The 101,007-nt window shown below is 37.7% G+C and overlaps 1 protein-coding gene across 3 annotated transcripts; it reads right to left on the minus strand.

Annotated features, from left to right (window-relative positions):
• Positions 1-20,770: 20,770 nt before the first annotated feature.
• NFATC3 (nuclear factor of activated T cells 3) lies at positions 20,771-97,012 on the minus strand. Of its 3 annotated transcripts, XM_072871864.1 has the most exons (11): positions 96,694-97,012; positions 78,660-79,791; positions 67,052-67,214; positions 51,038-51,237; positions 49,644-49,816; positions 48,694-48,834; positions 46,266-46,321; positions 45,499-45,625; positions 42,572-43,624; positions 33,273-33,374; positions 20,772-24,284 (listed from the first exon to the last, which is right to left on the minus strand). In XM_072871864.1, exons 1-11 carry the CDS (start codon positions 96,791-96,793, stop codon positions 24,160-24,162), a joined length of 3,372 nt encoding a protein of 1,123 aa, XP_072727965.1. In that variant the 5' UTR covers positions 96,794-97,012; the 3' UTR covers positions 20,772-24,159. The 3 variants fall into 3 exon arrangements, with proteins under 3 accessions (XP_072727968.1, XP_072727965.1, XP_072727966.1); XM_072871867.1 differs by lacking the exon at positions 33,273-33,374 and having other exon boundaries at positions 20,771-24,284; positions 42,568-43,624; XM_072871865.1 differs by lacking the exon at positions 33,273-33,374.
• Positions 97,013-101,007: the final 3,995 nt, after the last annotated feature.

Consider the following 101,007-nt stretch of genomic DNA (forward strand, 5'->3'; position numbering starts at 1 on the left):
ATCTTATTTTTCTCTTAATAGCCTGTATGGAACTTGTGGTTTTCTGTTAGCTAAAATGATGCTTAATCTACTAAAAGCATATGGTCTTATTACAGCTCCTTCCGTTGTTGTTTATACATGATTTGCGCCTTCCTCGGCAGATTGGGAAAGCTGAGCCAGGGCTGGAATGGAGCACCTCAAGTAACACATCAGCCATGTTTTAGATGTACACATTCCCCTTGCTCTTTAACACCTTCATGGTTTAGTCAACGATGATCGCAGTTTAAAACCTTTGAGTGCAGTCCCATGCTAACACGAACTGAAATTAGTAGCAGACTCCGCCATGGGCAGAGTCTGGGTCTAGCTGTCTGTTAAAAAAGAAGTTTTAGCTATCACCAACTGCTGCTTTAATCCCTGTTTAGCATGAGATGGTGGAAACTAGTTACAGAAATTGAACTTGGATGTTTCAGCCTGTGTGTTTGTAGAAAACCTAACACGTGGGACTTGAGTAGTGTACCTTTTTTAGCAAGTTATCTGTGCTAAACGACTGCAAGGGCCACGAAAGCATTTTGGTTAGACCAGAGACCCCGGGTGGGTGTCTGACAACAGGGCAGACCTGGAGACACTCTTACTCTGAACTTTCTTGCTTGTATTGAAAACTCTGTGGTCTTGCCTAAAAGAAGCATGAAGGAAAATAATAGTAAAAGAATAAGGAGTGGAGTAGCCCACTTAAATGCATATTGCTCCAGTCTTTAAAAAAATAATAATAATAAAAGAGGGTGCCTCCCCCACGGCCCGTCCCCGAGCAGCGCTGCCGTGCTGCCGGCCTTGTTGTGGGGCACGGGGCTGACCGGGGCAGGCAGGCCCTCCTCCCGGCCCCGCCGCCCCCTCCTCCCGGCCCCGCCGCCCCCTCCTCCCGGCCCCGCCGCCCCCTCCTCGCTGCCCAGACCCGCCCGCGCGGCCGTTACGCCCCGCGGCCGTTGCTCCCCTCAGCCGCGCGGGGCCCGCGGTGACCGGCCCCTCCCGGCGGCCGCGGCTTGCCCGGGCCCCCAAGCCAAGAGGAGATCAAAGGCAAAGGAGGCCTTCATCTGCCGCCTAGCGTTTTACGCTTTTCCGCGGTAAAAATGAGATGGGCCCGTGCCAGAGTGGCTTCCCTGGGGGGTCGGCTCCAGGGCTGCGGGGGCAGAGGAGCCGCAGGAGCCTCCGCAGGTGGCTGTGGTCCTGGAAGGTCCACGTCCCCACCACGTCAGAGCGCATGCTGGCCTCCCTCCGCCACGTCCCAAGACCTGGTATCTGATTGCAAACAGTTTTTTTCCCTGGCCGCTGGCACAACCAGACTGTGTTTGCAGTTGGCATTTGAAGTTTTCTTGCAAGAGGCTAAAGAACAAATCTCATGTAGTTAGGCCCTCCCTTCCTGGCCTGGTGGATGTGACCCAGCGGGTGGGCTGCCTCCGAGGGTTTATATGGCTCAGCTGTGAAGGGGGGGTCTGCTCTGAGCCAGGAGGAGGGGTTGTGTTGAGGCAGACATATTTTCTGTGTTGGAGACCTCAGGTATGGCAGGTAACTTCTGGAAGTTAAGGTCTGCTTACATTTATACCTTAGCTGCGCTTCTGGAAGCAGCATGCACCAGAAGTAATGTCAGTTTGGAGCTGCTTACCTGCGATTTGGCAGTAGAGGCAGCTGATGAGCTGGTTTTCAAATTCAAGAGTTCTCCTTTACAAATGGAACATAAATACTTGCCTTGCATGTCTTTGAACGATGGCTTACGTCACTGGAGAGGGCTGGGAACTTGGGGTAAAGCCTGAATATTTTTTCTTCTTTTTGATATATGCACTTATTCCTTGCGATTGAATTTTTAGACCATGCTGTGTTGCAAAAGCTTTATCAAAGGGATTGCTGACTTTACATGCATGTGGTTTAATGGAATAAGAAAAATAAATACTGAAAGTGTTAAGCTTTAACTGTTTCACCAAAGAAGAAGTGAAGTTTGGGAAAGAACTGTGATTTGACTGTTACTGTTGTTAAAGAAAGGATCCTCACACTCTGTCATCAGCCACAAAACTTGTTTTTCAAAAAGAAGCTTATTCTGTGCTCACAATCAGCAAAATGCCTTACCTGCACTTGTATTGCCGTATTATATAATTGAAGAACGGAATTAGCGTTGTTTGTGTTTCATCTCCTGGTTTCATGCTTCTGGTAGTGCTAGTTTGGAGATGATACCTTTACTCATGTATCTCTGCTCCCATTCTCTTGAATACTGATAATTTTACCTAGAAATTATTTATATGTTGGTCATCCTATGGGGTGTTCCTTGCCAGTTCAGAGAGAAGATAGCTTATTCTTATTACTTTTGTTTGAGATGAGGTGAGACTGAAGAGTTTGAAATGGCCATTCTCTGTTTTAGTAGTTGCAGCTGTGCTTCCAGATCAGGTGTTTCATGTTGGAATTTCTTCATCTACAGAGCAGACTCACACTAGACAAGCTTAGAACTTTTGCTTGCTTATGTGAACTAAGATATTTTCAACAAACTTTTATTAGTGAAATTCAATTCCTGATTATTTTTTTTTAAAGAAAAAAAGCCTTTCAACGCCTTCATTTTTTAAATAGTGTTTGTTTCATTTTGGTCAGTTAAAATTAATCATACGGCTTGCTGTTTAACCAGTTGCATCCTGTTTTGTATAGGTCTGTATTTGACAAAGTCTGTGGTAATGAACTTTGAGTCTACTGCTTACAGTATCTTCTAAAAGCTGATTGCATCTAAAGATAACCTGAAATATTCTAAAGCAGAAAACTCTCCTGATATGTGCCAAGGTTTGCCTGTAGTCAATTTAAAACTTTGCCTTTTTAGATCTACTTGTTATATGGATTTTTAAAAAGCAAACCCAAAATAAACCAGAGGCCAGATTTTTTTTTTTCTTTTTATATAATCATGTGAGGACCACCTATATTATTGAGCTGGATGTGCAGTTGGAAATGTAAATATTCAAATAAAGATGTTGGTATGTTAATCTAGACTGGCCAATTGCCATTCCTTATATTGGTGTGTTACTATATTCCTTTTTCATTTTACTTTATATACTTGATGACTTAAAACAAAAAATCTATTTGATGTTGCTTTCTGTGTGCTTGCTGATAATAAAAAGTAGAGTTTAAATAAAATGTCTTCCCTTCTGTAAATATTACTAAAGTACTGTTATAATTGTGTCTATTTAATGTTAGCTGTGTCTTTGAGAGAATGTCGTTTGCTGTGGGGGTTTTTTGCCTTTCTTTAGTAGTCTTTATTTAGTGCCAGGAGCAGGAGTCTTTAGATTTGTCAGGAGCATCAGTGGATTTTTGGTTTGGTATTGTAATTTCGTTGAACTCTTGGTTTGGCGTTTACTGCCTACACTAATCTTGGCTACCAGTAGATGTCCCCTTTTGATCAGGGTTTGCAAGTGGTGTACTTGAAATACAAATACTTGGGGGCCTGTGAGTTTCGTTGTTAGCAACTGCAGTAGAAGCTTCTGCATACAAATGTCAGTAAATAAGCTGATGACCGTTAGTCTTAAAACCGGAGGTCGTTATGTTTCCCATACAGTTGATTTATTTTTTTTAAATTTTGTTCTTATTTTTCTATTTTAAATGTTTTCCATGTAGAGTGGTGCATTCATTGATATTTGATAGGGTTGTTTTGAAATGTACAAATTTATTTCAAATTGTGAAAATTACAGTAGTATATTACTATCTAGTTGGAAAAATAAACTTTTAAAAATTGCTCTACAAAAAGAAATCATTAAAATATCTAACAGAAATCCAGTGGAAAAGGAATGCTTTAAGTGTGACCCAAATGTGAACACGCTATTTTAGAACATAAGAAACTATGGGATGAAGAAATGAAAGTGAAGTTGAGGGTTTAGGACTGATTAAATTTGGTAGCAAAAAACATGATTGCAGCCTAAGTTGGACATGTGTTTGATGGCAATGGCTCTCTGCTCCCAGCTGGTAGATCTGAGTGTGGTGTTTATGCTTTGCTGATTGATTTACTTGCTCTTGGCCTTGTGGTTAGTTCTTGGTTTCCTTGTGTGGTATAATGGCCTCAATATTGGCAAGATTTCTCTTTGAGAGGTGGTGACTTTCTCAAGCTGCTTGTTCAGCTCCTTGTTCCTGGGGGTTGTAAACTACTGTTGGCAGAGAGCAAATTTGCTGTTCTTGTTGGTTTGGATCCTGTTTCCAGCCTACTCCAGATCCACAGCTGCTGGATATCCTGGCGCAGTGGCCAGATATACAGGGAGGCCAGTACTTGCCCTCCTCCTGATGCTGCCCTTGCAGAGCAGGCTGTGCATATGGCTCAGAGGGAGCTGGAGCTCAGCATGAGGAAATCCAGACTTGACATTTACTTTGCCCCTCCATTTAAGGCCTATGTCTGATGTTCTGAATCACCCTGTATATGTTAATCTCCCCTTGTAAAGAAAAAGCCAAATCGATGATGTAGGCTTGTTTTAATTTTCAGCCTTTCACCCATCTCTTGGGTCTTTTCCTTTGGTTGTCTTGAGCACCATGGACTGACAGTCTTCAGAAATTATCTTTGTAGAGGATCTCATGCATGTTAATAACTTGGACTATAGTGTGTACGTAGTATAGGAACAGGTATCATAAAAATGGGGAGGGGTTTTTAATGCTTAGTATTAGATCTTCTTGTGTTGCTTTAGCACTTCCCACATTTTGGGACTGCCTCATTTGTTCAAGAGAGAATTCTGTGAAATTAGGAATGGGGGGGGGAGGAGAGTTGTATATCAATAGTTCTGCTATTTAAAAAATTAAACAAACACTCTCTCCCACAACCCTTAACCTTCAAACACGTGAGTTGTCTTTGTAGATTTTTGTTGCTTTGAAGCATTCCCTATACTGAGTGTCATAATGTTTCCCACACAGTTCAAGAATAAGTGAGGTATTTTTAACTCATTTAAAATGTGAACGTAGCAATACAACTATAAGAAAAAAATCAGTAGCTCTCAAAGTGAGGAGTTTATAGAAGAAACTTGTGTTTCATTAAAAAAATATACAATAGGCTCATCTGCAAGGTATATTTTTAAGTGAAAGCGTATAAAAACCTAATTTTTGACATTAGAAATACTACTTTTAAAATGTTGGGGTTTTTTCCTTTTCTTTTTTTCTTTTCCTTCTTCCTGTAAGTGTAATGAGTATTTCTTTTACTTAGACTTCTGACCTGCACTAAGAATGTTGAGGTAGCAGAAAGTACAAAGGAATGATTAGAAACAAGGGAGAGATTAGAGAAAAGTTAGCAAGGTTGAGCCAATACGAATAGAATAAAAAATGTAGACTTAAGAGAATGCGGCCCACCTTGTGCCAAAAGCCTGGGAACATTCAACAGGGGCTTTTACTGCTTGTAGACCTTCAAGGATGTTCTTCCCGTGTTGAGCAATGAGCAAAAATGTGAACAACAACATGTTGCGTTGCTTTTATTTTGGGAGAGCAGCTTTTACGATAGAGCTGATGAATGTGCAATTGTTCTGGTTTATATCAATCTCTTGTACTAGTCCCTACCTTCTGGCTTGGCTTTACAGCATTGTAACTTTTGAAAGTTTTTTTGTTGTTGCTGTTTGTTTGTTTGTAATCATCACCTGTTATCAGCACTTAATTTTGTGCTTGCTGGGGGTGGGGGAATAGCTAATGTGCTACTGCCATGGGTCACTTGTATCTGTATATTCCCTTTTAAAATAACTCAGGATGCTGGAAATTCATGCAAATTTAGCTTTTAAAATATGTGTTTATGTGCAAAAAGCTTCAAAATCTTTACTCTGGGTGCTTTTAAAAGAATAACATTAAAAAGTATGCAAGAGCAAAATGAAGGAAACATTATTATATTTCTTCTTACTACCATCCACAAGAACGGACTAGAGGTGGAAGGAAACCATATCAGAATAACTGAGAAGAGGAAGAGCGAAATGTATGATGGTATTTTGAGGAGGGGGAAACTTAAAGGATTTTTTTTCCAAAAGCTCTGAAAAACCGTTGATAGGGTTGTTGGAAAAAATCTCTCTGATGTGTGCAATGGAGTAGCAGTAGAATTTAGCTTTCTTTGCTGCATTGAAAGCTAGCACTTGTGGGTTGTCAGGAAGATTAAGATCTTTTCCTGATGTTTTCTGTACTATTTTGCTGTTAGGGATCTGTCTTCCTAGGTCCAGGTGTGTAGTGCCTGCATCACGGATGGCAGATACACAAAGACCTGCTGTGGGAGAAAAGTAAAGGTGTGCTGTAACTGAACAGCAGAAAGGCAGGCAAGGAATAGGTGCTTCCTCATCTCTAGTCAGGGCATTGAGAGGTTAAGTGAGGAAAGGACGGTTTGAGTCTCATCTTGAGTGTAACATTTGTGGCTACAGCTTCATCCAATGAATTCTTATTTAAACATGCTCTGAAAATGTGGGTCTCATTCCCATTGGATTAGATGTCTTTCGTTTGATGCAATGCAGTCCCTGTGCAATCATGAATTCTACTGTGAAAATCCATGCAAGCTACATTGAATATTAATTGTAGTAATAGCATTAATTTAAAATGTCCTTGAAAAGGTCAGGACTACCGTTTTGAAAAGCAACGCAGAAACTTACAAATGTAATCAAGTTTGCTTAATTTTTACTGACACTGAAGTAATCTATGCCTGATTAATGTAACTGCTAAGATCACTTACAGTGCTGTATGTTTTGTGTGTGGTATTTACCTCTTAAATCCTTCTAAAATGACTTATCAGAAGTCAAGTACATAGTATTCCTGATGGGATCTGGAGTGCAGGTAACATAATGATCTGCAGGCCATAAGTAGATATATCCTAAACAAGCAATAAAAGTTGGAACTATACCTGCTGGTGCTCATGTGACTAATAGACTGTTTCTCTTTCTTGTGAGGATGAAAAAGCTTATAAGGATGACAGCTTCCATGTTTTCAATGAAATGTGACTTCTGCTTGTCTCCTAAATTTAATCTTTTTGCTCAGCTAAAACATATTGGTGACTGAGAGATAACAGCATGTGAGTGTTTTTATTAGAGTAACCTGATCTTACAAAGTAAGAAGTAAGTCCCCAGAAAATAAAGGATTCTGAATTTCAGAATTTTCAGGTTGTGGGGACAGTTTTGGAGCTGGTTTGAAAGAAAGTAAATGATAATGCCATGGGCCTAGACACTGATGATGGCATCACAGAGAGTCAGTGTGCTGACAACAGGGGAAACTGAATGCAGTGAAGGCAATATTGTGGGTTTGTTGGTTGGTGGTTTGGGTTTTTTTTTCCTATTCTGTTCACTGGTACCCAGAGGTCATCCAGTTGTTCTTTTTTAAATAGTAGCCACTCTGAGGAAATAGTACAGTGATGTTGTAGTGTAGTAACTCACAACTGAAGTGGGCCTAAAGACTTTCCAACTACAGAGCAAGTTCAATTTTGGATATTGTGGCTTTCAGAGGGTTTGTAACAACTAGACTATTTTGGTTAGTGGCACAGAGATTAACATCACTCTTCTAAGAATTTTAAAGGTGGTATGATTTTCTGACCTGTTTTGAACAGGAAAAGCAGGTTGGAAATATGCTGAGGACCCAGTCTGCAGTATTAGCCAATACTGTGGATAGGATGGGATGAGCTGGAGGCAAAGGGCGTTACTGCTGGCAGACTATTCTTAGGATAATTCTGGATAGGCCAGAAACAGAGCAGTGAAGGTGAGGAGAAAGCGCTTTGTAGATTTAACTAAACCAGCTTTGAGCTGGGTAGCTCTGGGACTGCCAGCAACGCAGCTGCAGCAGCACTGAGTGTAGTTACATCAAAAAGCTGGACGAGTAGGGATACAGTTAACAGCACAGAGGTCATTCTGCTCATGTTGCTAGTCTCATGAGCTGCAGTCACAACTGATTATAAAATGATGGACTCTAGATTTTTTTGAGACAATTAAGATAAACAAAAGTGGGGGAGAGGTTGCTGAATACAGTTGCAGTTTGTTCGTTGCATGTCTGTCACTGAACATAAATGAAGGTTTACCCTCTAGACATGGAATAGGAAATTGGATTTGAAATCAGAAGGAGGAGCCAAGGAACAGCTTTTTTTATGCCAGCACCTCAGTTTTAATTCCTGTAAAACAAGGCTTTATTTAGCAAGAGGGAACATGTAATATTTGTATTGATGTCACTGTAAAAAGCACATAACTTTAAGGTATAATTACGGAGATGGTAATGAAGCAGACGCCCTTGGATCTTAGAACCCTTGAATTTGTAACTCTGGCATTTGAGTCAGAAATTCTTCAGAAAAGCTATTACTGAATTAATGAGTAACTTTTGAATTCTATTTAGCAAGCACAGCACGTTTCTTCAGAAATTCTTCTCATTCCTATGTATTGTTACCGATTTCAGAAATATTCAGTTTCATATTAGCTACAGATATAAAATTTGTGAAGTATACAGGAAAAATATGGTTGCTGTTTAACGGGCTCTGCCACTAAAAATTGAACTCTACAAACTCTTTGTGTAAGAGGACTTGCATTTTTTTCCTGAATGCTCAAAACCACTGCCCTCCGTGCCCCCCGTTGAATGCTTTTCTCTATTGTTCAGTGTACCCAGGAAAAATAAGACTCTCTGGTTTATCATTCATTTTTATTTTTTACCCACATAAACCATAGGGTGTTTTTTGAATTTTCTTATTAAAACCATTCCGTCCTTAGCCCCTCAAATCAACAGTGGAACACTGATACCTAAGAGATTCATAGAATCATTTCATAGAATCATAGAATGGTTTAGCTTGGAAGGGACCTTAAAGATCATCTGGTTCCAACCCCCCTGCCATGGGCAGGGACACCTTCCACTAGACCAGGTTGCTAAAAGCCCCATCCAACCTGGCCTTGAACTCTTCCAGCGATGGGGCATCCATACCTTCTCTGGGCAACCTGTTCCAGTGCATCACCACCCTCATAATGAAGAATTTCTTCCTTATATTTAATCTAAATCTACCCTCTTTCAGTTTAAAGCCATTACCCCTTGTCCTATCACTACATGTCCTTGTAAAAAGTCCCTCTCCAGGTTTCTTGTAGGCCCCCTTCAGGTACTGGAAGGCTGCTATAAGGTCTCCCTGGAGCCTTTTCTTCTCCAGGCTGAACAAGCCCAACTCTCTCAGGCTGTCTTCATAGGAGAGGTGCTCCAGCCCTCTGATCATCTTCGTGGGCCTCCTCTGGACTTGCTCCAGCAGGTCCATGTCCTTCTTATGTTGGGGGCCCCAGAGCTGAACGCAGTACTCCAAGTAGGGTCTCACAAGAGCAGAGTAGAGGGGGAGAATCACCTCCCTCAGTTTTTCAGTACCATTCCTGATGCAAGTGTGTTCACAGAGCTTTGCAGATCCATGTTGTTTAGATAGCATTGTGAATGAGTAGCAGTGCTGTGCAGAATGGTAACTAGTATGACAGTCTGTTCCACTGGAAGATACAATGTTGGAGAGAATACCAGTTATCCTATTTTCTCTCTTAAATGGGTTCTGCTGATATGCTTTAGAAATTATATAAAATTTAATGCTTGCTGCCCTTCAATCACTCCAAATTTGATAGATTTACAACAAGATGTTTTTCATGAATGACAAATAAAATCTAAGATCTGAAACTCAACCTTGCTGCTTCTTCACCAATGGCAAGGTTTGCAAATAGATGACCATGAATAATACGGAAAATAATCCAAAATACTCCCTGTCACTGTGGTGGCTTTGCAGTGCTAAAAGGAGTAAAGCATGGTAGGTTTGATTGGTTTTTTTGGAAAATGGAAGTGGCAATTTATACTAAGGGTGATATAATAAAATTAGTGCAAAAGGAAAGCTTTTGTCCTACCGTTTGATGCTCGTGAGTAGCTCCTCAAATTGTGTTTGCAGAACGCTTTTGTGGCATAGCCTAGACTGTGTTTCAGATCTAAGGGTTTCACATTTCTCTGGCCTGTTCTTTGTATATTCCCTCTTCAGAATATACCCCACTCCTGTATGGTGGACACTGTGTAACCTCCGCATAGCAAGCATTTTATATTGAGTTATCTGTTGTGTGATTTTCTTGAACCTTTCTCTGAATGGATTGCACAAGTAGTCTAGGCCAGCAGTTTGCCCAAAGCAACAGCCATCACTGCCTGAGTTTCCTCTGATATTCCCTAAATCTAGACTTCGTTGGTGAAAGGAGTTCATCTAGTTTTGGCTACGTTTGGGTATATTTGAAGAATGATGTTAACATTTAGTTTAGAATTATCGTTGTTTACATGCTCTATTTTCACATAGTATCTCAACACTGAATAAGATTGGTAACTTGTGATTTCTTTTTTTATCCCCTACTTCCCCCCCCCAGTTGTTTAGACTTTCATTTAGAAGCACAAAGAAATAACTTTAAAAAAAAATGTTATTTTTCTAGGTGAATACAGTAAATGCAGTCCATTTCAGACCAATAGTCACACCGCACATATAGCCTTTTGACTCAAATGTATTAATGCATTGAAGATAATGTTCTCTTGATAATGCTTCATGATGGGAAAGCATTCCTCCCTTTCAAAAAGTGCCTCTGCATTTATCTTACTGCAGTGTTCCCTAAAAGATTGCTAATGTGGAGCTTTATAAATAATCCTTTATGCACTGCTGTAAGAGTAATTTAATGGACATTTCTGGGAGGACATGCTGATGGGAGGATATTTATAGGAAGTATCAAGGGGTGTCTGACAAACTGAGGTGCATGGTTTGGCTTTTAAGTGAGAGCTTGGAGCAGAGAGGAGGGTGTTGATGCTGGTGAATCTACAGTTTGCTGCTGTGCAGTGTGAGCACACTTTGTGCCTACTGTTCCCAGCCCACCCACCATGTTCTGAGAAGAGCTCGGCTCTTCAGCTGTTGTAAACATTGCTCCAGCTGTGTGAAGCCAGTGCAGTGGCTACAGTAGTTGCTGGAAGGCCAACCAAGGCCAGCCTTAATTATGCAGACTTTTTAGAGAAAATAATGTTCCCAACACTGAGCAAACAAAGATTTCCTCTTAACCCTACTATAGCAGGAAGCCCTTTTCCTGAAGGACAAGTTTTTTTCCTTTTGGAATGGCTTCTCTTCCTGAAAGCCCTCACTGAAACATCAGTCCTACCTGGCCATGCCTCTTAATCCAGCCCCTTTTGCCAAGTATGTTGTTTCTTACAAAGGGAGATTTCTGCATGCAAAACTCTGCAATACTTTTTAGACAAATAAGGCTGTAGAGGGTTTTGTTCCCCTCGCTTAATTTTTTTTGAGACATGCACTGTGATAAATTTTGGGATACCAGGAATCTGTTCTGTAAGATTTAATGCTGCCTTTCATAAATACACCTTTGTGTGTCCTTTTCTTTAGTTGTGTATTTGTTTTGTGAAAACAACCAGTTGTGTAATACTATCTTTCAGGTAGTACCTTTTGTGGCAGGGGGAGACCAAAGACTTTCTGAGCAGTTGTTTAGCATGGCTGGTGTTTGAGGCAATTGTTTCATGTGGTTTGGATGGTTCTGTACTGTTTTAGGAACAAGAGAGGGACACTGAATTAATTGTTTATATATAAATTATTGATGACTTTTAAATTAATGAAACTGAGAAGAGAAGCATATGTTAAAAATTTCTAGGGTTCATCAACTACCATCTGTTACTTAAGTGATGTTGGGGCATAAATAAGGCCTTAGGTGAACCTGAGTATCTTTCTGTAACAGCAGAATTTTGGAGCTGAAAAGGAAGACTGTAAATATGAAATAATAGGAACAGAATGGAGTGAGAGAACTTAAACAGCTCTAACCAAAGAGCTGGCAGGAGGCATTTACTGCCATTGCAGATATAAGCACTTGAATAGCACTATCCTGTCCCCCTCCCCACATATTTGCTGCTTAGCAGCTTGCTTACTTCATGAGTACAGTGAGAGCTGAGGACCTGTTGTGAGTGCATCATCTGAACCTGTCTAATCCTGGCTTTTGAATTCGGGTTCCTAACTAGGAGGATTTGTATCGCTGGTGTTTCTCTTCTCCTCCTAAGTGGAATCTGATATGGATTCACTAAGTGGCATGAAGGAGGACAGAAGCAATTATCCTTCCATTAGCACCTTAAATTTCCTCTGATTTGGGACTGACTTTAAATGGTAAATCTATCTGGGAGTGGGGAGGGAAATCATTGATAAAGCTGTGAATGGTTAAAAGTTCGAGTTATGGGAAAGATCAGTGATGGAACAACTCATGATCAATATGTTGTATGTTGATAAATACTGAGACTAAAAGGTGCACCTCATAACCGATAAGACTCTAAGATACTTTATATACATGACTTGAAACGTGACCCAAAACATATACTGAGTTCTGGGAACTGGGGATCACAGTACTTAACAGAGATTTTATGTTATCTCTGTGGGACATAGTGGAAAATAACTTGATGGAATTCAAATGATGATTGCTTAAGAAAACATTTACCTTAGTGGCCTGCACAAACTTAGATAATTATGTAATACCTACTTGAAACTCATCTGTATTTCAGCTAGCTATGACATTTCTTTATTTCTTAATTTCCTATGATTAATATTAAACAATTGCTGCATTCCAGTAGAGGTTGTCTCCTTGGTGACTAACATGATTTTTTTGCATTTATTTGAAATATCTCATAATGGAAAGTGAGTTAAAATGGAAATTATAGCACAAATTGTCTATGATACACTGATACTGAAAAATTAGTATATCCTAAGACATCTTTTTCTATTTTCCCAAAGCTTATTCAATGCTGTGGTGTTCTGCCCCCTGTGAGCCTTGGGGTTCAAGAATGTACCCAATAACTGATTGCCCAGCAGAGAACCTCCAGTATGGCTAACAGTTACTAGAAGTTATTTTTGCCTGTCTGGCATGTGTGCTGTCAGCTCTTCCTCGAACCATGCCTGTTGAACTGGGAACCCGCCCTGTTACTATTTCAACTGAGTGGGTGAAGTACTGGGTAGCCGGGTCTCTTGCTAAAGTGTCCTAAAGTCTCAGTTTATAGATTCACCACGTGTTAGGATAAGGAATGCCTTGTTGTTACTCAGATTACTTTAACTAGCATGAGTGTGATTTAGATTGTGAATACAGCGTTCAATCATAATGCTCAGAGCAAGCAGGTTTGTTGTTGTTGTTTTTTTTTAATAAAAGACATAGGTTTAGAAATAAATAAACAAACAAGCCCATGTTTAGTCTAGTTGCATTTATACTATGTGAGAAAGCTCTCCTTTTGTGCAGTAAACAGCTTTGCTTTTTCCCTTTCTGATAAGAGCTACTTAAGGGTTTAGCTTTTGTGTCTTCCACCCTTTTGGTGGGGCATCTTTAGCTTTTACAGCCGTTATTCCCTTTCAAGTCTTCTAGAGGATTTATACCAGTTTAATCTCTCCTGCTGCCCCTCTTCTTTCAGATCCTATTTTCTTTAGTAGGAGACAGTTGGGTCACCCTCTTAGTTAGAATAAAGGCAGTTTCCCTCCCATATGTATGTAGATGTTTCCACATATTAAGCATTGGTTCTTTTACTAAACTGCTTAGGTTTTGCCTCAATGAGGTGTTACATTCTCTCCTCTCCCTTTGGATACCGCCCCTTGCTGCAGAACAGTTTCACTGAGGCCCTGTGTTCTCTATCAGTCCGTACACTGAAAACAGCATGCTGTAGTTATGTAGCTTATTACTGGCTCTTGACAGGGACCAGACACCACCACTCAGGGGTAGCAGATTTCCAAACTTTTCCTTTTTGGAGGCTTCCTAGTATTTTCTCATTTTAAAAGCAAGTCTCCACTGAACTCTTCTGTTTTGTTCTCCTCAGCCCTATGATGAAGTGTATGTGACTGCCATATTAGCAGTGGTACCAGAAATTCTGACTTTGCTTTCAGTTGGAGACATTGTATCTTGGTTAGCTGTCATTCTATTAGCATCTTCTGGGAAAGGCTATTTTCTATCACTGTTTATAGTCAGAAAAAGGTATAAGATAGTCTAGTCCCTAGTTAAATAGAAGTAAAAGCAGCAGTGGCTTCACTGGAGCTTGGTACAGAGGGACACTATGGAAGTTGTGAACCTCCCAATTAGCTCTGTTTGGTTCAGTGCAGGCAGGCCAAAGCTGTTTTCCTCAGTGACCTTTCTGCATGTGAGATTTCATCTCCTATTCCCGCTTGCTTACGTTTATTTTGTGGGAGTCATACTGAGAATAAAGTGACTCGAAATGTACAAATGGGGAGAAATAATTCAAACTGCATGCGATCCTAAACCTCCCACTCAGTTGCAAATAAAAGGCTAAAGCTGATGTGCCATTAACTTCTCACTTTATGCCCAATGACTGTGCTTTTGGGAAGCTCACAAAGTATAAGCTGGATTCAGGTATGTGTTTCGTGAGCGCTTGCACCTCATTTGCTAGACAAAAGAGACTCCAGAGAAGTATCCTGAAAACTCGGTGAAAAGATGAGTTGTGTCTAATTGTTTTTGAACTTTTTTCTTACCCCTGACTTTTCTTGGGGGAAATTAGAACAGCAGGCATAAAAATGGGATCTCTACATTGATTAAATGTTGTAGCAACCCTGCCCAGCCCCCAAGCTGCAGTTTCCCTTCTAAAAAAAAAAAAAAAGGTAATCCTAAAAAACTCAGTATGCTCTTGAGAGTAGAAAACTTGATTGTATCTATCTAACTCAGTAGAGTGCCAGCAATACCAAATGAAGATTTGAAGGTGCTTGCTTTTTTTAAACAAATTTGAGAGCTTGAGAAACACTTCCAGAACAGCTCAACAAGCGAGCTCCACATAATCTCAATAATATGATTTCTTTTTTTCTTATTTTTTTTTAACCTTGCCACTGAGCATTTTTTATGTTGCATGATATCCAGTTTTGATTCTGCTTGCTTGGGCCCACCTGCAGCAGATCTTTACTGTCTGCAGAGTGGCCTTCAGTGATGCATAAGCTACCCGAGTGTATTTTGGATGAAAGAAACACAGTGTAACTTAAAACCTATCTTGCAAGCTGAGTGGAAAGATAGAATTTAATTGCCTTTTTAATTTTTGCTACTTTCTTTATGAAAGACTTAGTCACTGTTTAAATATTTCATGTCACTTAGTATTGTACAGCACTTAGGCTGTGTCCTTCCAACCAAATGGGATTTTTTGTTACAATTGATAGAATTCCATTTTACTCAGCTAGTCTGATGTTTGAACTGCTAAGAGTTTGTATACTGTTGGAAAAAATCTTGAGCATAGTGTAATATATGTGCAAGTGATATAAAGCAATGAAGGCAGAGTCCTTGTAGGGGGGATCCAGGAGGGAGGGCAAAAACGGCACAGAAAAACTGAACAATAAACTATAGTCCTGCTTAGCCAGTGATATGTTTAAATCTTGCTTATCTAAAGGGTGTTTTATACAGCTTAACTGCTATCTAAAAAGTATTGCTAAGAACTTCGTGAGAGATTTTTCTGCTTTCTGCTATGAAGTAGGAGTTGCGGTTAACCTTTTGTAGTGGTGGAAGGCTGCAATTGGAAACAGATCTGCTCAGTAACCAAAATATTTTCTTTCTTCCCCCCTCCCCCCCCTTTTGGATGTTTTGTATTCCTCTTTCTAGCTAAGGAAACTTTATTGGTCTCCAGTGTCATTTGAGCAGTTGGCTTAGTTCCAAAGGGTTTAGGCTCAGACAATCAGCATTTTAGACTCTCAGTGAAACTCTGCTGAAAAGCCACAAAATGTATCTCTCTCTCTCTCTGTCTCTCCAAACCACGATGTCATTCAGCACAGTATTTGGCCAGTGCTGGTTTGCTTGTTTCCTTCGTTGTTTGTGCAACTTTTCCATTATAATTTCTGTCAGCGGTGAGGTCAGATGGCAATGATGACATTCTTGGCATAGCTTCGTTTTTTCATTTCCTTAGAAAAAATAATCCCATAGTAGCACTTAATTCAGTTTCAGTATTGCCTTATTTGTCCTATTGGCTTGATGACTTGTACTCCTCATCCAGCTACTGTGACTACAGCCAGGCAAATGTCACAGGGCAGTATTTGCTGTTACTTGAACAAAGTTATCCTCAACCTCTCATATTCACTTTCTGTTGAAGATTTTATAAGCAAACTTTTATTCCTGGTAAGGGAAGAAGCAGTGGGAACATGGAATTGCACAAATCCATGTATCAGCAAAACAGTAAGTGTGCCAATTAGTGCAGCTAGAGACAGGAACAATTACTACAAGAATTTAAGGCAACCACACAGCACAGACCTGAACAGCAACTGTTCCAAGTAACAGGCTCAATGTAAGGATCAATGTCTTAAGAGCAACCAGTACGCACGGGGACACTGCAGAAAAAGCACACAGTGTACGTACGTCTTGAATTAATGACAGTTAAACTGGAAATCTGCACATCTGCTGTTTCTGATTTCTAAATAGTTGCACCTTTATTATGAAGCATTTCTTACAATGCCAGACCTTAAAACTAAAACATAATTCATTAAATCATAGAAAACCAGTGCTCTGGAGCAGGCTGTGCAGCAGCTTTGAAGGCACTTGTTCAAATGACAAGATTGGAAAAATCTGTTCTTACATTATACTCACAGAATTTCCTACTTGAAAACAGTGACATACTGACTTCTAAAAGCTTGTCTTGTCCTTTTCCAACACATTGTAAGAAAGACTTGGTTGGTGGATACACCAGGGAGTTAATGGAATATTTACAACCAGATCCTTTTATTGCAGTGAGGAAAAATTTATGATGTGTGTAAGAGAACTGGGACAATGCTCAGCTATTCTGTTGTGTACGTTTCTTGCAGTGTTGTTGCCACCTTGACAGAGAGAATCCATTGCACCTTTTGTACAAGCTGTATTAAATTTTGGAAGGCAACCCTGACCTTTCATGCCTTGTCCTAAAAAACGCTCAATACCAGATTAAATCCTGAAAGCTGATGTTAAAGCCAGCACTATGCTAGCTTTACTCTTGCTACTTGCACAAGATCTAGTATGTTAAGAAGTTTGGCTTAGGAACTTGTATGTTTGGTACTAGATGCTACAGTTGTTAAGGTGTAGAGCTGGTTATTGTTTTTTAAAACTACTTGTTTTCTTAGAAACATTCACCTTCCTAACTGACAGATTTTCAATGGTCTGCTTCCTTGTCTTATCTGCTTTTTTATTAAAATTATTAAAAGAAGAGTTTTTCCAAGTCATCAGTCATTTCTCATTCCACTGACACAAGAACTTCTAAAAGTAGTTACTCCCTTTTCCCTCCTGCTTATTTCATGTGATACCACTGATTATCCAACACTGCATTCCCAAGCAATAGTTTCATGACTGTCTGAGTCCTCTTTAGGTACATCACTTTTCTTTGAAAATCATGACACATTGATAAAAAATTACAGAAAAGAACAGACTGATAGTAGCTTTTCTCATATACTGGAGGTCAGGTGGATAGGAAACAGTATGAGTGGGTGGGAGGATGAAACTGCATTGATACTAGAAACAAAAGTGGAGTCTCATTATTAAGACTGGTGGAAAAAAACCCAAAAAGCAAACACCCAACAAACAGCATCTGGGGTTCAAATACTCACTGTCAGTTATTTGCAATATGAACTATCAGAGAGTTATCTGCTGGCACTGAACTTCTTGATGGAAGGGGCAGGACCTCTTTGATCAGAACTGCTCTTTATTACTTTCAGACTGTCTTCCCTGCATTGTTTTCAGGTCCTTTAACCCATGCTCCCCACCTAGAGAATCAGTCTGTCCAACCTTCAGGAATTTTCCATGCTGTATATGTTTTTTATTTCTTCCAGACCCAACTTTTTATACCTTCATTGATTCCCTTTTATCTTTATGGATAACAGCTCCTACATGCAGAAGTGTTTATCATCAATGTATTTGTCTTTTATTTGCTTTGTCATGGTGAATCTTTCTGTAAGAAAAGTTGAATGGCAACACTGTCTTTTGAAATAAATCTGCAAGGGCTGAGGCCCTTGGGCATCAAATAGCTGATCTGAGAAAGATCTATATGGGTGTTTTCTAGATGTCAGGAAAACTACTTTTAACAAGATTGGGTTGGTTAATTGATGGTCTTGCACCAAAACATGGTCTTGCTGAAAAAACAAACAGTGACTCTCTAAGATTTTTTGTTCTTTGCTTATTTGCCCACCCAGTTTTATTATTCTCCTGTTAAATGCTTGCGTTTCATTATCACCACATATATGTGATTGGGTTTCTGAGAGATGTCCTAAGTGTTTCTTTATGGAAGGTTTAACTCTTTCTGCAGTGTATGAAGAGGTCAGGACTAAATTATTAAATGTGCACAGAAGTTAACATAGCTTGCTAACAGGCTAAGCTATGCACAGGCAGCTTGATGTGACTTCTGTTTGGCTTATTTAGGCATGAGCTATTGAAGTTTTCTTGTATCTATGACTATATGCATCTCTTTGTGCTATACATCAATTGCACCAACACTTAAACACTTAACTAGGTATTTTTATGAATAAAGGTGTCAAATGAGAAATGTCATAGAATAATTTTTTTTTTTTTTTTTGGAGGGAGAGCCCTGTAATGGGAGCAAGCAGACTACAAACGCTCTTCCAGCTCTTACCAGCAGATGTCACAACAATGACAGTAAGAAGAGATAAGGTGGTGGTCGTCCGTCCCATCTCCCCCCCGTTTCCAGACAATATTTAAAGATAATAAACTTTAATAAACCAACAAAACCTTCAGTCTAAATTTGCAGAAACAGCTTGGATAAGTTGTATAGCTTGACTTCTCTAGCAGATCAATGTTTTCTAAAACAAAATTCAAGGTACATACAATCCTTTGCAAAGCAAGTATCCTATTTTTATTGCTTCTTTATCTTAAAGTCTGGTTAATTTTTTTTCCTTCTGTTCCCTTTTACATGTAGCAGGTGTTACTGGTAACAAAGGTAACGGGTTATTGTAAAATAATTAATTTCTTAGAGAATCTCGGCAAATGACAATGCTTATTGTGTGCTAAGAATGACTGATAAATGTTATCCTTTTTAGTAGCCAGAATAAAGTTCAGTGTTAACTCCCATTACCAGACAAGTCTCTATGCAAAACTATGCATGAATTTAAATATATTAGAAATCCTTTTTCTTTTCCATGTTGGACTGAGTATGCTCTTAATGGCCTTGCAAATACCTTAATACTTTAATCACTACAGCAGTGGCTAGCTCCTGAATAATATTCTTGTAAATTAATTAAAGCCAAGGGGGAAAAAAAGGTGGGAGGACCATTTGGAAAAGATCTCAATCCTCACCTAATTCACTACAGTGGAGTAAGCGCTGGATTCAAAGCATACAGTGGTATTTGAGTTAGGCTGGGAGAGATTGCAGGGAGAGGGATAGAAGTCCAGAAACAAGCAGAGGGAAGCAGATAGCACAAGTAATGCTGTGGAATATTCTAAGGAAATACTAGCTACAATAAGAGAATTAAAAGGCCTTGATTTCTGCCAGCACTTCCTTTGGGTTTGGGTCCTAAATGAACAGAAACTTCTGATTACTCTTCTAAAGGCACTGACTTTAACAAGCCATTCCTTCTCTCTGCTTACCTGAAATTACAAAACGGTGTTTTGCAAAGTAAAAGTGATGTTTTCATAATGCCAGGAATAAAGTCTCCTCTATGCAATACAACAGATACGGGTGTCAGTGTGAGTGCTCAGGGTTAGCCATGCTCAACTTTAAATGCCCTGGCGTGACTGCATATCCCATCATCTCTCCTATCCTATCAATCTTAGTGAATCAGCCTTCAGCCTATTTGCATCTGAAAGAAGACTTGAATTGACAGTAAAGTATATGCAGTCAATCCACGGATTATTACTACTAGTGTTGGTATATGCTAATTATATACTGGGGAATCATACCAGAAAACATGTCGAACAGCCTTCAAACTGCTTGTGCTATTTTTAGTAAAACTGAGATATAATTACTTTGCATTCAGTTACTGGCACTGTACTAGCACCTTTCTGCTATATTTATAGATAAAAAACAGTGGTGAAGGTAATCGGTCAGGACATGCACTCTAAATAAGAGGCTAATCCTAAACTGGCCCATGTTCTCACCGTGCAATGTGAGTAGCAGATCACTGTGTGATTGCTGCCCCTTTTCTCTCTCAGGCAGGTGTGCATTGCTAACCAAAGGCCAGAGCTTTTGCTTCAATGTTGAGTTTGGTACACTTGCATACCTTAATACACCTAGGAATTCCACAGATAAGTAAAAGACCCTGTTACAAAGCTGCAAAGGAGATAAAAATCTTTTCAGTAGCACTAGTATCACTGAGATACAGATTTTTTTTTTTTTTTTTTTAAAAAGCCCGAATCGACTGTACCATTCCCAATGGTATTTCCCTTAGTACTGCTTGATAAGCCAAGATTTGGCAAATAATTTAGACTTCGTAGGAATTTTACATCTATTTCTGAAACAATTTAACTACATCTTGCCTATGATAATATCCTTTCAGGAATGGAAATTACTGTTTATGATGCAATCCCTGAATAATAACTTCTGGAATAATTTCTCAAATATTCTTGTGATCATCTAATTGAAACTGATACTTGCAAATAGGAAATCACTAGTTATTGTGCAAACTGATACTCTGTCAGCACTGCTGATCATTCATTACGTAGATGTATAGGCTCACTGTTGCTGGCTCTAAGTTGAGCCCCAAACTCTTCTCATACTGCTTCAAAATCACCAGTCTTCTAGGGGGAGTATTTAAATGCCCCTCATTTCATGTCACAACTGAGCATAACTTTACCACTGCATCACAAACAGGGAGTTTCTTCCCACTCTGCATTTATAAATAAATGACAACACATTTGCATTCTTTTTATTTATTTGAATACTATGATTTAAGAGCCTAAATGCAAGTTCTTCCCTTTATTTCTGCAAGTAGCACTGCAATCATAACTTACAAAAATGTTTAAAATACAAAATGTACATGAAATTACAATACAAGGCTCTGTAAACATCTAGAACTTAATCTTTATTGTCCCACATTTTTAAATATAAAACTTCAATTTGAACGATTTCTGAACCTCAATGAAATGACATCCATTATGAGTATCAAAAATAGAGTTTCAAAGCTTTGTTTGTATCAGAACAAAACTGTCGTGTTATTTTTATTCTTTGGTTTAAAAAGGATGGCAGTTCCCCTGATAACATGAAAGTTTTACTACAGAAATTCAGATTGCTAGTTTATGGTAATTTCAGGAATCACCCCTTCTCCCCCCTAGATTAATATACTACCCCTTAATTTTTGTTTATAACATTGATCTTTGACCCTCCTTATAGAAAAGCTACCTCCTCATTAAGGCTTTCCTTCAGGATCCTCTAAATTATTAAAAGGTTCTGGAAAAGTACTCTGGGAGAAGAAAGGACTTAGGGGCAAGGAAGTGGATGCCAACAAAAGATCAACGGTTGACGGGTTCTGTTGTTTAATTAAATTTGCATAGTCCAATAGAGATTATGTGCTTTTTATATCACTAAAATTATAGAAGATTAACAGTCTTTACCTACGTTATCACACAAGCTAAAATAAAATTAAGACCCTTGTATTGAAGCTTTTACAAGGCAAATACAAAACTGCTTTAGTATCCAAAGCTATATTTTTTAATTTCATTTTTAAATAGGAAAGCGTCTCTATGTCTACAGGCATCAAGGTATTTAAAGGCATCAGAAAATTTAGTGCATAGCAACTCTGGATTGTTTGGGCTCCTATATTTTAGGTACAGTGTGAATTCCAGCTACTTAGAGAACTTGCAAGGAGAGCCTGTACCAGTAGGATAAAGGAGCATAAATCCCATACAGTATGAAAAGCTTTTAAGTTAGAATTCTCCTACAAACAATGGTTAATGCAAAAGACCCAATACATTAATGAAAACTGTAACATGCCTTGCCACCAGCACACAGTCTGAAGACAATTACATAGTTTACAGTGGTGTGTTTTGTTTTGGTTTGGTTTTTTAAGGTGTTAAAAATGTTAAGTAGATGTATTTCTGAGCATGTGAATCCTTTCCTAGGATCTTTAACGTAAATGAGTAGAGGACAGAGTAAAGCACCATCGCTGAGGGACAATTACAATATCACACTTTTCAAATTACAGCCCTGCCAATTTTTTTCTGCAAATTTAAAGATTTGCACCATTGAACAATACATTCACAAAAAGGATGCTTAAGATTCCCAGCACGCACGCAGTGGCCTCACATTAAGTTGTTTGAAATAACTATGAAACATCAAGATAGTAGCCTTAGGCTGCACTCTTAAAAGGAAGTACGTAATAAAGAGTTATAATTTCACCTGCTTAAAGTATGGTCTTTTACAAAAGTTCATGATTCAGCTATTACAAAGATGTGATTATAGCTACTTCAATGGTATCGCTTGGGCACTGACTTAAATTTAGGTGTAATGTTTTGCCTGCAAAAGGCTCAATGGAAAGTTTTCCCCATGACCGTCTGCCAAAATGCAACATCAGTAGAATCTGTGTTTACTCTTACAGGTATTATAATTCAGTAATGGTATCTGCTTTAAGATCATTTTACTGCAATTTTAAGAGTCTACAGTAATTTTCTACAGAAAGAGGCATGTGCTCCACATGTGTTAAGCCACTAAAATGTCCACAATTGTCTGAGCTAGTTTCAATGCAAATACACTTCCTATATTTCAAAATTTTTGAGTGTGTTTGCTCTTAATTTTCATTATAGCATCATGGCTCACCCAAATGAGGAACTAAAACTAATATCTTAAATGTTTTAAGGTTCAGTGTATTTCTGATCTTCCTTCGCTGTGATTGTTGTACCCTGTACGTTCCATATCAGAAAGCTTTGTAAACGAGTGTCTTCTGGGGGAGGGAAATGTTTGTGGCCTAAGCAGGCAGTTTCAGATCCTCTCCTAGGTTGCTAATCATAGAGGCCTGAGATTTTTAATAACTATGTAAACAGGTTGTTTCAAATGTATCAGATTATGTGGGTAAGGGAAGTGCATCCTTTGAGCACAGCACAAAGTTTACTGCTGCTAAGAATCTTGCGTATTTCTTTGGTAGCTTCTGCTTCACACATTTGCAATTAAACATGGGCAAATTATACTACCTAATCACTAATTCACATTAAATTACTTTTTAGCAAACTGATGTTTATAAAAAGCTTAAATTTAAGGAACTGTAATTGTCATCTCCTTAGGACTTCCAAGTGGCATCGTCAGGCATACAGCATATAAAAGATACAGATGTGATCAAATGATTTATTGCATGGAAAACTTGAATGCCACTGAATTGGTGATTTCAAAACCATATTCTGTAGGGATAACAGGAACACTTAGATCCTCAGCAAATATTAAAATTTCTCCTGTGTCTAACATGGCTTTGATGTTGCTGTTCTTTAATCTAAAATCCTACTGCTCAAATTTGATTACAAATGTAACTTTCTACGAAAAAGCTATTTCAAGAAGGAGCCTCCTAATAAAGAACAGGAAGATTATCCACAAAGTTATAAAAGTTAAATTTTGGAATGTCATTTCTATCCCAACACTTTCATGATGGAATGGTCTTTTTGCAGCCTATCAAGTAACGTTTTCAGTTTATGAACAAGTGCAGATCTACATTTGGCTTTGCTTCCTATGAATCTAAGAAAGAAAACACTACAGTATTTGTATACACAACGGCTTCCATGGCATTGGCTTCAGATGACAGGTATGATTCTTGCCACTGGAAGATTGTATTAAAAAAAAATAAACAATAGAAGCTTTAAAGGCTTTCCAAAATGACCAGAAGGTGTTACAAATCATCAGTTACAAACTATACCATCTCTAAGGGAAAGCAGCACACTGAAGATGTGTATTAAATCTTTTTCCACATTCAGTACTGTGAATATTATAAGAGCAAACTAACATCTCCACACATCTGAAGCACTTACAATATAAAAGTATTCTATTTAAATGCAAAAAGCAAAGCTTGTTTGTAACTTTTAAACAGTTAAAATATCTGGTGTAGATTCTGTGTGTCCATGTTAAGAAGTCTCTTTACAGCATCTGAGGAACAATAATTAAAATGCTCTGTCTCTACATCAAAAATGTAACCCACTAAAAGGGCTTTGCAAGGATCCACTGTTCCAGTTCATAAAGGCCACAGAGTTGGAAGCACAGTAAGTCTAAAGAGGAAGAGGACAAAGAAATATTCAGAGAAACTGTTAAGTTTTCATGGATTTTTAGTTGTAAGCTTATCCATTACTGGATTCCATCAGATACTCTTGTCTCCAGAGATCCAGAACATGCATGTGCAGACTGGCTGGCGAGCGTTGTTCCATGTGACACTGAGATCTGTGACATATCTCTTCCTATGATCTCATTCACTACCAAAAAAAAAAAAAAATTAAAAAATGACTGGTTTTATGCTTTCCAAAAGGCAGAACTCATCAGTGTATCCCTTTTAAAAAGAAATATTTCAGTGCTAAGCCTCGATGCAGTTAAGTAACAGAGGATGAATGAGGAACCTAACTTCAGTAACAGTTGAGCAAGGAGGGGCGGGGGGGGAAGTCCTAGTTTCTCTTAGTATTACACTTTATACTTACCATAATCCACATTGGAGAATCCCTAAAACACTTGAAGAAAATAAGCACATACATATTCATGACAACCAGGTAACTGAAAGGCACAGCATAGGTCAGTTTAGTACAGATTTCCCCACAGAACTCCTTCTGTTCAAGAGTGTTACAGGCACAACAAATAACTCTAATAACTCTTGTCTCTTTCAAGCTACTTACAGAACTTCCTCAGAACTTGGATTTGGGTTAATAGAATATTCTTTTTAATACTACATACCTATTTAATCGGCCAGTTTTCTGAATACTTGCATTTCTGAAACTGCAGTAACAAAATCTTCCTTAGTTATCAGTCAACTTTTCTATAGTGAAGAATTAAGATTGACTATATGCAGGGTCACATCAGTTTGTGTGTCTGTGCGTGTGTGCCAAAGTCAGCAAAGATTAGTCAACTATCACTAGTGAGGGACACCACTGTGAATATGACAAAGTAGCACTTAAGTTATCAACAAATGACAATTTTGGAGTTTTACTCTAAAGCCTAGATAATTGATTGCAGTACAATTGCATTAGGAAGATGACAAAAATAATTATTTTAATGGATAAGCGTAAATGCAGTGATATAAACGTCCATTTTCCAAAATGGGCAACGTTAAGTTTAACTAAGAAAACTGAATAATAGTTCAAGTGAAGATGAAAAAATCACATTAAATAGTAACGACAAATTTTAGATAAATATTAGATGATAACCAAAATATAAATTCTTTAATAGTTAGAAGAGGCAGTCAATCATGGTGTTTTCCATGATTGAGTGGCAGTAGGTATACAGTATCTCTTATTCAGCAAGACTTTGAATATGCTGAATTATAGTAATAAAAGAAAAGCCTCTGACAGGAGTTTGTTTGGACCTTCTATAAACAAGCATTAAGTGGGTCTGAAAGAAAATGTAGTAATATTGTGAATGCTCTGAAGTATGTATAATGTATATAAAATCAAACTCCGAAAACAAGTTTTGTCTATCTTCTTTTAGTTTACTTCGGAAAGCTTTAAAATCACCTTATGTCATATACCTGTATGTAACCATGGAGGAGGTATGTTATCTAAAAGTCCATCAACGGCAATGGTATTCTCATGCATGAATGCAAGGACAGCTTGTTAAAATACACAATATGGCAACCCAAAGGTTAAAACAGTTCAGATGAGCTATGTAATAACCAATTCCCTTGAGCATTACAAGACTTGCAATTTACTGGGCTTCAAAAAAATCTTTCATTCGGTGAACTTAACTGGCACTATGACACTGAAAATTGTGTGACTGCAGGTAGGATACTTTTTCAAGTATTTTTATTATGCCAACACAATGCATAAGTAAACAGCTGTTAAAAAACAAGCTCTCCCCCCCCCCCCTTTTTTTTTTCCTTAACAAAATTTAGATGTTCACTTATAAGAACTATGCTCCAGCAGTTTCTGTCAGGGCACGCATTAGCTTGCTCTAACTACAGGACCTCTAACAGCTATTATCTACCATGTGCTATTGAACAGTTGATTTGTGCAAATCAAATATTGCAGCTGTTCAGTGCTACTAAAACTTTGATGAGCAATACAATAAAAAGCAACACAGCTAAATACCTTTTATATTTTGAAATTATTAATGGTTACTTCCTTTAAGTTTTGATAGATGATATGTATCTGTACTGGCAACATCAGAACAAACTGGTCTATACTGTTGCAACGTTTTGTAGTTCCCACAGGCAAAGGTGTTTAACTGAACAGCATGTAGCCATGCGGGATTAGATTTCCCTTAAATCACATTACACTGTGAATACAATAGCTGGTCATGTGGTGTTTTATTTGCCAAAGTTCTGCATCATTCATTATGCAGAGTATTAAATTGAAGTTACAGGTTAGTTTGTGTTGTTTTCTTCTTTTAAAATAATCATCGATTTGTTTACAAGAAGCTGTTTTATAGCTCAGTGCGATAGCTCTGTCATACCTTTCATTTTGCTGTTGGGAGAACTTTTTTTTGGCAACACTTTTATGGCAATGGCAACATTGGCATGCAGCCAATACAGATTTATCTGGTTTATATGGATTTACATTAGAAACATCTACCATTTCAAAGGGAAATGCAGTACCTTGTCTTTTTCCCAACAGAAAATTCTAGTGGAGTTGTTTTACTTGCCACAGTGACTTTGTTAGGATTGCTAATTTTTAAACCCAACCAGTATTCAAATGAGTGTGGGGGTTTTTTTGTTGTTTGATTGGGTTTTTTGTTTAAATAAGTAGTATCTAAATCGGTGTTTTGTCAGAGCGCCATGCAGGCCTAAATAAAAGGCCAGCATACTTTTTCTGCTGTCTCTGGCAAAGGTGTTTTTTCACTTTTTCACAGACCATAGCCTCCTGACTAACACGTCTTCCTATTTTTATACTTTCCAACTGCCCATTTCAGCTGTCTGGAAATCTGTAAGCAACAAATGGATGGGGGAAGCCTGCAGACTCCAGAAGACTATACCTTGATTTAGATTATATACAGATGATGGTAAAAATGCTTCAAAGAAAGCACAGCCTGCAGAAGCCAGCAGCTGAGATCAAAGTGCTCTAACCTTTTGTGGTGCAGTAGTCTGGCTGCCAGGTTTGAGGCAACTGGGCAGGGTGGTATTGGGAGTGATGCGGTTACAGGCTAAGCAAGGCATGGGCCTGCTGCCTGCTTGGCTGTGCTCAACGCGCTTGTGAGTGGTGGAAAGGACGAATGGGGACAGTGGGGAGAACCAATCTAGCATGCAGGCTAGCAGATGGAGGAATGGGCATTTAAACCAGGAAAGCAGCTTTTCTAGAGAAGGCTGGTCTTTTAAAGCCTGAAAAAAACATTGTAAAGAAGCTATATTATTTACCAAAATTAGGCAGCCTGGAGGTCCTTTGGAACAACTCACTGAAGAGAGGTACAACTTAGCTTTAAGGCAGCAAATAATGAGATGCCTGCGTATATCTAAATTGGGAAGCATTTGGCTTTATACGAAGGTGGAGTGGTATAAATTAAAGAAGTTTAAAATGTAAATCATGTAGTTGGTAAGAAGAGTTAAAATCCTGCATAGGAATCTACAAGACTGAAGGTGAAATCATATGGCATTTTCCTTTTTGTATTAATTTGTGATGGAGAAAATTGTATTCGTTTAAAGACTGAAATAGAAATCAAAAGGTTAGTATCTGAGTGCATGATATATTACCTTCCTCCACACAGGGTCAATCACAGAACATTTAGGGGTCTGTGATTAAAACTGAAAACTTAATTCATGAGCATAAACACAGGTTTTCTATAATGTTGTCTAGCAAAATTCACGTTCTTAGGTGACAAATTGGGAGAGGAAGTCAATTTCAACAGTCCTGAGAAAGGACGGAGCTCATGCTATACTGATGGTGCTTTACAAACAAAAGAAAAACTTATTTTCTATACTTCCAGAAGAACACTTTATCTCACCTTTCCTATTTTTGACTATGGGGTGCATGGGCTACGCTGTCCTAGAAATATAGCTAGAAAGCTTTCATATGCCCCTTTGCTTAACTAAAAGCCATCCAATTAGCAACTAGATACTGGGAAACCAAGATGCGTGGCTTTTTTTAATCCATGCACTGATTTTTTTTTATACAATTTCCTTTCTTCCTTCAGCAAAAGTTTCTAGGGGAAGGCTGCAGAGCTTGTTCAGGATTCAGTAATACAGATGTCGAGTATGTTGTTAAGGTTCTCTATGGTCTGTCCGCCAAGTTAATTTGTGTTGTGTAGTTTATACTTCTGTTGCCTCTTTGAAGAGAGCCAATCTCATGAGACTTAAGATGGAGGTGAACAGTTATGTGAGTAGGACATTGACTCTTTCAGTCTACTACCTTCTTCCCCACCGCCCCCCCTTATATCACTGCCTGTTTGGTATGTTTGGTGTCAGGTGTTCTGACTGCTAATCCCATACCCTGGACCTCTACTGTCAAGAGATGAGGAACCAGAAATATTTTACACACTAAACAATTACAGAGATCTAGCTAATATTTATTACCTACTGATCACCAAAAATTGTTTTGGATGATCAGTGTCAATTGAGTGGATAACATCAAAAGTGTTATCAAGTCTTTTATGTGCTAACAATCCAGGTTGCTAGTCTTGAAATAACAACTGGATCAGATCAAAAGAGAGAGGGGTGGCACACACTACACTGTATAGAAATGTGGCAGATTCCTCCACTACAAAAGTGATAACTTCATTTTGAAAACTTGTTTGTCAGATATGGCATGGATCAAAATGCAATACAGCTTTGTTTTGTTTTGTTTTTGTGGGGGTTTTTTGTGTTTTTTGTTTGGTTGGTTTTTTTTAAATTGGGCTGTGAAATGGAAATGATTTTAACAACTTTCCTATGTCTATTTAATTGACCTCTGGTAGTTATCCCAGATTTCAGCTGTTACTTTATTTGCAATAGTTTCACCTTTTTCTTCCCCAGTATTTATACATAGTGTAAGCTGGCTGGTAAATTTATACTAATAGTTAAAAATAGATTGTGCAGAACAGAATTTAACATGGTGGAAAACCTTCTGCTACAGACAGATTAGATTGGACCTGGTGATACTGTAGTATTGTATTGCAAAGGGTTTTTTGTGGGTTTTTTTGGGGTTTGTTCTTCCCCCTCTGTGCTGCATTGGAAAAGCACAAACATGCACACATGAAAGACAGCCGAGCCACTGAGATAGACTGACAGAAAACTGGGCCACAGCTCCTTGGAGGCCTCTTCCCTCCTCCCCCTGCCCTTATCTTTTAGGCTGGGGGCTTTGCCTCTTGGTCACTGAAGCCTTGCAGTGGAACAGCTGATAAAGTTATTGGTCCAGCTGTTTGCTGTATGAACAGCCAGATTCTTCATGACGATCTCTTAAAACTGTTGCAATTTACAATCCAGAGTTTTAACATAAACTAAAATTAGGTTAAACAGCTCAGCCATTTGTGCAGTGAGTGACACATACAGCTAGGGGTAGTAATCTTATTGGCTGTTCCAACAGAGATGCGTCCTGTGAGCAGTACTAACCAACCTCTCAGGAGAAATTCTCACCTACAAAAAATTATCCATGTTAGCTGATTTGAACAGAACAAAGCTCTTGTGTTATGAAGCATGACAACATCATGAAAGTTGGTGCTTTTAATAGTAAGTTGCTGAGTGTTTTGGATGAATTTTAAAAAATTTACAAATTGAGAGTAACAAGCACTTAGAAGAGGAACTGGTGCTTTGATATGTTTGTAAGATCATTGATGTGTTGATTTTCCACACTGGTTTGTTTACTGGTTTTGTTTCCACACTCTTGTCCCTTGCAGGAAGCTGGTAATCTACAATCAGCATCTGTACTTTCTACAGGACAAGAGTCTCTTTAATAGGCAGTTACCAAGCATTTTGGGTTTTTGTAGGTCAAAAATACTGCCTGAAAACCTCCATGGAGAACTACAAGCAAACCAGTTCAGATTACAAACCATTAGGTATGTAATGGGCAATAGTAGAGACCTAGGGAAAACACATCATGATGCTTCCCCAGGATGTTCCACCAGCCTCCAAAATGTGTTTGTCCTAGGGAATTCCCAAGCTAGAGACTCTATCTTTTGTGCCATTTGGTCCCATTTGGATTTTTCTCCCCGGGGTCTTTAAGGTCTGTGCAAAATTCTGTCATCCGCAACATTCTGAGACAGTAAGTTCCAAACCTTAACTACATATAGCTGTAGCTTTTTATATATGTTGAACTTGCTGCGTGATTACTTGGTGGCCACTTTTATTATTTTCTCTCTCAATAAGTACTTTCCATTACCTTTTCTGTGCCACCCATTCATTTTATTATCCTTAGCATATTCTCCTCATTCATTTTTCTGGCTAGAGAGTCCTAGCTGATTCAACATAACTTCTGTTCCAAATCATTGGTCATGCTAGTTGTCCTTAAATGAAACACCCCACAAAACAACATGTATGCATCCAATTATTTTGTGACATCAGGGACAAGATGTAGGCACATAAGAGATCTATATAGTAGCATTTGTTAATTATCTGCTGGCTTCCTAAATATTCCTAGTATTTATTCACCCTTTTAAGACTACTTTTAACGCTACTGAGCAAGTTTTCATAGAATTGTCCATTTTAAATTCAAGATGGCTTTAAATGAGAATAGTTCAGAGAGCTTGTCAGTGTACAGATGGAATTAGGGCAGGTTTTTTTCCCTTCCCTTACCCTAATTTCCACTCCTTTAACTAACTGATTTTCTTTAATCACAAGGTCTTCCTATAGAGGTTTCTAGACAGTTTTTGTTTTTCACTACTCTGCGCAGTGAAAATCACTACACTGAGCAGCAGCAGTGTCACAACTTCCAGTCCCCTGGCTCCAAATCAGATTTAAGCAGGAAGTTATACATTACAGTTAATAGTTTAACTGGTGCTTACTCTTTCAGAGCTGTTGTCTGGCATGTCATCTAGTTGAGGTGAATTGTCACTGTCTGTTTATCTGTTTGTTCTGAAACCTTTTTACTGACACTTCAACTTGAGACCGGTCCTGCAACGCGTCCCTTTTTCAAAGGACTTTGGCATGAGAATTTCTAGTTCCTCAACTGTGAACATCAATACAAAAACCCCTAAGTTCATTTATCTAATTTTAACTGAATTCCTGATTTGTCATCTGTTGGCCAGGTTTCACATTTAACCTAGTAATTTTCATATTATTTTCTGCTTTCTGCATTTGGAAGCAGCTTGTAGTCTCTCTCACTGCAGAGTAGTTGTACGCTTAATCTGAACCTTCATAAATAGTTCGCAGACTGTTTGCAACTATTTTACCCTTTTGACCACCTATTTTTTCTTAAGTAAGTTTTATTGTTTTCCTATAGTTCCCCTTTTGAAGTTTGTCACAGCCTGTAATGCTGAAACTGCTACAAAACAAAGATTTTTTTATTTTATTTTAATTTTTTTTTAAGCAGTACCTGTACTCTCCTTTGGACCAAATAGACATGTTTCCCCTTGTGGGTTCTTCTCATGACTTAGTGCTCCATGAAGCAGTCATCACACTTACCCAGTCTATAAAGGATGACTCAAGTATTCCATTAATGTATTTCCTGCCTTTGCAGATTGTCTGATCTCCTGCAGCACACTATAGTTACGGTTGCTCTCCTGTTCAGCAGTGTAATTTAGAAGCTATACTCTTCCTAATTGAAGCCTGAAAGTTAAATCTAAGCATTCTGTCCTACTAGTTGATAGAGTTAGTTTGTCTGATTTGACACTAAGCATTCTTCAAGGTACAGAACTATTCTACTAACTTTTCTGGGCAAACCCATCTCTTGCATTAGTACCACACTATCTTTCTTACAGCAAATACCTAAAATACCCATTATTTTAATTTTTAAAAATGCCATGTTTCTCAATTGTATTTCTCAGATGCTAGCATTTGTGTGTAAGCATACTTCTCTCTGGGTCTGGTTTTCTGTTTGTGTGCCCTTTTAAAAAGGGACCTGTTGGCGTACATTTCTTAATTCTAAGTTTGGGGTTTGCCAACCCGTGTGTCACTCTTTAGTTGATGATACTAGTATTTGGGGGTTATTTTATTATTAAATTGAGTTTTCATTTTTCAAGAACTCCTGCTCTTCAACAATCATTCTGTACCTAGCAGATTCTGAGTTGCACAGGATACAGTCTAGAACACAGAAATAATCTAAGCCATAACTGGTATTTTACTAATCCATTTGCTGTTTCAAGATATAGAAATGTCAAATTGGTGTACAGAGTCCTTTCCTTAGTTTTGCCATTCTAAATAGTAGCTACTTACCTTACTAATAACATTTTGATATGTAAGAACAGCAGAACTAAGTCAGCTTTTTGAAAGATGGTAAAAGACCAACACTGTGATTTATTTTAGTTTCATGGGCAAACTTAAGATCAGTCTACGCACTCATTGTGTGAGAGTTTTATTAAAGCTGTACACAGAGCTTGGTTACTTTACTGTTAACAATCCCAAATGTACTGTACACTTACAGGTATTTGCCTTTAAAAAAATCTATGGGCAAAGTAAAATGTGTTATATGTGGTTTCATATATATATGTGTATATATGTATATACAAAAAAAAGGGACAGTATAATTCTTTGGCATTTAAGGCATGTTTGTAATAAAGTTAAAAACTTTTAAGAAGAATGAGTATAAACACAAACACGACCAATATTCCATGTGTCGATTTCTAATATCGTTACTATTTAAAAGTCATAGTGCATAATTATCTTGTTTATATGTGAAATAAAGAAGCTGAAAGCATCTTAAAATAAATCCAGGTGATCTTTCCCAATTATAGTGCACATTCAACTAGAAATCTATTTATGAGTCTGTATTCCTAACACTTAGACTGGTAGTGCATGCCACTGTATTCCATCTATTTAAATTGACATTGCTTCCTCTTTTTAAGATAGGAGAAACTTTATAAATTTCTCATAGTTAACTGATCTGGCCACTCTACAATCTTGCCTGTATTTGGCTTAAGATTTTCATATCCTCTTCTGTTGTTTTACTAGATCCTACAGCACTCAGGAAGTTCTGTGGCAGCTATATAGACTTTAAGTGGAGGTTTTTACTGAATGAGCGTACACCTGGTTCACAACTTCTGAATTCCAACTTTTTCAGAATACACAGGTGTCCAATTATAGCAATACTTAAGTATTACATAGCACTTTTCACTTGTAGATTTTTAGACTATTAAAACACTTTCCCCTTTCCTTGGTGCTCCAATTTCAAACATTGAAGCATTTCAGTAAGCAGACTCACCCTCTAGATTTTCCACATAGGAGTTGGACATGAGTGCTGAATGTTGAGTCCATTTCTCTGTTGAACCTGATGGCTGGTATTCCAGGTCAGAGATAAAACTGTCTGTGTCAGAGAAGAAGACAGACATAACTACTGACTGGACTAAACCAAGAAGTTACAGTTCACTCAACCAGGAAGTGACTTTCAGTTTTCTTTTAATAGCACTAACTTCAAACACCCAGTTTCATTCACAACTACTACATATGTTGACATAAGTAACTATTTATAAATTATCAGAGTGCCTATTAAAAACAATATCACTTATCTTGTATATTTAGTTACTTTTCAGTTAGCAGCCAGAGCCATAAAGGTAATAGTTAATATTTTTGGATGTCTGCCTAGTTGTATCTTCATGAATTTTACACTACATAAATTTCACTTCAGTATTTGTTTTAATTTAGAACATTCCTCCTGCAATTTTCTCAATTCGCTTTACTTACTGTGGTCAAATTACAAGTGCTTCTGCCCCTTGACAGCACCTCCGCTGAACGAGGTAGGCAAAAGAGTACTAGTAAATAAATCCTTTATTTTTATTTTTCCTATCCCTTAAACAAAGGAAACTGTTGCTGTAAACAGCTGTTAGCTTCCCCTTTACTTGTCAGACTATCTGAACGTTTTGCCCAAGGTACTGATCCGCAGTCAGGCCACACACAGTTTGAAGTGTCAGAAAACTAAGTATTATCTTGGTATAGGTGGCTCTATCAGACAAACGTAATGTGAGAAACCAAGGAGAAAGTGGAGAACTGTATTCCACTGAACTGTTTTTCCTGGAGGAAAAATGGATGTAGAATAGCGTATTTATTACTTTAACCAACAAGTGTGCGTTTATTCAGTTGTGATTAGTGACTATGCAGAGCTTACAACAGTATACTGGGTTGGGTTTGGTCTTTTTTTTTTCCTGCCCAAGACAGGGCTGCAAGTTTAGTAAATTAGGCTTTAATACAATTAATAAAATTACTCTGGAAACTGGCTATTTTGTGCCTTCTGGATAGAGCCACACATTTGCTTTGCCAGTATGATTTCTAAGCCCTGCTTAGGGATGACGACTCCTGGGAGAATGAAAGAGTCTACCCTTACTTTCTCCTGAAATTCAAGCAGTTCAAATTACTTCTTTGGATGACTTCTTGTGCTTAATTGTTTAAAGTGTAAAGTTACATGTATTTAAACAGGAAGTGGAAAGCATTATCTGGGTTTCAATTAAAATGTCCACTGCCATTTTGAAGGAAAGGCATAGATGAAGGGCAAATTCTTGTCACATAATAGGAGATTAAGAAAAGAACGTTTTTCCCACCAACTATGGTAGAATCAACAAGAAAGTGACACTTAAATAAAGATCTAATTAATCCAGGGAGATGGGCAGAAAACTACCTTGGGATGAAACAAATTAACTTTTATGGGCCGTCCTCTTTAAAGCTCAGGCTTTCAAAGGAGCAGACAACAAACATTGCCAAAAAGCCTCCAGAGAGAACAGTGGAGTTAATTAGCTCTTTTAAGCAACAGTCTCTGCACAATGAAGTCTGCATAGCTTATATAGTAAGGATTATCTGTCGCTTTAGCAGAGAAATATGATTCTGAGCAATTTTTCTAATTAATTTCATACACAGAGGGATTCTGAGGTTCTTGCATGTCCTAACAAAGCTGCTGACAGTATTGAGTTTTTGCTTTTATAAGTCCCTGACAAAACGTGTCATGTGTAGCACATGTAACATTTCTCCAGCCAGCACCTTCTGGAATGAAGCATGCACTTGCCTCAGGTACACAATAGTTGTTGTTTGTGAAACGTGGTAAATAAAGCAACAGCCTTTTAAAGTGTATAATATAGCATAAAGATTTTGTTCAACATACACTGAAGTTAGATAGAACTTGAGGTACCAGATAAACATACATTAAAAATACCTTTCTACCTCATAATTTCATAAACATTTGAGAAAGGGTTTTACTTCCTTAAGCAATACTAAAATGTGTTTCGTACCCAGCAAATATAACACTAAAATGAAAACTATTAAATTCAAATAGAAATCAAGAAAACTGACATCCAGTAGATCTATCTATTTAACTGATCAAAAATTTATACTTTCACGAACCACCTTTTCGTCTTGGCTCCTCCCTTAAGAAAGGTTAAGGAAAACTTTAAACCCTCAATTATCTGCACCAGATTTGGGTCAAAGCAGTAAGTCAACTTAAAATTAGAGTTCTGTTATGGATACAGGCGGACCAAAAAGCTACTGGAGTTAAATCATTTGGTTTTCAGGATCTCTTCCTACAGGAGTCAAGCAACTTCATTTTTTGTAGCGCTATCTGATTAAAAGTTTAGCCTGTGTATCCTTTACTACTACTGAACTGAAGTAGGATGTGTGGGCAATGGGACTTAAACTAGAAGATGTACTGGTTTTAGAAAAGTAGATCCCCCAAACATATTCTAGAATGCATGATTGTTTGCAGTGTCGCTAGAGTAAGTAGCACAGAGTGGAGTTTTTTAATATGCTTTCCAAAAAGAAGTTTGATATAGTTGCATGGCAGATTGTATCAGTTGTCTAGGTTTGGTAGTATTGCTGCATCCACCTAGGGATTCATGTGTTTTAGAGGACAGTTGAGTGAATTGCTGTATTTACAGAGATAATGAGGATCAGTAAACCTCAAAGAACATTATGGACAGACTGTAGCACACGCTTCCTCAGATATAGGCTTTCTTTTGTCAACTCCAGATAGAACTCTATCAGCTGCATTTATGTGAAGAATCCCTGCAGCTACGTCACATTAGTTAGTGCAGTACATTTAGCCTGGTTTTGACTCCACATGACCAACAAGTAGTACAGTGTCAACTTTCCCTAAAAAAAAAAAAAAAAAAAAAAAAAGCTGCCAGGCTATAATTAATGCTCAGTTAATGCTCAGTCTTCTCTGCTGTGGAGCAGCCAGCTGATTCTGTTGGTTTGTGATCAAAACCAGTCATATGGCAGGCCATGTTTGCAATGGCAAACTGTCAAGGACATGGTAGGTTGCCTTGCAAGTTACCATTTCAAGCCATAAGACAGGCTTACTTTTAGTAACTTCAGGTTCAATGCCAACTTTACTAAGAAGTATTTTTTTTTTTAATTAGCTGATACAATAAGGCTGTACGAAATGTTAGGAGAAGTATAGTTTTCCAGTGCACATTATGTTTATAGCTATATAGACAGGCTGAATGTGCCTGCAGAGTCACAGCACAAGCTCTGCAGTTATTTGGTACAGTAACAAATATCCCTGTTCATGTCATGGTTATACTCTGCATTTATGTATCATAGTGAAACCAACTCATTTAAGTCATATGTTTACCTCTTTCTCTCACACAAGAAGATAGATGAGTCTAACATAGTAAGTATTAAGCATGAACCTTGGAGCTAGAGGACACATGCTGCGCAGTGGAAAGCAGTACAAAAGTGTCTGAGCGTGTTTTTGCCAGTCTCACAAGGGCATGCCTAACTCCTTCCAGTTCTGCTACTATTGCGAGCGTCTGCACTATGATGTAGACATGCCACGTGCATTCACAGAATAAGTTTCTAACCTCTTCTAATACTTAAATGGGAATCTTTTTGCGGTGGTGCAGCTAGTTGAGCTTGCTTTGAATTCGTTACAAGGTGTTCTGTGGCTGAGAGGCAAATAGGAAGTTTCATACATTAGCCGGTCATAGATACCTGACAATTTATCTGAGGTTCTTTACATATCAGCAGTCTATAACTGGTCTTCTCAATAGATGCCTTGCTGGCACAGATTTTATGAATACAGTAAATGAATCCACTAGAAGATATGGTCATAGCAACTGTTGACAACCCCAGATGGATAAAATTCTCTTCACCTTTCCTCACTGTTCCAAACTTTTTCTTTTAATCTACTGCTCAGTCTGGATCTTTCTCTATTTCATTCATAACACCCATTTCTAAAAGCAGATTCCCATTCTCTTCCAATACATTTCAGGTTCTGCTTTATCACCTTACTCAACCTCAACATCTCACTGCAGGAGCCCATAAGCTAATGAGAAGAATTAGAATTGTAAACTGCTTTTTATTGCTATCTCCATACTGCCTGATAATATATATTTAATATACAGAATACTAAGAAAGGAGTTTGAACACAACCTTACTAAACAATTTAAACTAGTATAATTTTCAGAATGCCTTTTATCAACAGGAATATTCCAAGAATTCCATATACAATGTAGGCTAGGGTTCTCATCACACAAATCAATATCGGGCATGCTGCAAGATGCAACATTTTGTTCTGTGCTTAGGAGACATAAAAAAAACCCTTGAGTTTGAGATGTGCATCTCAAGAACATCTCAAGTTTGAGTTGCACCAGCAAGAAGACAGGTTTTTGAGCCGCCTTCCTCCATACTAAGTTAGACTCTAGCATTCAGTATTTTTTGTGTTTCTGTAGACCATCAATGCTCTGTTTGGCAGGACACAGCCTAATTAAGAATGACCTGTTAATGCATAAGTTTTAAATATATAAAGAAATACAAAGTACAGTCATTCCCCAATACCTTCTTATTAGTTACTACTGTGATTCTCCGGAAGTTAAGCTGAAGCTACAGTAAAAAGCTACCTGTAAAGAGGTACAAATTTTCTAGCAAAGATTAGAATAATCTCTGAGCTTCCCAGCAAGAGAATTTATCAACTAGAGAGAGTTATCACAGAACTATTAAAATGAATGAATGCAAATGGCTTAGAATTCTACGTGGAATGTGTCTGACAAAGCAGACTTATTACTTTATGTACACAAGACTGCTAGAGGATTTCTAGTTATGATTTATAGTAAATCCACATACTGGATTTTCTAATCTCCAGCTTTATGTAATGGAGATGCAATGAGTAACAAAACATAAGAGGATTAGTAGAAGGTCATCCTGATTTGCTGAATACAGCCTAAGATAATACCTTAAAAATGGTTAAATACAGTTGTACATGTTAGAAATCTCATCACTGTCGAAAGCCATGAAATCCAAGGTAAACTCACTCACAAATGGCAAACCACAAGAGATTAAATTTAAATCAACAGTATTAGAATAGATTTAAATCTAAAACTTGACAGTAGGATAGGTAAACTACACAGTAGGAACACTTTTTAAAAACAGAGTGGGGGAAAAAAATTAACAAGGGGAAAAAAAAAATTAACAAGGCCTCATCATATAAATAGATTGAGTCTAACCTTGACTAGCTTTTTTTTTTTTTTTTTTTTCAAGTGGGGAAGAAATGAGACCTTTATTAGATGAGTATATAAGAGAGCACAGTATGGATGATGGATATGGGAAAGGACAGAAATGACCAACTGGCTGTTTCTTGTCATTTCAGCTGCCTTGTTTACACCTATTTGCAGCCCTAAGTATTCCGCTGTCAATACAGCGAAGTGTTAGCCTAGGGAGTTGGGCAGAGGCAGCCTTGCTGCAAGATGTTAAGGGAAAAAGAAGGTCCAACATACCAGGGGGCGGGGAAGAAAAGTGGAGGGGACAATTAAAGAGCAAAAAGCTACTTTTACGTAGTTCCAGTCCAAAAGTTTACCAGCTTGTACAGGTTGACTATTGCAAAGACCTAAGCAGAAAAAAGTACTGGTTTCTAGAACACCTTTTAAGTAGTAGCATACAGTACAAATGACTTTGGAATTGTGTTATGTTTCAAATGTTTTCTGTAATATCATTTGAATTTCATATCTAGGTGTCCTCATGCATTTTGGTCCCTTGTTTCTTCAAGTGAATTAGAAAGTGTTTCCTGTAGGAAGCAAGGATGGGAAGAGGGGAAGCCAAACAAAAGAGCAAATTCAAGGTGGAGATTAGAAAAGCCTAAAGACAATAAATCAGATCCTGTTGAAAAACAAGAAAACAAAAGAGCCACACAAATTTCAGTAGGGGGAAAAAAAAAAGGGCGTGTGTGTGGGAATTTATTTTATGCAGACACCCAGGTAGAGGATTTGCCTTTAAATTATGTAATCCTTTTTCACTCATAGTCTGAACAGAGCCCAGCTTGCTCTAACTGGTAAAGGGCACAGGAAGACAACAAAAGTTAAAAAGATACTCCATTCTGGTCATTGGCAAGCATATTTGACTTTGCAGAGAAGCCATAAATGGTGAATCCAGATGTGTTGCACCTTCCAGGAAATGCTGGATCAAGACTAATCCAGATGCTCTTGGCTTGAGCACCAATGGATGCAGCAGCTTTGTAGTTCTGTATTAAGTAGTGGATTTGGGGTTTTTTTGGTGTGTTTTGAAGAAAAAGGCTGAATGTTGCCTGAAGAGGCAGTAAGATTCACTTTTAGGAGTCTTGCTTAAAGGAATTTATGTACCATTATCCTAATAGGAATTAATAGGAATTATTATCCAGACGGCTGCTTCTGTAGGTGGGGTGGGTTGTTTGGTGTGTTTGCGTTTTTTGGGTTTGGGTTTTTTTTTGTTTGGTTTTGGTTTTTTTGTTGTTGTTTGTTTGTTTGAGTTTTTTTAAGACTTTAAAATCATACTCTGTCAAGCTAAACAGCTTAGTAATTCCAGGACTAATTTTGTCATGAGGTAGCACTTCCATACTACACTCAAATTTTGTTAAAATGTCTTAAAATATTTTATTTTCTTGGCAAAGAATATATCTACTATGCTAATTTTGAAATAGTGCATGTTACTTAAAAGAAAGAAGATTATTTATGCTGTCAGGGTTTTTTGAGTTTTTCGTTTACTTTTTAAAGACTACTGACTCAAATATTTAAGGTCAGTAATCCAGAGATGATTTATAAAATTTTCAGTTCGCTTTGCCTTAGTGTTTTATTTTGAGAGGTTTATTCACCTTAATTGGTAACCGTTAAAAATCTATTTTTCAATTACATATAGCTTTCAGGTTTGATTTATTAGCTGGGAGAACATACTGTACCAACATTCATTTATGTATGCAATTATGTTTGGATCTTTTTCCTTAATTGTTATAACATTAATGTAGAATAACTAATTTGCTATTTGTGTCTAGCTCTATTTGTACAGAAACTAAAATTCAATTATACACAAAAGAAAAATTTTGAAATTATTTCTTAAACCACAGTAATAAGTTAGATACATGATAAAAAAAAGTGTTCCTGTCTAAACATGTTTTTTATTTAAAGCTGATTAGGCAGAGGAAGTACTTACTCATGTTGAGAGAATTGAGCAGCTTGTTTCTTGTCACTATGCCCTTCAAGATTTTTGGAACAGCAGGTTTCAGGCTAGACATCTGATTTGTATTTGCAGATTGGAAATTAAAAAAAATCCAAACCAACCCAAACCCAACCCCCTAAGCAATCATCAAATGGCAGTAATATGAAACTGAAATGAAGGTAATCTCTATGCTTTCAGATGTATTGCAGCTGCCAAGTGCTAGTTTAGCATTTAAAACTATGTTCAATTTTCCATATACGAAGTGTATAGTTTCAGTTATCAGACCTTCTTTAAACTTCTATAGCAAGCATTATTTTAAAAAAGTATTTAATAAAGCTGTGGCCATTTGACTCGTATGTATATTGATTATACTTCTCTAAACTATTAGCAAGTGGCCACACTTAAGTGTGGCTCTTGCAGCTTTTCCTGCAATTCGATGTCTTTGTCAGCACAGAAACAACTTGGTAATTTCACTGTATTAAGTAATGGAAATGGTTTCTAAAAGCAACTAATATTTGCGATATAGGGGAAAAAAAAAGGGCTTTCTTTTTACTATGCATTCATTTTAATTTCCGAACAAGTATAAACAAACTGCCAAGATGCTCATAAATGCTAAACACTTCTGCTTATATTGTGAAAAGTTTAACTACAGTATTTAGTGGTATTTTATTTATTTCTACATCTTTTTTTGTGGGTGTGGAGGGAAGAAGGATGAGAAAAAGGTAGGTTCTAACATGACACTTCTTGAAACATTAGATTTCCTTCTCACTCCTCTCATACAGAAGTAGAAAATGCCTTTTTTTCTTGTTGCATTCTGTTTCATAAAGCCTTGCTTTTCTCCCCTCAGCACGTTCTTGATACAATCAGTCTCTTCCTTCCTTTCTAAATAAAGTTAAGTTGATTGAAAAACAGTGTTTCTAAAAAGAGCTTTGTTTAATTAGCGTGGCCATTTAACTGAAAGCCCAACTATATTATCTGTTTCTCTCATTTTCTTCCTAGTATGCTGTGGCTTTAAAGGCATTTCTTAGTAAATTTTCTTACTACTGACTGGAGGTAACAATAGCAAAGCTCCATTTATGCAAGGAACGGGGGCTGATGTGGACATTTAACAGATGGCCTACACTTAAGTCTTTACGCTACTGCTGATGCAATTAAGTAATTACTAGGGATTATTTAAAAACCAAACAAACAAAAACCCAACAAAAAAACCAAAACCACCAAAAGCCCCGTAACAGTTAAGGCTATTGTAGAAAAGAGATACTAGTAAGATTGCCATCATCAATACCAAACACCTTTTACACATCTTTTAAGGCCAGGCCTTCTGTTCTTCCAGTCTTATTAACATGACATGTTCTTTAAATTGCTTTGCATCTATGCCTGAAATAGTCTGACGTTTAGGATCTGATATCCCTTTCTTTTCAGTTGGTTGGACAAGTTTTGTAAATTAACACTCTGCAAGTATTAAGTAGAGAACTTTATAGCCTGCTTATGTTTATTTAACATAAACAGTAGAATGTCCTTGTTCTGTTTACGTTAAACAAGTGAATTTCTCAGAGGTAACCAGAGTGGTAAGAAGAAAGTAAACGACTACTGTGAGCAGAGGTGCTGAATGATGACAGCATATCTACAGAATGTCTGTGAAGAGACTAAAACAGTGCCAAAATGCATATGATATATTTTCAAAAAACTAGCCTGCCCTTCAAAACTGGGACAACTCCAAGAAACAAGACTCCAAACTACATTTATGCAACTTAGATATATTATTATGGCTTTCACTGAAACATACCAACAAGACAATCGGAAAAGGCTTCAAATGAATTCCTTCTATATAAGGTGTCAATGTGTAGGAGTTAATCCTCAAGCCCTGTTTTATGACAAAAACAAAGCCTATGGGCAAATTAGACTAATCTACTTGAACTGTATAACTACAAATTTACAGGTGATATAATTAGTTTTAAATAAGTTGTTGCTTTGGACACAAAAATACAACTCCATTTTGATGATACAAATTTACTTCTGTGAAGGGGAGTGTGTTCTATACAAAATAAAACAACCCTCCCACACCCACTTTGTAGTTTAATGTAGATTATATCCCAGTACTAAAATATTATATCCACTTACCATCATCTAGTGTGATGTCTTGTAGTCCTATTGTTTGAAAATTCAATTCTCGATCTTCAGGTTCTGGTTTAATGTTAATAGCTGCCCCATCTGGTGAAAATGGAGATGAATCACATACGGTATGGTGTACTAGGGATGATGCTGCATTAAGACCTCCCAGTGCTGGACTGTGTGCTTGAGGGGAGTGCTGTCCTGAATGACTTACAGTGGTTGGCGGGGGAGATGAGGCAGGTCCTGAGCTAGGAGATTGATAAGGCATAGGTTGTAGCTGGGGAGAAGAAGGTCCAGACAGCGGTGAATGGACCAAAGGGTGGGAAGCTGTTGGGGATGGGGATGAAGCGGATGCTGGATTTGTAGAATGGTAGGGGACTTGCTGCAACTGGGGAGAAGACTGCCCAAGGGACCGACTCATTGCAGAAGGGATGGAGCCCTGCCCAGCACTTGGGCAGTGGTATCCCATCGACGGTAGGTGAGAAGATGACTGTCCAGAATGAGCTGGGTGTGCTAGCGGGTGCCCTGCTGTACTTGATGTCGACACAGAACCTGGATTTGAAGAATGAAACTGCATTGGTGGTAGAGCTTGGCAGCTAAGATTTATCAAATGAGGTACAGCTGTGTCTTGCTGAAATGAAATAGTATCAAATCCTTGGCTGGAGGCAGAGTTCATAGGAAGACCAGACTGTCCATTGTATACATCGTTAGACTGCATAGGCTGGTAAGAAGGCCTCACAGGAGGTGCTGATGTTACCTGAAAAGACTGAACCACAGCGGGAGGCAAAACATGACATTCTTCACTTGGACTAAGGTTTCTACCTTGCATATGTGGCAGGTGGGATACTGCTGAGGTGACCATTGCTGTGTATGGTGGTTGAACTGGACACACAAGGCTCCTGGGTGATGTAGACAGTAAATTGTCATGTGGATGCCCTTGCTCTGGTGAAGGCAATTGAGTTCGGATAGAATGCAGGCCCTGGACATTGCCTGTGTGAGGCAGGGCCAAAGATGGAACAGCAGACAAATCCACCTCATCTCTGTGCTCTTGCTTCATTATAACTAGAAAAAGTAAAACACTGTATTACAATTCCAACCCATTTGTATCCTGTGATAAACACACGCTAATTGCTGTTTAACAGCCACAACAGTATTGTTAATGTCCTTACTCTATTTTCCCTTCTTTTGCTCTGCTTTCTCTTTTTTTTTACTTTATGCCTGCTATATTAACCCTTGAAAGCCAGAAGAACTCTCCTAGCATTTATTCAAAGGCAGTTATCTTCCCTTCTAAAATACCCTCCTATGCAATGAATGTCTTTCAAAATGACATTTGCAACCTAGCCAGAGAAAATCCAGTACATCTAAAGGATACAGCTCAGAGGTGTGTGTGGGGGTACTGCTGCTGGGCTCCACTGAAAATAGGCAGACAAGAGTTCAGTATCAGGCACTATGAAAAGGGGAATGAAATTTTTAGCTGGCTTCAAACTTTCCTTGGCCTCTGATCAAGATGACAGCTGAGCTTTGGCAACAGAGTTAAACTAGTTTGAGCAGCGCATGTTGTTTTAATTACTGCAGCTCTTTCAGCATATCCCCGATTTCAATGATGGCAACAATTGTTCTTATAATACAGAGAGTTACAAATTGACACACTTTCAGTTACAGGATTTATTTTTTTTTTAAAGCTACTGGTAGGCTCATGAAAAGATACTGATTTTAAGTACAAACAGGAGAAAAATGCTAACACTTAACTGCTCAGTTACTACTTTATACAATATACTGTTAAAGAAACTATAGATAAAATGGATTTTAAAACGTTTGTGCAATAACAAGCTGCAGTTTTAATTAAACTTGCTTCTTATTTAAGCAGTAAGTGTCATTATTTCATTCCACCATTTAAATAATTTAAATATGGATTTCTGAAACAAAAATATAGTTTGTGTCTTGTAACTATCTTAGGAGCTGATATTCTTAAGAATGGTTGAAAAATACCAGATAAATCTGATAACACAATTAACGTATACTCAGTGTACCAAATACCTAGGTAACGTTGCTTAAATTCCACATGAAGGTATGAAGTAGGTAATTTTAGAGCACAAGTGAGCAAAACTTATTTTAAATAGTGTAAACTAATGGTAGTTTGCTTTGTCAGCATACATATTAGCTTTAATAAGTTTATATTAATATAACCATATTAAGTCAGATATGGATATATATTAATATCCATATCCGACTTTAAAGACTCCTTCAGACACCTGACTTCAAGTCCTCCAAACAATACTAAAGGGTCTAGTGCCATCACTGGTACCTTGTGAATTCTGACTACTCTAAATGGGTATGAATTTCTTACCAGTAAAGAAAGTAAGTGGCAGGCAAAGGAGCAGGTATTGCATATCTAGTAATAACCACTTCCTCATACCAAATGGAAGGGATTAAGATGTTTTAACTACATGTACAGTTAACAAGGTACAGTTTTCGCTTCTGGCTAAATTACAATCTATTTTCTCTCAATATGCTGCAATGTGTCACGGGAGGAAGTGGGATATTTTTTTATCTTCCTTGTATGTAAATCTGGGGGGGGGTTTTTGACATTGAGAGGGGGGGAATGTGTAAAACCTGTTCTTCTAGGATCTCACTATCCTCCATGCCATCACTACAGTTATTTAGAAGAGCAGCTTCTGAGATTCACCATCAAAGAAAAGTAGAATACAAATTATTCTGTAAAATGTGTAACGAAGAAATACCTGGCTGTAATCATAGCACTGTAGCTTATTACTCCAAATTTCAGCTTTTTATTTAGACAAGCTTAAGTAAGTTGTTTTACAGACAATTCAAAGCTAGTCTTACGTAGCTGTCAAAGGGACAAGACTGTCTGAATTACTTTAAAATGCCTACTTTAAAAAATAAAATAAAATGCAACTTTATTTTTTATTTAATACCTGGTGTATAAGTAAAACGTTGAGACTGGCTTTTTTTCCTCTTGCCATTGCAGAGATAAAACTGCACCTGAACTGCAGCTGTAATGGTTTTGTTATGGTATGGAGGAACTTCAAGTATGATGTTTGCCTATATGAAAGTTGAAACAAAAAAGTTTTACATATCAAATGCAAATGAAACTGCTCTTAATTACAGAAAAACTAAAACACTTACTTGCAAAACTAAAACAAACTGATATTTTGAAATTGGTGAACTTCAAGTTTATGCATATTACGTAGTAAAACAGTACTAATAAGCAAACATTTATTTGGAGACATTTTTTTCTTCTTTTAAACACAAGTGTTTGGAAGGTAATGCTTTTAATTAAATAGACACATCATCTAAAGGATGCTTTGTTTATCTGCCAGAGCATAAAAAAACTCTAGCAGTTAAAGAATTGCATTTTGGACCATTGAGCTTTTAAGAAAAATTTTAATGCACTCGAAATTATTTGTCATCTTAGCAAAATTATCTTCTGTTTTCTTTTTTTCAATTTTCAATTTCTTTTTCATTGCTTTCACAAGCATACTATTTCCAGTTCCTTCAAAGCATCATCTTAATGGCTACTTTATAGTATTAAGCCAATTTAGAAGTCTCCAGTTGTCTGTCTGAATCAGCCAATGATTTGCTTACTTTACTAAATGAAGTATAAATTTCAGAACAACAATGAAGATGTCTACTTTCTCATTTTAAAACAGAAAGCTTTCTAAAGTAAGAAAAATTCTCTCACCCCTTGACACTTTTCCCTAATTATTTTCCCTTCTACCTCCCACTGAGGTCGTCCATCTGTTGAGAGAAATTTACAAATAATTGAAGCAAAATGCATTTTCTAAAACACTTAAATACTTAATCTTAAGAATACTTAAATACTTAACACAAAACTGCGTTTATTTTCAGTCATAAAGAGGCCATTCATCTGACAGATGTATTGTAAACAAAGTGTAAATTACAGAGATGCTTTAGGAGTTTCAGCACTACAGACATTGTCCGTAAGTTGATTGTTGTGCAGGATTCTGCATTGTAACAGAACCTGCTGATTACATACAGTTAGATTTAATTCCAAAGGAGGCAGTGTGTACTCTAAGTGTACAGAGGGATTTTCCCCCCATTTTTCAAAAGCAAAAATGCCTTTGAAAGGTAGTTAATTTACTACCAACACTTGTGATTATTCAAACAAACATGCTGATGACTTAACTTATAAGTCACCATGCGAGAGACAGATAACATATGCCGTATCTTCATGCACATACCCACAGGTTATACATTTAAAACAGACACCCTCCCCGGAACCGAAAGACCCCTTTAGTTCAAATACCAGCCAAGTTGTCTGTGTTGTGAGGGAATTAAATCACCTTGGTGAACCTTTCTCTGCTCTGACCTAGCAAAACCCATTATGCTTAATCTAGCACTCAGTTCTCTCTGTTATTGGGTTTTGTGCAGGTTATCAGGGAACCTATTGTCGAGCAGCAGTACCTCTTTAAAAAGCGTTCAAGTTGTGTGTCAAAATACTTTATTGCATAAACCCCCCACTTACTTATGTTGTATTTGCTAATTAAAAAAAACACAACTCTTTCACTTAAATATTTAAGGAAATAAGAAGACGTAGAAGAATTGGACTTGATTGCAAACTTTTATTCTTAATGATTTACTGTTGCTACTGGTTTCCCAAAAGTTCAAATTAGGTATTCAAGTCACAGCAATGATAATTTAAATTAAGTTGTTCAAATTTTATGCTCTCTATATTAAAGGGACAATCAAGGAAGAAAAGGAACTCTATGTACTAAGACAGTTAGTCCTAAATTTTCAACCTTTTTTATGCATTTTGTCTAAATAAGAAATATTAAGATCAAGATGTAGATCCAGAAGAGCTACAGAACCAGGAAGGAATGCTCAGCAACTGAACATCTTTGAGTATGTATGTATCAGAGTGTGTGTGTATGAGCACCTGTGTATAATACAAAACAAAAGCAAAGAAAACTTGCGAAACATTCATTATATCTGGTTGTAGTAAACAAAAATGAAAAGTATTTCAAGTATTTGATAGGGGTTTTTTGGTGTTAAATTCTCTATTTATGGAGTTGCATCATTATGAAAGTGATAGAAGAGAGGAAGAAAGAAGTTTTAGAAATATTAATCCAAAATCTCCAAGTTTCTTGCTTACTTTGAGATTCTATTTCCTATATATTAGACTGAAAAATTTAATCAACTACCCTCCCAGAGAATAATTTGTTTCATTTCATGAGATCAGTAGGAAGCAGTTAAATTTTTCTACAGATTTCACTGCATGAAGGAAACATTATGTCTTTAGTATACCTTAACTGAAATGTATGCCTGCAAGATAATTTTTAACTCTACTTTGCTAATATACAAGTGTCAGCCTGCTGCAGTTCTCACCCATGACTAAGCATTGCCTAGAAGGCTGAACTTGGATTCTAGAGAGTGAGAATCATGTCATACAACTGACTGTAATGTTTCTGATTTCTTGGCAATTAAATACTTGACCAGCTTGTCAAGCACACAAATGTTTAATACATGTACAAAAGGTCACTGTTGTTCATACCACTGCTTATTGCCAGTATTTCACCTACATGCACACTTGCCTGTTTAGAGATGCAAATTAGGCATAGACACAGCTGAAGCATACACTTCACACCAAATCTGAGCCAGGTCTTGAGACTTTTAAAAAAATGCATCCCTTAAGAGTAACTTCTATGGAAAATCTTATGTAAATATATGGAAAAAAAGTCCGTAGTGTTTTCTAACTAATATTTATCTCATTAGCTTAGGAGTAAGTCAGTTCCTATCCAATGATTAAATCAGATGTAACATGACATAATGCCAAATAGTACATTTCCATTAGTTCCCATTTTCATTTTTTTATAATAAGAAAGAGAAAATACATGGTATGATCTGTTAACAGCATCTTTCAAAAACACACAATTCAAAGTTAGTTAGCCTGTAATTGTCTTCCTGAATCAGAAGTACTATTTCATTAATTGCCAACCAGTATAGAGATCAGTGCCCAAACTGAAGTTTCAGACTACTACTTGTGACTTAACTTTTTTTTTTTTCCTTTTTAAAACATCCTTACTTCCTAAAATCAAGATCAGGTAGTGGTTTTGGTTTTGTTTTCAAGAATAAAGTAAGACAGCATTTACCTTGTCCTTTTTCAAAAAATATAATTTTGGATTCTGGAAGAAAATTGGATCCTGTCACCACCATTTCATGGCCTCCATTCACTGAGCAACTATTGATGCTGAACTTCTCAATCTGAGGAAGTTCTTGAGCAGATCGCTGAGCTTTAAAAAAAAATCAAGCAAAAAATTATTATTCACAATTTTAATCATGATAGATTGATCATAGTGATTAATCATAGCAAATAATAATTCTTTTATGATCCTAACTTGAAGAATCAGGGGTGAAACTGAAATGGCTATCTATTTACATATATAAATCGTATTTGTGTATGATTTATCTTTGGTTTTAAAATTATGTTGAAATTATATAATTATAGAAAAGAAGCACCAAGAAGCCATGAATCCCAACAGTCTCTATTGTTACAGCAAATGAAGTTTTTCATTTAGGAATAGGAATATTGGTTTAAAAATTACTTTAGTATTTTATAGACAAAATGAATTCTAAGAGAAATTCAGATTAAGGTCATGTTTTGATTCCTTAGTGCCAGCATTTAGCAAATGAACTCTCTAGAAGTTCAGCTGTTCATTAGATAATACTGTATAAAGACAAGTAATGGTACAGACTCTTGTAAATGAAATGGTATTAGTTCTTCCTGAAATGAGTACTTATTTTTACTGGCATAGCACCTGCTGCTGCTCATATACAGGAACTACTGAAGCTGCTAGCTGTGTGACTGCAGTATTAGGTTTAACCCTAAAACATTGTTTTTCCTCCAAACCTTCAGGCTGCCACTTGGCAAAGTACCATGTTTAAAAAAAAAGACATATTAAGTTTTGGTAATTTAGCTCTTTACACACAATGCTTTTTACACACATATATAATTCTGACAACAAATATTGTCAAAATGACAATACTACTGACACATGCAGAAAACATGAGTATAAATTATGTATAGTTAAAGCAATCTTACAGCATTCAACAGGTATGGAAGCAGTCTGCAGAGATAAGACTTTTCCACTAGGTTGTGGGATGTGAACACGAAACACAAGTCGCACTCTGGTATTCTTTCTTCCAATATCTGTCTCTCCTTTACGGAGCTCTATATCTGAATTGCGAAGTTTCAAAATACCAGCACAATCGATACTGGAGATAGGTGAGGATGGATGGATCAGAAGAGAAATGGAAGAAAATGAATCAAACTATTGCCAAAGTATACTCTGTAAGCCTTTCTTTCGTTAAAGAATGAAGAGCGTTCTATTTTTTACCCATGTTACGCTATTTTAAATGTTATTTTAATTGTCTGAGATTAAAAGATCTGCTAGTGTCAAAAATGGCAGCAAGTACTCTGTTGAAACATTTTGTCTTGTAAATGTCTAACTGTTGCTTTTTTGAACCTTTAAAAGATTATGTGTTATTGCACATTGTTTAACCTTTGAAGTAAGTTATTTAACATAGTAAACATCATTCATTTACAAGGAGCAAGATACCTATATTTAGCTCTGCCTTAGGAAGGACTAGAGAATGACAAAAGCGTGGCCATCAAATCCCAGCTACCATTCCACATAGTACTGATTATTCATACAAGACACGTACTTTAATCAAGTAACACGTATACACAAACTTGTGAGGAGTGTTATCTTGCACATCATCGTGGGTTCACAGCATTCAACGGAACTAGCATGAAGTCTGCAACTAGGAAAATTTAAGCTGACTTCAGAAGTCTACATAAATAAAATGTGCTACATACCTAAATAATTGTGCTTTACTCTGTTCACTGACCCTCCAGCTAGAACAGAGCAGTTTAATTGTTTCTATAACTAACCATTAAACTATTATTTAGCACATTCTATCTGACAAGACCTGAAAAGTCAGAATAACGCAACTGCTAAAAAGAAAAAAATAATCAAAGCAAGGAAAAGGCCTACCAAGATACCAGAAGTTAAATCACCACATTCAATCAAGAAACAAACAACTAAACTGTATGACTGTATTTTTATAGAAAAAAAGTCTTATGTCTTTGTAAAAATCAAAGAAAAACTCTACCGGCCAGTAGCCCACATGCAATTCTACAAATGTGGAGTCATATATATGTATGGATTGTATGGGGAAGCATAATCCCAGAAGCACTCATCTATCTCTCCGTCAATCTTATGAGCTTCCCTCTGTCTCTACTCCTTTATTTCTGACTACCTAAACATTGGCATGTTTAAAGAGATGTGTCTATCTTAATCGTGAGCCATATTTGTGGAAAATAAGCTATTCTACAAGATTTTTCTTTCACCTTTGCACAAATGAGAAAGAAAGAAAGAAAAAAAAAAAAAGAGACACATAGCAACTAAGCAGCCAATTTATGCTGTGATGTACCTGGCTGACATATTATTTTCAGGAAGCAGTGGTATTTCCAAAACTTTTGTGCTGGCAATTATTATCTCTTGACTAGCTGTTGCAACTGTTTTTCCAGTGATTCGGTGCACCTGGTAGAACGCATGAGGTCTTAAGTAGCGATCATCTGCTGTTCCGATGAACATTTGTAGGTTTACTGGCTTTTCGCTGTAGCCCAGGAGCTGATGAAAAAGATGACGTAATATTAAAATATTAGTTGATTTTTACTGCATTTGTGTGTGCATAAATACACAACTAGTACAAAGACTTAAGAGTCAGAGAGTAGTATTTAATTATAAAGTTCTTCAATCTCTTCAGAAATCAGAAAACTGAGTAGAGATATCTGTCCCGCAATACAAGTATCAGCAACAACATTTACCAGAAACAAATGATATCAGAATATCTTCATTACTTTTGAATCTCTCACAAGAGAAAAGAAACATTTTATCTACAGAATTTCTACATCAAGCTATGCTATGTTACAGGTGTGTTTCTGATATTGTTTTTAATCAAAGCCAAATTATCAATTTTACTAAGATACAGCTAGTTTCTAGAAATACTAAAAATATTTTAAAGTTTAGTTTTTCTACTGTGGAATGCAATAGTGAGTTTTATTAAACTTAAGAGGTTTTGTGAATGCAAATGTACATGTTAGGACAAAGAAAATTTAATTCATAGCTGGAAAATCAAGTATGGTTTATTTTTGGCAAAGAAAATGTTTTAAAAACCAGAATTTGATAAATGTTAATTCATGCATCTTTCATTTTCTTAAATATAAGACTAACCACCAATGTACTCAGTTGTCATAAAACCACCTGTTGCCTGAGCTAACAGTAGTAATTCTAGGCACAAAACACATTGAAACATCAGGGGAAAAAAAAAAAACCAAACCAAAACAACCCTCTAAAAGAAAAAGCTAATTTTATGATAGTACATTGGTAACATATTATCCAGAAGATTTAAGGAAACGAATTTAACCAACAGTAACATGCAAGTTTCCTTTAGCCACTGCAATTTTAAATCCAAAGCCTATAAAATGTCTTATAAATCCATGAGGTTTACTTCACCTTCCTGCAATTGGCAGATTTAATGCACACTTCAAGTTATATAATTTATAAAAAACAATGCAGCAAATTTACATTTCATCGACTTCAACATCAAATTCTGTTCAAACTGGAAGGAGGGCCAGACAGTCATTCTTTAAATGTGGTTTTGTTATGTCAATATTTTTGTCTCTAGGGAGAGTTATTTGGTCATACAACAATATTATCCAAGCTCTTTACAGAACCAACACTTAAAAACCAAACAAACAAACCCATGTCAATTTAACCTACTTACAAGAGTAATTTAACACCAGTAGTCAGCAGTACAAAAAACCAAAGCACACCTAGAAATCAGAAGCACCACTGTAGATTCTTTGTATCTTGATGCACTACTATTGGCAGTAAATTTTATGTACACCAAATGAACACCTGTTTTCTATATTCAAGTTATGGCTATGACAGCACCTACCAGTCTTGTCACTTTTATTAGAGCTTTCTCAATCAAGAACAGAAATTTGGTTTGCGACAGAAGTCTGGAACTTTCAAGAGCCATTCTTAAAGCTTTCAGCCTTACATGAATGCTTTTGTCCAAGATGTAATACTTATTAATTAATCCATCTAGATACAACAGCGTGGTCATATTTCTTTTCCACTAATTCTAGTTTGTGTCTTTCCCATTTGCCCAATGAGGTTAAATGTGATCGAGAAGCAGAAGAGCCAAAATCTAGACCACCTAAGACAAATAAAAGTGAGCTTACTCAAATAAACCCAGAACAACTGAGGCTTGTTCTTCACCTCTTCGTATCCAGCACACGCACAATCTAAAATAATTCCTGAGACATGCTGCAGATGAAAATCTACAGACAACCTACAGCATATAACTGTTATTGAGCAACAACATACATATCTTGAGCAGCTGACACAAAAGCTCAATAGATCGAATATATTATTTGTTACAATCGCAGCATTACGAGATTGCTCTCAGGGAAAATGCCCATTCTACTTTTTTTTTAAGTGAATGGAGAGGAAAGAAAGGCAACAGTTCAGAATTAGTGCTTCTATTGCTTTTCCGGGCTGGGAGATCTCTAAATGATTACTGCAGTAAGGAGACTGTGCTGCTTTTCATGGCTGTAGACAAAGAATTCTGAATTCTGTTGTCCTCAAATCTCCTTGTACCTTTCTTGGGAGATGTACAACATCTCCCAGCTGTCATGCCTTTAAAAGGCCAGTCCAATTCAACTTTTACCATAAAACAGACTACATTTGTACTGCATTGTACATAGACTACAAATGAGGTTGCGCTAAAGCAGACTGGTTTCTGTCCTTAAACTCAATGAATTCTCATCTGTTTCCCCACCTGATTCCAGCTACCATCGAGAATTCATGCATGCACAGGCAAGCAGAACAAACCGACTTAATAACGTTAAATCAAAAAGTCACATCTCCTCATGGGTTTAACAAACCTTACCCCTTCAGACCCTCATTATAATGAAAGAAAAATAGTGGCCACAAAAAGCCAAGCAATCTTTAAAAGTCATGGCAACTTTTACCAAATACCATGTCTTGTCCTATAATTGACATATTTCCAACTGATTTCTTACATGATCTCATTTATTTGCATTTTTATATGTATGTCTATTATTTGCAGGCTTTTGTTCTGTCAAATATGTAAAATCTTTTTGTTCTCCCTGGAGTTCTCAGTACAAACAGAGCTAAATGTAGCAAAAAAACCCCAACAAACCAACCCAAACCCCTGAGCCGTTGAGTGGAGACAGTCTAGATTATCAGTCGCTTCCCATGTAAAGAAATGTGATATTCAAGCATTTCCAGGTGTTACAGTGGAGACAAAGAACCTCCTGTGACCATCAGTGTACTAACAGGCGTCTCTCCCTTCATCTGTCAGAAGTCACCTGTAAACTACAGGAACACAACTGGACCACCACAAACTTTACTCTCAGTTATTGTTGTGTTGATAGTGGAGCACAGGGACTCTTACATCAATGAAATATATAAACGCATAAGTTCCTTTTTATACTCGATGCAGGACTCCAACATATTTCCAAAAGACCTTTTTTTAAAATACCAAATTAATATTTTCATATTTTCTATGAGTGTGAATTATTTCAGGAGTTTAAAGAAAATTTAGGGACATGTATTAGTTTAGCATTTACAGCAGCCATCTTGTCCCAAGTTCTCAACACTGCTACTCCACCACGCATTTTCCTCAACGTTAAAATTAAATCTTAACAAAATGGAATACAGTCTAAATGTGACATTTTTTAAGTGTGTTCACTCTAATACTGGGAATTATATAAATTACAAGCCAGACCTATTAAAAAAATTTTAATAACTTCCAAATGGGGTCACTGTGACAAAGCTCATTTCCAATTAAAGCTATCTTCCCCTTCCTTAACAATGGACATGTACACAACAGTTCTAGAGATACTAGTGATAGGAGAGAGAGAAAGAGGGGTGGGGGTGGGGATACTCGTAAAACTAAGCTGGTCTGTCTACAGTCAGTGGAGAAACTGTCCTCATCAGAAGCCTACACAGAGCAGGAGCTTAATGTAGTGTAGCAAAATATACCCCATACCAGCAGTTGCAATGGTATTGCCCATGAGATGCTATAGCCATATACTACATTTGAATTGCCCAAAGCCGTGTCATCGGTTTTGCTTCCATTATTCTTGAGCAAAGTTCACCCTCCATGCTTGCCCAGACAGGCTATTATGGAAGACATACAGGGCCTGGTTTCTGCAAAGCATGTTGGGGGAGGGGAAAGTGGTGTGAAAGTCTGACAAAAATGCCCACCCCACCCACAGATTAGTTATATATCAATAGGTTATCAAGTGCTTTTTCTGTACAATGCTCTTGTGATACGAGCTCATGTGCTTGTTGACTGTCTCACATCACTACACTACACTAGCTATACCAAAGTAGAAATTTGAAACTATGTTACCACAGCTTCAGAAGAAATAATAAAACGCCCAACCACAAGACCCCACAGAGTAGTACCACCTTTAGTCACTTCCCTTCTGGTTTATATATTAAATTAAATGAAAACAAACAAGAAATCCAATGCCCCAAGGAAACTACAAGGGAAAATATTATAATGCAACAGAATACGCTTTTATCGTAATTTAGAAGAAACCTATGCATGTTATAATACAGAAACATACAAATAAGGCACCTCGTAATTAAAAATTATCTGTAATAACATCAGGACAAAACCCTGAAAATTTCATATATACTTAAAAGCCATGCTTTTAAGTGTAAACCAGTCTCAAAACAAACAAACAAGCTAACAAGCTCCCCTCCCCCCCGTCAATCGGATGCTTACACCATAGCTTTGTCTCAAACGAATTGCTGTAAAGGATCTGCAATGAAGTCCTGCTAAAGGTACTGGAATATACATACATGGTTAGGCAGAGAGGTAACATATTGGCAAGGTAGCAGAGACTTCATAAATTTATACTTTGTGTTACAGATGATTTATTGCATTTATTCAAGGTTTAAAATAAAAAGAGAACAGCATCAAAGAAAAACAATGTAAAGCCATAAATATAACCAATGTGTGCAAGTGTGGCAATTAAGTAAGCTGGGGGCTGGGTAAGGAAAGAATAACCCCATCTCCCACATTATAGAGTGTAATTCAGGGCCCGATCACAGCAACGGGGCCACATAAAAAGGAAACATATCACAGTCTTAAGCAAGCAATGAGCAGGTTGCACAGTGTCCTCATGTTTCCAACAGCTGTATTTACAGCACAAAAGACTGTAAGCTTAATAGGCTATGGATGCTAATGAGACAGCCTTATGTGCTAGCTAAAATTTTGAGGCAGCCAGAGAGATTGTCAAAAACAACACGTTGATTAAAAAAAAAAAAACAAACAACCAACAAAAACCCCCCAACCTTTATTATACAAATTTGTGCTTTAGAATTAACATTTTCCCCTTAAATCTTGTCTAATAAGTGAGCTGACAACTCTAGGCATGACATGGATTCTGCAAGAGTAAAATAAAAAATTTACAGTGTCTGTAATCAAAGAGAAGAGCCTGTGGGAGCCAGTGAGCCAAGGGGGAGGTAGAAAATGATCCGATAGCTTGTGGAGAGGATGCCTGCACATCCCATGTAATTTCTATTACATAATCATTCAAAGCCTTCAGTGAAACCCACACACTGTGCCTAGCACCACGTAATTTAAGACAGCCTGTGTCATACCATTCCTGAGAACAGAGGACAATGCTGGATTACTTTAATTCATTTGAAAGTACTCCTACCTTGTTTAACTGCAGGTGCATTCAGCAGTTTGGTGAAGAGTATGACAGTATTCTGAAGTCCATTGTGTGAATAATCCTGGTGAAAGTAAGCCTTGGATGTCTCTCCCTACAGAAAACCTTTACATAGTAAGCAAAGCAGAACTTTCTGCCCACCACACTTGGTTCCCACTGAAGACTGAATTATCACAGAATCTGAACTACCTTCCGTCTCCTAGTAATGGTGTCATCTCTCCTCCAAAAGAAAGATGATATTTGGAGCCTGAATTGCCATTATTAATGCAAAATCTGTCTTGTGAATAACGAAGGAGACTTACTACCCCAAATCAACTTCAAATCAGGAAAAATTACATATTTTGGAAATTAAAATGCATTCCTTTTAAATACAGTTTTGTTCTTGTTCAAAAAAATGTTTATTGTTCTTAGTTTCATTGACAGCAGGGTGACACTTTCTTCTTACCTCATCTGCTTTATGCACAATTCTGTATGTTGAACAGCCCAAACATTTAAGTCAGTTAAAAAAAATTGCTAATCGTTCTTCCATGAAAATACCTACATAATTAACTTGAAAGAACAGATACTACGTTATGGTCAAATATCTAATGAAGCCATGGCATCTGTACCTTTGGTTCACCTTAGTAAAGAATACACAATATATACATATAAGAACATAGTGTATCTATACAGACCATAGGTATTTAAATTAACAGCATTTTACAACCTACTGTAAGTGCTGCAGAGTCACCATGATGAAGACGCATTACAATAGATTGCTACAATATCAGCCTGCCCAAGATTCAGTCATGGGTCACTTAGTAACTGTACAGTAACTTAAACTACTGGTTGAGCACTAGGTATATTTTCAAGTATACCTTCCAGCATTTACTCTACTAACATGCAATCCTAGAGGTGCACAATACACACAAAAAAGTTACTAATTTTACTTAAAAAAAAGATATACCACTTTCCCAGGAGTAGCTAACAGTGTGCTGTAGACAACTAGTAAGTTCCTGCACACTGTCACTACTGACCTCTAGCAACCCTCCTCTGTAACAGAATACTGATACACCACCCACTGCTTTGCTGGGGAAACTCAGCCAAGTTGTTTTTGTGTTTCTATATCGTTTCCATAGCAAAGGTCAGTGCATGCGTAAGTTAAACTAAAGCTGGAAGGCTAAAGACTGAAGGTCACTACAGGATAAGCCAGAAGAGCTTCATGCCAAAGCAGTTCCAACCATATTACTATACTGCATACAGTAAACTCATGCATGCATGTCAATACTTAGCTTACAATTTTTACCAAGTAACTACAAAGACAGTAAGTTAATGAGAGAATTTTTGGATCATCAAGAAGTTGTATTTTATATTACAAGAACATTCATACATTCTTAATGCACATATGGAAAATCCTTAAAAAAAAGTGTAGCACTAGAGACTATATAGACTAATTTGATCACTAAAGACAGCAGCATTTAAACTTGGAATTTTGTGGCAGTGGTGAGAACCTTTTCCATGCTGAGGAAAGCAAATAGGTCACATCAGGTAAGAGGCATCAACCTGGAAAAAATAAGTTAGCATATTTCCAGATTACAGGCATATTATACTGGGGCCACATCTGGCTCACATGTCATCAATTCCATGCTCTGATCTAAAGGAAAGCTTGCAACACTCGACAAGCTTGTGAGAAGACTTTTTAAAGTCTCTAATATTTAGAAGTTTTACCTCCCCTCCCCGCCTTTTTTAAATTAAGAAGGTTCTGTCTGTGTTTTCCATTTATTATTGCAGGTCAAGTATTACCAATCTCTATTAAAACATAAATGTTATTTATCCACAAGATGTGATTTCTTACGACTTGTAACAAGACTTTGAGAAAAATATCCAACAGAAAATATACACTTCACAGTAAACAGGTACTTATCAGACAATATTAGTATACTGTGAAACAGTCTGTTTTTCTGAACCAAAACCCCCTTTGTTTATTTACAAAAAACCCCAATACCTAATAGTGTCACTGAATCCAGAAGTGATGTCAGGGTTTCACATGCCTACTCCTTCAGAATAAAAAATAAAGAAAAAAAATGGAACTTGGGGGGTGGGGGGGGAAGTTAGAAAAATAATTTAATTAGCTAAGTTTTATGCTCAGCAATCAAGCAATACTACGATACCAATGACATTCAGACCATGCCAAAACCCATTTGATTGTCTTTTTAAAGCAATTTTCCTGCAACACTTTCCAGCATTTATTAGGAAATTGCCATGTTTAACCAAACTTTCACTGGGGTTCAAATAATCATGTTTTATCTTTTATGTGCCTTTTCTTTGCTTGCTAATTGAAGCTGAAGATTCTATCAACACTTTAGTGCTCCTTTGCCTTTGCACAATTAATTCACTGCTTATGGCATTACTGGACTGGTAAAGTAGGCTGATTAGAAAGAAAGCTTTCACATACAAATAGGCCTCCCTAAAAATAGGGCATAGTCTTGAAATACAAGACATGTCAGGGGAAAAATTTGGGATAACTTCAGTGAACAAAAGACTCAATTAACAACTCTAGCTTCACCAAATGCACCGGTACCCATATAAAAATCCTCAGTTGAAACATGAGGAACAGGGAAGGAAATAAATAGCTGTGTAAAGAACTATAAGCACTTACTAAGCATTTACTTCAGATGGAGATTTCCTAGGCTTTTCAACACCTTGATATGAAAAGCATGTTGTAACTAGTTATTTTGTCCTTGATAGTCTCATGGCAGTTAGATGCATTTCAGTGACTTCCATATTCCTTAGAACACCCCCCAAAGTTAAAGGTGTAAGGTAAGGAGGGCAAAAGAGGAGAATGAAGGCCCCATTATATGGAGGTGAAAGGAAAGGTAAAGCTGTTTCCTTGAATTAGGTGTTTTTACTTTGGAAGACTGAGTAAAGCTACGGTGTAATTCACCATGAAACCTAAACAATCCTAAAGGAAAAGAACTTTCACTGATTAAATTTTAGTCCACTTCTAAAGTAAAAAAATATATATTTTTTTATCTCATTTAAAGAAAAAAACCGCAAACCATGCCTTTGAAATGTTTTGCCCTCTGAGACAACAGAGATGTGACCCACAAGCTTGGAATCTTTTAGACAATATCAAAGAGGCACCAGTGCATGGTTTGAAGAATGAGGCTTTTTTCTTCAGACATTTCTCCACAAGAAGTTCACTTTCGAGTGCTGTGCAGCTACTTGCCTAAAGAACTGTGAAGACTGCTGGTTTAAAAGCTGAAGGGCTACTCTGCCAAGCTGAACAGCACACCTATTAACAATGACCTGGGAATAAAAGCAAGGGATGACAAAGATCCAAAGGCATGAAGATGAACATAACTTGAAACAAAAGACACACAATGACTAACACCAGAGATAAGATTTATCATGAATTTATCAACAGTTGCATTTTGAAAAGCTTGAAACAAACCATATATATAAACCCAAGAAATTAGAATTCAGGGAAGTTATTCAAAATCAGATTGACCACAGTCATCTCTTGTGGCCTTGCAGAGGTGCAACGAGTGCTGACCTGTAATGTTCAAGGGACTGTTTAAAAGAAACTGGAGAAATTCATGGAAGAAAACTCCATTCAGATCTATTAGGCAATACCCCAATCAGTGGCTCAGACAGTCTTAACAGCACATGGGAATTTTTTTTTTTTAATTTCATTCTGATTCTGCAAAGGTTATAATGTTACAAAAAGTTAAATTTCTGATTTTAAAATTAAATATGTTAAACCGAAACAACATCTACTTCCCCTTCCTGAAGTGCAGTACTATTTTCTATCACTTGATTATTTGATGTACCTTTCCATCAACTGAGAAGGAAAAGCATGCACATCAAAAAAGCATCCTCCTTCCTCTTTTGCTAAATAAGCTTAGAGTAGACTGACTCGAAGACTTTAAAACAGTACAGACCTTTGCAATTCTGAAACAAAATAGAGAGACATAAAAGGAGCAAACTTTAATAAACTATTAGATAGTGGCACAAGTCCAATTTAAAAAACATTTTAAAGGTCATCACAAAGACAAACGGGTCCTGCAAAAGACTAAAGCAAATAAGTAATTGCAAATATCAGGGCATTATTGGTCATGATACCATATGTTTACACAACATACAGAAAGAACATCCTTCAAGGTTTTAAAAACTTGGATTTCTATTTCTGAAATCTCACACTTTTACACACTTACTCACTGCTTGCAGATGGGATTGAAAGTGTTATAAATACTAATTTCAGGCATATTTTGAAGAGTATTTTAGCTCAGAGTCCTGTCCCATTCTACACTACCCAAAAAGGAGATCAATTCATAGCTAAAATAATGTTAGCCTAATAGTACAGCTTCACACAGTGCAGAATTGCCAGTCACACCTAACTAGCCATCACAATACACTATCCATCTGCAGTTTGCTCTACACTCTTGAAAAAAAATGTGCTATTCCTGAAATACCAACTCCCAATGCCAAATTATGCTATGGACAGTTTTTGGACAAGCATTTCCAGGATAGAAATAGGCTATTCCCACATAACCTATAGAAACAAAACATAAATTGGCTTTACTTTGGAAAAAAATTACTACTTTTCCACATTTTAGTAAACACAGGATACAAGAAGCAGACGACTCTGTCGTCCCGTCTGCCATATTAAATGTTTTTCACATTAATTACTGCATTTTCTAGATTGAGTATTCAAACATATAGTAGATGCATCAATACGGCTTTTACTATCTTTTTTGGGGATTCTGGAGCAGAAAATGCCTATATAGTCATCAACCTGTTCTTGAAAGATATGGTTTTTTAGAATCTCATCCAAAGGTCAATGTTTGTCCCAATACAGCCTGCTACATGGTTCACACAGGCTGAGACTTACCTTCTGCCTTCTAGATTTATTTGCAGGTTGTTACCACCAAACAACAGTAAGCAATTAGAGCTGGGATACAGTCTGCCTTCTGGTGATGTATAAAATAGGGAAGAATTCAAGAATTCAAAAATAAAAATTGAAAAGTGAAAGGCAGGAAGAGTGGGAAGGGTGATGAAACACAGAAAAAGCGTGCTGTTTATTTGGCTTAGAGAACTCTGAAATTATACCTGTTATTCAAATAGTTACATGAATTGGCCACACGGAACACCTGCAAAAAGGTGACAGCCACAGAATTATAGGCCAGGAAACATACACTCATTTAGACAATTCTTCGTTCGTTTATTTTTATCAGATCATCTCTGACATTGCTCGGTTCAATCCTCTCTTGTAGGTTATAGTTTCTTCCACCAGAACTCAGGCAGAGTTTGACAGGCTTTTTGAGGACTCATTCCCAATTCAGAATTTTCAAAGTAGTTCAAAATTAGTTTACTTTAGCTCAATTAGTTTACTTTTTCTTCCCTTGCAGCTCTTCAGTCACAACTTCAAGCTCTGCAATCACTTTAAACAGAGCTGATTTTCAGTCCCTCTTTCACAGGTCTCCATTAAACCTCACCCAGGAGGTTCCGTTTGCTTGTCAGTGACTAGAAATGCATAACCATTTAAATAAACTAGTTTTTATTTAACATTTCTTTCATTTTTTATCTTACACCTTTCCTCAGCTGTAATACTGCTGAGTTGTCCATATGGACTACACGATGCTTCCCCTCCTCTGTTACTGCATAATTAACTACAGTTAAGAATTTTGCTTACAGCAGAGGAACGGATGAATGATTCTATTCTTAAACCCTTCATAGAATGGCAAAAAGACACTTATGGTACAGGCAAATTCTTAATAGCTACCACTGCCCCAAATTTATCTTGCATGCATGGGGCACAAGTGGATTCTATACAGTGTCTGTTTACAGATACAGCATCAATTTTAGAATAAATTACTCTTATAGTTCACATCTAGAGCCGATTCCCACTGTGGTAAATGGCCACAGGACAGATACTCCTTCTTGCATACACAATGGTGCTACCAAATAGCTGTTAGTGCAACAGTCCCTCAGTACATCACATTGTACAGTTATCAAGAAGAATATCATGTAGATCACCTTCTTCACTAGTAACAGGACAAAAGATAAAACAGAAATACTTCTTGTTGAACACAACACAGCTTATAGATTTACTACCAAAAGATATCATTATGTTTAAAATACTTAAGAAAACTCAGAAAATTGCAGAAATCTACATGAATAGCAGGGACACAGTATACAAAACAAGTTTGTTTGTTTGTTTTAAAAAGAATAACAGTCATTTTAGATCAGAATACAAAAATAAAATACAAAAATAAAAAAAGTCCCTGAGAGATCCTTATCATGTGCCCACCTGCTCTAAAATGCTTGTATGTTTTTGATCCATGTGAACTCTCCATGTGAAATTATCCACGTGAAATCTCATGAAGAACCCTAACCATTTTAGATAACAGCAAAATCTCATTCTAACAAATTGTAAGTGTAAACATGATTTTTATTATGTACAATTTGACCTATGGGAAGGGTGGGAAATTCAAACAATGATGATCATTAATTTAGAGTCAGATGAAATGTGGCAGCTATTTGTTTAAAAGGCTTTGTAGATGGGTAAAGTAAGTACTCTAACCTATTGAATTAGAATGGTAAAGGTAGACAGTGCTCAGAGGCTTTCTATGTCTTCTGACAATGCAATACAAAATTTCCACATAATTTGGATGATAAAAGTTCAACATGTCACCCTCCTTCTTGCTCACCATTCTGCCAAGTTATTTATTCCTTCCCTGTGAAAACTGTCAGCGTTATCTTGCAGATTCTCTACCAAGGTAAAATAAATTGTTCCAGTGGCATGGATTAGCTGGAACACACTCCCAAGAAAGCAGAGATTAAAATGACAGGTATCTGCTATTTAGAACATTTTGCATTAAAAAGCTGAAAACAAGAGAATTTCATTACAGAATTTGCTTCCTTAAAGTCAATGGACTTACAAAGCAAAGCATGATGCTCCACTCATTTCATTTCCTCACATTTGGAAATAAGCTGATTAAACGTACTCACAACAGATGATGCCAAATTTGTCAGAAGCTAAGTCTCCTAGCAACAGGTATGGTGCAGTATTAGTAATAGATTAATGACATGCACTAATAGATTAATGGCTTGAAGCTATGTACTATCTTAAAGTCTTTATTTTAAATAATACATCAACTGCACGTGCAGAGCTACAGAGGTTTCACAGTTCGGAAATTAAATACTCTAGCTTTCTATAAAACAATGTTCAAGAGCAAAACAAATTGTGTAGCAAGAAAAAGCGCACAGGCCTTCAGGCACCCAAAGACATGGCAGTTGGACTTGATGATCGTTGTAGGTCCCTTCCAACTGAAATAGTCTATTCTATTCACCCACATCCTTTCTCGTCTCTGACACTGGTTAACATACAGTTATTTCACACAAGAAAATGCTGAGTACTTTACTGCAATGATCACACACATGGAAGTGACTGGTGTAAAGCTAAGAGCACCAAAAAGAAAAGTTAAGTCAGAAACAAACAGTAATGCATATCATGAACTGGATTTGCATAATAAGCTTCCAGAAGTGCTGGAAAAGATTTCACTTTTGTATTTAAATAAAATAATTTTCATCTGCTCCCAGCTATTTAGTATTTACCTTTCACCAAACTTGGCTCTTAGCATAGTTTTTCCCAGCAGTGAGTAAAAAGTTATGAAACAAAACATCGATTTGTATTAACAACTTCCTCTCTCCCATCAAGCACAACAATTAATTTCTAATCCAGCTGGAAGAGACCAAATTGCAAAATAGAATATTGATTTGCATTTGTATTCATTTTAATTTAGAGAGGCATAGTACAATCCATGTGTTTAAGCATGAGACTGTCAGACACATAAATACTATCCCCATTTTTAAAACAGCATTCTTATCATAGCAAGGTATTTCACAATTCTAATGCAAATAAATAGCTTTTAAAATCATTGGTGCAAGTCACATAGATTACAGATCTGTTTTTCTAACTTGCATCTAGTACTGCAGCTTAGAAGCACCTCGTTCTGTAAGCAAAAGAAAGTCCACATATATTTGTCAAATCTTAAACATCAGCAAAACAAGTTCCTTTAATGCAAATATTAGTGCAAGACACAAGCACCAAAAAAAAAAAATTTTTTGAATGCACTTTGCAAAATCTCAGCAGAGACTTATTTTGTCAGCTAAAATCTCTCAAGTTTCTGCCTGCATTAATGATGTGTTAAATTCCAGTACCAGCACCTTGGCATGTGAATGTTGTGTTTACTTGTTCTCTGCTGACTAAAGCAACATAATGCTCCGCATGAAGAAGTGTGCCCGGCCGACTTTCAGATTCCAGCCTAGTTCAGGCTTCCTCAATTTTCTCTAGTTGCAGACCTCCCTGATAAGCACTTGATCCTTGCCTCTACTGTACTAAGAAATCTAGTAGGTCTGACAACAGAAGAAAGTTGGAGCTGGTTAGGCCATGGTATTGTGATGAAAAGGAAAACATTGAGCAAGTCTGTAGGGAACATAAAAGTTGGATGAAGAGCTCAGATTAAGAATGGAAATGGAAAGATAAGGAAAGACATTCAAGAAAGAAGACAGGATGCAGATAACCAGCCCTTTTTTGGAGGGAGGGAAAGGAAAGATAGAAAGTCTTAAGAGGAAAAAAGGAGGAAGGAAAAAATTCAAGGTAAGCCATCAGAGAAGAAACAGAGTTTGATAAATAGCCCAAAGAATATGACTAAGAGTCAGACAGAGAAGAAATTCATCAGATGAAGACTTTGGAGGGAGGAGATTGCTTAGCAAGGAAAAAGGAGCAAATAGTCCAAGACATTTAAATTCTGCTGGTACATCTTCATTTATATAGGTATAACATTAGAGCTGTTCCAAAACTGATGTAATTACAAAGCATGACAGAATTTGCTTGCCAGAGAGGAGGAATAAACCATAAGGAGAAAAAGCGATAACATGTATATACTACTGTATGAGTAGGAGAAAGAGAATGGGGACTGATTATGCGAATCCTATGAGCACTTTGCAACTGGTCTCAAATAGTAATGAGTTACTTCCAACTATTGGAATAGGATAAATATATCAAATACGTTTTTAATGTATAGACTGCTACAGTGAAAGACTAAGGACTGAAACCCTGACTATCATTTTGCTGGAAAAGAACAAGAAATACCCTGGATTTGGGGGAAAAGAAAAACCCCGCTGTAACCTTAATGTAATCACACTATAAGACAAATAGGAAAAAAAATTAAAGATGTTATAATTGTTGTCTGATTTGACTTATAAATGAACAGTTAAATTTTATCTTAACCTGGCTTGGGATTAAGATAAAGACCATTAAGCAAGACTGAGGTGAATGAGAGACATTGCTTTCACCCAAGGATGTGACAAACTGATAAATCAAGGCATCTTAAGAAGTCTCAACGTTCCTCAGCACAATCTTCCCCACATCCAGTGAATGAGAGGGTGGGTTCCCTTTCAAGCCGCATGAGCCAGCTGGCACCGTAGATATTAAAGGAGACATCAGTGACTATCCCTAACTAATCCAGAAGTCTTCCCAGCATAGAGTAAGGTGTTTGTGTACACACCTGTACTCTGACAGTCAGAGAGGAGCACACCACAGCTTGTGCACACGGTTGTACCCACACTACCAAACCCGCACATCTTTGCCTTCAAAGAGAATATGATGGCAAAGCTCTCTTATGAAAGCCAAGCCTAATTTACTAGGACCTTACACCTAATTCTGAGCTCAACAATAATTGGATGGTGTTTGCAAAATATTTAAATAATATGCTTTAGATGCCATTAGCATTTGGAATATTTAGCATTAGCTAAAGAATATTTAGCATTAGCTAACCCAAAGCAACTGTTAATGGCAGGTACCAGTTATCAAAACAGTCAGTATATCACCACCCTCTGTTAGCCAGACTGTTGCCTGCACTACTGCCTTTTCTTGAAACTGATCCAAACTGTTCTAAGAGACAATAAAGCTTGCATGACTCTTAAGACAATGGAAACGATGTCAAAAAAAGAAGGCAAGAAACAAGTCTTACTTGTCCTTACAGATAACCATTTCAAATCTAATGAAACTAGGTGATGCCTTACTTTTAAGGAGATAGCTACCATTAAACTGTGAGTAATAACCTTTGATTCATGCTGAAGAAAGAGAAGAGTCAAGGTTACTCCAAACATTTACATGAAAGTTAACAGAATTTATGGGTACCATTTCACAGAAATAATGTAATAAAAACATGAACAAGAGGCATGTATAGTGTTCAGAAGCTGTCTCAACACCAAAATAAAGGTGATTTCTGATTCAAATGAAGCCATATCATATTTCAGTATAGCTCCAACTAATCTATTATCATGACTTTTCTTACCTGCCCCCATGCACACTCCTTCCTCCTTGAAGTTCATGTTGAATACGTTAAGTAATACACTATTGCACCATGAATCCATTCACAAGCATAAAACTGCATACAGCATAAAATAGTGACATGCACTGTAACTGTAGCAAACTGTTAATTTTGAAACTTCTAAAACTAACTTTTGTATTGAACAAGTTATATTTAAGGGAGAAAATCTTACCCAGGAAGGACCGTAAGCTTCACAAAAGGTAACAATTCACAGCATTGTAAATACCAAAAATTGTAGTTAAAATATTATCTTCTATTCAAGAAAGCCAGACTTCCTACCTTCACTACAGGGTGTCCTCCAGTAGATGCTTTTACTGCTCCTCTGCTTCCTTCTGTTTCATAGTGAGCTCTGTGATGAGTTTTAGGCTGGACTTCTATTTTCAGTTCACACTGCCCGTAATGACTCGGTAAAGGCCAGTCAAGTGGTGGCAACGATGATGTGCTGCAATCAAGACAAGCACACTATGGTTAAATGAACTATGCCATTTGGCCACAGTACAAACAAAGTAACTTCACTGTAAAATACAGACAATGATGTCACTTTCCTAACAAATGATGACTTTGGGTAAGCACTGCACTTTGTTAACCATCATTAAAATGAACACTATATGATGATCCAAAATTTTAAAGCTAGTAGTCCTATCTAAGCATAAAGACTTGCTGCAACAGACAACAAAGACACCTAAAGTACATGCTTAGTTTATGCACAGATTATATATACCCTTACACAGAGTACCAAAGTCACTCTAGGGAAGAAGAACAAAATGCCACAGTAGAAGTAATATGGAAGAACCTCAAAGGGAAGTAAGCCACATGATATCACCAATGTTGTCATACCTACCCTTTTACCTGCATAGATTTATAGACTTATGATTTTAATAAAATGAACAGTCAGATTCAAGTAATTACCTGGTAGAGAAAATTAATTTATGAACATTTAAAAGTGAACGTTTATAGCATTGTGTACCAAACAAGAACATTTACAATAAAAATGTTTAAACTTCTATTAAAATAGTTTTGGACTACTTTACTCTGACCAACAGGGAAAGCAAGTTGGTTTTAAAGAGATGGACAAATATTGGTTTGTATCATCATCTGAGAAAGCTCAATTCCATTTCTTTCCGCTTTACAAGAAGGCAGGAAAAACCCCACCACCAATCCGAAGCCATGCAAATTTCCACAAACATGAATAGCCACGGGTTGAAGAAAGATAAATTATACCTTCTGAAGAATTTAGCTGAGACCTATAAAACACATCCACAGTTGAGAAAGAAGATAATGTTTGGACTGAACAAAAAAGAAAAGAAAGCTCTGCCTTTAGCAAGTATCTGGACGGACTTGGGCTCAGCCTGCAGCACCATACATCTACCTTTTACTACAAAAATCACTGTCACTAAGTGTGGAAAAGAGGGAGAAGAAACGGCACTGCTTGCTGGCCTCCTCCCACAGGAGGACAACCTACAAGCCTGTTGACCTGCTGCTTCATGGAGTACCGCTACTGTGCGCTTCAGAAGAGAGTTAACATTATAATATAAGCCTTATCTCCTGAAGCGCCTGAAGGCAATGGCAGGAACAAGAGTATTACCCTTTCTTCTTACTGAAAGGAAGAAACAGGAGAAATAGATCATCTCCACAAGCATTCAGTGCACAGCAAAGACTCTTCTTCCCCCAGTAAGGAGGTCTGATGACTGGTCCTTCCACAGCAATAGTATTTACTGGGTAGGAGAGGACTGGTGATGTCAGCAATAAAAGAGGAAACTGACAGGAATGCAGTATAAGCCCAATCCTTCCAGATACCTCCCGCAGGCAGAGTTGTACTGCCTAAATGCTACTATTGGCTATCAACTAGACCTTGCCATTCACTTTTATAGCTACTGAAGGAGAAGAGGACTCGAGTCTTCAGTCTGAAAAAGGAAAGAAAACGTCAGGATTAGAAGATACTAAAAAGAGTTTAAAAAAGAAATGTAGCATGCAAGAAATTTTTCTTCACTGTTTCTGGAAACCTTTCCCCCCGCATATAACCAAATATTCTATGTCAAAACAGCCGATATACACAGTGAACAGACATGGTCCCTAAGAGAACTTGGTATAACATGCACACCACAACTATATACCAATTACTAGGAGGTATTACTGAAAGTTTATTATTAAACTCGGTCAAGAAAAAAAAGTATTTGTTGCTTGTGACCACTCTCCATATAGCTTCTCAGAGAGGTTTACTCCTTCTGCAATTAACTAATAAAAACGCAGCACAAGCTGTATCAGACTCCCATTATCTCCTAAAAAAATATTTGGAATACTAGAACAAACACAGAGACAGGAAAATAACCAAGTCTCAAGATTTTGTCATTCTTTGAAAACAAATAGAAAATATCAGCATGAGAGAGCAAGCAAGCACACAACGCATATGCAGATGCCTAAAACATCAAAAAATTGGAAAGCTTTCAAAACACAGTTTTCCAAATACATTACATAGCCTTTGAGGCTGTGCTGCATCAAACTGATGTTTTCTAGATGTAGCTGGCTAGAGAGTTACTGCTGCTTCCCTTTGGAGTTTGATGTTGGATACCCAAACTGTTGTTTCTCTCTAAATATTCTTCTTGCTGTTTCCATCACTCTCAACTTCTCAGCAGCAGTGGAATCTTAAAAAGTTTGAGGGTACACTGTCATGCATCTTTCTGCCCTGTGAGGATATCAGTTTAATGCATTTCTGCTTCCACATCACCCTTTCACTTTGAGACAAATGCTGTAGAGATACACATTAAACTGGATCAGTGATCTAACTTTATTTTGAGATCAGTTATCTAACTCATTTTGAAAGGTAAATTTTTGAATCCTATTCATTTACCAGAGACCCAGTTGTCTATACAGCTTTTTCAAACAGAACTAGTGGGAGAGAGGCAAAGTGGGAACTTCCTAGCCAGCACAGTCACCTTCTGAAAGTCACATGAACCCACAAGCTTGGACGCTAAATAAATTAAAAAAATATCAGAATACAGTCTACAAATGCTTGGTTGGGGTTTTTTTGTGGGTTTTTTTGGTTGGTTGTTTTTTTTGGGGGGGAGGTTGTGGTGTGGGTTTTTTGTTGTTGGTTTTTTTTTTTTTTTTTTTTTTACACTACATAGAAATTCAACATCAAAACAGAATAATCATGTCAGTGTTTGAGGGGCAAGAGGTAACAAGTTTGCATGTATTTTGAACACTTTTCAATATGAAGCAATGCTATTTTTGTATCAGATGCTGCACATGGGAAAGTAAGTCTGAAGCTGCTAGCTTTACTGCATTTAAGGATCTGTTCTCAAGAAAACATTGTCCAGTCTACACTATTAGGTGAGGATCAGCAGTAAAACTGCTAGACTTTTAACTCACCACAGTTATTTTGTTTATCAGCTGTAAAATGCATTGAACTCCAATGATCTCTGATAGTTCAGAACGTACATAAGTTCAAAATTTAGAGCTGCATTACTCTTAAAATATGTGGAACATGTTTAAGAATAAGAAGCTCAGCTGCTTCAGAAATGAGCAAAAATTTGGTGTTACAAAAAGATTTCCCTCTCCCCCAGCTTACACACAGCACAATAGCATTTGCATTATTGATAAAGCCACCTAACTTTGCATTCAGAACCCAGAATCCAGATCAGCTACTGACTGTGGGGTTCTTTCAAGTCATTTAGGATCAAAAGATTAAAATAATTTTAATTTGTTATTTAAAACTCCTCACTTTTCAGACTTGATGGGGAATGCATTTGTAGACACTTCCACGTTTCATGCAAAATTCTACCCACTTCACCACCAAATTACTGTTACAATAGCTTGTGACTTAGTCTTTTACAGAAATTTCTCTAATTTTTTGTTTTCCTTAAATGAGTAAAAACCTTATTAACAATACAGTAACCTACTAGTAAAGCACCAAATAACATGTCAGGAAACAGAAATAATGAGTGACAGTCATTCAAAAACTTTAATTAAATCAAATCTTAGCATGTTGTTGAAACAGCCCCAATCTGTAAACCTACAAATGTTCTTCCAGTAATACCAAGAGAGTTTTATAATCTGATCAATGCAAGCCTTCAAAAGCTCATACTCCTATCGCATCAAGATTAAACGCTTCAGAGAACAGCAGCTATTAAAGGAAACTCAGAAATAAAGAAGGAACCGTTCAGTAGCATCCTCAGCAGAAGCCATTGCATTTAAAATTATCACTGAAGTGATAATCTTATCAATGTTAATTTAACAGATACCTTCTTCCTCTGCAACCATTATCTCTAAAACAGAACTGACTCAGGCTGCACAAATTGATAAGGAAACACCTAATGTTCAGCATAAGGACAGCCAAATGTGTCTATATGAACTTCAGTATTCAGACTGCGGAAGTCAGGATCCAGCTCACGAGCTGACTATGCCTCTCTGGCACAGGAAGAAACAAACCCCAGAAACAAGATTGCTTGTTTGCATTTGACTGTGGCCCTACAGCAGTACATGTGGGACAGAAGGAAGGACAAAGCTTATAACAGCCACTAAAAATAATCCAGGTAAATTAAAACAGTTACCTTTCATTTGTAGCACTCTTCCTGGGTAATTCATTGGACAAATAGCTGGGGCTCTGTGCAGACAAACTGCTAACATTGGTACCTCAGCTGAAGCACATGTGCTATTAGCTCAGTTTTAGTCTAATGTTCTCCCGGACTCCTTGCTTAGAAAGTTTTTGAACACAGGTGGAACTGATATAAGAACTCATTTTAGCCACTCTGTATGAATATGTTCCCACCTTTTTGTAGTCACTAATTCTACTAATAAACTTTTAAAGATATCCACTAGGATCTCAAGATGCTTGTGAAAGTTCTTATTTCCTTCGTTGGTTGAGATTCACAGATCTCCTAGAGTGATTTTTTTTTAATTATTATTTCTTAGTTGCAGCAAAAATAACATTTTCTAGTTACAGCTCCTCCCAACACATCAAAATCTGTCACTGTGGGAAAAAGATCACTGACCATACAATGGATATTCCACATCTTTTCCTCATCCCAAATTTTTGCAGAGATTAACCAACAGTGTATCCTGTGGCAAGTCAAAGTTGCAACACAGCAAACCACTGAGAATCTCAAATTGTAACTGTGATCCACTACTACCGTCCTTTTCCAGAATGCTTGGAGAGCCAAAATAATGCTGTGGTTGCTCTTCACTACCTAGAACAAAGCAACATTTTCCCTGGTGGAGTAATTTTGGAGTTAAGAATTTTGGGGCCATTCCAGTTGCCGCAGTGGCTTATCAACAGATTTTTTAAAATACTGTTTACGTTCAAAATATCACTGTTCTGCTACTAGCAGATGCACCATTTTAACTGTGCTTTCAGAGTACTGATACAGTATACTGCCAAGTAAAATCTATACTCTATCATTTCAGAACAAAGTAAGAGCTGAATCACATGTACAGCACAAAGATCCCGTATTAAACACTACCCGAATTTCTCTGGATTCACTAATGGTGTGTAAACATCACAGCAATAGCCTAGCTTATTAAAAATCTAAGAGGCTCAAAGTTCTCTTGCTTGTCTTACATAAGGGTGTCCTTATCTTCAAAGTCAGCGATTTGCAAATATTTTCACTTTAAAGTTTTGCTAACTAGCATAGCTGGTGTTATTTCTATTTATCAAAATAAGACAATAACTACTTAGCAGAATAATTTTGCCTATAGTCCACTCACATTGAAAGATTTATTCTTCTTAAAACTAAGACCAAAAGTCCCAACAGTTATGTTAAAAATAGAACATAATTCTGTTCCTTTCTACTCCCCAGACTTGCAAGAGAAGGATTCAGAGAAGAGAAACAACTTTTCCAAGCAGTCGGCCATCTACCACTATATTTAAACTATTTTTTTCCTGAGAGAGCAAGCAACATTGTCAGCAATTCTAGTTTCCAGCAGTAACTGCCAGATAATTGCAGGTAAAATATCCTCAAGTTGCCATTAAGTATCCATCACTAAAGAGATTCCTGAACTGTAAATACATCTATCAAAGCCTGTTTGTTCATCACCACTGGAACAAAGAAACTACTTGATATCCCGTCACTTCTCAGTGCTCTAGATTAAATTTGTGACACAGCAATCCAAACATCAGTTTATACAGTAGTTTTTAAATCAATGTGTAAGTCTCTAAGAATTCCATGAGGGAAGACACAGTAAGAGAAAGTAGGTTTTATTTCAAGATTTTTGCCCATTAATAAATATTGCCTGGTTATGTACCAGACACAAACCCACCATTTGTTCCCATCAAATACTTCAGGGGTTAAAGAAAGAAAGAAAAAATGAATGACTCATTAAGTTTACTACCCTACAAACTGCCTATTTGCTTGAGATACAAATTAGATTCTCAAGATCTACTTTACAGAACCTAAAACATACTGTTCCGCTAGCCATTCATGTTAGAAGTCGTAAGTTTAAAGCAGAAGAAAACAAAACAACAAACCTAAAAGCAAAAATAACAGAACCCCCACCATTTTCAATTGCATCATCATTGACCACTCTTCTAACAAAATATCCCATGTTACCTATTTCAGCGCTGGCCATGTCTGTGACGGTTGTTAGCTCCAGAACACTGTAACCACAGTTGTTAACACCATAAATGTTGCTCATCTCTTATGAATTGTACTTCTAGTGACAAGTCCTCACCAAAAACATTATATTATATTGATTGCTCAGTAGAGGTTTCTGGGTCATCCCTATACTCTTTTTATTCCCCTTGATCAAGTTTTTAAAAAAGTATTGTAAAACAAACTGATTTTTTTTTTTTTTTTTTTCACTTTCTGGAAACCTTACAACTGTGAACCTGTTCCAGGGAGATGGATCAGAACAGAAGAGCTATATACATTGTAACTGAGAGCATTAATTTCTGTAAAACCAGTAAACATATCACTTCAAAACACTATTTGCTACTCATCTTTCTAATACAGCAGCTTTGTCCTCAAGGAGGCTGACTGGAATCTAAACAAGAAAATTTTAATAAAAGGGATCAGTCTTGAAAAGCTTCCCAGTATTACAAGGTTTCATAAATATTTACTAAATACCTACTAAATAGAAATTTCACAAAGTTTCAAAGACTTATGGATACACTTAAGGTCATTCACATGAGCATACTAACCCCTTTCAGATGGTGCCTCAGTGTGAGCAAGCGGATCAAATTTAGATACTTGAATATGAATAGACTCTAGGAAGAAACACTTTCTCTGGTATTCTTCTAGACTATTTATAACCTATACTGACATAGGCTATCTAAATAAGAAAGTGAACTTGAAGCATCTATGTTTCCCTTCCAACAGCCAATACAGAATTTGGGAAAGGAATGAAAGAAAAAGAGAATCCAATTAACAAAAGAATCTGAAATAACTTTATGCAAAAGCCTAGAAATAGGTCTTTTAAAGAGATTCAGTGAAAAAAAACTTGAGTTTTTTCTGTGAGTAAAACTGAAGCTCTAACAGTAGATGTGCAAGAAAGTCATAAAACCAGCATCTTCATGAAATGTTGGGGTAATAAGCAAATGGGGATGTCAGATCTACTATCACTACACTAAGATCCCCAAAAGAAAGGGATTTTCCAAGTGGAGGGGAGGGAAACATGAGACACACAGATAAAGCAATTTCTTATCCATCATCCTGGGGGAGGCTGGGGGGTGGAAGAAAGAGGTATCTAAAACAACAGTAACAAGAGTAACAATGTGATAAATAAAATTATCAAATAACTTCATTGCTGAATATTCTGTAAAATGACCAATTTAATCTGCCATCGAAAGAGCACTCATCTACCAAGGTACTTGGTTAATGCCATCATCGACAGATACCTTTGCTATTCCTAGATACAGAAGACACTACCTAGTTCCTTTTTACCTATTTGAAAAGAATTGTTGCACTGGGAGCAACAATTCTGTCCATTGTCACTTGTCTAGACTTATCTTTGACAAGGAAGCAGAAATGTGACTCAAGGCACATAATATACATACATTTTTCATATGCTACACATGGGCAGATTATGGGTTTCTGTGACCAACTAACAAGCTGTCATCTAACAAAATTGTTTGGATGGCATCTGAAATATGACTAAAATGCTCAAAAGCATATTACACATTTTAAAATTTTGTTAAGTATTGCACACTTACTGAACATAGAAGAAAGAAGGAAAACATGGTCAGGACTTGACAGATAAACTAGATTACAGATTTACAAAGCATTAGATAGCAATCAGAAAAGAAGGTGCTATCTGCCCATTTCACACCATGTCACATGTGAGGCAAGTTATCCCCACTTCTACCAGGGAGTCAGTTTACTGCAGCTGAGTGTGCACACTTGTCAGAGTCACTTCATATGCTTGGAATCAATACTCTAGTTTACTTCATGTGCTACTTTGTACTTGGCAATACAATCAAGACATTTAAAAAGCATATTAATTGTAATATATATTGTAATTTATATCACAATTAATATATTACTGTATATAATATGTAATAAAGATATAAATTGCAATTAATATCTAGCTCTTTACGACAACTGAAGGCACTCACTGTTGGTCACTGTCAAACTATTTAAGAAACAGTGGATCTTCTTGCATTTCATTTTTATTCATAAAACATAAGAGTAAACTTGGCTCCCCTACTTCATAAGCATAAAATTTACAAAAGATTATATGACAGAATGAAATGTTTTAATATACTGAAGATGCATATTCTCATAGCACCTGTGGAACAGGCTACAACTGCTAAGTAATTGACCATTTCACTGAGGATACAGCTGCCAATGCAGCCATTTCCACTAATTCAATAGTCAGACTACATTTTTGGCAGCAAATGTATACAGCTTAATAGTTTTATTTAGTTTACTTGTGAATAGGTGTAGTCTTTATTGTCTTCTGCATAATTGCCCATTTTCTATTTAGAGAAGTTCTTCAGTGCCAGCTTCTAAATAAATTCTGACATAAAAAAAAAATTTTTACTTCTTAATGCAGTAATGCAGAAAGCAGTAAAATCGATTTTTATTCAGTTCTGCTCAGTTCTCCCCACTACAAGAAGCAGCAGGTTTAACTGAATATCTGTTTTTGTAACTATTTTGGTCATCCCAAAAAGAACCATAGATCCACACGCCATCTTCCCACATGCCTGTATGTTCATGTGCTTTTACCTCTCAGTAGTGCTCATCTTTTATGAACTATGTTAGGCTGTGAGCTAACAAAAATGCCAAGGTAGGACTGCCGAGTATCCTACATAAATATAATACAATTCCAAAATACACAATTAAGGAAAAATAGTTATCATGTTTTTGTTAGAATGAAAAGATTCTAGCAATAGACTGAACACCTTTTATTAACAGATGAGCAGACTGCAACAGAATTAAAAAAAAAACACAAACACTTCAAAGACAGTTAACGTATCTGTCAACGCAGTAGTTTCAGACTGGTAAAACAGAATTTTCCAGCTAGCAGCTTTGTATCCTTACTGTTAAACTTCACATTCATAAACAGTTATACAGAAGGACATTAAAGAAAAGAAAAAGAAAAAAATCACTGCTACTCACTAAAATCAGTATCTTTCTGAGGAGAGGAGAAATTAAAATCTGTGGTTATACAATTATGCAAAAATGACAAAATGGCTGAATGAGCATCACTTAAATATATTTAGATATTAACAATCTAAGCTAGTTGACAACTTCTAAAGGATTTATACAAAACTTAGTTTTAAAATTAACAGAAGTTTTGTATTAATAAAAATGAGCCTCCTGTGTGACACTGATCTATCAACACATAGGAATATGTTCAGCAGTAAAACTGAAAAGTTCATTGTTAGAACTCAGATGAACACTGAAGTCTATTTCATAGTACCCATTAGAAGTTATCCTTTGGGAAGTTCTTAAAGCTATGGGTCACTTATCTTCCATTTGTAAGAATGTTTCACTGTACCCTGAAAGTATTGGTTTATATTTCACCCATTTGTGTTTGTAACTTCCTTCTTAGGTACTCAATAGTAAAAGTTACAGCTGAATTTTCTCTGTTAGTTCTCTGCCTAAAATGTGCATGGAAAGGGTCAGCTCTAGCAATCTTTAAAAGGTGATTGAGTGCTTCTATATTCCACAAGACAGACACCCCTGAGAATATTCATGTACCCAACAGAGAATGAGAACAAGTGTTCGAAAACATTTTTTCTACAGGCTTGTTCATCTGACAAGTCATCAGGAAATAATACATCAAGATGTTAAAATGATGCAAGAATGATAACTGAATCTGAAAAAGACACTAGAAAGGGGAGTTACATAAAAACTAGCATGTTGCCATGAAAGCCAGCATCCGCTTTTCAACAGGTTGTGCTTTTGAGGGAGGTCCCTGAAAAGAACACCTCTTCAGTAAAATTGGCTTACTGGGTAATAGTTAATTCTAGTTTTCTGCTAAGAATTTAAAACTCTAAGAGCCAGGGGAAAAAAGTCTCCTATAGGGCATCTCTGAAGATGGGTCAGAAACTTTTCTTTCTCTATTTTGCTTCACTTACTTTGAGGGAAGAGGTGGTAGGGGGAGGAAAATGTTAAAGCCATGAATATTTTCTAAGCCATTCTTTCTAAAATTAAAAATACAGAGTGTGAAAACAAGTGCTTTGCAAAGATGACTTTGCAATGAGAAGAACATTATATTTTGTCATTAACTTTTAGGATTTAAGCTTTGCTGTTTTCAAAATAAAGCATGTATGTGGAGAATCCTACCCTATCTTCCCCACCCCCGAAAGAGGAATTGCTTCATCCACTACATCCTTGAAGAGCAAATCTTAAGTATTGCCTGTGGACAGAATGATAACATTTTAATCAAAGTTATTTTAAAATCAGTAGAGACTAGCATGGAAGCACTGACATTTAAACCTATAATATAGCTTTTATATGGATAATTGTGCTTAACAGATATTAATCTAATGTACCTTTCTTACAAAAGGTCCACACAAAAAATGTTCGCAGCTCCTTCCTCCCAGTACCTCCCTACCCCTTAGTTTTAAAACCTAGTAGAACAAGATGATGATTCAGGAATCAAATGGATAACCTGAGCTGAGTAATCACAGTATCTGTCCATTCAGCAGCAATGCTGCTTCAGGAGTTCTCATTTCTACTCCACCCACTGCGTTGCACTGGCAAAGTGATTCCAGAAGCTATATGGTTGAAAAGATCACAGAACTGCTCCATCTAAAAAGTAACAGAATGGGAAGGAGGGTGAATTTTTCCCTCAACCGAACTAGTTCCCTCTTCTGAGCCTCCTCAAATCATCCTGCTAGCACATGACAGGACTACAAAAGGAAAAGAGCTAGTTAACTTAGCACCAGGATGGTGGAAATACCCTTCGAACTACAGCCCAGAAATCAATTCCTTCTGGATGATTTTCAGTATGGCATGCAAATTTATTTTCTCCTCTCTACTCCTAGAATTCTATCAGCCCAAAGCAGCAAGTAAAACCAAAAGCAAATAAACTCCCCACCTCTTTTGTGGTCTCACAGTTTTATAAAATCATGTAAGTCATGTTTCTTTAGCTATATGAATTCAAACCTTAACTGCTCAGATTAGATGGAACCAAAAAGCGTGCACAAAATCTGCAGACATTTGATTCAGCTGGGTTCTGCATGTATGCAAACAAACTTTATTCAAATAGAACTAATCCTATGTTACAATCCATCTACTGTATTTTTAAGAGAAGAAAAAGATGGGTATTTGGTATCTCAACTTGTTTTTTCCTAATTATATCATCTACCTGCCTACAAGAAGTTTTCTTTAAGAAGTCTTAATGCATCACTGAAACATAAGCACATTTATATGTCTATTTAAGATGCATAGGAAGGGAAAAACGGGAGGGAAGCCTTCTGAAGGACTTTCTAATCACTTACCGAAATATAGGAGTATGACCAGGCTTTGGTTTGTTCCAAGTGAAGTGCGAAGGAACAGAAAGAAATTGGTCTCCGGGCAAATCTTTTTTCAAGGTGTGTTGAGATCCAGAGCAGTCATCTACTCCAGTTTCAAGGGACGTCGATAAGTTACCCTGTTCTTCAGGACAGATATCTATTTTTCCAGATAAAGTGGCAGTCTGATCCTCTGAGGTCTTTCTTGTTTTTAGAGGAATATCAGTCTCTGTACAACACTGAAATGGTGAAAGGCCAGAATTAAGGCCTTGTACGTTATGGATGGAAGTGTTTAGCCACGTGTCTTCTGTTATGCTTCCTCTGGGAGAATGGCCAGGTGATGGAGTTGGAGAATGGTGAGGAGAGAGAGAACCAGCATAGCAAATCTCAGCACTGGAGTGTCGTCGTTTCCCACAGGGGGATGTAGGTCTTGATGAGGGCCTTGATGTTGGTCTAGGGCTTAGCCAATTTTCATCTGTAATACTAGTTCTAGGAGAATGACAGGGAGACTGTCTAGGTGACAAGGCATGCCCAAATCCATAAGGCTGCTGCCAAGATTCATCACTGGGACCTCTTGGAGAACCACCAGGAGATGCCAAAGGAGAGCCAAGGGTAAATCGAGCAGCTGCTTCATTTAGCTCTGAGTCTACATCATCATAAACATGGGAAATGGATTCACAAGAGGAAGCATCTGAAAACCAACTTCTGGACGAAATGCTGCTGGCAGGGCTTGGACTAAGGGATGATTCCCTATATGATGGCTCAAGAGGAAGATAGAGATGGTCCCGTGAAGGCCTTTCCATATACTCATTTTCTGTGCCATTTGTGTGCAATTCATCTTCATTGGCTTCAATCCCTTGATGACAGTTAGGTGAAATAGATGTAATTTGAATACTAGGGCATTCAAAGGGTTTGGGTCCACCTAGTGGACTATATTTGGATTCTGGTACCTCACAAGTTCCTTCATAGTTCTTATGACTCTGAAGTCTTGTAGGTGGTGACAGAGGACAGGAGTGAGACTGCAATCCATGGCGAGGAATACAAATTGGCTGATTTACAGAGGATGATGGTTGGTCTACGTTAAAGATGTATATGGACGCACAGTCATCTGACTCAAGATCTGAAAACAAAAGTAAAAAAAAAAAAAAAAGAGGAACAGAGTCAGAATGCAATACTTGGAAAATGCCATTAAAAAATATTTTTTTTTTCCCAGGTATGGCCTGTTTTCAACATCCTAGACATTTCCTATTACACTAGCCACACAAAATACAGCTCATTCTTAATTTTAATTTTTCCCCAGCCATATTTACAGCTAAATATGACTACAGCATAGTTTTCTGTCTTAAATCTTGTTTTCAACCAGATTCCACAGTTTATACACATCTTCAGTGGTTGAAAATATAATACACGCAGAAAATGGGTTTAAAATCTTGAAAGGATCTAAGCTGGAACACTCAATTCAAACTATCTTTCATAACTACATTCCATTCGTAATCAAACATTTTTAGTAATAATCCATTAAAAATTAATCTTTTTGACATGAATAGGACTATGATACTTTCTGCAAGCCCACTAGTCAATACTTACAAGCACCCGAATACCGCATACATAATATTTATCTCCTTTAACACTAAAAAGCATCTTACAGTGACTCAAACTTCAATTAACATTATAAACAACTAAAAACATTCAATCAAAAGAGGCCTAACAAAGAATATTATTAAAGATATTATGAAGAATCTTATTCCAAAGATCTTTTTTGGTTGCTTAGAAAACTCTCAAGTGCCCATCCCACAGAACAGCATTTTTCAAGTGCAGTCTTATGAAGTTTGAGCACAAGTTGTTCAGCATAAAAAAGGCAAACCAAAATATTCTCAGATCTCACTAACTTATCCAAAACACAGGAAATATTCCAAAGAAAAACAAGCAATTGAAAGGGAGTGCAAGTCCAGTTAACAAAATCAGCAGCTTTGTCTCACAGAACTGAAGCAGATTTTCTTGCCCCAATTCTCAATATTGAATTAACTGCCAGTATGAGACATTTGTCTGAAACGAGTAGAAAACACAGCTTTTTTCTTATTTCATAACCACTATGCTTCCACTCTTGTTTCTTTCCCCTTGTAAAATAGAGCCTTCCCTCTATAATTATAGAAAGTAAGTATGCAGGAGACCTCAGGTAGTTCACTAGCCTATCATCTCCTAGCAGATGAAATTAAATGTACTTGGACCATCCGCACTAGACACTGAAACTAGTCTCAAAATCTGTTAACAATATTGTCTCTACAACCAGAGTAATTTGTTTTAATGCTGAATCACTTTGAGAGCTTATGACCCATCACTGACATTTAACTTCACCATTAAAATTATACAGTTTCTAGTGCTTTGCATGTGGGTGTTGTTTTTTTTTTTAAAGTATTTTTTTCAGTAGTAGGGGAATATTATGCAGAAGCATAAATGCTTCTGCAAACTAAGATGCTCCTGTGTCAAATGTGACGATGAGACATCATGTTCATACAATTATTTTCCATAAATCCAGACTGGATGACATTAATTGCATCGTTGGGTATTAGCTCTTTTTTTTTTTTTTTTTAAATAGTTTTTGTCCTGAGTATCAGTAGACTATTGATACTGGTTTTAAAATAAATCTAGTCTCTCTCACAATCAGATAAAATATCCAGACAGGAAGCCATGTATTTTAGGCCTTTCCATGATGAAAAAAATTAGTATGTTAATGAAGTAATTCTATTATCAGTTTCACTAATAGCAATCAGCTTAAAATTAACTAAAACAGAAACAAAACAAAACAGCATCTCCTCAGAGACAACAAGGAAGCATTTTCAAACGGAGAGAAAGCATACTGTTGCCAAGGAACAGACTATGTTCCTCAGACTTTTAAAGGAAAAAAAAAAAAAAAAAGAAGACTGAAGGTTCATGGGCAGGGAGCAGCTCTATTAGTAATCTATCTATTAAAGGAAGCACAAAATTGCATTTAAGACTAGTACTAAAAAAGCACTGTGTGATTTTATATATATTACATATAGTTATATATAACAATTACCCATATTATATAATTATATAATTAACTACTATTATATGTGTTAAGAGCACAAAAAATCAGTATAGGGTAATTTCTAAATATGCCTACACTAAAAGGATCAGGATACTCAGGAAGGACTATTTTGTATATCATACAAATAATTAACACAAGCTCACTACTTTGAACACTGTCAAAACTGCATTTCCCTATCCTTTCACTAGGATAACAAACATTTTTTAAAACTTTAATTGGGGGTCTTTCTTTTTGCTGTTTCTCATCACAAAACATGAAATGCAGACAGTAGTTAGTTACAGGTTTTCCACATCTATTGGTATATTCATGTCCAAGATCACAGATGTCCTTGTTTCCTAACTCCATATTAGTATGAGAAGTGTAGGTCAAGGGAGGAAAAAGGCAATCCTAATAAAAGCAATTATCCAGCTACTCAAAACTTAAGAAATAAAACAGTTACAGAAATGTTGAAATAATAATAAAAATGTTATAGGAAAACAACAGTTGGAAGTCTTCAAGGCCTGTGTGTAACGATTTACTGTCATTAACGGCTTTAGGAACAGTAGCAGCACATTGTTTGTGCTAAAACTCTCACCATTGCAAAGAGCCTTATTTCTCTTGCAGCAATAATCGAGAAATCTTAAAATATTTAAGACAATTTGTCCACTTTCAATGTCACTGGGATTTACAAAAACCAGATGTACATTCAAAATTTAAGTTTCATGGAGCTGAGGTGGAGAGATCAGACTAGCACAGAATTATCAACACCAGCTGGGAAAAACTGGGGAAGAGATGAAGAAGGCAGGGGAGCACCCTTCTGACTCCAGCTTCTTCGGTCCCTCTCCACGACAAACAACTTCTAATGAGTCCCATTACCCCTCCCCAGCAGCATACATGCACACACTCAAAAAACAGGAAGCTAGAAACCTAGATTAAGAACTACACATCTAATGAACACCAAATCCCAAAAGCATGCTTAGGACTGTGGAAACAACGTATTCTGAAGTCTAAATTACCCAATCTATTTTCAGACACGATCAATAAACAGGTAGGTTTATTTTAGTTTGCACACACAAACCCTCCCCCTTATAGTCATGTGTTAAAATAACCTGTTAGTTGCTCATACAAAGGACAACACTAACTACTAAGGCCTTTACAAATCGTGTCTTTAATTCTGCTAGACTATTTACCAATAATTATTTTTGTTCTATTAAAGACTGTAGAGAGAATCCAATCTGGAAGAGCCCTCTAACCAATTTGAAGGAACTAGAAAACATACAAAGATGAATATAACTTGGGTGAAAGAAATGGGGAAAAAAAGAAAGAAAAATACAACCAACTGATAACCCTTAAGATGGAAAGGAGTGAGAATAGCTCAAAAAAATCCAACACAGCGCTTCAAGAAAGCAGAGGGTAAACAAACTCAGGGAATTCTCACAATAGGCAAGTGCAAAGCATAAAAGAGTTATGGAGAAGCCCAAGGCAAAAAATTGAGTTATGGAAATCTGGTTACTTAATAGGAGAGCTATTCCATCCAAACAATCCTACTGGGGGAGAAAAGACAGTAAAGAAGTGAAGGTGGCCAAGTCATGAGGCCTTCACTGACCATAAAATATAAGAAAGAAGCATTTAAGAAACAGAAACTACATCAGATTACTAAGGTAGAACATAAAAACTACCACGAGCACATGGGGGCAAGACGCTAGATAGGATAGACACAGCACAATACAAAGACCAAGAGAAGCAGTGCCATTCACATCAAAAGCCTGCCATGACCCTGAAAAGGCAGGTGTGCTAAATGCTTTTCCTTTAGTAAAGCCAACTGAGTAAATTGCTAACAGAGTTAATAGCAATGCAGAGTAAAAAAACCTGGACTAAATAAAAGGTTAAAAAGTACTGAAGAATTACGAGCTAATAAGTTTAACTTCAGTTTTAGAAGTGGTATTAATAGTTTATTTGTTCCAGTAAGCATTTAAAAGGAGACAGGGAAACAAAACAAGAAGTCAACATTTGCTAAGAACAAAACCACGTCAAACCAATTTTGTTTTACAATCAAAGGAGGTCTTCTGGATAGCTAGCATAGAAAGAAACTCAGCTTTGTTTTAACTTAAAGACTTTTAACACTACCATGCATGGAGTAGCCACTGAGTCTTTAGAAATTTAGAGAAGCCTTCTTCCCTACCCTGCTGAGATTGGGTTTATTGTTGAGGGATCACAAAAGTTAGCAGATGCTCTATATTTACAGAGTGCATATAAGCTATATAAAGCTGCAGACTTCCATGGCAATCTTATATCAGGCGTCTGTGTCATCCTTTATCAATGAGAACCAGAATGTCTGTCGTTTTGAATGTACATTTGCTACCCCCTCGAAACAAACTAGTTTACAGAAGCTCCTGTTCAGTATTAAAACAACGCTAGCTCATCCCTTACTAAGCTGCTAACTACACTTCAACATAAGCTGTCTAACTGGAGAATATAATTAAATAATATCCAGAACAACTGCTCCTAAAGTACATTTTGCTCGCTATTTGCCATATCAGACTGCACATTCAAGACCAGTAATGCTTGCCCACCAGTTGTTCACTGCTCAATGATGTACTGGCACATGCATATGTGCAGCTGTGCAGCAAGCCAGATTTCTCCACAGAAGGAAGGTCAATTACTATCAAATGTCTGAACACAAGCCCTGTGCCAAAATTATCCAAACCACTTTATTATTCTAGGTTTGTAAGCCCATAAACAAACAGGTTCAGACAATAGGAGTTGTTATACGGTACTAAGAAAGTGCAACACGACCTAGGTCTTATAAAAATACTACTGCAAAAACAGGATCAGTAATCAAGCCCTTTAAATAGCATGAGGAAAGACTTGAGCATTGCCACAGACATCATGTGTATTCTCAGGCAAGTCATATAATCTGCCTCCACTCCCAAACTTTAAAAAGAACGACAATTTCTTCTGTTCTTCAGTTCTGTCATGACAGTTACCATTATCTCTTTCTGAACACGATGGCATTATAAAGAATGCCACAGAAATATCTGTAAATAAGAACAAAAAGCATACGCAGCTCCATTTTTTAATTTCATGAGTCTTAATCTTCACAAAGAACCCAAAATACCGAATAGCCATAGTTTTCCTTTTGTGCACTTAAAAAGAGAATCGATTTGAGTTCTTGTTGGTACATTACCACACTAAAGCTCTCTACTTGGATATTTAACTCCAGTTTTCCATTGCAAGCTATAAGTTCTCCAGAGACACTTTCCACAAGCTTAAATATCAACTTAAACACAACCCGAAAAACCCCTAAAAAACACAGCAATGCATCAGTTTATAAGGAGTATAACTGACTAGTAAGCCACCAAATATGGTACTAAAAGAGTACAAATTGTGAAAACAATTAAGGTAGCAAGGTGGAGCAGCGGGAAGACACATCCTTATAGCTCAAGTTTAGCAACACACAAAACAGAAGTGCAAGTTTAAGCTTTCAGAAAAGGATGATTTACAACTGTCATTTTATGAAGCATTTCTCCCTCTTCAATGATTTTGTGCTCTGTTTCATGGTCATATCAGATTACTCAAAAAGGATAAAAATAAATTTTACTTCTGTCAATCATGTACACTAGAGGCAGCTCTGTCATGCCCATCAGAATTTCAGTTGTTTTCTTGTGTTAAGTAAGAATACTGGAAATGTGCAAGAAAGACAATCTTCTGAACAGTGGGAACTCCTCAATGAGCCTTTTACAAATTCTAGTCTGGATAAGAATTCATTATCCTTGGTAGAAATGCAGAAGAATAATGAAGCTGCCCTAGTTTAAGCAGTTTAAACAAGAGAATAACACAGCATATCAAATGTTTACAAATGACACTGAATAAAATAAGACCATAATGCCTCTCAGGGTATAACTACATGTTACATTTTTTTCAGCAGCAACTACCCTCCCATACACACTCACGCACAAAGCAGGAGGGAAAATGAGAAGAGAGGTATTTTTAACCCAGATGATTTTGGCAATTGGATTTGCAGTGCACTAGCATAAACACCTGTATATATACAACTTACAGGATGGCAAGCTTTAGGACATGGGGAGAAAGGAGCAACCAGGACAGGAACTGCAGGTGTTTTCACTATCAAATAAAAATGTAACATGCAACTAAATCCTTAGGCCATAGCCTGGTATGCATTTAAACTAGAATGGCTGTCTTAGGGTACATCAAGCTTCACCCTGAAGTAATGGAATTAAGTTCCAAATAGGGAAATAAGTCGTGAAATTTTATTTGGCGTTTAAGAAAAACAGCCTAAATAAACATAAAATCAAATACAGCTGCTTAAGCCATAAGCAAGTTTCAGAAAATTATGTACTTCTGTTGCAGCAAATGGAGTTAATCTCAGTTGAGGTTTTTTCCTTTTTTTAAAAAAATATAAGTTCTTATAATCTTTCATAGCAGAGTGCTTTGAGATATGTTGCTAAAAAGTGATGTACAAAGCAGGTAGAGAATCCAGCTTGTAACTGTAAGGTTCAACAAGAATTAGTCATTCTAAATTCAGTTACAAGAACAGAAAATAGCAACCGGAAGTGATAGGCAGTGTTTATACCTGTGCCTTCTCCAGCTCTTCTGGTATTTCTGGTTGATTATGAAGCATGTCTTTAAATGAAAACTTTATAGAGCTTCTGGTTCAGTATTTAAGGATTATTCATTAATACTCATAACAGGTTTAAAAAAATACTTACTTTTTGCTTTAAAAATCTGTAAGTTCTACAGGCTCCACTTTGCTTCCTTTTTTCTCTGTGGGTACGTCATTCAAGAGGGCACGGTATTTTACTGCATAATACCCTTGTAGACAAAACAGAAGCTCTTGCCCTCCAGTTTGATGAAGCCTCATTTGTCATTCGGTGTTAGAAAGTCAGCTTAACACGACCCAGTAGTTCAGAGATATTAAGAAATACACTGTGGCCATTGGGGAGAGTCTTAAAACGACACTATACGTCCGTGCAGCAGTTACTAACACATAGTATTAACAGCCTATTTGTCACTGTTATTCTGAAGATGAAGTACTATGATCAGTTGTTAGAATTTGTGAAAGGACTGCAGCCCTGCAATCCCAGAGCATCTAGTATGTGTAGACATGGGAACTGAGAGAAGACTGAACACTCCAAAATTGCTGTGTTGTGCTGACCCACAGAAAAAAGACTGATCGTAAAGAAAAGCATGGACATTAGGCAAATACTGATTGAAGAGAATAAGGGAATTATGTGCTGTAGTTGCCAGCCAAAGGTTTGCCTAGATTCTCCGTATTGCCGACCAGTTTATCATCCACAACCTAACTCTTCCTTTCTGGGGGCAAAACTAACAGACTCCATAAAAGGCTCTCCAGTTATTCAAAGTTCTGGTTTATGCTGTACCTATAAACTGAAATCCTCACCTAACTACCTACATGAATGCCTTCACCACTGATCACCTTCTAACACCAATGAGCTTGCTGATAGCAACCTGCTGCTCTATACAGAGACACCTCCAGGTTTACAGTCTGCACCAGTCCTGAACCAAGCACTGAGCAGAACCCAATTTTCCAAGATCAGAATGTATAAGTAGGGCCATAGCAAACGAAACAAGATGACAGGAGTGTGCAAGAAAATGGGTATTTTAGTTTATAGGAGAGTATGGTGACATAGACTAGGGTCTTTGAGAAAATTGGTAGAAAAGGAATGCAATAAACCAAGGCAAGAAGTTTGAGTGGGAAGAGGTTACACAGTAAGAGGAGGGGAGACCGAAATGGGGGCATGCCTCTTTCTGTTTATCAAACAGAGCATGACACAGAGGCTGAGAACTGGTATTGATAGTATCTGAACAAACTAGTTTGGGAACCCTTCACACCTCAGCAAAATTACACTGTACTTCTGCAGCTGTCCTACAACATGACAGGGAGCAAATCATTCCACAGCAGGCAATCCTGCCCTATAGTTAACTCAGTATTTCAAATCATTAATATTACAGCTTTTCACCAATAAATTTATAATACAGCTTTAACGTAGACTTCAGGTGCATGAAACTCAAAGGCTCTGTACATCAAAGGACTGAAATGAGCCAGAATGATAATCTGAAACTTGCCTGTTTTCCCAGCTGCTCACATGAATGTAGAATCAGAAACACCTTGAATTCACTTTGCTGAGATTGACACAGTAAGCATAACAGGCAGAAACAGGAATCAAACAGCCAAATGAGAAAGGGGAGGCTGAAGCTGAGCACAAATGCCATTTTTCCAGCAACTTTCAGAATGATCCCCCAAAATACAAGGGAGGCCATATTAGCATGCCTCACGACCGTGCCACATGTAAGTCCTGAAACTTTGCATCTCTTCAGAGTCCTAAACAGCTTGCATTTATTCCAGCAGGAGTGGAGGTTTCACCACATACTGTACCTAATCAGCCTAACCTCCTGCCCCCAACCAAAAATGCTAGGCAATTTGAAAGACAGTAGCATTTGCTCTCAAATGCCTAAATTTGACAAATTACACTGATGGAATACAGAGACTCTGACCTAATTTAAAGAAGCTATGCAAAATACAAAATGTTGACAGATTTTCTTAGCAGTTCTTTGGATTAAACCACACATTCTCTTGTGGCCTTGTCACTTGAGTACAGTTATCCCAAATGACACCGTTAAAGCCTTTTGTAATCATACAGTTACTCCACCTCCTCATCTCCTTTGTGTTCTTGATATAGAGAACAACTGCTAGAAAACATCTAAGATACACAAGAGTAGCTATAAATCAGTGTAGACATTATTACAGCCCATTAAGCAGCCATCAAAAGCAGTGAATCATTGTCACTAACAGTTAATAAATGCACCATGACTCTGTTACCAGCTCGTCATTCTGTTTTTAGAGCATGCTTTCATTTTGGGTATGAAGATACAAAGGGTTACTCTGTAAAACAACTTTAGTGAGAAGGTAACAGTTTGTGCCCTGTCCCAACTACAATCAGTCACAATTCCATTCCCTCTCCAGCACAGCACAAATGCCGCTTATCACTGAATTTATGTTTAAGTGGTCTTCCCATTTTTTCTATTTACCAAAACCATTAAAAAAATTAAAATCTGGGATTTAAAAAAAAATAAATTTCTCCCAGCATTTGTCCCTAAAAAGCAAAGTTAGCAGACACTAAAACATAAAGACTCCCATTAAGCAGTGAATTCAAAGTTACTTGCCTCCTGCAATCTTGAATAACCTCATACATAAGAAAATGGAAAAGATCTTGGGTTGAAAGGACCTAAGAGTAAGTCCAAAGAGGAATATTTACAAGACTTTCAAAATAATCCTCTCCAGCAACCTGTTAAAAAACAAACAGAAAAATCCAACTCCATCCAGCAATTTTGCTATATTAAAAACATTTCTTAGTTTTGGAAGTGATGACTAATCTTCAAAGTGCAGTCTGAGAAGCCATTTTTTAAACAAGCAATTGCTATTAATCTAAATATTAATATGAATAATATGATTCCACATTTCTGGGAGTAATAAATTAGCTGTAAGTATCTGCTCATGTTTCTACCTACAAATGTCTTTTATACAGCCTCAAATGAGGTCTTTGTTTCTGCTTAAAAAAACCCAACAACAACAAACAAACTAAACCAAAACCACAACACAACACAAGCCCAAAGTTTGTAGTCAGATCCCCAGCAAGTTGATTCTTCTCTCCTTCCCCCAGGTACATAAAAATAAGGACTAGGCCTCCCAAAAGTATCTTCTCTTCTATCACACCTATCATCCTTTGTCTGAAAAGTAACCATAAGCATTCAATGCCACTGAGACATTCAATCAGAAGAGCCACGTAAATGATTAAGTTCAGCTGTTCAGTTAACTCATGAGATGTGCAGGCCACAACACAGCCCAAAAGCCTGCTTATCAACCAGTTCTGCAGTTCTTCAGATTTAAACCAATCTTCCCTGAATGCCTTTGAACAGTTCCACAATTTTTTTTAATGTTCTATTTCGCCAGTATTTCACAAGAATACTCACAGATGGGCGTACTAAAGGTAGAAGAGAATCCTGGCTTGTTAATAAGCTTGCTCCTGCCTTGCAATTCTACTTAGCCTTACTGATCATTTCACTCATCTTAAATTCCACTGTCATTTGAACCCCACATGGCATGCCTAGACAAATGCAAGGACCTGGACGTTGTTTTACAGGCTGGGCTTACTGCCAAGTCTGCTCCACGTACTTCCCTGGCCCACTAGAGCAGCTTTAGGCAACAACTCCCATATTTACATTATTGCTCTGAACAGCCAAACTGCTGCTTACTATTGACCCAGGCCCAATCTACTCTCATTTCTCACTCATTCACAGCAACATTACTTATTTGGCTATTCTTCAGGTGGGATATGATAAACTGCTTGCAGTTGTACAACACAAACAAAAGGAAAAGGACTGTCATGTTTTAAGCAGAGGGCTACTTTTTATTTTGAAGAAAGAAAGAGCTTATTTCTAATTTTCAGAAATATGTAAAATAAAAGCATTAGCACAAATGCTTTTGTACCCTGCCCATCACCCACATCCCAGGATTTGTTTTCATTTGCACTGTGCCCATAATTCAGATGGGAGGGAAGGGGACAGAGGGCGAGGTGCAACTATGAATTCCCACGCAAAATAAATGACATTTTGTCAAACTAGGGATCTTTTTCAAATCCCTGCACTATGTAGTGACTCACTACATAGTGATTCTTGATGCACTATGTAGTGATCCAAGAACCATATGCCAAACCATAAAAGTTATGAAATTAGATCAGGTGCAACTACAACTGCTTCGCAACAGCACACAAGAGAGTTTGGTATTTTTCCAAATGGTCTCGTCCTGGTCAAGTTTTATCCAAATAGGCAAGACTTCATTTATCCAGCATACTGTGAAAAAACACAACATATTCAAACATGTCAGCTTCCCAGGATTACCATCTTAATCTGTTACTCTTAATGGCCAGGCAACTCTGACTCCATTGATACCAGATTTGACTTTAATACACATTTTCCTTTGGTTCTTCCTCAGTGTGTCTCTAAGTTAGCTTGAAGTCACAAGGTTCTTGTCACAGACCCTCTATTTTTGGTCAGATGCAGCTGTTTTGTTTTCCCTCCTCCCCTCCATCAGCAGATTATATAACCACAGCCTATGACTGATTTGCATTGTGTCCCTGCATGTCAATCTTTTACGCGCACAGATACCATTATCCACTAGCTTGTAGTTACTATTGTTTTATTTTACATTTCCCTCAAGTGGTGGTACCTATCACAATACATTTAAAGCTCGATATCTAATAAATAAACATTTCTGTTGAAAAGTATCATTTATATCTAAGGGAAAAAAAAGAAATGGACTCAAGCAACTTGTCCATTCATTCCTTTCTTAAAGCTGCACCAATTGATCCTAGTCTTAATCCATGAGCGCTCTTTTGTATAGCAAATGCTTACAGACCAGCACAGACAGCTGTATTTATATGGATGGCTCAAATTATACATATTAACCACAGTTACCATCTTGTGCAAAGACTTTCTCTCCTACCCATTCATAGAGGCAACCAAATCTAAACAGAATAAAAAGACTTTAAAAAGGAATAAAACTTCAGGTGAACCATACAAGTATGCAGGATGGTCTCTTAAAAATACTTCAGAAGATCAGGTCTTGCGAGTTTCTCTTATTCAGCTAAGGAAAGCAAACTTTGTAGCAGTTCTGGATCAGAAGTATGCGATCGCAAAAATTAAGTTCACCAAGAGCAACCCTCAGTCAGCTCACACCTCAAGTGCACAATTATTGCCAACATCCAGCCCTTAATTTTCCTTTCAGTCTAATTACAAGACTACTCACTTTCCTACCACAACTTGACTTTCTTAGTGTTGCTTACCTTAATCATCATCTTTGGGAAAAGAACAAAAAGTTCAAGCACACTGCAAACTTCTGTAAACAGCTTAGGCTGTTTTCTACTCTCTACCAACAATCCGTGACAGCAATACCTGTCATGAATACACATTTAAGAAGTGAAGAAGAATACTTTACATATTAGTGATCAATGCAAAGCTATAAAGACTAGTATTGTGGTGATGTTTTAGTACAAATAATTGGTTGTAAGACTTCTACTACATATCTAAATTAAATGACACATATAGAGTGCCACATTCTGCTACAGAGAACTCTACCTAGCTACTGAGGAAAAATTCAGCACCAGTCATCACTTCAGAGCACGTAACACATGGGCAGGAGGTAACTGCTGAGCAGCCCAAGCAGCCTGCAGTTGCTCACAGAGAAAGAAGGTCAGACATGGAAACCTTCAAAACAAAAGATCAGGTATTACTTTGACAGTCACAATGGCAAAATGTGTATTTCAATGTTGACATTCAGTAACAGCCTCAAACCAGTAAGCTATTGGCTCTAAGCTAGAGGAAAAAAACTCAAAGGAGAACCAGAGTATAGAAGTTTTCAAATAAACTAAAGATCCAAATCCAGATGTACTGTCCTTATCCAGAGCAAGGCTCCAGCTCGCAAAGATGTTTTGAATTGTCACTAAATTCATCACAGAACTGGGATATTTTTCATACTTTCCATACCATACTTTTCAGGAGAAAAGTAAGACAGATTGTGAGATTCATCTGTAACAGGATTACTAAATAGTACTACTTAAGCAAATATTAAGTTGCAGGAAATATGGAGAACCTCTTTTCAGCTTGTTTCACAGTTTCCAAGAAAATAAAACAGATATTATGAACCAAAAGTCCAAGGAGGGTACTTTTATCTTATACTTATATGAGTATTTTTAAAGCACTAGTATTTTGGGAAAAAAAAATAAACAAGATCAACCATGGATGATTACTTCTGTTGAAAGATAATATGAATTTCTCCTCCCCTACTTCATAATCCAAGAACAAAAGGTGGGTGTTTGGGTGGAATTCCACTTATCACTCTGTTTTACTGGGTAACAAAACCTTAGCCCATCTTTCGCTCTTAGAAGACTTAATCAGAAATAACAAGAACATTTTAGACAGGATTCTAAACAGCAGTATCAATAACTCATCTGTAAGAATTTCCTAAGTAATTAAATAATTCATTTTCTAGATATTGAACAGTTTGCAGCCTCTAATTTTAAGTCAGTCCCCATTTCACATACCAACAAGAAATAATTTTGGATGTTACAGAACCTTACAAGATCCTGAATTCCCGGCTTAATACTACACACCCCAAGTTCTTTAAAGGCCCTTACCTTGTAAAAACTCATTCTTTAAAACAGAAGATGAACCCTTAAAATAAAAATTCCCCTAAAGAAACAATTATAGCAACTTGTATTTGCTCCCCTTTTGCACAGTTCGGCATTTAAACAGCACACCTCATCCTCAGCAGAGTTTTAACAGTAATGTGAAGACCTTAATGCAGTTTATTTTTTAAATGCTTAATAAATTCTAGGCAAACTTCCCCAAATTATACTGAATAGTATTGCAAAACTGGGGGGCAAAGGGGATGAGGGCATAATTAGAAAAGTATTCAAGTTAAATTCAATTATTCAAGTGTCACATATTAAACCTCAAAAATCTCTTCATTAAAAAGACCAAACATGGTGGCACCTCAAATACATTACTTGACAAATGTAGTTACATGACAATCATTTTAGTAGACCGTACAGAACGTGCACGATACTGTAATTCAAATGCCTACTTAGGCATTTCAAATGCAACTGATACAAGGCGGCAAAATGCAATCAGATGCTACTGCAACTAACCAAACAGTTTCTCAAGAAAGAGTATACCAAAGAGATTTGGTTCGCTTCAGAGTGCTCTATAGCATTACCTTTGGGCACTGGCGGCCTGAATTATTTTGTCAGAAAAAGATAAAGCTCATTACCACCTGTAATGATGGTACAGATGAAGCTCTGTACCACCTGTTTTGAGTGCTGAACACTACAAAACCAAACTGACAGCTTCTTTCTTCTTTGGGACAAGGACACTAAACTATCAGAGAAAAAGAGAATAAGATTTTGCAGAAGGTGCTTAGTACCTAACTTCCACTTAAAAGTACCTGAAGAGTTTTTGACAATCTCTTATTTAGCAACCTGAGCAAATTTTTACTTCAGTTCACAAGCTAGATGAAGTGGGCTATCCTTTTGATTTCAAGTGAAGTATGCTACAAAGATTGCAATATTAGACTACAGACTTTCAAGCATCTTTAAGCCATCTTTCATGCATCCCCCTCTGCAGCAGGAACTATAATTTTCAGATCAAGCACACAAGCACTACTGCAGAACGTTAGTCTCAATTCCTGCCACTTAGCACAAAACTAAGTATGTTAGTTCCACTATCCTGCAAACCACTGAAAACATTCTGTGTAATAACTCAGAATCCCGGTTGGTTTAGTTTCTCTTATCATCCTTTTAATGTCATAAAAAGAGTAATCTACTGCCTGGGACTAGCATTTTCTTAGTAGTTCAGAAATCAAAACTATATTAAATGACATGAAAGAACAGCTCACATTTTCTTGCTTTTGATTAAAAAATACATACATATACTTATATATGTACATATATAAAAGAATAAAATCCTCACAACACTACAGTAGTCTCAGCATAAAAGAAAGCATTAATGTAGATTTTCGTGTTATTTACACAAGAACTTAGTACTAGACATCCTTGTTTCACAAGGATGCCAATCCCAAACTTTAGAGATACAGCATGAAGCATGAGAACATGTTTTCAAGTGTTCTCCATGATCGTGGAAGACTTAGTAATTTTAATATTATTTATTTCAAATCAAGCAACTTTCCCTGTGACCTACATGTTTTATTATTAGCACTTACTAAAAAAAAAAAATACCCTTACACTTACTTTGCTGCACAACGGACAACATCATTGAAGCAAGTGATACGGGATTATGAAATATATGTTTTAGGAAGATCTAAGAACTTTTGTTCATCTAACTAATATACTTGGAAGAGGCGGAAGGGAAAAATATAAGATTTCCAATATGGGTAATCTCTTATATGAAATCTAGTTCTTCATATATAAAATACATGGGTAGAATTAACAGCTAAACTCTGGCAATCCTTTTAATAGAATACTTGAAGGCAGAGACCTATTTAACCCTTTCCCCTGCAGACCACATCTGTGCACAGCAGGTGAGATCATCTCTAGTACTCCATGAAACAGTGAAATTACTAAGTTACAGATGCAGATGCAGGATTTCTTACTGAAAGCTACAGAAAACAAATCGGTTCATGGTGTGAATATCACATTTTCAAATTTGTCTTAAACGTAGTTTTAACTTATCAAGCATGGAAAATTCTCTATATTCAGAGTAATATCTGAACTGCTTGTTAAGGAATGCTACCAAAATACAAATATTATAAAAGTGAATTGAGTACCACTAGTATTTCCAGTTTTCTGAGCAACTTCTTTTCTCATTCTCATCTATCATTGACGGAGGACCATAATTTATACTACTAGTGTTATGTGAAAAGAATAGAAATAGGAGTGTAATAATTATTTTTGTTGTAATTTGTTAACATTCTCCATTGTTTTCATATGGTACTGTAATGCATTTATTTGGCTAGCAGAACGCAGGCCCCCTTCCCAAAAGCACCATCTGCTATTCCACTAAGTTGGAAAATAGGCAAAGAAAATCTCCCCCTATCTGAAGGAATCTGTAAACTAAATCTTAGCATCAAGAAAGTTAGAGATTTTGTAAGAAATTAATCCTGAGTGCTCACACTGGGCTATACACAGACTGTATCAAACAACTTTTTTTTCTAATCAATTTATGCAGACGATCGAGTCAGAGAACAAAACAATATGGCTGCATCATTTAGCCTGGATACAGTCATGTTTCAGAACAACCTTATCATCTAACCAGTTAGACTTAAGGCAGTGCATTACCAATTAATACTTATTTCAAGTAGGTCAGAAAAAAAAGCAGGCAGCCAGCGAACTCTGGTACAGCTACACACTGCACAGCTGGCTCTTATTGATTCTGCACATCATAATTTACAGGGAATACTTTATTTTGTGCGATTTAAAGAAATACGAGTTTTTTTAAACGGCATTTTCAGGCTCCAGTAGTACAAAACAGAATAAAACGGAAGCACTCTGAAATGTGCGTGTATATCTGTACGTAGGGACCCAAACAGCCACCACATCTCAACACGCAGTGTTTTGCCCATCCACACGTATATACACGCACGTACGCAAAGTTTACAAGACGACACTGGAGTAACTACGATGCTTTATATACGGGGAACAGTTAGGTTGAAACTTTTCATCGCAAGAGCCCCAAACAAGTCTCTAGTCCAGTCCCATTAATATTTTGTCGCTCACTGCCCTACGCCAAATTTAAGGGCAGGCTGTACCTCACCGGGACCCCCCGCCGATCGCCCTCCCCCAAGCCCTGCGACGCGACCCAAGCTCGGCGCCGGCACCGAAGGCGATCGCACGCGGGTCGCCCCCCGCCGCTACCTGCGCCAGAGGCGGCAGCGGGACGCGGGGCCGGCCCGGTCCGGGGAGGGGGGGCAGGCCCACCAGATCCAAACAGCCCCCTGTGTCCGCGAGAGCCGGGGCCTCCCCCCCCCAAAGCCACCGCGCTCCGGGGAAGGCTCCTCCCGCACGACGCGAGTTCTCGGGTTTCTTTTCCCAGAGAAAGTTGTAACGGCGGCGAGAGGCCCGGAGAGCCCCAGCCCGGCCCCGCTGGCGGGATCGCCCCCCTCAGCCCCCAGGGCGTCGCCGCAGCCCCCACGTCCCGCGAGCGAGGGGAGGGGACGGGAGCGGCGCCGTGAAGCGGCCGCAGGCTGAGGGAGGAGGGACAGCGCCGCTCCCCCCGCCTCCCGGTCTCCCGCCGCGGCGGGGCAGGCGGCAGCCCCCCCTCCCCGCCCTACGCCTTACTCGGAGGAAAACAGGAAGCCGACCCCCCCGGCCCGGCGCGGCGGGAGGGGAGCGGCCGCGGCCCGGCTGAGGAGAAGCGCACCTGCAGGCCCCAGCGGCGGCCCGGGGCCGGGCTGCCCGTCCTCCCCGAAGATCAGCCTGAAGTCGAACTCGTCGGTGGCGCCGCAGTTTGCCGTAGTCATGGGTTTAGCCGGCGAGGCGAAGCGAGACCCCGTCACCCTGCCGGGCCGCGCTCCCCGCCGCCGCCCCTCAGGGCCGCCTCATAACACCGGATGGCGCCGCGGCCAGAGGGGAGGGGGTGAGCGGGGGAGGGGAGCGCGCAGGGAGGCGGCGGCGCGAGCTGCGGCTCCGGCCCCAGCGCGAGCTCCTGTGCCCGGGCGCCTTCTGTCACTCAGGGGGGAGGGCGCCTACTACGGGCCGCGGCTGGCACCGCCCCCGTGCCGCACCGCCCCGCCCCGGCCCCGCGCACCCGCCGGCCCCGCCCCCTCGCCGTGCACCCGGCCACCCCCCCGGCCCTCGCCGGCGTTTCCCACAGTTGGTCTCTCTCGCGCGGTGACGTCGGCGACACCGACGGCGCCTCGTGACCCGCACCGATGCCCCGGAGGGAGGAGGGACGCCTGGCAGCCGGTCACGTGGCGCGAAGAGCCCGCCTCGCACCGCCCCCCCCCCGCGCCGCGAGGTCTGCCGGGGGTTGTAGTTGGTTGGTCGGCTTGGAGCGGGCGCCCAATCCGATGGAGACAGCTGAGCACAAAGGGGCGGGGCAGCACCGTGGGGTGTGGGTGCCACGTGTCGCTCCGCCGTCACCGCCGCCGCGGAGCAGGGGCCCCGCTCCCCGCTCTCAGCGAGGCTGCCTGCCGTGGGCGGCCCGGAGCGCCCGGACGCGACGCGACTGCTTCGGGAGTCCGTGTATGAACCCTCCTGCACGGCGCACATTGCCGCGTGTGAGAGCAAAGGAGCAAAATCCTTTGGGGGATGCGGATTTCACGTTAGTCTTCTAAAAATCGCGTGTAAATAGGTGGTGTTCTTGGCACCAGTTAACGACTCGGGTAGGTAGGTAGGTTGGCGTAAGCTGAAGAATGTAACTTGGAGGTTACATTCTGGGAGGTTACATGTGGAGGATTCTAAGCTGTTAGCCACTTACCTTCCAGGCTCCTTGGAAAAGAGTGGAGATAAGGCAACTGTAAGGAGACTAATTAAAATACTTTTTAGTGATGTATGCCATCAGTAAAGGGAGTGAAGTAGTCATGAGGAAGAGAACAGAAATTTTGGAGAACTCCGCCTGTACCATAACATACTGTTACCTATTGTTTTGCCTTGCATTAAGGTTGGAAGACAAATAAAAGGGCAAAAGAAAATGCAGAATTTAAGTTGTTCTTATAGCAGGAGCATCTGTTCCCAGCAGCGCATGGCAGTGTAGAAACCATAATTGGCCTGATGTGTTTAGAATTTGCAGTCTAAGAAATCCTAGAGCAACTTAATGAAACTGTCACTGGATGCTGTGGAATTAGTAAAAGATTAATCCTCAGTATATGTGATCTAGGAAGATTTTAAGTTTGTGCTGAAACTTGGGCATTGATGAGAATTAAACTCCTCCTCACAGCCAGTCACACTTGCTTATAGATAGTTATGTGGTATTTACAGTTTTATTTATGTTATGGAGTGTGAAACTCATGTTAACCAGAAATACCATTGCTATATCCTTTAAACATTAAAGGACCAGGTTTCATTACTTTGAAAAATTAACTGAACTAGAGTTAGTGTGTCATGACTCTATGGTCATGTGGAAATTACAGGTTTATCTGTTAATACCTTATTAATTGTATTGTTTGATTCATAAGTAATTAAAATTGTTTCTATGCGCAGGGTCTTTTTGTATTTGTTGCTGTTTAGACAGATCCAAACAGGCATAACATCCCATGCATGCATTTGTACCTACCTAGATGTTCTTTTTACAGGCTGTGGATGAAAGCGAGAAAAGAAGGCTAACTTGAAGAGAAATGGGCTACAGTGCAAAATTTTCAGTCTAGCCAGCTTTTAAGAGTTCAGTTCATTCCAGCTATCTGTGTGCTCACAAGGAAGATCAGTAATCTGTGCTGAAGAAAGCAAGCCTAAATGAAAAACTACTTTGTGACCTTGCAATTCTAATGGAAACAGAAAGCATCATATTAAAAAAAAAAAATACTATGTAGAACTTGGGACAGGAGGAGTTCCCAAGTGAAAATGGGAAGCTGCTTCTAGTGCCCAGAATACAAAGCAGCCATATGTTTATCGTTTACTCAATCTTCTAATGTACTGTCCTTTTTATTGTCACTTCCCACATACCACTAGCTATTTCTTTACCTAAAATACATGAGCAGCTACAGCTACTGTTCCTACAATGCTTAAACCAAAGGTTGATGCTCTTGTTAGGGTAGCCAACTCCTTCTCCTGAAGGAAGCCTGAACCTTTATAAGGAGCTCACACCCAGTTGGCCTGTAGCCTCTTTTTACCTCTAAATCCAAGGTCATGTAGCAAGACAAGCTGGAAAAGAATGTGTAATTGGATTAACTGTGGTTAAGAAAAACCCTCATGCATTCTTGAATGAAAACAGGCCTACGATAAACACTTCAGTAAAATATACTATATATAAAATGGCTCTTAGCAGCTAACTTTTGTCTGAAAACTTTTGAGTAGTCTTTTACATTTTCAAAGCAGATATATTAGAATTTGTCTTATTGTTAAATAATTGTTGTGTCAGATTACAGCACGTGGAGTAACCATAGCAGTTTCCTGTTCTGTTATACCAGTAGATTATCTATTATGCATGTCCCTGGAGAAAAATACAACCAAACTTGTTCTCTCCATAAGGGGAAATTTGAACACAAACAAGTATTTGATCCTTGTTCTTTGATAAGATGCTCAGAGTCTATTTCTAATGAGTATGCTAAATTAAAAAAATATATATAATTATTGTCTTGTTCCTTTCCCTTAACTGTAAAACAAATCTTTTCTCCCCTGTTTGAGACAGTATTAATTCAGAAAACTGATATATGCAGGTCATTAGGCAGTGCTTTTAGTCTTACCTACAGCTGTCAATTAAAAAGAAAAAGGACTATATACCCTAAAATAAAATAGAGTAATTGGTTATGTCATGACCATCTAGCTAACAAGATAAGAATTTACAGGTATGTAGAAGGTAAGATGGCATCGTAAGCAATTAATAGTTATTTACAGTAAACTTTATAAAGCTTTTTACATCAAAATCAGATATATCTGTCTTTGAGTTCAGAACTTCCATTTCCTGCCAGCAATGTCCTTTCTTTTTGTCTTGTCTTCACCATCTTTTTCATTTTGCTGTCTCTGTTCTATTGCACCAAAATGTGCATCCTTTCTGCACTTGAATTTGTAAAAAGAAAAACACCTTCAAACCCTTTCTATACAGCTAAAGAGCAATTGGAGCGTCACTGTGAGTTGGCGGAAGCCCTAAAACAATTGACATGGGCTTACATCAATTTCCAGGGACTTATGTCAACCTCTGTGCTTGAGGTCTACGGCACGGATGGCTGATTTGGTGTTGACTTGCTATTGAGAGATGAAACGGTGGCAGTAATGAGGGCAACTTTATTTCATTTGTGGTTTTGTGAGGATGGGGTACTTTTATTTATTGATTTATTTACTGTGACTAGGTGGTTTCTGTCCTTGCTGCTTTTAGGCTGTGTTATTGCATCCAGATGAGGATACACCTTGATCTGGTCAGAAGCTGGAGTTATTGCATGTGCCTTGAGAAGGAAGGAATGTGCTTCCTGTGGTATTTGAATCCTTTCCAAACTGGGGCTATTTTCTAGGCGTGTTGTGACTTTCGGCTCCAAAAACCTGAGGACTACATTGCGCTGTATTTTATTTTCCACACATCATCCTATGCTGGATAGCTAGGAATTCTGGATCTGCAGCCACATCCCAGATCTGTATTTGTCTTGGAGTAATAGGGATTCCTCCCCCCTTCCTATGGGCAGCAAATCAAACCCAGCTGTGCAGTTGTAGCCAGAATAGGCTTTGGAAGAAGCATGGTCAGGCATTCGTTCCGCATGATTCAATAAACCAAACAGCCTCGAATTAAGAATATAACGCATAAGGTTGTATTTCATGTGCTTGATCTTGTTCCCGTTTGTGGTTGAATCTGGACCCGTTTAGAAGCCACACACACCAGCATGGCATAGAAAGGGCAGATGAGAAAGCACAGAGAAAGACTCCTGGAATCAGCAGATAGTGTTCCTTGGCTGCATCTATGGTTATGCCTTTTACAGCTACTATTGAGAAAAGCACAAGTACAACAAGGGAAATTTTTTGACCAGTGTGAATGTATCCTTACACACTTAAACTCATTTGCAAATGGCATACAAACAAAATTATCACAGCT

Source organism: Ciconia boyciana, chromosome 9 (assembly GCF_034638445.1).
Source record: "Ciconia boyciana chromosome 9, ASM3463844v1, whole genome shotgun sequence".
In the NCBI taxonomy this organism is placed as follows: domain Eukaryota; kingdom Metazoa; phylum Chordata; class Aves; order Ciconiiformes; family Ciconiidae; genus Ciconia; species Ciconia boyciana.

Bases quoted from the DNA above. Each gene is read 5' to 3' on its own strand.
- NFATC3 (XM_072871864.1), bottom strand. From the start codon at position 96,793: ATGACTACGGCAAACTGCGGCGCCACCGACGAGTTCGACTTCAGGCTG. The intron at 79,792-96,693 runs GTGCGCTTCTCC...TTTTGTTTTCAG, and splicing joins GCCGCCGCTGGGGCCTGCAG to ATCTTGAGTCAGATGACTGT. The intron at 46,322-48,693 runs GTAAATGCTGTC...TTCTCTCAACAG, and splicing joins ATTTTTTGAAAAAGGACAAG to ATGGACGACCTCAGTGGGAG.